We start from the raw sequence: 144,179 nt of genomic DNA, 5'->3' as shown, positions 1-144,179 counted from the left end.
CGGAGGAAAAAAACTGAGACAAAAACTGAGAAAAAAAGACTGAAAAAACTGAAGATAAACTTAGAAAAAAACTGAAAAAAACTGTGAAAAAAAAGAAGAACTGAGAAAAAAAACTGAAGAAAATCTTAGAAAAAAACTGTGAAAAAAGCAGTGAAATAAAAGAAGTACTAAGAAAAAAAACTGAGAAAAAACTGACTAGAAAAATTGAGCAGAAAAACTGAGGAGAAAAACTGAGAAGAAAAACTGAAAAAAAAAACTTTAAAAAAAAACTGAAGAAAAACGGAGGAAAAAAACTGAGAAAAAAACTGAGAAAAAAAGACTGAAAAAACTGAAAAAAACTGAGAAAAAAAGAAGAAGTGAGAAAAAAAACTGAAGAAAAACTTCGAAAAAAACTGTGAAAAAAAACTGTGAAAAAAAAGAACTGAGAAGAAAAACTGAGAAAAAAACTGATGAGAAAAACTGAGCAGAAAAACTGAGAAAAAAAACTATTTTAAAAAGCTGAAGAAAAACGGAGAAAAAAAACTGAGAAAAAAACTGAGAAAAAAAGACTGAAAAAACTTAAGAAAAACTTAGAAAAAAACTGTGAAAAAAACTGTGAAAAAAAAGAACTGAGAAAAAAAACTGAAGAAAAACTTAGGAAAAAACTGTGAAAAAGCTGTGAAAAAAAGGAACTGACAAAAAAAACTGAGAACAAACAGACCAGAAAAACTGAGCAGAAAAACTGAGCAGGAAAACTGAGAAAAAAACTATTTTAAAAAGCTGAAGAAAAACGAGGAAAAAAACTGAGAAGAAAAACTGAGAAAAAAAGACTGAAAAAACTGAAGAAAAACTTCGAAAAAAACTGTGAAAAAAACTGTGAAAAAAAAGAACTGAGAAGAAAAACTGAGAAAAAAACTGACGAGAATAAGTGAGCAGAAAAACTGAGAAAAAAAACTTTAAAAAAAAACTGAAGAAAAACGAAGGAATAAAACTGAGAAAAAAAATGAGCGAAAAAGACTGAAAAAACTTAAGAAAAACTTAGAAAAAAACTGTGAAAAAAACTGTGAAAAAAACCGTGAAAAAAAAGAAGAACTGAGAAAAAAAACTGCAGAAAAACTTAAGAAGAAACTGTGAAAAAGCTGTGAAAAAAAGGAACTGACAAAAAAAACTGAGAAAGAACAGACCAGAAAAACTGAGCAGAAAAACTGAGCAGGAAAACTGAGAAAAAAACCTTTTAAAAAAGCTGAAGAAAAACGGAGGAAAAAAACTGAGAAGAAAAACTGAGAAAAAAAGACTGAAAAAACTGAAGAAAAACTTCGAAAAAAACTGTGAAAAAAACTGTGAAAAAAACTGTGAAAAAAAAGAACAGAGAAGAAAAACTGAGAAAAAAACTGATGAGAAAAACTGAGCAGAAAAACTGAGAAAAAAAACTTTAAAAAAAACTGAAGAAAAAGGTGAAAAAAACTGAGAAAAAAAATGAGCGAAAAAGACTGAAAAAACTTAAGAAAAACTTAGAAAAAAACTGTGAAAAAAACTGTGAAAAAAACCGTGCAAAAAAGAACAGAGAAAAAAAACTGCAGAAAAACTTAGGAAAAAACTGTGAAAAAGCTGTGAAAAAAAGGAACTGACAAAAAAAACTGAGAAAAAACAGACCAGAAAAACTGAGCAGAAAAACTGAGAAAAAAAGACTGAAAAAACTGAAGAATAACTTCGAAAAAAACTGTGAAAAAAACTGTGAAAAAAAAGAACTGAGAAGAAAAACTGAGAAAAAAACCGATGAGAAAAACTGAGCAGAAAAACTGAGAAAAAAAAATAAAAAAAAAAACTGAAGAAAAACGGAGGAAAAAAACTGAGAAAAAAAATGAGCGAAAAAGACTGAAAAAACTTAAGAAAAACTTAGAAAAAAACTGTGAAATAAACTGTGAAAAAAACCGTGAAAAAAAGAAGAACAGAGAAAAAAACTGCAGAAAAACTTAGGAAAAAGCTGTGAAAAAATGGAACTGACAAAAAAAACTGAGAAAAAACAGACCAGAAAAACTGAGCAGAAAAACTGAGCAGGAAAACTGAGAAAAAAAACTAATTAAAAAAGCTGAAGAAAAACGGAGGAAAAAAACTGAGAAGAAAAACTGAGAAAAAAAGACTGAAAAAACTGAAGAAAAACTTCGAAAAATCTGTGAAAAAAACTGTGAAAAAAAAGAACAGAGAAGAAAAACTGAGAAAAAAACTGATGAGAAAAACTAAGCAGAAAAACTGAGAAAAAAAACTTTAAAAAAAACTGAAGAAAAAGGTGAAAAAAACTGAGAAAAAAAAATGAGCGAAAAAGACTGAAAAAACTTAAGAAAAACTTAGAAAAAACTGTGAAAAAAACTGTGAAAAAAAAGAACTGAGAAAAAAAACTGAAGAAAAACTTAGAAAAAAAACTGTGCACAAAACTGTGAAAAAAAAGAACTGAGAAAAGAAACTGAGAAAAAACTGAGCAGAAAAACAGCAGAAAAACTGAAAAAACTGAAGAAAAACTTCGGGAAAAACTGTGAAAAAAACTGAAAAAAAGGAACTGAGACAAAAAGCTGAGCAAAAAACTGACTAGAAAAACTGAGCAGAAAAACTGAGAAGAAAAACTGAGAAAAAACACTATTAAAAAAAACTGAAGAAAAACGGAGGAAAAAAACTGAGAAGAAAAACTGAGAAAAAAAGACTGAAAAAACTGAAGAAAAACTTAGGAAAAAACTGTGAAAAAAACTGTGAAAAAAAAGAACTGAGAAGAAAAACTGAGAAAAAAACTGACGAGAAAAAGTGAGCAGAAAAACTGAGAAAAAAAACTTTTAAAAAAAACTGAAGAAAAACGGAGGAAAAAAACTGAGAAAAAAACTGAGAAAAAAAGACTGAAAAAACTGAAAAAAACTGAGAAAAAAAGAACTCATAAAAAATACTGAAGAAAAACTTAGAAAAAAACTGTGAAAATAACAGTGAAAAAAAAGAAGAACTAAGAAAAAAAACTGAGAAAAAACTGACTAGAAAAACTGAGCAGAAAAACTGAGGAGAAAAACTGAGAAAAATGTTTTTTAAAAAACTGAAGAAAAACGGAGGAAAAAAACTGAGAAGAAAAACTGAGAAAAAAAGACTGAAAAAACTGAAGAAAAACTTAGGAAAAAACTGTGAAAAAAACTGTGAAAAAAAAGAACTGAGAAGAAAAACTGAGACAAAAACTGATTAGAAAAACTGAGCAGGAAAACTGAGAAAAAAAATTATTTAAAAAAGCTGAAGAAAAACGGAGAAAAAAATCTGAGAAGAAAAACTGAGAAAAAAAGACTAAAAAAATTAAGAAAAACTTCGAAAAAAACTGACGAGAAAAAGTGAGCAGAAAAACTGAGAAAAAAAACTTTAGAAAACTTAGAAAAAAACTGTGCACAAAACTGTGAAAAAAAAGAACTGAGAAAAGAAACTGTGAAAAAACAGACCAGAAAAACTGAGCAGAAAAACTGAGAAAAAAAACTGAGAAATAAAGACTGAAAAAACTGAAGAAAAACTTAGAAAAAAACTGTGAAAAAAACTGTGAATAAAAAGAACTGAGAAGAAAAACTGAGAAAAAAACTGACGAGAAAAAGTGAGCAGAAAAACTGAGAAAAAAAACTTTAAAAAAAAACTGAATAAAAACGGAGGAAAAAAACTGAGACAAAAACTGAGAAAAAAAGACTGAAAAAACTGAAGAAAAACTTAGAAAAAAACTGAAAAAAACTGTGAAAAAAAAGAAGAACTGAGAAAAAAAACTGAGAAAAAACTGACTAGAAAAATTGAGCAGAAAAACTGAGGAGAAAAACTGAGAAAAAAACTGAGAAAAAAAGACTGAAAAAACTGAAAAAAACTGAGAAAAAAAGAAGAAATGAGAAAAAAAACTGAAGAAAAACTTCGAAAAAAACTGTGAAAAAAAACTGTGAAAAAAAAGAACTGAGAAGAAAAACTGAGAAAAAAACTGATGAGAAAAACTGAGCAGAAAAACTGAGAAAAAAAACTATTTTCAAAAGCTGAAGAAAAACGGAGAAAAAAAACTTAGAAGAAAATCTGAGAAAAAAAGACAAAAAAAATTAAGAAAAACTTCGAAAAAAACTGACGAGAAAAAGTGAGCAGAAAAACTGAGAAAAAAAACTTTAAAAAAAACTGAAGAAAAACGGAGGAAAAAAATTGAGAACAAAACTGAGCAAAAAGACTGAAAAAACTTAAGAAAAACTTAGATAAAAACTGTGAAAAAAACTGTGAAAAAAAAGAACTCAGAAAAAAAACTGAAGAAAAACTTAGGAAAAAGCTGTGAAAAAAAGGAACTGACAAAAAAAACTGAGAACAAACAGACCAGAAAAACTGAGCAGAAAAACTGAGCAGGAAAACTGAGAAAAAAACTATTTAAAAAAGCTGAAGAAAAACGAGGATAAAAACTTAGAAGAAAAACTGAGAAAAAAAGACTGAAAAAACTGAAGAAAAACTTCGAAAAAATCTGTGAAAAAAACTGTGAAAAAAAAGAACTGAGAAGAAAAACTGAGAAAAAAACTGACGAGAATAAGTGAGCAGAAAAACTGAGAAAAAAAACTTTTAAAAAAAACTGAAGAAAAACGGAGGAAAAAAACTGAGAAAAAAAATGAGCGAAAAAGACTGCAAAAACTTAAGAAAAACTTAGAAAAAAACTGTGAAAAAAACTGTGAAAAAAACCGTGAAAAAAAGAAGAACAGAAAAAAAAACTGCAGAAAAACTTAGGAAAAAACTGTGAAAAAGCTGTGAAAAAAGGAACTGACAAAAAAAACTGAGAAAAAACAGACCAGAAAAACTGAGCAGGAAAACTGAGCAGGAAAACTGAGAAAAAAAACTATTTAAAAAAGCTGAAGAAAAACGGAGGAAAAAAACTGAGAAGAAAAACTGAGAAAAAAAGACTGAAAAAACTGAAGAAAAACTTCGAAAAAAACTGTGAAAAAAAAGAACAGAGAAGAAAAACTGAGAAAAAAACTGATGAGAAAAACTAAACAGAAAAACTGAGAAAAAAAACTTTAAAAAAAACTGAAGAAAAAGGTGAAAAAAACTGAGAAGAAAAATGAGCGAAAAAGACTGAAAAAACTTAAGGAAAACTTAGAAAAAAACTGAGAAAAAAACTGTGAAAAAAAAGAACTGAGAAAAGAAACTGAGAAAAAACAGACCAGAAAAACTGAGCAGAAAAACTGAGAAAAAAAACTGAGAAGAAAAACTGAGAAATAAAGACTGAAAAAACTGAACAAAAACTTAGAAAAAAACTGTGAAAAAAACTGGTGACTAAATAGGTGACTCCCCACAACCTTCTCCAGTGTAATTAGGAATGGCCAATAAATGCCGGCCTTGGCGGCGACGGCCACAGCCCGGAACAAATTTAAAAATCTGTATGTGTTCAATGGATTAAAAGTCTCTCCAGAAATACTTGTTCCGCAAACACTTTACCATTGTGTGGCAAGGGTGTGTTTAACAATCTAATCACCCCCAGAGCCCACATCCCCGGGGGCCCCGCACGGGCCCAGAGCCCATCTCCCCGGAGGCCCTGCTCGAGCCCAGAGCGCACCTCCCCAGGGGCCCCGCACGGGCCCAGAGCCCACCTCCCCGGGGGCCCGGCTCGGGCCCAGAGCCAACCTCCCCGGGGGCCTCGCTCGGGCCCAGAGCCCGCCTCCCCGGGGGCTCTGAACGGGCCCAGAGCCCACCTCCCCGGGGGCCCCGCACTGGCCCAGAGCCCACCTCCCCGGGGGCTCCGCTCGGGCCGAGGGCCCACCTCCCCGGGGGCCACGAGCCCAGAGCCCACCCGTCCGGGGGCCCCGCACAGGCCCAGAGCCCACCTCCCTGGGGGCCCCGCACAGGCCCAGAGCCCACCTCCCCGGGGGTCCAGAGCGCACCTCCCCGGGGGCCCCGCTTGGGGAAAGGCCGGAACCGCAGGTTGTTGTTTGGGGCCTGAGGCCCACAGCGGGTATGTGAAGTGGATAATGCGGAGTGTTGTCTCTCGGGCGGGCGGGACCTGGGCCCGCACTCGGTGTATGTGAAGCCCGCGGCCCCCCCGGGGTTTATTAACCCGCTCCCTCCCTCCGCCCATCTCTCAGCTGCTGCCTCAGACAGAGCCGCCCTACTGCGCATGCTCAGCGCACACTGGCCGGGTGATTGACGACGGCTCCGGGCCGATAGGAAGAGCGGAGGCGGGCTGGAGGACCGAGCGGGCGGTGGGTCCTTCAAACAATCGGAGTGTGCGAGGGGCGGGGCTGAGCCCGGATCTCCCGCACTGAGCATGTGCGGGCGGCGGCGGCGACAGTAGGAGGAGCCAGGATAACGTCGGTTGTCGGCGCGGGGCAGGAATTGGAGCCACGCGTGGGGTTTGTGAGCGTCATAAACACCTGGTGTAGGGCCCAGGGCCAATCACAGCCCAGAGGCTGACCCCGGGCTTGACCCGCGGTGAAAGGCCCGGGGTCAGCGGGATCACCGGCCGCCAGCTGGGATTTGGGAAGGAGGAAAAATGGGAGGCATTCTAAAGCAAATGGTCCAATTTGTAGGTGAACACAAAGCTGTGAGGGGGCAGGGTCCGCTGATCAATCTGTTCCAGCATTAATAGCAGTATAGAGTACAACAAGCAAGTTCTGATCAACATTTGTCACTCACTAGTTAAACCTCAGATATTGAGGGTTGGCCTCAATTCTGGGACATCAATAATAACTTTCAAAACCAGGAATGTTCAAAGGGAACGTTTTCTGGTATTTTGGTGCAGGTGCAGGGAATGGGTCTTTCAGTGAGTCGGACAGGCTCGATGGGCCGAATGGCCTCATTCTGTGCCGTATGATTCCCCGAAATGGTGAGAGTCAGGGCGTGAGTGGTCAGGGAGAGCCCATCACCAAAACAGGGAGATATTACAGATATATAGGGAGGATCAGAGTGTATAAAGAGGTGACGAGAGCAAAGATACCCAGAGTCAGCTCTTTCAGGGGAGGGAAACCAGTGAGTGTAGAGCTGAACCCAGCCAGAGTCAGTACCTTCAGGGGAGGGGAACCAGTGAGTGTAGAACTGAAGCCAGCCAGAGTCAGTACCTTCAGGGGAGGGGAAACAGTGAGTGTATAACTGAACCCAGCCAGAGTCACTACCTTCAGGGGAGGTGAACCAGTGTGTGTAGAGCTGAACCCAGCCAGAGTCAGTACCTTCAGGGGAGGGGAACCAGTGAGTGTAGAACTGAACCCATCCAGAGTCAGTAACTTCAAGTAGGGGAACCAGTGAGTGTCGAACTGAACAAAGCCAGAGTCAGTACCTTCAGGTAGGGGAACCAGTGAGTGTAGAACTGAACCCAGCCAGAGTCAGTACCTTCAGGGGAGGGGAAGCAGTGAGTGTAGAACTGAACCCAGCCAGGGTCAGTGCTTTCAGAGAGGAGGTACAAGGTTTAGGGAGGGATTTCCAGAACTTGGGGCCTCGGCAATAAAAAACAAGGTAACCAATGGTGGAGCGATTATAATCATGGATGCTCAGGAGGGCAGAATTAGAGGAGCGTAGACATCTCTGGGGGTTGTGTGGCTGGAGGAGATTACAGAGGTAGGGAGGGGCGAGGTCATGGAGGTATTTGTGAACAAGGATGAGCTTAACCGGGAGCCAATGTAGGTCAGCGAGCATAGGAGGTGATGGGTGAACGAGACTTGGAGCGAGTTAGGACACGGGCAGCCGAGATTTGGATGAGGTGAAGATTACGTGGGGTAGGATGTGGGAGGCCAGTCAGGAGTGTTTTGGAATCGTCAAGTCTGGAGGTAACCGAGGAATGGATGAGGGTTTCAGCAGAGGGTGAGCTGAGGCAGGGATGGAGATGGCCGATATTACATAGGTGGAAATAGGCGGTCTTGGTTTTCTGGGGATATGTGGTCGCAGCATTCTGGATAAGATCATCCGCCATTTTCAGAGAATGAAAGCGCAAGAGGCCATTCGGCACATAGTGCCTGAGCTGGCTCTATGGTAGAGCTATAGAGTTAGTTCCACTCCCCTGCTCTTTCCCCAAAGCTCTGCAAATATTGTCCCTTTAGTATTTATCCAATTCAGTTTTGAAAGCCACTGTTGAATCTGCTTCCACCACCCTATCAGGTAGTGCATTCCAGATTGCAACAATTCGCTGCTTATACAATGGTTCCTCATGTCGCCTCTGCTTATTTTGCCAATCACCTGAACTCTGTGTCCTCTGGTTACCGATCCTTCTGCCACTGGAAAGTGTTTCTCCTTATTTAGTCGATCAAAACCGTTCATGAATTTGAACACTCGATCAAATCTCCTCTTAACCTTTTCTGCTCCAAGGAGAATTACCGCAGCTTCTCCAGTATCTCCACATAACTTAAGTGCCTCCTTCTTCGTACCATTCAAGTAAATCTCTTCTGGTCCCTCTCACAAGCGTAGATACCCTTCTGAAATTGTGGTGCCCAGGATTGAGCACAATGTGTCAGCTGAGGCCGAACCAGTGTTTTTTAAGGTTGAGCATAACTAAACATCAAATGCTGCTATTTGTGTGATGGGCTTTAGACGGGCGAGGTTTATCCAGTCAGTTGGATGTGAGCTGAAACATATGCCCTTGGAGCGGGAAGCCAGGGACATGCTGTGTAACCGGGCACAGACACTCTGCACAGTCCACACATCACTTGTTTAACACTTGGCCCAGAAGGATGTATTAAATGCAACAATTCATTCGATTTGACTTTAAATAGTTTTGTTTATAAATTTAATTATTCTTCTCTAATTTTATTTCATAACTCAGATTCACGGCCCCATTTTATTTCTTCCTCCGAGCCTTTCAACTTAATGTGGCAGTGTAATGTTGGCGAGTGGTGATTGATTGCCCTGGGAACCAACAGAAAGAGAGCTCAGAGGCCGGAGGGCCCAGGGAGCAGCGTGTTCTGTAACCAATCGCGGTGCATGAGGGATGGATCCTGAGTCGGCCTGTCAGGTGAGTCTGTGTGAACCCCTGTTAAACAATTTAACTTTTAAAGATAAATCGAGATTTCTTTTGTCAACCAAACAGTTTAACATTTGTCAGCATGTTGTTTCCCTGGAGTTCCTATTATGAGTTTCAGACACTTCAGTGCCAAGTGGACCAGGTGTTTAAAGGTCATTCATTTCCCTCATGTCGCTGTTAGTTAAAGATACAGAGATTGATTTCCCTTCATTATGCATCTTTTGTAAGTAAACAAAAATCCTTTCTGTTAGCAATGAGTCACATTCTGCACTGGGGCAGACGGCTGGTGGCTTCAGGCTTTAAAATGATCATCCTCTTGTTCAAATCCCGCCAAGGCCTCGCCCCTCCCTATCTCTGCAACCTCCTTCAGCCCACCAATCCACTTAATAAGGAGAAACGATTTTCAGTGTCAGAAAGTTCAGTAACCAGAGGCACAGATTGAATGTGATTGGCAAATGAACCAGAAGCTACATGAGGGGACTAATGAAGCAGCTAGATTTTATGGCCTGGAACGCACTGCCTGTTAGCGTGATGGGAGCAGATTCACTTGTAACTTTCGAAATAAATAAATATGAGTTGAAAAAATTTTCAGCGTTATGGGGCAAGAGTAGGACAGGAGTCCCCTGAGTGCATCTCGCTCGCTAACCAGTTTTCAGTTCTGGATATTGATGAGGGCGATAATTTCTCTGGGGAGTGCAGCCAGAGCCATGACCACGACACCGTTGGTGGCTCAGCTACACAGGGCGGGGAGGAAAAAGAGTGGAAGAGCAATAGTGAGAGTAGATTTGATAGTTCGGGGAACAAACAAGCGCTTCTGCAGACACAGACCTGATTTCAGGATGGTATGTTGCCTCCCTGGTGCCAGGGTCAAGGATGTCATTGAGCGGCTGTAGGACATTGTTGAGGGTGGAGGATGAACATCCAGAGGTTGTAGTCCATACCGGGACCAATGATATCGGTAGAAAGAGGGATGAGATCCTGAAGGCAGAATTTAGGGAGCTAGGAAAGAGATTAAAAAACAGGACATCAAAGGTAGTAATGTCTGGATTACTCCCGATGCCACGTGCTGGTGAGTACAAGAAATATGATGGTAGAGCAGATGAATGATGGCTGGAGTTTGGTGCAGGAGGGAGGGCTTTAGATTCCTGAGACATTGGGAGCGTTTCTGGGGGAGGTGGGACCAGGAGAACCCGGACAGGTTACACCTCAACAGGACCGGACAGTATCCTCACTGGCGGTTTTGCTAGTGTTTGAAAGGCAGAGGAAACAAAGGCTAGAAAGTAGACAATAGGGAGTCTGGCAGCGCTAAATGCCAGTGCCAATGTGTTTCAATGAGATCACCTCTCATTCGTCAAAACTCCAGAGGGTATAGGCCCATTCTACAGAAATTCTCATCATAAGACAGTCCTCTCATCACAGGAATCACTCTAGAAATACTTCACTGCCAGTGCAAGGAGTCTAGGGTTAAGGCAGATAAGCTGAGGGCACAGACAGACGTGTGGGGATATGATATTGTAACTATGAGTGAAACACGGCTAAAAGAACTGCAGGAATGGCAGCTCAACATTCCTGGTTACAGGGTTTTAAGATGAGATAGAGATGGGAATAAAAAATGGAGGGCGTGTCGCAGTGTTGATTAAAGAAACAATTCCAGCTGTGGGGAGGGATGATATGTTCAAAGGATCATCAAATGAGGCCACAAGGGAGAAGTGAAGAACAAAAAAAGGGCAATCACACTGCTGGGAAGGTACTATAGACCCCCAAACAGTCAGAGGGAGACAGAAGAGCAAATATGTCGGCACATTTCCGATACGTGCAAAAAATAATAGGGCAGTAATAGTCGGAGATTTTAACTGCCCAAATTTTAACTGGGATAGAATTAGTATGAAAGATATAGAAGGAGCAGAATTCTTAAAATGCATTCAGGAGAACTTTTTTAGCCATTGCGTAGCAAGCCCAACAAGAGAGGGGGTGGTTCTGGACTTATGTTTAATGAATGAAGCTTGGGCAGGTGGAACGGGTATCAGTGGGAGAGCATTTTGTTGCTGGTGATCACTGGTTCCCCTCTCTCTCCTGAAAATTGACACTATCTGGCACCAGGGTGGCAGACGCTGACGCAGGAGGTGAACGAGCTCCAGGGAGCGGGTTAAAGACATGCTGGGGGCAACAACACCGAGTGCAGCCCCGGGCCTGGATATAAACCGTGGAACATTATCCCCACACCGCGGGGGGGAAAATAACCCGGGGAACATTCTCCCCACACCGGGGGGGGGTATAAACCGGGGAACATTCTCCACACACCGTGAGGGGGGGATATAAACCGGGGAACATTCTCCCCACACCGGCCAGGGGGGAAATAAACTGGGGAAAATTCTCCCCACACCAGGGCGGGGGGGATATAAACCGGGAAAAATTCTCTCCACACCGGGGGGGGGATATAAACCGGGGAACATTCTCCTCACACCGGGGCGGGGGGATATAAGCCGGGGAATAATCTCCCCACACCGGGGTGGGGGGATATAAACCGGGGAACATTCTCCCCACACCGGGGGGGGGATATAAACCGGGGAACATTCTCCCCACACCGAGGGGGGTGATATAAACGGGGGAACATTCTCCCCACACCGGGGGGGCGGATATCAACCGGGGAACATTCTCCCCACACCGGGGTGGGCATATAAACCGGGGAACATTCTCCCCACACCGGGGGGGGAATATAAACCGGGGAAGATTCTCCCTACACCGGGGTGGCGGGGGGATATAAACCGGGTAACATTCTCCCCCTACCTGCCTGGTCCTGGGTCCGCTCCAGCCCGATGGAGCGTTCAGTGCATGCGCTGTGTCTGTGTCAAACTCTCAGGGAGTGTCTGTAAATCAACGAGAAATAGTAATAAACCAGGGAGCGTCTGTAAATGAAGGAGCAATGGTGACTGAGCAGGGAGCGTCTGTAAAGAATTCTAGAATCACAGAATATTATAGCACATAAGGGGGCCATTCGGCCCATCGAGTCTGTGCCGATACTTTTGGGGAGCAATCCGGTATCCCACTTCCCCCACTCTTTCCCCAAATCCCTGCTATATCATTCTGCTTCAACTGTTTGTCCAATTCACTTTTGAAGGCCAGTATTGACTCTGTCTCCACCACTGCGTCAGGCAGTGCATTCCAAACCCTAACCACTCCTTGTGGGAAAATGGATTTCCTCATGTGAACTCTGTTTTTGACAATCGCCTCAAATCTGTGCCCCCTGATTATCAACCGTTCGAAACAGTTTCTCTATTTATTCTATCTCATCTTCATGAATTTTAACACCTCTATCAAATCTCGTCTTAGCCTTCTCTGCCCCAAGGAGAACAATCCCAGCTTCTCCAGTCTCCACATAAAAGAAGTTCCTCATCTCTGGCCCCACTCCAGTAAATGTCTTCTGTACCCTCTCGAAAGCCTTTGTGTCCTTCCTGAAGTGTGCCTAGAATTGGACCCAATCCTCCAGCTGGGGTTGAGCTACTGTTTGATATAGCTTTAGCATAACTTCCCGGCTTTAGTACTCTGTGCCTCAATTTATAAAGCCAAGGATCCTTTACGCTTTATTAATAGCTTTGTTAACCTGTCCTGCGACCTTCAAAGATGTATTAACATATTTAAATATTTCAAAAAATGTCGCAGAAATGGAGAGTGGTCAGGGATTGTCCGTAAAGGAAGGAGAAATGGAGAGTGTTCAAGGAGCTTCTTTAATGGAAGGAGAAATGACGAATTGGCACGAAGCTCAATTTTAAAATTCTCATCCTTTTATTCAAATCCCTCCGTGGCTTCGCCCCTCCCTATCTCTGTAACCTCCTCCAGCCCTACAATCCTCCAGTATCTCTGGCCTCCTGCGCATTCCTGGTTTTAATCAAACCACAATTGGTGGCCATGCCTGCAGCTGCCTAGGCCCTAAGTTCCAGAATTCTCTCCCTTATCCTCTCTCTCCTAATTTAAGAACCAAAGAACATAAGAAATAGGAGCAGAAGGTGACCCTTTGGCCCCTCGAGCCTGCTCCGCCATTCAGTAAGATCATGGCTGATCTGATCATGGACTCTGCTCCACCTCCCTGCTCGCTCCCCATAACCCTCTACTCCCTCATCGTTCAAAAATCTGTCTATCTCCACCTTAAATATATTCAATGACCCAGCTTCGACAGCTCTCTGGGGCAGAGAATTCCACAGATTTACAACCCTCGGAGAAGAAATTTCGCCTCACCTCAGTTTTAAATGGGCGGCCCCTTATTCTAAGACTATGTCCTCTAGTTTTAGTTTCCCCTATGAGTGCAAATATCTTCTCTGCATCCACCTTATCGAGCCCCCTCATTATCTTATATGTTTCAATTAGATCACCTCTCATTCTTCTGAACTCCAATGAGTATAGTCCCAAACTATTCAACCTATCTTCATAAGACAACCCCCTTATATCCGAATCAACCAAGTGAACCTTCTCTGACAGCCTCCAATGCAAGTATATCCCTCCTTAAATAAGGAGCCTAAAACAGTACTCAGAACTCCAGGTGTGGCCTCACCAACACACTGTCCAGTTGTAGCAGGACTTCTCTGCTTTTATTCTCTATCCCCCTTGCAATAAAGGCCAACATTCCATTTGCCTTCCTGATTACTTGCTGTACCGACACACTAACTTTTTGTGTTTCATGCACAAGGACCCCCAGATCTCTCTGTGCTCCACCACTTTGCAGTTTTTCTCCATTTAAATTATAATTTGCTTTTCTATTATTTCTGCCAAAGTGGTTAATCTCACAGTTTCCCACATTATACTCCATCTGCCAAATTTTTGTCCACTCACTGAGCCTTTACAGATTTTTTGTGTCCTTCTCAAAATTTGCTTTCGCACCCATCTTTGTGTCATCAGCAAACTTGGCAACATTACACTCTGTCCCTTCATCCAAGTCATTAATATGGATTGTAAATAGTTGAGGACCCAGAACCGATCCGTGTGGCACCCCACTAGTCACTGTTTGTCAACTCGAAAATGAACCATTTATCCCGACTCTGTGTTTTCTGTTAGTTAGCCAATCCTCTATCCATGCTGATATATTACCCCTAACCCAGTGAGCTTTTATCTTGTGCAGTCACCTCTTTTGTGGCAACTTATCGAATGTCTTCTGGAAATCCAAATACACCACATCCACTGGTTCCCCCTTTCCACCCTGCTCGTTACATCCTCGAAGAACTCCAGCAAATTTGTCAAACTTGATTTCCCTTTCAAAAACCATGCTGACTCTGCTTGATGGAATCATGCTTTTCCAAATGCCTCATTACTGCTTCCTTAATAATGGACTCCATCATTTTCCCAACGACAGATGTTAGGCTGATTGGTCTATAGTTTCCTGATTTTGTCTGCCTTCTTTTTTAAATAGGGGCGTTACAGTTGTTCTTTTCCAATCTGCTGGGACCGCCCCAGAATCCAGGGAATGTTGGTAGATTACAACCAATCCATCCACTATCTCTGCAGCCATTTATCTTAAGACCCTCGGATGTAAGGCATCAGGTCCAGGGGACTTGTCCACCTTTAGTCCCAAAATTTTACCTAGTACCACTTCATTACTGATAGTGATTGTATTAAGTTCTTCCCTACATATAGCCCCTTGATTATCCACTATTGGGATGTTTTTAGTGTCTTCTACCATGAAGACCAATACGAAATATTTGCTCAACGTGTCTGCCATTTCCCTGTTCTCCATTATTAATTCCCCAGTCTCATCCTCCAGAGAACCAACATTTACTTTAGCGACTTTTAAAATTTTTAACCCTCTTTAAAATGTGCCACTTTCACCCTCGGAGTCAAATTCTGTCTGATAATACTCCTGTGAAGCACCAAGGGCCATTTTACAGAATTATTTCAAGGCTGAGATAGATACAATTTTGGCGTTTTGGGGAATCAAGGGATATGGAGATCGGGCGGGAAAGTGGAGTTGAGGTTGATGATCAGCCATAATGTTATTGAATGGTGGAGCCGGTTCGAGGGGCCGTATGGCTTTTCCTGCTCATAGCTCTTATGTTTTTAAAGGCCCTATTTAAAGGAAAGTTGTTGTTGTCTTTAAAGGAAGGAGAAATGGTGATGGGGTAGGGAGAGCATTTGATAAGAACTGGGTGATATGGCAGATGGACAGCTTATAGGGAGCGATAGAGTGAGTGAAAGAAGTGAGAGAGAGAGACCATGTACACAAGAAATGAACTGTAAAGTTGGGTGGGTAAGAGGAGATGGGGAAGTGACAGCAGACAATAGGAGGCACAATGGGAGAAGGGAGAGTAATAAAAGACACATAGAAAATAAAAACACTTGCATTTATTTCGCACCTTTCACCACCACCAGATGCCCCAAAGCGCTTTACAGTCAATTAAGTTATTTTTGAAGTGTAGTCACGATCGTAATGTAGGAAACGCAGCAACCAATTTACAATGTGATAATGACCAGATAATCTGCTTTACTGATGTTAAAGGAAAATATTGGCCAGGACATCGGGGATAACTCCCCTGTTCTGCTTGAAATAGTGCAATGGGACCTTTTACGTCCACCTGAGGGAGCAGAGGGGCCTCGTTTTAACATCTTATCCAAAAGACAGCACCTCCGACAGTACAGCAGTCCCTCAGCACTGCACTGGAGCATCAGCCGAGATTTCTGTGTTCATGTCTCTGGAGTGCGACATCAACCCACAACCTTGTGACTCAGAGGCAAGTGTGTTACCCACTGAGTCACAGCTGACACAAATACTGACATAGTTAGAGCAGGTTAACTCAGTTGGAGATGCTAGATGATGCATTTATCAATGCTTAGATATTTTTTCGATTCCTCAAAATCAGTAACATTTTGGAAGGTTCAGGTCAAGGTTCACAGATTAACAAGAAGAAGTAGGAGAAGGAGTAGGCCATTTGATCCCTCGAGCCTGCTATGCCATTCAATACAATCATGGCTGATCTAATCTTGACCTCAACTCCACTTTCCTGCCTGCTCACCATAACTCTTGACTCCCATATAATTCAAAAATCTGTCTATCTCCCCTTTAAATATATTGACTGACTCAGCCTTCACACCTCTCTGGGGTAAAGAATTTCAAAGATTCACGACCCTCTGAGAAAAAAATTGTCTGCATCTCCGTTTTAAATGGGCGACCCCTTATCCTGAAACTAGGCACCTCAGTTCTAGATTCCTCCACAAGGGGAAACATCCTCTCTGCATCTAAACTGACAAGCCCCATCAGAATCTTATACGTTTCAAAAAGATCACCTCTCATTCGTCGAAACTGCAATGAGTACATGCCCAACCTGCTCAAGCTTACTTCATAAGACATCCCCTTCATTTCACGAATCAACCTCGCGAACCTTCTCTGAAATGCGTCCAATGCAAGTATATCCCTCCTTAAATAAAGAGACGAAAACTGCACGCAGTACTGCAGGTGTGGTCTCACGAACACCCTGTACAGTTGTAGCAAGATTTCATCTACTTTTATACTCCATTCCCCTTGCAATAAAGGACAACATTCCATTTGCCTTCCTGATTTCTTGCTGTAACTGCATGCTAACTTTTTGTGTTTCATGCACAAGGATCCCCAGATCCCTCTGTACCACAGCATTTTGTAGTCTCCATTTAAATAATAATTTGCTCTTTTATTCTTCCTATCAAAGTGCATAACCTCACATTTTCCCACATTATACTCCATCTGCCAAATTTTTGCACACTCACTGAGCCTCTCGAGAACCAATTTCAGATTATTTGTGTCCTCCTCACAACTTGCTTTCCCACCTATCTTTGTATCAGCAGCATATTTGGCTGCAGTGCACTCCGTCCCTTCATCTAAGTCATTAATATAGATTGCTAATAGTTGAGGTCCCAGCACTGATCCCTGTGGCAACCTACTAGTTACAGTTTGCCAACCTGAAAATGACCCATTTATCCCGACTCTCTGTTTTCTGTTAGTAAGCCAATCCTACATCTATGCTAATATATTACTCCCAACACTGTGAGCTCTTATATTGTGCAGTAACCTTTTATCTGGCACCTTATCGAATGCCTTCTGGAAATCCAAATACACAACTGCTACTGGTTCCTCTTCATCCACCCTGCTCGTTACATCCTCAAAGAACTCCCTGCTTGACTATTATGATTTTCTAAATGTCCTGCTACTATTTCCTTAATAATGGACTCCAGCATTTTCCCAATGATAGATGTTAGGCTAACTGCTCTATAGTTTCCTGCTTTCTGTCTCCCTCCCTCCCTTGTTGAATAGGGGTGTTACATTTGAGGTTTTCCAATCGACTGGGACCTTGCCAGAATCCAGGGAATTTTGGTAGATTTCAACCAATCCATCAACTTTCTCTGCTGCCACTTCTTTTAAGATACTAGAATGCAGGCCATCAGGTCCTGGGGACGTCCACCTTTAGTCCCAATAGTGTGTCTCGTACTTTTTCTCTAGTGATAGTGATTGTTTTAAGTTCCTCGCTCCCTGTAACCCCTTGATTATCTATTATTATTGGGATGCTTTCAATATCTTCCACTATGACGACCATACAAAATATTTGTTTAAAGTCTCTGCCATTTCAGTTTTCTATTATTAATATCCCGTCTCATCCTCTAAGGACCAAAGTTTATTTTAGCTATCTCTCCCTTTTTATATATCTGTAGAAGCTCTGACTGTATTTATATTTCTTGCCAGTTTACTCTAAATCTATATTTTCCCTCTTTATTATTTTTATTAAGTCAATACTTAAAACCACACAGCAGAAGGAAAGAATGTTCCATAGAAACTAGAATTGTCTCTTCTGAATTTCGATCCTGTACTGACAGTGATGGCTTTTGTAAACTCCTTTTGCAGGGTATTAGAAGGGGAGGATTTGAAGGAGGGAAACTCAAACTAAACGTCAGGACAAGATCTGATAGAGTCACTCGATTCATCAGGACTTGAATATCATCGGCCTTTGAATTTGGAAGGAGAAATTATTGTTTATTCTGTCTGTGGGGAATGATTACAAAATCAGTGTGATTGAAAAAGCAGAGACACACATACCCGAGTGAGAATGTTTCACTGCACTGAATGTGGAAAGAGCTTTAACCAGTTACACAGCCTGAAAAACCATCGCACCATTCAGAGCGGGGAGAAACTGTAAACGTGTTATGTATGGAGGAGGATTCAACTGATCATCCAACCTGGAGAGACGGAAGCACACAAGCACCACGGAGAAACCGTGGAAATGTGGGGACTGTGGGAAGGGATTCAGCACCCGGCTGCGCTGGAAATTCATCAACACATTCACACTGGGGAGAGGCCGCTCACCTGCCCTGTGTGTGGCAAGCGATTAATTCAGTCATCCAGCCTACTGAGTCACCAGCGCGTTCACACTGGGGAGAAGCCGTTCAGCTGCTCTGAGTGTGGGAAGCGATTCACTCGGTCATCGAACCTGCTGACACACCAGCGGGTTCACAAGTGACTGCAGTGGTTGGATTCTGCTGTTAATCACATCGTGACTGAATCGTGTCCATTCCGACAGTTGACGTTTGTTTCTGATGATAATAACCCCTATAAATGGGCTGGAATATAATATTTGATGTTTCAATAACAGAGTGTGTCGATATTTAATGTTCCAAGATAAGAGGAGACGAATTGATGTCTTGTTACTGACTGCACCATTTTGGGGCCTTTTCTCCTTTCTAACTCTGGATTATTTCGGTTCTCATACCTTTGGTTACTCTCGTGGACAAGTCCCAGTTCCCCATATCTTCCAGCGTGCCTCTCCTAGCCTTGGTATTGAGGGAAGGTGTCGGTAACATGACTGGGATCACTAAACACAAAACCCAGTCTGTGAATCACTTTCATATACTGGACTTAGTGTGTGCCCCACAGCATCTCTCTCACTTTTGATGTGTGAATGGAGCATCACGCCTGCAAACCTGGGTACAATTTAAATTTGAATCCACTCCGGAAATGGATTTAAGAAAATACAGATCACATCAAATAATTGGTAATGTTTTCGAGTCAACAAGATGAACAAGTAAATAAATCCCGGCCCAATATTCCAGCTCTACATTCACAGGAGAAAGCCTGTTCTGAATCTCCTCGAGCAGACAGAATAGAGAACAATGCTAACTCTAAGAATATCTAGCATCTGTTGTAACTATCTTTCAAACCACGCCTGATGCAATCTGGTGTTTTCCTTTCAGTTGAAGTGAATGGAAGATGAGAGGGGTGTTGGCATCGGGAACTCGGTTAATTCAGCTTCTGAAAGGTGTTTATGTTTAGTTCATTCCATATCGGGGAAAATGTGGTTGTTATCATTAGGGAGAGATTTCACTGAGCAACAGTTGGTGTTTGCAACCAACTGGCCGTGGATATTTTCATCATAGAATGTTTAGATTAGAAATATTATGTTTGAATAAGAAAAGTTCAGAGAGTAGTGGTTTGTGCTTGCCACAGGAAGACCAGTATTTTACGTGCTTCTAACATTGCTGATGTATGTTGAAGAAAATGCAGACTTGTGTCCCTGGACTACGCCGTAGCCAAATACGACCACATCAGGCAATGCCAGTTCCAGTTGGATAAAAGGTTGATGGCATAGAAAAAGATTCAGCAGTTAAAACAAAATTATCTCCAGTTATCTGCAGACATCGAATGACGCAGCATGCTGACAAAGTTGGACTTAAGAATTTAAAGCATTGATTTAAATTATTCGGATCGATTGTTCTCGAATTGAATTGTAATAGAATGAAAAAGTGGTGAAGTTATGCTAAACTTGTATCGAAACTTGGTTAGACTTTGTGTGTGCAAATCTGGTCACCATATTATAAAAAGGATATAGAGGCACTGGAGAGGGTGCAGAGAAGATTTACAAGGATGATACCAGAAAGGCGAGCGTATACCTATCGGGAAAGGCTGGACAGGCCGGGTCTCTTTTCTCTTGAAAAAAGAAGTTGAGGGGTGACCTAATGTCTTTAAAATGTTGAAAGGTTTTGAAAGAGTATTCAGTGTTTCCATTGTCGGGACCAGCATAATTAGAGGCCATCAACATAAGATAGTCACCAAGAAATCAAATAGGGAATTCAGAAGAAACCTCTACCCAGAGAGTGGTGAGAATGTGGAACTCGCTGCCACAGGGAGTGGTTGAAGCGAATAGTATCGATGCATTTAAGGGGAGGCTAGACAAGCATATGAGGGAGAAGGGAACAGAGGGTTATGTGGATATAGTTAGATGAGGAAAGAAGGGAAGAGGCTCGAGTGGAGCTTAAACGCCGGCATGGACTGGTTGGGCCGAATGACCTGTTTCTGTGCCGTATATCCGATGTAATCCTATTGTCCAAGACACACTGCTCGAAGGGGAAGATAAATGACTTGCATCCAAACGCAATTGTTACTTTTGTCTTCTTTGTAAAATGACAAAGTCTGGGCATAATTTGTTTGTGAAATTAAACGTGATTTTATATATATATATATATTGCTAAGCGTCGCTGGTCAAACACATGGGAAGGAAAATGTGGCTGAAAATTGAGATAATTAAGTTTTATTTTTGAAAAAGTCACGTCTGTGGTTCTGTCCAAACTATGTATTCAGAAATAGGTTTTTTGGGGCGACTGTTATGTTAAAGGTAACTAACATCCTTCCTCTTGTAGACTGAATTGCTCTCTGGCATATTTTGGAGAATAAAAGGACCAAGAAGAGGTTCGGTTAAATAAAATTAAACAAAGAAACTGGGTCAAAACTTGGACCAAGTGGGAATGTTTGATCGATGTTTAAAGACAGTATGACAATTTTGTATTGGACAGTAAAGTTCCTCCGGGCTCATGAATGAAATGGTGAACACTGAATAAAATGTAATGAGAGGAAATGAGTGAAGATATAAGAGGAAAACAGGAAAGTTACACCTCCAAATAGAAATGTTTCTTCACTCATTGTTCCTGGGCAAATTGTCATAATTCACCTGGGTACAATCTGGTGTTAATGTAAATTCTTGTTGAAGTCAGGGAAGTGTAGGAAATTGCTAAGATTTCTCTCTCAGATGTTTGTTTCATTGTCTGCACTGAAAAATAAGAAAACTGAATTTGATCGCCTGGCTACTACCCGAGACATCAGGACCGTGCAGAGGGAGATGAGCAAAGAACTTCAGACATCCCACGATCTTTTGATAAGATCACCTCAAATGACTTGGATCAGCTGTCACATGTGGCATGATACTGGGATACCGCTGTGTGTGTGTGAACGAGTCTCAGGCATGCTCATCTATCGACAATAGCACAACCTGAAATGGCTAATGTGGCTCAGGAGAGTGAGATAACTTTTTAAACCATCAAGGCCATGACAAATTTTCCATAGAGAAACCGACTTTGAAATAATCAGGATAGAGTTAAACACACTGCTACCTGTCAGAGGCATTAGAACGAACAGTAGCGAGAATGCTGACCAAATTAGGATTTCCTTACAGCGAGAATGTTCGTCAGTGTCAAGGCCTCCACTAAGTACTGAACAAAGAAAGCTTGTAGAGAGGATAAAAACAAAAAAAGTCAGCCTGTCTCTGTTTGGACAAGGTGGCCATGGCTGTGTACAGATCAGCTACATGCTGAAGGTGGGAGATAAGGAGGCCAGACCTTACAGGCTCCATAACAAAACATGAATGCAAGTGGGAGACCATCTCCAGGAGGAAGCAGAGCACCTCAAAAGGGTTACTTTTGGAATCCGTGATAAACCGAGTATAGACCCTGAAAAGCGTAATTTTTGTGGTAATAGAGAAATAATCCTAAAGCGTGCTCCTTGGGAAGATTGGGAGACCAGGAAGACTCCCCTGAACCAGGTGGGTTGGGACACATCCTGACCCCAAATACTAAATTAATAGTGTTCAATTAAAGAGTTAGTATCACACCAGGGCAATAAATAATTCAAGAACATTTTAAAATACTTCAATACAAACTTAAAAGTAATGATGGCAGGTTATTTTAAAGTAAGAAATGTCGTATGTTGATCAGTAATGTTAACTATTGGTTTGCCAAGTACAAACGCTGATGGTGATCATCATATGTGGGACTTAAATAAAATGACATCCCACCTCACAAAAAGAACTCGACCTGTCCCATCCAGTAAATAAACCCACAGTTAATGAACTAGAAGTAACTGAATCAGGAAATGTATTTAATAACAATGTGTGTTTTTAAATTGTTCATTGATATCAAAAGTTTTAAACATGAGCTTGAATCTATCAACTAGATTATGTGAAGGGAGATATTCACAATTAATAGACAAAATGGGAAGAGAATTAGTAAAGGATGTGTTAGTAAAGAATAGAAAACAGGAACGAAAGGATGAGGATCCTGGGAAACACCAGGAGAATCAGTTTAAATCGCAAGGATAGTGAGAGCTGACAGGATAGCTCAGAATAGGACCCTCAGCAAGGTTAGCAGGAGTAAACAGAATAGATCTAGAAAGTGAATGGGAACACGATGCGGCTTACTGGAGGTATTGTGTGTTGCCTCTGTGACATTTATGATGAATGTGGTACAGAAGGGACTGGACAAGAGAGAGAGAAATCAAATCTCTTTGTTTATTCATGAAGAACAACTGAGAAAATGGTTTAGGGGAACCAAGTCATAGGCTTTGATGTGATACAGCCAATAGGAATGGGGATTTTGGCCCCGAGGGAAGGAGAAAGAAGTGAAGATATTAGACCAGTGGGATTGGTCTTGCCTTTGCGAAGGAAAAATGGAAATGAATCGAAACCTTGGACGGTGTATAGGGTAGAATCGTTTGCAAGGGTGGAAGACTGAGTTAATTCCGATCCATAAACAGTATGATGAATATCCAAGATATCTGATTAAGAAGGGAGGAATTTGGATAGCACCAGATATGCAGTGTTGTACTCTGAAAGGAACATCGTGGGTTTGTAGATGTTGCAGCTTGTGGGTTCACCCTCGACAAAGAATCTCCAGAATGCCAGATTGAAATAAGTAAATTGGGCGAAGGCCAAACTAATACCGTGTATAAAGAAATAGGACAGTATTGTGTGATTACTACTGTCATGTAAAAGACTGTGGGTTCAACCCGATGCCCCACACTAGAACATCACTTGAGCTTGATTCCACCGAGGAACACATGTATCGGTGCTAAACGTTGGTTCTGGTACATCATCATAACGCAACTTATCTGCAGACAAGACGGCCTCTGGAGGATGAAGCCATTCGAGTCATTCCACATATAGGACACTATATTCTCCCTGTTTCTGGCTTTAAAGCTCATAATTCTTCAAATTAGGACATCCCAGAAAGACACAGTGCAAATCATATGGAGGAAGAGAGAGACAGAACAGGCTTGCGAATCAGGAATGGTGGAAAGTAGTGTCTAGTTAGATTGTTCCAGCTGGGTTTGGTGATAGCACGGATAATAGCTTCAGGGATTCTGGCCATTGCATTATGCTGTAAGGAAGTCAATAAAGGACATTGAAAATATAAGGAAAGGGAAGGACGCTGAGAGGAAACCAGGATTACTAAAGACAAACAAGGATAATGGTAACCCATAAAAAAACCTGTGGGGCAGGTTGACATGTGGACCCTGGTTAATTCAGCTTCTGAAAGGGGTTTATGTTTAATACATTCGATAGAGGGAAGAATTTGGTTCGTTTTATTCGGGAGAGACAGATTTCACTTAGCAACAGCTGATGTTTTGCGACCAACCAGGCTTCGATATTCATAATAGAATGGATTAGAAATATTGTTAGGATAAGAAAAGTCCAGGAATAGTGGTTTATGTTCACCGGAGCCAGGCCGCAATGCTTCTAAATGTGTTGCTGATGTAAACTTGCGTCTTTGGACTATGCAGTAGCCAGAGACTACCATATTAGGCAATGCCGGCTCCAGTTTGATAAGAAAACAGTCTATAAATGTAAGCTTTTTCCTTGGTTCGTTAGCGTGGAGATACCCGTGCCTGGTTACACGTGCTCCATCTGTGACTATACTCCAATTGCAAATAGATTATAACCAGAAGACTGAATTCGTTACTACTCAAGTAAACAAACAGAAGTTTGTTTTAAATCAACACTTGGTTCTTTTTTTTAAGTTTGGAACTTCAAAACTTCCTTAGGAATTAAAAATCCGTTAAAACAGCAGAAATCATTAGTAAAGCTATCATTATTAAAACATAGCTTAGTTAATTTCATTAACTCCAATTTAATTCGGACCAATATTTTATTAACTAAACACAATACAGAACAGATAAAATAAAACAAAACAGCAAATGCTTACAGAACACAGTAAATTACATCATTATTACCTTCAGATGCTTTTAAGGAAAGATAAACTTGTTGTGGAGGGAGTGCAATGAAGGTCCATCAGACTGATTCCTGGGATGGGGGGATTGTCCTATGAGAGATTTAATAGACCAGGCCTATATTCTCCAGCGTTTAGAAGAATGAGAGGTGAGAGGCGACACACACATCCCATGAACAAATTTTTAAAAGGGAAGAGTTGTTTAAATTTGATCAAGGACACCAGCCAAATTAATAGAGACACTCCCTGTCCTTCAGGACCTGTGTCCAGGGGAGAAGCTTATGGGTTTATCTGATCATCTTTGGGTTAAATGTCGTGTTCATTGAGCTGAGCACCTCATGCCAGCATCAAACACTCTCCAGTCGAGCACAGCACGAGTTAGATACAGAGTGAACCAATCGTTCGCTCCCCGATAGAGATACTGAGGGACAGGGAGTGTCCGGGACACTGACATTTCTCACTCCGTAAGGTATTAATTGACCCTGTACCTCTCCCCATTAATCCTGGGCTCCACACGGGTAAAATCATGCTCCTGTTTCCCTTCCTGTAACAGCACTGAGCTCAAACCAGCCCATAATGAGCAGGGCTCAGTGAGGGTAGTTGCTAGGCACTGCAGTGATGTCAAAAAGCAGGGACATTCAGCCCAGCTGGTCCTCTCCTTGTCCCTTTAAAGGTGGAAAGCTGGGACATCCTGTCTCCACACACATCCCCCTATTCATACTGAGAGTCCCCGGGGAAGGCCCAAGGCCCAGAGTGTGGAACACAACCAAGGGGGAAAGAGGAGGAGAGAAAGGGAGGTAAATCAAGGAGTGGGGACTGACGGCTGCCAAGCTTCAGATTTAGAGCCTGGAGACTTCAGGAGAGATCAGTGAGTTCTGTAGTTTCAGGATCCAGGGAAAGAACAAGGAGCAGATGGGGAGACTGGTGTGGATTCCAGCACAGTGTGGATGTAGGGGGAGTGAGATTGTGTCGGGCCGTGTATTAGGGGTGAAGCAGGGACAAGAGAGGAAAGGTCAGAGGAACAATTACTGTAACAGTGTCCATCAATAGTGAGAGAGAGAAGATAAGGTCAGAGTGGGCCCTGGACAGGACGGTAAACTGTTTGTTAGCTGTGACCAGCTTTCCTTCTGTCACAAATAGTCTCCTGTAGCCCAGTGACAAAAACAGCCCATTAAACGCCACCTATGTCCTTTGGTCTGGTGAGGTCTCCTTTTGTGAAACATCGGCTGTTGTTAAAGCTTCTCATTCTGACTCGCTCACATTGAGACAGTATCCATTCTCCCTTTTATTCCATGGGCTTCATCTTTCCCGATATTGGTACACGCCCGGGATCACTAAACACAAAACCCAGTCTGTTAATCACTTTCAGCTACTGGACTTATCATGTGCCCCACAGCACCTCTCTCACCTTCAATGTGTGAATAGGGCATCACGCCTGCAAAGCTGGTTTAAGTTTATATCCAGTCAGCAAATTTATTTAACAAAAGCCTGTAGGCCGATGAGACACTGTTCAGGTGCCATTGTGCAGCTGGTTTGCCCGGCATTTTGCCTGTAATGGAAAATAAATGAACATTTCTCCCAGTGTAACCTTTGCTGCAATGAAATGTTTCTTTTAATAAGCCTCACTTCCTTGCTCATGTCTGCTGCAATTGTGTAGAAAGGGGATGTGTGAAGAGATGTTCTTTGTATGGAGATGTGAAACATGGAATCGGTATCTGTGTGTGGCAGTGACACAGTCTTGTGGACACAGGCAGAACCATGCACGGATATCATTGTGGTTATGATTTGAGCAGGGTCAATTCATGAATGCTCAAGCTAAGAGGTGCCAGGGATCGGGAGCAGAAGCAGTAAATAAAATCTAAATGTAAATTCCAATGTAGTTTATCTTCATTTATTCCTATTTTAATAGCTTTTGCTGAGTGTGGCCCATGCCAAGTGCCAGGATATTGGAGCATGCCCACCATAGAAAATGAGTTTGACATCTTGAGGTAGACAATGTCAACCGGATTCCCCCACTTTACAGGGTATTAAAAGGGAAGGATTTGTCGACCAGAGGCTCAAACCAAACATCACATTAAGAGCTGACGGAGTCACTCAATTCATCGTGATCAGAATATCATCGGCCTTTGACCATGGAAGCGAAAAGCACTGTTCACAGCGCGGAGAAACAGTACACGGCTCAAGCCGGTCATCCAACCTGGAGAGACACAAGTACAGTCACACTGGGGAGAAACTGTAAATGTGAGGACTGTGGGAAATGTTTCAACTGCCCGTCCCAGCTGGAAACACATCGGCGAGTCCACACTGGGGAGAGGCTGTTCAGCTGCTCAGAGTGTGGGGATAGATTCACTCATTCATTCATCCTGCTGAAAGACCACCTAATTCACACTGGGGAGAGGCTGTTCACCTGCTCTGAATGCGGGAAGGGATTCACTACATCATCCCGCCTGCTTAGACATCGCTGAGTTCACACTGGAGAAAGGCTTTTCACCTGCTCTGAATGTGGGAAGGGATTCAGTACGTTAGCCCATGTGTTGAGGGACCAGCGAGTTCACAAGTGACTGCAGGGGTTGGGATCTGCTGTTATTGCTGCTGTTAATCACATCCCGGCTGAACCATGTTCATTCTGACAGTTGGGGTTTGTTTCCGCTGATGTTATAACTCCTGGAACTGGACTGGAGTTTAATATTTGGGTTTTAGACAAATAAATTAGTGTTGCTTTCAACACATTGCTGCAGATATTTGTCTTTCCCACCCTAGTGTTGAGCATCATCTGGCTGGAGTTCAGAGAGGACAATCTGGGGGTAGGATCATATGGTGGAAGAACTTCAACATGGACACAGTCCTTCACGGTCATACTGAGAGGGGCAAATGGAACTTTGATCTTTCTCATCACTCTTCACTGACAGAAAAGTCTCCGTGCGGGTTAACCTTGACGGTGTAAGGTGCAGGTGATATCCACACAAGAGTGTTTAAAGAGATGGGACGGGTGCTCTGTCAACCCCTTGCCAAGATCTCCAACAAGCTCAGTAGAGCCATGCGTTGATCCCTGAGATTGGAAGGTAGCACATGTAGTTCTCATTTTGCAAATCGGGCACAAGTCAGCTCGGGAACTGAAAGCCCATCAACGTGACCTCGATCACTGGGAAGGTGATTGAAGGGATCCTGAGAGATGCTGTTTTCCATCATGGGGAAAGGGAAGGGGCCATTACAGATACTGAACATGGATTCCGGTAAACATGGTCACGACTTACAAACCAGTTCGAGTTTGTAAAGAAGTTGTTAGGTTGGGTCAGAGAGAACCAACAAAAACACAAAGGCAGATTGTGAAATTGAGCTGAATGAACCTGGCTATTTGTGTGGACGCCAGCAGAAACAAAGTGAGCATGAAAGCTGTTGGATTGTCGAAATAACCCAACTGATTACTAATGTCTCTATGATGCACAAAATTCTGGACCCCCTACTCAATGGGCACGTGTCTGGAATTTAAATTGGAACTGTGTTAGACTTTTGGAGGAGAAATGTGGGCAGAAATATCTCACTATTAGGCGTCTTTGGACTAAACCATGGCCTTTTAGATTGAGTTTGGACATTTTAAATTGTATGCTGGGTCTGCATAGGTTGCTAAACCACCTGGGAGACAGACCTCAGGGAGACATTAGCAGTCTAACAAAAGCCCACTTACCAGGGACCCAGATACATACATATTTTAATAGTTCTTAAAACGGCTACACAGAAAAACCCTGGCATCAGCAAAACACACAATGGACAGCAACAAGACCTGATTATATTCTAACGGCACCATTCGAAAACCCCATCAACACCTTTGGGAATCTTGTATCATGCCAATGCTCAATCAGCCCACCAAAATATCTCACAAAGGGATCACATTAGAGTTGATCAGGCTGCAAAAATCGCATAAAGGCAGTCATCAGAATTCAACTGTGCACTCAGTTATAACTGGGGGCCTTGGTGGTGACTTTTGGGCTGTGGTACATTTAGGGCTGAGGAAACACTTCTGAAGAAACGTACCCAAGAACACTCTGGAAAAGCACTTGGACTCTGTCTTTGAAACATCTAACTTGCCCCACGAGGTTACAGCAATGCAACAAGAAGAACCTAACATGAAGCCTCGGAGTCACTGAAAAACCAAGAATCATCCAGCGCTGACTCAAGGAAAAAAGTATTTACCATCAAACCCTCAACCAGTGCTAATACCGAAGACACTGCAACCAGCCAGAAAATCTACAAGATTGAGGAAACATAAAAAAGAGGTGCAGGAGTAGGCCATTCGGTCCTTCAAGCCTGCACCACCATGCAATAGGATCATGACTGATCATTCACCTCAGTGCCCCTTTTCTGCTTTCGCTCCTGACCCTTGATCCCTTTAGCCGTAAGGGCCATATCTAACTTGCCCTTGAATATATCCAATGAACTGGCATCAACTACTCTCTGCGGTAGGGAATTCCACAGGTTAACTCTGAGTGAAGAAGTTTCTCCGCATCTAAGTCCTAAATGGCCTAGCCCTTATGTCCCCTGGTTCTGGAATTCCCCAATATCGGGAACATTCGTCCTGCATCTCAGCTGTCCAGTCCCGTCAGAATGTTATATGTTTCTATGAGATCCCCTCTCATCCTTCTAAACCCCAGTGAATACAGGCCCAGTAGATCCAGTTTCTCCTCATATGTCAGTCCTGCCATCCCGGGACTCAGTCTGGTGAACCTTCGCTGCACTCCCTCAATAACAAGAACATCCTTCCTCAGATTAGGAGACCAAAACTGAACACAATATTCCGGGTGAGGCCTCACTAAGGTCCTGTACAACTGCAGTACGACCTCCCTGCTCCTATACTCAAATCCTCTCGCTGTGAAGGCCAACATACCATTTGCCTTCTTCACCGCCTGTTGAACCTGCATACCAACCTTCAGTGACTGATGTACCATGACACCCAGGTCTCGCTGCACCTCCCCTTTTCTTAATCTGTCGCCATTCAGATAATATTCTTCCGTTGTGTTTTTGCCACCAAAGTGGAGAACCTCACCTTGTACTGCATCTGCCATGCGATTGCCCACTCACCTAACCTGTCCAATCACACTACAGCCTTTTAGTGTCCTCCTCACAGCTCACACTGCCACCTCGCTTAGGGTCATCTGCAAGCTTGGAGATATTACACTCAATTCCCTCATCCAAATCATTGATGTATATTGTAAATTGCGGGGGTCCCAGCACTGAGCCCTGCGGTAACCTACTAGTCACTGCCGCCCATTCTGAAAAGGATGCATTTATCCCGACTCTTAGCTTCCTGTCTGCCAACCAGTTCTCTATCCACGTCAATACATTACCCCCAATACCATGTGCTTCAATTTTGCACACCAATCCCTTGTGTGGCACCTTGTCAAAAGCCCTTTGACAGCCATACTCTATTTTCCTCCTCCTAATTAAACCCATTGTCTTCCTCTGCTGTATTACAAAATTCTCCCAGTCCTCATGTTTGCTGATTTTTCTGGCCAATTTATAAGCCTCTTCCTTGCATTTAACACTATCCTTAATTTCCCTTCTTAGCCACGGTTGAATCACCTTCCCTGTTTTATTTTTGCTCCAGACAGGAAAGTACAATTGTTGAAGTTCATCCATGTGATCTTTAAATGTTTGCCATGGCCTATCCACCATCAACCTTTTAAGTAGCACTCGCCAGTCTATTCTAGCCAATTCATGTCTCATACCATCAAAGTCACCTTTCCTTAAGTTCAGGACCCTAGTCTCTGAAATAACTTTCACTCTCCAACTTAATAAGAATTCTACCATATTATGGTCACTGTTCCCCAAGGGGCCTCGCACAACAAGATAGCTAATTACTCCTTTCTCATTACATAACACCCAGACTAGGATGGCCAGCCCTCTAGTTAGTTCCTTGGACATATTGGTCTAGGAAAGCATCCCTAATACACTCCAGGAAATCCTGCTCCACCGCATTGTGACCAGTTTGGTTAGCCCAATCAATATTTAGATTAAAGTCGCCCATGAAAACTGCTGGAGAGAGAAAGCAGTGTGCAACTGGTCTAAACTGTGGAGAAGTCCTTTGGTGAACATAATCCCTGTATTTTTAGAGCTTACCTTAGTTAGTGTAGTGGTGGGAGGTGTTTTGTTTCACTGCATAGCCCCTGTACCCGTTGCATATACATTTTCCCCCTTTTCCTGTAAATTTTCTTATGTGCTATTAAGGTAATTAGTGTGGTGTGCTATTTTCTAAATAAAATATTTGTTCTTGCACCAAACAGTTGTTTGTCTACATCTTTCATATCTCCTAAATAATTCCAAGCCCTAGAACCAGGGAGTGGGACGATTCGAACCATCAAAGTCAAAAAAGGCTGACAAACCCAACACCCGGTCCTGGGCCTGCACAAGACTCTGGCCTCTATGAGAGGAGGGAGAGTTGGGGGGAGTGAAGGGGAGAGAATTTATACATCTGCAATCGACCAGAACTTTGACAGGACCTCCCAAACCCACAACCTCTCGCACCCAGATGGAGCAGGGCAGCAGGTGCATGGGAAATCCATCACCTACAAGTTCCCCTCCAAGTTTCACACCATCCTGACTTGTGCATATATCCCCGTTCCTACATCGTCACTGGTTGAACATCCTGGAACTCCTCACCTAACTGCATTGTGGGTGGGCCTTCACCACAAGGACTGCAGCGGTGCGAGAAGGCCCACCATCACCTTGTCGAGGGGCAAATGGAAATTGAAAATATATTCTGGCCCTACTAGCAACACCCACATACCAAGAATGGATTAAAACAAATCAGTATATTGAAAGCCTCTACAGAAATACTTGTTCCTAAAACAATACTCTTCTACATTGTGCGGATAGTGTCTGTTTCACAACCTAATCTCCCCGAGAATCCACCGCCGTTGACAGTCTCTCATCGTGAATTGTTGGGCCCGACTGGGCTCAGAGGTACTGGGGGTTAAACCCAGCAGCTTAGCCCCCATCTCCGCTCCAGCTCAAACTGATGCAACAAATAGACCCACACAGGAGGCCAGGGAGCGACTTCCGTATCCAGCGCGGCTCTGGATTGGTCACTTATTGTTTCCAGTATCAATGCACTGAAGATCAGTATATGAGTGAAAAGGGAATAGAGGCTTATGCTGAGAGAGTTAGAACCATAGAATCAGAGCATGGTTACAGCACGGAACAAGACCATTCGGCCCGTCGAGCCCGTGCCAGCTCTCTGCAAGAGCATCTCAGCTAGTCCCACTCCACCGTCCTCAACCCACAGCCCTGCAAATGTTTTCTTTCAGATACTTAACCAACTCCCTTTTGAAAGCTGTGATTGAGTCTGGCTCCACCACCGTTTCAGGCCGTGTATTCCAGATATTAACCACTCGCTACGGAAAAAGGTTTTTCTTGTGTTGCCTTTGGTTCTTTTGCCCCGAAGCTGCAACCGCCGATATTCCGATTATTATTCCAGGCTGATGGCGGGAACCGGTTGTTTATGAAGCCTCCCCGGCTCCCGCCTGAACTACTGCTTCCCTCGAACCAGCTAAAAATGACTGCTCCTGTGCATCCTTTATGTTGCGTGTCCTTCCGCCATTGCACGCCCTGAGCATGCTGCACAAACAGCACATCCCGTGCCTGCGCACTGAGCTCATGTACTCTGGGTGAGGCACATTCTCCCCCATGTGGAATGCTTGGTAGAAATACTGCCACTGCAAGCCCTCTTTATTGAAGGGATCAGGATTTTCTGGGATAACATTGGGCGCTAAACCATGTACATTCTGGCAGTTAATCTTTGTTTCTGATGATCTTAATAACCCCTATATTTGGGCTGGAGATTAATATCCTGTATAAATATTGAATAAATCAGCTTTGTTTCAAACACAGTGTCGAATATTTGATTTCTCCTTGATCAGAGGAGTTTAGTTGATGTTCTATTACTGACTGTTCCATTTTAGGGCTTTTCCTTAATCTAACTTATTTCACTTCTCACCCCTCGTTAGCCTTCCATCATATCAAACCCTAAACATGTAACATTTGAGTACATAACTTGTGGTTGTAGTAGACTTAACTGCATAGTCTCACTTTAAACTTCGCTGAAATCCTTTGAACCACCCTTTATTGAACTGCCTTGCATAATATTTGAAAATCCGTTAATTTTGTATCAGCTAACCCGTTTTTGGAAGCAATTTAATTTAAAGAACGTGTTCACACATTTTGCGCATGTCAGCCTGTGACATTTTCTGATATTTGTAATTGTCATTGTCACAAACTCCTTTCCCTAGCCACCGACTCCATCCCTCTCCCCAACTTCTGTCTGATGCTCAACCATACTGTTCGCAACCTTCGTGTTATACTTGACGCTGATATAAGTTTGTGACCATATATCTGCAGCATACCTAAAATTGCCTACTTCCACATCTGTTGCATCACCCGTCTCCATTCTTGCCTCAGCTCATCCACTACTGACGTCCTCATCCGTGCCTTTGTTACTTCAGGACTTGCCTATTCCAACACACTCCTCCCACATTCTACCCAACATAAACTAGAGTTGATCCAAAACTCGGCTGCCTGCGTCCTCACTCGAAATAAGTCCAGCTCACCCATCACCCTTGTGCTCGCTGATCGACATTGCCTTCTGGTTAAGCAGTCAGTGGGTGTGGTCTAATCAGTGGATGGGGTCCAGTCAGTGGGTGGGGATTGCTCTGTCTCGGACCCGTGCGGCACATGGCCTGGAAGTATTTGAGGCAGGATAGAGGAAGATGTACTCTGTGTCTAACCTGTACTGTACCTGCCCGGGAAGTGTTTGATGGGACAGCGTGGAGGGAGCTTTACTCGATATCTCCCCCGTGCTGTATGTGCCTTGAGAATATTTGAGGCAGGGTAGAGGAAGATATATTCTGTGTCTAACCTGTACTCTACCTGAACGGGGAGTGTTCGATGGGACAGTGTAGAGGAAGATATACTCTGTGTCTAACCTGTACTCTACCTGTACAGGGAGTGTTTGATGGGACTGTGTAGCGGGAGCTTTACTCTGCATCTAACTCATGCTGTACGTGCCCTGGGAGTGTTTGGTATATTGTAGACTGAGATTTACTCTGTATCAACACTGGTAGTGTTTGAGACAGGATGGAGTGAGATTTACTCTGTATCTAAGCCGTGCAATACCGGTAGTCTTAAAATCAGTGGTAGCGAAAATGCTTGAATCTATTATTAAACATGTGGTAACACGGCACTCTGGAAGTAATAACAGGATTGGGCAGAATCAACACGGATCGAAGAAGTGGTAAATGTACTTGACAAGTCTGTTAAATTTTTTGAGGTTGTTGTTGGTTTTTCGGTCAGTGGGGTGACGCCCCTTTGGAATTTTGCATTCCTTACTACTCACACTTTCCCGAGTTTACTACTCAGCCTTTCTTGCCTTGTCCCTTGATTTGTCCTCTTTGGTTATTTTCATTATTTTGAATTATTTTGATTAATAATATGATCTTTTAGGTTCTAGTTTCTTCTGTTTTGGAAATTGGATTATCTAATGCCCCCTATTTACTGTGTCTGGACCGCTGTGCCTTTGTGTGTCGTTCAGGATACTGATGCACCGCTCTGTTTTTAGATTAGATCTGGTGTGAGGTTAATATCGGCAATATACATTCTGTTCTGGCTTCCTCTTTTTGTTGACTTGGTTTTCTCCTGTCCGTTATTTGCAGTATCAGAGCTGCTGTGGCTTTGTATGTCATTCTGGACGCTGACGCCTTGCTCTAATTTATTCTGGATACTGGTGTACCATTCTATTTCTCGGGTTAGGGCCTTTGTTGTTTGGGACAGTGGGGTAATGTTCCTTTGGAACTTTTATGGAAGTGTTTTATTAATAATAAATTTGATGGTAAATTGAATTGTACCAAGAGATTAAATATATGGAGATTGGATTGTATTTATGTACAGTCCCTCTTAGGGAATGTTGGTTTAGGAAGAATTTTTTTTTAGATGATGCGGGTGGGTGGGTGGTTGGTGGGTTGGGTTTGTCGTTTCAAATTGGTTATTAGGTAGGTTGTTAGTTCCTTACTATGTATTCAATTTGTTTCTGTGGAGTTCGGCAACTTATTAATTGTAAGTAAGTCAATTGTATTTTTTGGATTTATTAATAATATTATTATTGGTGTTCTAAGTTAGGGATATTAATTGGGGAGTTATTGTTATTGTTTAAACTGTTCAAGGATCTGTGGAAGCCGCCTGTTGGAAATGGAGATTTGCTGCTGCTATTAGTCAGAATGCTGATTGGTCACAGCATGGAGCTGCGTGTTCCCGAGTCTGTGTCTTCCCATTTGATTCATTTAACAATTTGTGAATTTGTGGATTAAGTTTCGGTTACGTGGGGCAGTGACTGGGGGAGGTGGGTTTGTTAACTTTTTGGTTGTGAAGAGTGGGCCGTTGTTTGTTTATCGGGGTTGCAGCGAGCGGTGGCTGAGGAAAAGAGTGTTCGAAGATCAGTCTCTCAAATCTGTCACCAAGCTCATGGTCTACAGGGCTGTAGTAATACCCGCCCGCCTGTATGGCTCAGATACATGGACCATGTACAGTCGACACTTCAATTCACTGGATAAATACCACCAACGAAGTCTACGCAAGATCCTACAAATCCCCTGGGAGGACAGACACAATAAAATTAGCGTCCTCGACCAGGCCAACATCCTCAGCATTGAAGCACTGACCACACTTGATCAGCTCTGCTGGGCAGGGCCGCATTGTTCGCATACCAGACACGAGACTCCCAAAGCAAGCGCTGCACTCGGAACTCCTTCATGGCAAACGAGCCAAAGGTGGGCAGAGGAAATGTTACAATGACACCCTGAAACTCTCCTTGATAAAAGCAACATCCCCACAGACACCTGGGAGTCCCTGGCCAAAGACCGCCATAAGTGGAGGAAGTGCATCCGGAAGGGCGCTGAGCATCTCTATTCTCATCGCCAAGAGCATGCAGAAATCAAGCGCAGGCAGCGGAAGGAGAGTGTGGCAAACCAGCCCCACCCTCTGTTTCCATCAACAACTGTGACAGAGTCTGTAATTCTCGTGTTGGACTGCACAGCCACCTGAGAACTCACTTATAGACTGGAAGCAATTCGTCCTCGATTAAAAGGGATTGCCTATGATGATGACCTCCGTTTGTTGTGGCAGTTTGTTTTGCTGGGATCGCCAATTTTATTTTTTGCGTGCATCTTTATCTTGCTGTGGGATCTCGGTGGGGTTGTGTGGCGGGGGCGGTGGTGGTGTAGTCTGCGATAGGTTGTATGCTGGGACTCGGTTAGGTTGTGTATGTGGGGGGGTCTCGGTTAGGTTGTGTGCGGGGGCGTCTCGGGGAGGTTGTGTGTGGGGGCGTCTCGGTTAGGTTGTGTATGTGGGGGGTCTCGGTTAGGTTGTGTATGTGGGGGTGTCTTGGTTAGGTTGTGTGTGTGTGGGGGGGTCTCGGTTAGGTTGTGTGTGTGGGGGTCTCGGTTAGGTTGTGTGTGTGAGGGGGGTCTCGGTTCGGTTGTGTGCGGGGGCGTCTCGGTTAGGTTGTGTATGTGGGGGGTGGCTCGGTTACGTGGTGTGTGTATGGGAGGTCTCGGTTAGGTTGTGTGTGTGTGGGGTGTCTCAGTAAGGTTGTGTGTGTGGGGGGGTCTCGGTTTGTTTGTATGTGTGGGGGGGTCTCGGTTAGGTTGTGTGCGGGGGGTCTCGGTTAGGTTGTGTATTTGGGGGGTCTCGGTTAGGCAGTGTATGTGGGGGTGTCTCGGTTAGGTTATGTGTGTGGGGGGTGTCTCGGTTAGGTTGTGTTTGGGGGTTCAGGGTTAGGTTGTGTGTCTGGGGGGAGGTCTCGGTTAGGTTGTATGTGCGGGTGTCATCAAGGTTAGATTGTTTGGGTGGGGTCACAATTAGATTGTGTTTCCGGGGTTCATGGTTAGGTTGTGTGTGTGCCGGGGGAGGTCATGGTTAGTTGTGTGGTTGGGATCTTGGTTACATTGTGTGTGTGAGTCGGTCTCAGTTAGGTTGTGTGTTTGGGGCGGTTTTGTTCAGATTGTGTGTGTCAGGGGGATCACGGTTAGGTAGTGTGCATGGGGGGGTCATGGTTATATTGCGTGTGTGTTGGGGAGTCTCAGTTAGCTTTTGTGTGTGCAGGGGTATCAGTTAGGTTGTTTGTGGGGGGGTCTCAGTTAGGTTGTGAGTATTTGGGGTGGGGTCTCCGATGGATTTTGTGTGGGGTGGGTCTCCGATGGATTTTGTGTGGGGGGGTTCTCGGTTAGGTTGCGTGTGGGGGGGTCTCAGTTAGTTTGTGTGTGGGGGCGGTCGCAGTTAGGTTGTGTGTATGGGGGGGTCTCGGTTAGGTTGTGTGTGGGGGGTCAGGGTTAGGTTGTGTGTGGAGGGGGGTCCTCGGTTAGGTTGTGTGTGTGGGAGGGTGCGTCAGGGTTAGGTTTGTGGGGGGAGTCTGGGTTAGATTGTGTGTGAGGGTTTATAGGTTAGGTTGTGTGTGTGTGTGTGTGTGAGGGGGTCTCGGTTAGTTTCTTTGGGAGTTGGGGTCTCGGTTAGGTTGTTTGGGTGGCTCTCTTTCATTTTACAGGCTTTTAGAGATCGAGTAGTCGGGCAAATTCGTTGTTAGTTATTTTTGGGCCCAGTGCCGATTAAAAGCCTCGGGCTGGATTTAACGTGTGCCCATGGGGGCGGGTTGGAGCGGAGGTCTTGTTCTTCCCAGGGAAGGGATTGGTCTCTGTAAAGCTTGATTTATGAACATGGAAGTGCTGATATTTGTTTTAAGATTTTAAATGTTATTAGTTGTTTTTTGTTATTTTTTAAATTTATTGAACAATGTATGTTTTTGGGTGAGGGATGTTTTAATGAGTAATACAGTTGTAGGATGGGGAAGGAGGGATTATGTCATTTTAATTGTTAATGGTCTTAGCGGGTTGATCAGGGTCCTGCTGCATTGGAGGACTGCATGGGGGAGAAGGGAGCGAGAGTTTAGAAAGCAATTTTTCCTTCCCTGGCAATCGAAGAAGACTTACTTCCACTCTAAAAGTGAGTTCTCAGGTGAATGAACAATCGAGGATCCGCAAGATCCTGAAAATCCCCTGGGAGGACAGATGCACCAACATTTGCGTCCTCGACCAGGCCAATATCTCCAGCATTGAAGCACTGACCACAATTGATCAGCTCCGCTGGGCAGGCCACATTGTTCACAAGCCAGATACGAGATTCCCAAAGCAAGCGCTCTACTCGGAACTCCTTAACGGCAAATGAGCCCAACGTGGGCAGAGAAAACATTACAAGGACACCTTCAAACCCTCCTGATAAAGTGCAACATCCCCACCGACACCTGGGAGTCCCTGGCCATTGACCATCCGGGAGGGCGCTGAGCACCTCGAGTCTCATTGCCGAGAGCATGCAGAATGAAGTGTAGACAGCGGAAGGACCGTGCGGCATACCTGTCCCACCCAACCTTTCCCTCAACGACTATCTGTCCCACCTGTGACAGGGACTGTGATTCTCAAATTTCTCCATTTACAGACACTCCTTGACTGGTCCCCATTTCTCCCCCATTTACAGACACTTCCTGACCTGTCCCCATTTCTTTTCCATTTACAGACACTCCCTGACCAGTCCCCATTTCTCCCCCAATTGCAGACACTCCCTGAGCAGTCCCATTTACTCGCCCATTTACAGACGCTCCCTGACTCACTGGTGTTTTCCCAGCACTTCCTGGTTGTCCTGGAGTCTGCGTCTGAAACTGGCGGGTAGTTGTGGGGAGGCGAATAATGCGGAGTTTTGTCTCTCAAACTCAAGGAGGAAACGGGACCTTTTTGTTGTGTCTTCAAACAGATGGAAGCCTGTGGGGTGGAGCAAACATTGCAACATTTGGTAATGAAATGGATTCATTCAAGAAAGACAGCAGGGTTTCAGGAAATCACAGTGCAGTGAGAAAGGAAATGCAGGGGATGTGTAGATGGATTGTCAAAAGGAGGCTTGTTGATCAAATTAAGGCTCACAGTATTAAAGGGAGTGGGGAAGCGTGGAGAGGAAGTTGGATAAAGGGCAGAAACCAGAGAGTAGCGGTTAATGGAGGTTCTTCAGACTGGAGTGATGTAAACAGTGGTGTCCCTAGAGTCAGTGTAGGGAACATTGCTCTGCTCAATATAGAGAAATGATCTGGGCTTGGGTACAGGATCAAAATCTCCAGGGAAAGCCAAAAAGGGCCCATGGACAACTGTGAAGAGGACTATAATGCCTTCATTGTCAAAACACAGGTTAGTAATTAGGGCAGGTAGATGTGAAATGAAATTTAATGCAGAGAAATGTGCTGCAATAGATTTCGGGAGGAAGAAAAAGGGAGGACATGTACATTAAGTGGTAAAACTTTCAATGGAGTAGAGGAGCAGAGAGATTTATGGTTGTAAGATTCTAGCTAATTCCTTGTCTTGTTGAGGATTGAGAGACGAGTGTTCGAACACAAGAACATAAGAAATAGGAGCAGGACTGGACCATCTGGCTCCTTGAGCCTGCTCCACCATTCGATAATATCATGGCTGATCTGATCCTGATCTCAACTCCACTTCCCTGCTCACTCCCCGGAACCCTTCACTCCCTTATCACTCAAAACTCTGTCTATCTCCACCTTAAATAGATTCAATGATTATCAGCAACTTTAATATCTTAAGAAATATAACTTGAGCAGATTATCTGTGCTCTACCACATCAGAGTAAAGATGCAAGTCCCGCTTGTCCACGGTAACTGACACCAGATCAGCCCGCTGGATGAAACCTCGCGCGCCCTGAGCTTGATCTCCGGTGTCACCAGTCCCCACTGCCCCCTTACATCAGTCACCCTTCACTTTTATACCCTGCACTGATCCAACTCTGGCACCGGACTCTTCTTTGTCTTCTCTGCTGGGTTTGGGCAGGAAGTGAGGAAAAGACAGCTGGAACTTCTCTAATCTGTGATTTACAAGGACACTTTCCCTGGTTCCCAGAAGTTAAATTACTCAGTAATTTTCTCATTATCCCTAAACTCCCCTGCCTGCTGTTACTTGTTATTTCTTATAGTTTCACAATTATAGGTATAAACATCACACATTATACTCTAATCTATTGTCTTACTCACTCTGGTTTAAGCTTACATTGTGGTTACTAACAGACAAGCCCTGTTCTTTCTCCTGATCTGATTACTGATTGCAACAGTGGGTTCAGTGAATGGAATGTCTGATCAGTGTTGCCATTGTGACCTGTCTGCAGCGAATTGATTGTTTGAGTTTATAACTAAACTTCTTTTTCCGATGATGCACATTTAAGTCAAAGTCAATGTATTTTAGCCATTTTATGTTGATAAAATGGTTAAAGAAGCACATGCGGTCCACGGGTTTATAAATAGGGGTGTGGAGTACAAAAGAACAGAGGTCATGTAAACCTGCACAAATCATTGGTTAGGCTGCAGTTCGAATATTGTTTCAGGTTTTGGGGATCTTACACCAGGAAGGATGTGGAGGCCATGGAGAGGGTGCAGAGAGATTCACTGAGATGATACCAGGGAAGAGAGGCTTTAGTTATCAGGGGAGATTGGAGAAACTGGGACTCTTTTCATTAGAACAAAGGGTCATTGGAGATCTGAGGGAGATGTACAAAGTTTGATCGGTAAATGAGGAAAAACTATTTCCACCGGTCGGTGAGTCAGTAATTCGAGGGCATCAAATTAAATACATCACCAAAAGTCTTAGACCCAGGGATGAGCTATCAAACACACTGTACAACAATGTTCGTGACACTCACTGTCCCTCCGCATCTGTGTCCAGGGGAGGAACTAATGGGTTTTTCCTTATCTTTGGGTTAAATAATGTTCTCATCGAGGTGATGGATGTCAGTGTTTGGGAATGGGTCATTCTGAGCACCTAGTGTCTGCCGAAAGCACTTCCAGGGCAGTTACAGCACGGTTTAGATACAGATTAAAGTTCTCTCTACACTGTCTCATCAAAGACTCCCAGGGCAGGTACAGAAACGGGTTAGATACAGAGTAAAGCTCATTCTACACTGTTTCATCAAACACTCCCAGGGCAGGTACAGAACGGGTTAGATGCAGAGTAAAGCTCCCTCTACACTGTCCCATCAAACAATCCCAGGGCAGGTACAGAACGGGTTGGATACAGCGTAAAGCCCCCTCTACACTGTCCCATCAAACACTCCCAGGGCAGGTACAGCACGGGTTAGATACAGTGTAAAGCTCCCTCTACACTGTCCCATCAAACACTCCCAGGGCAGGTACAGCACGGGTTAGATACAGTGTAAAGCTCCCTCTACACTGTCCCATCAAACAATCCCAGGGCAGGTACCACACAGGATTGCTGAACTCTCAGTGTTGCCATCTTTCAGATGCGTCGTTCAACCAAGGCCCGATCAGTTCTCAAGCAATACTCAAACAGATTATCTGGCCATTGTTGTTCATGGCAGCTTGCTGTGTGCAAATCATCTGCTGCATTTCCGATACTACAACAGTGAATGCACTTCAAATGTACTTTGCTTTTGTTGTATTTCATTGGTTGTAAAGCACTTTGGGACAACCTGAGGTCATGTGAAATGCTACATAAGGACAGGTCTTTGTTAAGTGAAGGAGAAAAGTTCCAAAATAGGAACATTTGGTAACAGGATAACAATTAGTCTCCTCTTATATTGGAGAGATCAAGGAATCTTCAAACTGTGTGTTGGAACCAAAGCTGATATCCAGAACGTTAAGCTCCAACCCAGTTACAGGGGAAACACAGCCCGACTGTCAGAATGAACACGAGTCAGTCCCGACGTGATTCACAGCAGAATCCAAACCTGCAGTCACTTGTGAACTCGCTGATGTCTCAGCAGGTTGGATGGGGTATTGAATCCCTTCCCACGCACGGAGCAGATGAACGGTCTTTCCCCAGTGTGAACTCGCTGGTGTATCAGCAGGTTGGATTTCTGAGTGAATTCCTTCCCACACTCAGAGCAGATGAACGGCCTCTCCCCAGTGTGAACTCGCTGGTGTATCAGCAGGTTGGATTTCTGAGTGAATTCCTTCCCACACTCAGAGCAGGTGAACGGCCTCTCCCCAGTGTGAACTCGCTGGTGTTTCCTCAGATCACTTCTGATTTTAAAGCACTTCTCACAGTCAGAACATTTAAACAGTCTCTTATTGGTGTGAACATGTTGGTGTGCCAGCAGGTTGGATGAACAAGTGAATCCCTTCCCACACACGGAGCAGGTGAACGGCCTCTCCCCAGTGTGAACTGGCTGGTGTGCCAGTCGGCTGGAAGAATCACTGAATCGCTTCCCACACATGGAGGAGGTGAACGGCCTCTCCCCGGTATGAACTCGCTAGTGTCTCTGCAGGTCGGATGGCCGAGTGAATCCTTTCCTACACTCTGAACAAGTGAACGGCCTCTCCTCAGTGTGATTGCGCTGGTGAATTTCCAGCTCAGACGGGTAACTGAATCCATTCCCAGGGTCTCCACATTCCCACGGTTTCTCCATGGTGCGGGTACCCTTATGTCCCTCCAGGTTGGATGATCAGTTGAAGCCTCGCCCACACACACAACATGTTTACAGTTTCTCCTCGCTGTGAATGGTGTGATGTCTTTTCAGGCTGTGTAACCGATTAAAGCTCTTTTCACAGGCAGTATACTGGAACACTCTCACTCGGGTGTGTGTGTCTCGTTACTTTTGCAGTCACTCTGATATTTGAAATATTTGCCAACAGGCAGAACAGACAAACATTTCTCCTTCCACATTCAAAGGCCGCTGATATTCATGTTGCGGTGGATCAAGTGACTCTGTGAGATCTTGGTAATGTTTGGTTCGTGTTTCCCATCTTCAAATCCTCCCCTTCTAATCATCTGAAAAAGGAGTTTACAAAAGTAAGGACAGGATAGATATTGAGAAGAGACTATTCTAGTTTCTGTGGTACACATATTCCTCTCTAGTTTCTCCACAGCTGTAAATCCCTATCCCACAAACTATCCCTGCTCTCCATGCTGAAATCCAAACCCATTACATCATCGCCAACATTTGTTCCTTCTTGCTGAAGGTGCTGACTCTGGCAGGGTTCAGTTCTACACTCACTGGGTCCCTTCCCTCTCCTCCCGTGAAGGTGCTGACACTGGCTGGATTCAGTTCTACACTCACTGGTACCCCTCCCTCTCTTCCCCTGATGGTGCTGACTCTGGCTGGGTTCTAGTTAGTCCACAGCTAGAGTACTGTGTGCAGTTCTGGTCACCACATTATAAGAAATATGTGATTGCAGCAGACAGGGTACAAAGATTTACGAGGATGTTACCTGGACTGGAGAATTTTAGCTATGAGGAAAGATTGGAAAGGCTGGGGTTGTTTTCTTCAGAAAGAGGACGCTGAGGGGAGACCTTATTGAGGTGTATAAAATGATGAGAGGCCTAGATAGAATAGATAGGAAAGACCTATTTCCCTTAGCAGAGGGTCAATAACTGGGGTGCATAGATTTAAAGTAATTGGTGGAAGGTTTAGATGGGATTTGAGAAGCTTTTTCTACCAGAGGATGGTGGGATTCTGGAACTCACTGCCTGAAAGGGTGGTAGAGGCAGAAACCCTCATAACATTTAAAAGTACTTGGATATGCACTTGAGGGTCCGAGATAGAGTGGATAGGAAGGACCTATTTGCCTTAGCAGAATGGTCATTAACTCGTGGGGAATAGAATTAAAGTAATTGGGAGAAGGATTAGAGGGGAGACCTTATTGGGATGTATACAATTATGAGGGGCCGAGATTGAGTAGATAGCAAAGACATATTTCCCTTAGCAGAGCTGTCAGATGTGGCTCAGTGAGTCAGAAGGTTGTGGGTTCAATCTCACTCCAGGGACTTGAGCGCATATAATCTGGCTGACACACCAGTGTTACTGCAATGTCAGAAGAGCCGTCTTTCGGATGAGGCTTTAAACCGAAGCCCCGTCAACTCTCTCTCTGGTGGACGTAAAAGATCCCATGGCATTATTTCGAAGAAGAGCAGGGAAGTTATCCCCAGCATCGTGGCCAATATTCGCAAATTAGCTGCAGTGTTTCGCAGATTACAACAGTGACTTTGCTCCAAAAGTACTTCATTCTCTGTGAAGAGCGGTTGTCGTGAAAGGCGCGATATAAATGTAAGGCTTTCTTTTTTGTGCCGTTAACTACAGGGCTACAGACCAAGAGCTGTGCAGTTGGATTCGGCTGGAGAGCTCTGTGCCGGCCGGCAGGGACATGATGGGCTGAATAACCTCCTTCTGTGCTATCAATGTCTGGGATTCGATGATGTCACAGAATGGGTGATTGACAGTCGAGAGTCTGCGCATGCGCACCGGCAACCACGTCCGGCACAGCGCCCCCTGTCGGTCCCCATTGGTAATAACCGCGCATGCCCAGTGGACACCAACCACCTCCTCTGCCTCACACTCGGAGCTGCGCCTGCGCACTCGGATCATGTGGCGTCGAGTCAGCGCAGTGTCTTCCGGGGAAAGGCGTCTGTGTAAAGAGCCGCGAGCAGTGACGCACAGTGAGTTTTCTCCGCTCCGATTGGGTAGAGAATCGTGCGGGGGGATAGGGAGAGAATAAAGGGAAATCCAATCCCGAGAGTCCGCCCATCCGGGTCCCCGAGACCAGTTTCCACCAGTTTGGCGGAGCGTGCTCGAGGGACACGTGACCCGGGTCTGATTGATGGGAGCTTCCGACCAATGCGGAGCGAACGGGGCGGGGCTGGAGGAGTGAGCTGGGGCAGGTCCTCCAACCAATCGGGGAGCCCGAGGGGCGGGATTTGTGCAGCTGATTGTCTGAGACGCAGGGCACGACCTTGTGCAGTCTCTTGTTCAGGGCCTGGAGCCAGGGGAGGCTATAGGCCTTTATTGTGGGCTCTTGTGGACACATCATCATCATCATCATCGGCAGGTCCTCGGAATCGAGGAAGCTTGCTTCCACTCCTGAAGTGCGTTCTTTGGTGGCTAAACAGTCCAATACAGGAACCACAGAGTGTGTCACTGGTGGGTGGGGCAGCCTTGCCGCACACTCCTTCCACTGCCTGCGCTTGACCTCTTCTTGCTCTCGGCGTTGAGACTCGAGGCGCTCAGTGCCCTCCCGGATGCGCTTTCTCCATCCAGGGCATTCTTTGGCCAGGGACTCCCAGGTGATGTGGTGATGTCGCACTTTCTCAACGAAGCTTTGAGGTGTCCTTGTAACATTTCTGCTGCCCACCTTTGGCTCGTTTGCCGTGGATACAAGGCTCTGGGGCTCACAACCCACTGGCTCACATTTTAATGCAGATTTTTCAATTCATCATTTTAATATAGACTTGTTAAATTGATAAATAAAAGCAGACAAACCCCGTGCTTCTGTGGAACAGTTAGGAGGAGGCCAGCATCGCGAGACCTGAGCGGACGCGGGAGTACAAAAGGCAGCAGTCAGGAGGAGGCCAGCATCGCGAGACCTGAGTGGACGCGGGAGTACAAAGGGCCATAGTCAGGAGGAGGCCAGCATCGTGAGACCTGAGTGGACGCGGGAGTACAAAGGGCCACAGTCAGGAGGAGGCCAGCATCGTGAGACCTGAGTGGACGCGGGAGTACAAAGGGCCATAGTCAAGAGGAGGCCTGCATCGTGAGATCTGAGTGGACGCGGGAGTACAAAGGGCCACAGTCGGGAGGAGACCAGCATCGCTAGACCTGAGTGGACGCGGGATTACAAAGGGCCATAGTCGGGAGGAGGCCAGCATCGCGAGACCCGAGTGGACGCGGGAGTACAAAGGGCAGCAGTCAGGAGGAGGCCAGCATCGCGAAACCTGAGCGGACGCGGGAGTACAAAGGGCAGCAGTCAGGAGGAGGCCAGCATCGCGAGACCTGAGCGGACGCAGGAGTACAAAGGGCAGCAGTTAGGAGGAGGCCAGCATCGCGAGACCTGAGCAGACGCGGGAGTACAAAGGGCAGCAGTCAGGAGGAGGCCAGCATCGTGAGACCTGAGCGGACGCAGGAGTACAAAGGGCAGCAGTCAGGAGGAGGCCAGCATCGCGAGACCTGAGCGGACGCGGGAGTACAAAGGGCAGTAATCAGGAGGAGGCCAGTTGCAGCAAAATCATAAAGTAAAAAAAAAAATCGAAATCGAAGTGTGACGTCACAGCCAAGCAGGTAAGTGATTGGCTGGTGGATTGGTGAGTATTTCTTTTCTTTAAGAAATCTTTGGCATTGCTGTAGGTTAGGAACTCCAATTAAATATATGTGATCTTCATTATCTAAGGAGAACCAGTTAATGAAATCGGCTCTGTGCTGAAACGGTTTGGGTGGAGATAAGGAATAATAAAGGGAAACCCCACAGATTAAAATGGTACAGGAGGATAGGGAATGGGTGACCGTCGCACACAAGAGTATGGCGAGGCAGGTAGTGCAGGAGTCCCCTGAGACTTTCCCGATCAACAACTGGTAATCTATTCTGACTACTGGCGAGGGCGGTGATGCCTCTGGGGAGTGCAGCCAGGGCCAAGTCCACAGCACCGTGGGTGGCTCAGCTGCACAGGGGTGAAGGAAGAAGACGGAAAAGCCTATCGTGATAGGAGATTCAATAGTTAGGGGAGCAGATAGGCGCTTCTGCAGCAGCAAAAGTGATATCAGGATTGTGTGTTGCCTCCCTGGTGCAAGGGTCAATGATGTCACTGAGCGACTGCAGGGCATTCTGTGGAGGGAAGGGGAACAGCCAATGTTTGTGGTCCACATTGATACCAACGACATAGGTAGAAAGAGGGGTGAGGTCCTGAAAGCTGAGTTTAGGGAGCTAGGAGTAAGATTGAAAGCAAGGACCTCAAAGGTGGTAATCTCGGGATTACTGCCAGTGCTGCGTACGAGTGAGGGTAGAAATAGGAAGGCTAGTCAGATAAATACGTGGCTGAGGCATTGGTGTAGGAGGGAGGGCTTTAGTTTCCTGAACAATTGGGACTGCTTCTGGGGAGGGTGGGATCTGTACAAGTCGGACAAATTACACCTCAACAGAGATGGGACCGATGTTCTCACGGGTGGTTTTGATAGTGCGGCTGGGAGGGCTTTAAACTAGCTTGGCAGGAGGATGGGAACCCAGGAGAGGACTCTGAGCTAGTTAGAGGGGTTGAGAGCTCAGATAAACAGAACCCCAAGAAAGAATGCAAAAGGCAGGAGGCAACAGAGCAGAGCAGCACTGGGGTAAGTGTAAACCACAAGGTGATAGGAAGGGACAATATGTATGAATATAAAGGGGTTGCAGGAGGGGTCACAACTAAAAATCATCGTTTTAAAAACTAGTATTAAAACACTTTACCTAAATGCACGCAGCATTCGAAATAAAATAAATGAGTTGATGCCACAAATCATTACAAATGGGTATGATTTGGTGGCCATTACAGAAACGTGGTTACAGGGTGGCCAAGACTGGGAATTAAACATACAGGGGTATCTGAAAATTCGGAAAGATAGACAAGAAGGGGAAGGAGGTGGGGTAGCTCTGTTAATAAAGGATGATATCAGGGCAGTTGTGAGAGACGATATTTGCTCCAATGAACAAAATGTTGAATCATTGTGGGTGGAGATTAGAGATAGTAAGGGGAAAAAGTCACTGGTGGTGTATTTATAGGCCCCCAAATAATAACTTCATGGTGGGGCGGACAATAATCAAGGCAATAATGGAGGCATGTGAAAAAGGAATGGCAGTAATCATGGGGGATTTTAACCTATATATCGATTCGTCAAATCAATTCGCACGGGGTAGCCTTGAGGAGGAATTCATCGAATGCATACGAGATTATTTCTTCGAACAGTATGTTACAGAACCAACAATACAGCAAGCTATCTTAAATCTGGTCCTGTGTAATGAGACAGGAATAATAAATGATTTCCTAATAAAAGATCCTCTCGGAATGAATGATAACAGTATGGTTCAATTTGTAATACAGATTGAGGGTAAAGAAGTAGTGTCTCAAACGAGCATGCTATGCTTAAACAAAGGGGACTATAGTGGAATGAGGGCAGAGTTGGCTAAAGTAGACTGGCAACACAGACGAAACGGTGGCACAATTGAGGAACAGTGGAGGATTTTAAGGAGCTCTTTCATAGTGCTCAACAAAAATATATTCCAGTGAAAAAGAAGGGATAAGCAGCCGTGGATAACCAAGGAAATAGAGTATCAAATTAAAAACCAATGCATATAAGGTATCCTTGGTTAGTGGGAAACTGGAAAATTGGGAAAATTTTAAACGACACCAAGAATGATTAAGAAAGCAATAAAGAAAGGAATGATAGATTACGAAAGTAAACTTGCGCAAAACATAAAAACAGATAGTAAAAGCTTTTACCAGGATATAAAACGGAAAAGTGTGACTAAAGTAAATGTTGGTCCCTTAGAAGATGAGAACGGGGATTTAATAATGGGAAATCTGGAAATGGCTGAGACAAAAGGCAGGTTAGTTTAACATCTGTAGTGGGGAAAATGTTTGAAGCTAACATTAAGCAAGAAATAGCGGGACATCTAGATAGGAATAGTGCAATCAAGCAGACGCAACATGGATTCATGAAGGGGAAATCATGTTCAACGAATTTACTGGAATTCTTTGAGGATATAACGAGCATGGTGGATAGAGGTGTACCGATGGGTGTGGTGTATTTAGATTTCCAAAAGGCATTCGAGAAGGTGCCACACAAAAGGTTACTGCAGAAGATAAAGGTATGCGGAGTCAGACGAAATATATTAGCATGGATCGAGAATTGGCTGGCGAACAGAAAGCAGAGAGATGGGATAAATGGGTCCTTTTCGGGTTGGAAATCGGTGGTTAGTGGTGTGCCACAGCGATTGCTGCTGGGGCCACAACTGCGTACAATATACATCGATGACCTGGAAGAGGGGACAGAGTGATGTGTAACAAAATTTGCAGATGACATAAAGATTAGTGGGAAAGCGGGTTGTGTAGAGGACAAAGAGAGGCTGCAAACAGATTTAGATAAGTTAAGCGAATGGGCTAAGGTTTGGCAGATTGAATACAATGTCGGAAAATGTGAGGTCATCCACCTTGGAAAAAAAACAGTAAAAGGGAATATTATTTGAATGGGGAGAAATTACAACATGCTGCGTTGCAGAGGGACCTGGGGGTCCCTGTGCATGAAACTCTTTTTGGAGTTTACATGCAAAACATAAACATTAAAACCATGCCACCCGCCTGGGTGACACAGCAGACATTTTCACGGCCCCTTTTTTCTTTTTTTTTTTTGGGGCGCTAAAATAAAATTTTTCCAGTGCCCCCTATAAAAGGGAAGGGGGACACTAAAAGCACCGGCAATTAAAACAAATTAAACTTAAAAACGTAAAATCAAAGAAAAATTTGGTTGCCGGGCGTGATGATGCACTCCAGTCACTCCGGTGCCCACCTCTCGCGGAAGGCCGCGAGCGTACCGGTGGACAACGCGTGCTCCATCTCCAAGGACACCCTGGACCGGATGTAAGAGCGGAAGAGAGGCAGGCAGTCAGGTTGAACGACCCCCTCGACCGCCCGCTGCCTGGACCGGCTGATGGCACCCTTGGCCGTGCCCAGGAGCAGTCCTACGAGGAGGCCTTCGGACCTACCCGCTCCCCTCCGCACAGGGTGCCCAAAGATCAGGAGAGTGGGACTGAAGTGCAGCCAGAATTTCCGGAGCAGCCCCTGCAAATAATGGTACAGGGGCTGCAACTACGTGCACTAAATAAAAACATGGAACACGGACTCCTCCAGACCGCAGAAATTGCAGGCGGCTTGGGAGTCCGTGAACCGGCTTAAAAATTTGTTGCACGGCACTGCTCCATGCACCACCCTCCAGGCCAAGTCCCCGATGAATAGTGGGAGGACCCCTGCGTAGAGTGCCCTCCATCGGGGCCCCCCGCCTCCTCCGGACGGCAAGATGGTACGCCATGGCGTGTCCGGACGGCCGGCGAGGCTGGCAAAGTTGAGGGTGTGCAGGAGCAGCCCGTACAGGAAACCCCTCCGCGCGGAACTGAAAGGCACGGAGGGGATTTCCCCGAGGCGGCTCAAGTTGTGAGGTGCCGGCCCCCGAGGAAGGATCCGGGGTTTGGCGCCGATGAGGAATTCCGTCCGGACGGGGGTCACTTCGGACGGGATCTCCCCACGTGCTTGAGCCTCCTCGATGCACCTAACGGAGTCAGGGTCCAGAGCTGTTTTTAGCGACTCGTTGGCATCGGCCGCGTGGCGGACGGTGGCAGAATTTAGGTGCCGCGCCAGCGTGTCTGGCGCCATCCAGCCCGCTCCTCCGCCATCGAGCAGGTCCCTGACCCTGGTCACCTCACCAGCCACAGCCCTCTCTTCCGACCGCCACATAAAACCTCGGCCGTGGAGGTACGGATTTCGGCGCAGCGGTTCCTACAGGACGGCCGCCACTCCAGCCGGCGGAGAGCTGCGCTTGGTGGAGACTTTGTTCCAGACCCTGATGAGTTCCCTGTAAAAGACAGGCAGCTCCCGGAGGGCGGTCCTGGCACCCCCCAAGTTCACAAACAGGAGCTGCGTGTCATAATTGAGGTCGCGCTGCTGGCGGAAGAAATACCTCGCCAGAGCACACCACCTAGGAGGGGGCTCGAAGTAAAGGTATCTCTGCAGGATCTGAAGACGGAAAGTCGCGAGCTGGGCGCTGACGCACACCAACGACTGACCGCCCTCCTCAAGCGGGAGACTCAAGACCGCGGCAGAGACCCAGTGCTTCCTGCTGTTCCAGAAGAAGTCCACCAGCCTCTTCTGTATCTTGGCGACAAACGCAGGGGGAGGGGTCAAAGTGACCAGCCGGTACCACAGCATTGCGGCCACCAGCTGGTTTATGACTAGCGCTCGACCCCTGTAGGACAGCACTCGGAGCAGTCCTGTCCAGCGCCCTAGGCGAGCGGCGACCTTGGCCTCCAGCTGCTGCCAGTTCGCCGGCCAGGCTCCCTCGTCGGGGCTAAGGTAGACTCAGAGATAGAGGAGATGGGACGTGCTCCAGGCAACAGGCCTGAGCTCCTCCGGCAGTGAGTCCACCCGCAACTGACCCACCAGGAGTCCGGAATATTTCTCCCAGTTGATCCTGGCGGAGGACCCGGCCGAGTAAATCTCCTGGCACTCACGCATCCTCCGCAGGTCAGCGGGATCCTCTACCGCGAGGAGCACGTCATCGGCGTAAGCCGAGAGGACGACCTCCACGCCCGGCCCTTGCAGAGCCAGTCCCGTCAACCTCGTCCGCAAGAGGCGCAGGAAAGGCTCCACGCAAACAGCGTATAACTGGCCGGACATGGGGCATCCCTGGCGCACCCGTCTCCTAAAGCGCAGGGGCGCAGTCAAGGACCCGTTAACCTTAATCAGACACTCCGCGGCGGCGTACAAAAGTCGGATCCGGGCGACGAAATGCGTCCCGAACCCGAAAGCGCGCAGATTTCCGAGCAGATAGTCGTGATCCACCCTGTCGAACGCCTTCTCTTGGTCGAGGGATAGGAAGGCGACCGACAGACCAGCCTCCTGGGAACAATGGATGAGGTCCCGGACCAGATGGATGTTATCGTGGATTGTCCGGCCCGGGAACGTGTAGGACTGGTCGGGGTGGATCATGTGGTCCAGCACGGCACCAAGGCGAGCAGACATCGCCCTGGCGAAGATTTTGTAGTCCGTGCTGAGGAGGGAGAACGGGCGCCAGTTCTTAAGGAGGCGGAGATCGCCCTTCTTAGGCAGCAGGACGATGACTGCCCTGCGCCAAGAGAGGGGCATCTCCCCGGTCGCCAGACTTTCCCCCAGGAGCCGCGCGTAGTCGCTCCCCAGAACGTTCCAGAACGCCCTGTGGAACTCCACGGTCAGCCCGTCCAGCCCCGGGGATTTTCCCCTCGAGAGCCGGGCGAGGGCACCGGTCAGCTCCGCCAGGCTTAGCGGAGCTTCCAGATTTTCGGCGCCCTCCGGGCTGACCTTCGGCAGGTCCTCCCACAAAACTCTACGCGCTTCCTCGCTGGACGGATCCGGAGAGAACAGAGCCCCGTAATATTCACGGGCCCTGTTGTTGACGCCCTCCGGATCCGAGACGAGAGAGCCGTCGTCGGCCAGCAGCGTCAAGAGCTGCTTACGGACACTCTGCCTTTATTCCAGCGAGTAGAAGAAGGGGGAGCCGCGGTCCAGATCCCGCAGGAACCGGATCCGCGACCTCACGAACGCGCCTCGGGACCCGACGAGCTGCAGGTCCTTCAGCGCAGCCTTCTTCACTTCGTAAACCTCCGCAGGGCCGGGCCCTGGACGACTTGACCGAGACGGGCTTCCAGATCGAGCACCTCTTTTTCTAGGTGCCCGACTCTGGCCGCCCGCCTCTTGGTCGACCCCCTCGAGTACTCTTGACAGAAGAAGCGGACGTGAGCCTTGCCCACGTCCCACCATAGCCTCAAGGAGGAGAAGCCCCCCTGCTTCCTTATCCACTCGGACCAGAATCGATGGAACGAGTCCTGGAACTGCACGTCCTCCAGCAGCCGGTTGTTAAAGTGCCAGTACGCGGACCCCGTCCTCGCGCGGAGCGAAGCGAGCTCCGCCCACAGCAGGTGGTGGTCCGAACACGGCACCGGCCGCATGGAGGCCGCCGGGACGCAGGAAACGTACGCCCGAGACACGTAAAGGCGGTCGACTCTAGACCATCCAACTCCAGGCCTCACCCAAGTAACGGCGCTGGAGTCGGGGTGGAGATTTCGCCAGACGTCCAGCAAGTGGAAGGACCCAACCAGGTCCCTCAACTTCTCCATCGCCGTCATGCACTGCGGGGCACCGGAGCGGTCCCTCGCCTCGAGGGTGCAGTTAAAATCCCCCCCGAGGACAATGCAATCGCCGACGTCGACGGAGCCAAGAAGAGCGGACACCTCTTCAAAGAAGCGCGTTTGCTGCGGGCCGGGCTGAGGGGCGTACACGTTCACGAGATGGAGCGGCACGTCCCCCAGGCGAACCGTTACGTGCAGCAAGCGGCCTGGCACGGGCTCCTCGACCCCCAAGATCTCCGGCTGAAAATGCGGGCCGAGCAAGATGGCCACCCCACTAGAAATGGCGGTGAGGTGGCTCATGCGGACCTCTCCTTGCCATTCCAGGAGCCACGTGGCTTCGTCTCCCGGAACGGTGTGGGTTTCTTGCAGGAAGCACACCGCATATTTCCCCTCCCGCAGGAGAGAAAAATTGTCAAATCTACGGCGTGCCCCTCTGCCGCCGTTGATGTTGAGGCTGGCTATGGTTATCTTCATGGCAAAAGCATAGTGCAACCTCTACCTTAACCTATTGTGGGGGAGGGAGCGGAGTCTTTTGTTGAACTCCGCTCCCTCCGCAGCCCAGCGAGGAGTCCCTCGAGCTCGCGCAGCTCAAGGTGTTGCGCCTTTGTCAAGGGCCCGCCCGCGGCCAATGTTTTGATGGCGGCGCGGACGGACCCCTTGATCAGCTCTGGCTCGGACCATTTTTTCAGGGCCAGTCGGGCTTGGTTGCAGCGACCCCGGCTCTGGGCCAAAAAGTCCCGGAGTTCCTTTGCAGGAATGAGGATGGTCTCGGCGGCGGCCGCGAGCAGATCCACCACCTCGCTGGCGGTGGTCTCTAGGTCTTCACCCGCGTCCCCCACCGAGTCCCCGTCCTCCTCCGGGAGGTGGCCCCCAGCAGCCGGCACATCGACCGCACAAGGTACGGCAAATGAACCGGCCGCTCCAACCGGCCCTGGCTCTGCACCGATCCCACCGCCAGGATCGTCGGCAAAGGAGTCCCCACTGGGCTCTTTTAAAAATGGTGCTGGGTCGGGAAATGACAGCGGAAGGGGTTCCCCCTCCGCCCCAGGAACCGGGGAACAAGGAGAGACCCGGTCATAGGAAATCCCCAGGCTCTCCAAGTGCTCCAGCTCCACAGCAAGAGGCGAGGGTGGGTGTTCCTCCCCCTCCCCGCTGCCACCACCCGGCTCAGCATCTACAGTTTCATTAAAATCAATAATTTGTTTTTCTGCCGGGTCGAGCGACTCCCGGGGGAAGTTGATTAATAGCTGGGTGGGCTCAGGTTCGGCCTTTTCGGCCCCGCCCGCCTCAGTCCCCGGGACGCCCGGCCCGGCGGCAATGCATTCCTCCACGGTCCGCACGCCCGCCACGACAGGCAGATCTTCCATGCCATCCCCGGGAGGCAGAGGCTGGGCAGCCTCGACTGTCTCACCCTCCCTGGGGACAGACTCCTCCCGCCTACGGCGCTGCTTGGGGGCCCTGGTGGGGGACGCGGGACACGCGGCGGGCACCGACTCCTCCGCGGAGGGATGTTGTTCCCCCTCCGCCTCAACGGAGCGGCGCCTACTTTTTTTGCTGGAGGTGCGCTGAGGCAGGGAGACCTCCATGTCTGCCGAGGCCTCCCGCTCCGCCCCCCCTTTTTCTTTTCTTGCCCGCGCCCGGGCCCCTCTGCGGTATTGGACAAGGGCTCGGGCACGGGCTCAGGGCACCCCGCGCTCGCTGGTGGCTGGGTTGGGCCGAGCGCGGTGGTCAATCTTTCTGGCGCACTAAGGGGACCCGCCTCTAGATGTTTCTTCTTGTTCCGCGCCTTCTTTCCGTTCGGACGCTCTCCCTCCCCCCCGCCGGAGACCCCAAAAACAAAGGCCTCCGACGATGCCCGCGCACCTACGGCTCCCGGCACGCGGATGCAACTAGGGGGAGGGGTGGCGGCGGGGCCAGCCTTGGCCGCCTTCGGTGGTTTGGCGGCCTTGGAGGCGGGGCAGTTCTTGCGAACGTGCCCCACCTCCCTGCAGGCATGGCACCGCACGCCGTCCGACGTCCAAAAGACGCGGTAGGCAGTCCCCTCGTGCACCACATTAAAGTTCCCCTCCGTCGTCTCCTCCCGCGCCAGCCGGACAAAGAGCTGGCGGCGGAAGGAGAACACGTGGCGCAGGTTGCTCTCCCTGAGGCCGAGCGGTATGGGGTTGATCCCCGACCGTACCTCCCTCAGTTGGTGTAGGTGAGGGAGGAGGAGCTCAGCGGGAACAAAGGGCGGGACGTTCGATATGATGACCCTCTGCGCGGTGGCCTCAAGAGGGTCCACCGGCAGGAACGTCCCGCCCACCGTGAGCCCCTTTTCGAGGGCCAGGGACACCGCCCGCTCCGACCCCAGGAAGAACACGGCCTTCCCAGACATCTTGGAGGCTGAGACAATGGCCGAGGGGCCGACTACCCCAGCCATCGCCCGCACGCACTCCTCAATGCTCATTGTGGGCTGAGTTAGCTCTTGACCCCGTGTTTTTTGGTGATTAATCTGAAAGGTGGCAGGGCAGCGGGTGGCGCAGGAGGTGCCGTGGAAGCGGTTGCCACCTGCGCATACGTCTTCGCTGGCCCTGCCACCGGCGTGGATGGGGTCGCCATCACGGGGTCCCTTTAAGGGCTACACCCACCCCATTATCACAGGCCTTAATGGTCTTAATTGGCCTCGTTTGATTAGACTGAGCAGAGGAGCCCTTAATGAGGTACCTCTCCCCTAGTTGGCAATTGGGGAGGGGCCTTGCTCCCTCTGCTCAGTTGCCTCAATTGTTTGTTTGTTGTTTTTTTAATTGATTTGGGAGGAAAAGGGCTCTCAGAGAGAGAGGGGAGAAACAGAGAGTAACGGAGAAAGAGAGAGGGGGGTGGGAAGGGGGGGGGAACTGCGAGGGCAGGTCTCCCCTCGCAGCTGTGGTGGGTGCACTCCCCAGATGGCAAAACACACAAGCACAGTCTTTGGGTTGGTCTTCAGGTGGGGGGAGAAGATGTCTTCACCTGGGGTAGCTAGAGCCACCAGGCACACACTCCTAACGATATTCAATTGGTGATTTAATGAAACTTCAGCCTGGTAGCTCCAGCTATCCCAGGCTAGGCAAATGTGGGGGGTGGGGGGGTTCCAATTGTGGGGGGGGCCTAGTTGTAAGCAAGGCCCCCACGCACACTTCCACACACACACACCCCCCCCGCGATGTTCCGGCCCTCAGTGGTCTTCTTTCCTCCCCCCACCGATACAACAAATTCTGTTTGGAAAATGCACCCACACCCACCTTTAGAAAGTGTAGAGTCTCCCTCCTTCCACACTGGATGTTGTTGGTTTTTCCCCCTCTCTCCAACTCCTTGCAGAAATGGTAAAGTTGTTAAAAAGTTTTCTGTTCTCCTCCTCTCTCTCTGGGTGAAAGTTGGTGGTGAAGCCCCTTCCTTCCTTCTCTTCCTGGGCTGGTCTCAGGGCTCTCCAGGCAGGAGCAAAAGTTGATAGCAGCTCTCCTCACTGCTCACTCAGCCAACTGAGCAGGACACGCCTGCACTGCTCCACAATTGGTCCTTGTGCATGAAACTCTTTTTGGAGTTCACCTGTAGAAAGTGTAGAGTCTCCCTCCTTCCACACTGGATGTTGTTGGTTTTTCCCCCTCTCTCCAACTCCTTGCAGAAATGGTAAAGTTGTTAAAAAGTTTTCTGTTCTCCTCCTCTCCCTCTGGGTGAAAGTTGGTGGTGAAGCCCCTTCCTTCCTTCTCTTCCTGGGCTGGTCTCAGGGCTCTCCAGGCAGGAACAAAAGTTGATAGCAGCTCTCCTCACTGCTCACTCAGCCAACTGAGCAGGACACGCCTCCACTGCTCCACAATTGGTCCTTGTGCATGAATCTCAAAAAGTTAGTTTGCAGGTGCAGCAGGTAATCAGGAAGGCGAAGGGAATGTTGGCCTTCATTGCGAGAGAGATGGAGTACAGAAGCAGGGAGGTCCTGCTACAACTGTACAGGTATTGGTGAGGCCGCACGTGGAGTACTGCGTGCAGTTTTGTTCACCTGACTTAAGGAAGGATATACTAGCTTTGGAGGGAGTACAGAGGCTGATTCCGGAGATGAGGGGGTTACTTTATGATGATAGATTGAGTAGACTGGGTCTTTACTCGTTGGAGTTCAAAAGAATGAGGGGTGATCTTATAGAAACATTTAAAATAATGAAAGGGATAGACAAGATAGAGGCAGAGAGGTTGTTTTCACTGGTCGGGGAGACTAGAACTAGGGGGCACAGCCTCAAAATATGGGGGAGCCAATTTAAAACCGAGTTGAGAAGGAATTGCTTCTCCGACAGGGTTGTGAATCTGTGGAATTCTCTGCCCAGGGAAGCAGTTGAGGCTAGCTCATTGAATGTATTCAAGTCACAGATAGATAGATTTTTAACCAATAAGGTAATTAAGGCTTAAGTAGAGCGGGCGGGGAAGTGGAGCTTAGTCCACGGCCAGATCAGCCATGATCTTGTTTAGTGGTGGAGCAGGCTCGAGGGGCTAGATGGCCGACTCCTGTTCCTAATTCTTAAAAAGTCACTTGGTGGGTGTCATCTACAAGCCCCCTAACAGTAGCAACTCTGTTGGTCGAAGTATAAACCAGGAAATAGTGGGGGCTTGTAAAAAGGGAACAGCAATAATCATGTGTGATTTTAACCTCCATATTGATTGGACAAATCAAATTGGTCAGGTATCCTTGAGGAAGAGTTCATAGAATGCATAATGGATGGGTTCCTTCAACAGTTTTCAACGGAAGCAACCAGGGGGAAGGCTATCTTAGATCTAGTCCAGTGTAATGAGACAGGATTAATAAACAATCTCCTAGTAAAAGATCCCCTTGGAATGAATAGCATGAGTCAATTTCAAATTCAGATGGAGGATCTCTAACCAGCGTACTAAGCTTAAATAAAGGAGACTATGAAGGGATGAGAGTTGAATTGGCTAAATTGGACTGGGAAAATAGATTAAAGTGTAGAACGGTTGGTGTACATTTCAGGAGATATTTCACAACTCTCAAGAATAATATATCCCAATGAGTCGGAAAGGGCGTAAGAGAAAAGATAGCCAACCGTTGGTAACTTAAACTGTTTCAACATCCTGATCATTTGAGCCAATATCGTTTCTCACTGTGGCAGTGATTCCATCCTTTATCATGAAAGCTACCCCAACTCCTTTTCTTTTCTATCTGTTCTTCCGGATTGTCAAGTACCCGAAATGTTAAGTTCCCAGTCTTGGTCACCTTGCAACCACGTCTCTGTAATGGCTATCAGATCATACCCATTTATAACTGGAGTTGGTCGTAAACCCTGACAAGGAACCGAGAGCTCTCACGTTTGCAACACCGGGATTTTTTTATGGGAATAGGCCCAGGTTGGCGGCTTTTGTAAAGGAACGCCGCAGGTTTGTGCACCGCTGTTGCTGTTCGTTGAGCCGTAGAGCGCATGTTTGGCCATCTATGTAAACGAACACAGAGTGCTTGGGTCTTTAGGGTCCCAGTGAGTGTAGAAGTGAATCCAGCCAGAGTTACCACCATCAGAGGAGGAGAGGGAGGGGAACCAGTGAGTTTAGAAGTGAACCCAGCCAGAGTTAGCACCATCAGGGGAGGAGAGGGAAGGGAACCCGTGAGTGTAGAACTGAACCCAGCCAGAGTCAGCACCATCAGGGGAGGAGAGGGAGGGTAACCAGTGAGTGTAGAACTGAACCCAGCCAGAGTCAGCACCATCAGTGGAGGAGAGGGAGCGGAACCAGTGAGTGTCGAACTGAACCCAGCCAGAGTCAGCACCTTCAGGGGAGAAGAGGGAGGGGAACCAGTGAGTGTAGAACTGAACCCAGCCAGTGTTGGTGGGGAAAACTGGGAGTGGAGGATAAAATGTCTTGAGACGTGCAATGTGTTTGGATTTCAGCACAGGGAGGAGGCAGCAATTTACAGCTTTAGAGGAACAAGAGAGGAAAAATTTTTCCATAGAAACAAGAGTTTACTGTTCTGAATTGTTTTTTCTGTACTTATGGTGATGAGATCTGTAATCTCCTTTTACAGGTAATCGAAGGATTTGGAGACGGAAAACTCAACCCAAACATCACACCAAGATCTGACGGAGTCACTTGATTCCTCAGGACCTGAATATCATCGGTCTTTCAATATAGAAGGAGAAATGTTTGTCTGTTCAGCCTGTGGGAAAAATTTAAAACATCCGTGCGACTGGAGAAGCACCGAGACATACACACCCGAGTGATTGTTCCAGTGCACTGACTGTGGAGCTTCAACAAGTTACACAGTCTGAAAAAACATCGCACCATTCACAGCAGGGAGAACCGTACATGTGTTGTGTGTGGACGAGGCTTCAACTGATCATCCAACCTGGAGAGACACAAGGATACCCGCACCATGGAGAAACCGTGGAAATGTGGTGACTGTGGGAAGGGGATTTAGTTCCCTGTCTAACCTGGATATTCATCGGCGCAGTCACAACGGGGGAAGGAATTGACTCAGCCATCCAGCATGCCAAAACACCATTGAGTTCACACCGGGAAGAGGCCATTCACCTGCGCCCAGTGTGGGAGGGGATTCACTTGGTCATCCCACCTGCTGACATACCAGCGAGTTCACACTGGAGAGAGGCTTTCCGCTGCTGAACTTCGCGTGTGCCCCATAGCATCTCTCTCACCCTCGATGTGTCAATAGAGCATCACGGATGCAAACCTGGATTTAATTTAAATTTCAATCCACTCAGGAAATGTATTTAACAAAAGACAAACAAGTAAACCGATCACATCAAATAATTGGCAAAGCTTTAGAGTCACCAAGATGAACAAGTAAACACATCACAGCCCAATAGTCCAGCTCTGTATTCACAGGAGAATGTCTGTTATCTAACTGATCGTGTGGATTGAATATAGAAAGACCATAAGTCTAAGAACCTGTAGAATCTGTTGTAAATATCTTTCAAATCCTGACTGGTCCAATCTCTTGGTTTCCTTTCAATTGAAATGAATGGAAGATGAGAGGGTTTTAAGAGGAGGGCTAAGTGAGGGTGGAGAATAAGGGTGAAAGGAGTTGGGATGAAGATGGTTTGAGACAGAGGTGTAAGAGGAGCTGGGATGACGGGTTTGGTGAATAGTAGTGTTTCAATTTCATAATATATAATTACTGTCACCAATATGAATTAAGTCAAATCTTTCAGAACTTAGGTGTGAAAGGGCTAATTGGCACAGACCCAAAAACTCAACAAAATGACTTGACACATAGTAATTAATCAACATTTTGTTCAGTGGAACTGGGGTCCGGCGATCTGTGGCCAATTAGTTTTACTCGGCCAGGCTATCAATCCAGGATGGAGAATTTCTGGGAGATGTAGGACTAATCTCCTACCAGTAGTTGAGCGATGGGTTTGCTAAGCATGGCTAACCTGACAGAGCGTGCCAGGGACAATGGACATGGGAAGCTGCTCCCTACCACTGACTTGCCATTATTCCTCGTGAGTCCAGAAGGTGACTCGTACCGAAAAGCGGTCGATTGGGTCCAGAATCAAATTGACGAGGGCAAGTTCCAATTTGACAAAGGGAAGCATATATTGGCTGACGCAACCCACCTCTGCGTGCAGACTTGAGAAATTAACAGGTGAGGGAGGAGAAGCATAAGGAACAGGCGAGACAGAGAGGGGAAAAGATCTAAGGTGCAAGTTAACCCAGGCGAGAACTCAGCAGAGGAAGGAAAAAACAGAATAAAGGAATAAGTTGCTGAGATGACAATTTTAAAGGCGAGAAAAGGAAACTAAAAGTTGAAACCAACACTGAAGCTGTCAGTGCCTGTGCCGAAAAAAATAAAGAACAAGATTACTGAGTGAAAGGAACCTTAAAGGATGCTGGAATTTCAGTTTGTGTGAATTGTGTTAGAGTGGAAGTTTTCCTGACCATGAATTTGCAAGTATTTACTGTATTTTTTTTGTCTGAAAGTCTGTCTTTGAAAAAAGCGCCTGTTATATTTGTTTTAGCTTCACCTACCTTTCTCTCCATGGAGCTAAACGCCATTTAACCCTTTGTTGTCTTGGATGTTGGGAGTTTTAAGGAAGTGTGGATATGTTGAGTATGTTCATTTCAATTCAGATTGTGGAATTAGTAGCAGGGGATCTTTGTGATTTACTTTTTGAAGTTAAAGACGCTGCTGTGGATATATTTTGACTGGGGCAAGCTGTGCAACCCTGAAAGCCAGACGAGTTTGTTTTACAAAAGATAAGCTTCAACCTTGAAGTTACGGTTCCCATGTCCCAGATGCTTGGTTTGAAATTTCCAATGCACTTTGTTTTTTCACATTTAAACAAATTAAATCAATGTTTGTCAACTCATATTCAGAATTTTTTGTCATTTGGAAAAGCACCTGAAGGTAACAATGATGTAATTTACTGTGTTCTGTAAGCATGTGCTATTTTTTTTTATTTTATCTGTTCTGTATTGTGTTTCGTTAATAAAATATTGGCCAAATTAAATTGGAGCTATTGAAATTAACTAAGCTATATGTTATTCAAAGTTAATAATGATAGCTTTACTAATGATTTCTGCTGTTTTAACAGATTTTTAATTCGAAAGGAAGTTTTGCAGTTCCAAACTTAAAAAAAAGAACCACGTGTTGATTTAAAACGAACTTCTGTTTGTTCACTTGAGTAGTAACGAATTCAGTCTTCTGTTTATAATCAATTTATTCTTTACCTTCAGCATGAAAAGCAATTTACAAGTGGAATACAGTCACTGATGCAGCACGTTTAACCAGGCATGGGTATCGCTACGTGAACGAACAAAGGAAAAAGCTGACATTTATGGACTGTTTTCTTCTCAAATTGGAGCCAGCATTGCCTAATATGGTAGTCTCTGGCTACTGCATAGTCCAGAGACAAAAGTTTACATCAGCAACACATTTAGAGGCATTGCGGCCTGACTACGGTGATCATAAACCACGAGCTATGTACTTTCTTAGCCTAACAATATTTCTAATCCATTCTATTATGAATATCGAAGCCTGGTTGGTCGCAAAACACCAGCTGTTGCTAAGTTAAATCTGCCTCTCTTTCCCTAAAAATACGAACCACATTTTTCCCTCTATTGAATGAATGAAACATAAACCCCTTTCAGAAGCTGAATTAACCAGGGTCCACATGTCAACCTGTTTTTTTTTATGGGTTACATTACCAGTTGACAAAGTGTTTTATATCCTTCTTTGTCTTAGTAATCCTGGTTTCCTCTCAGCGTCCTTCCCTTTCCTTATATTTTCAATGTCCCTTATTGAATTCCTTACACCATAATGCAATGATCAGAATCCCTGAAGCTATTATCCGTGCTATCACCAATCCCAGCTGGATCAATCTAACTCGATACTACTTTCCACCATTCCTGATTGGCAAGTCTCGGGATTGCCAGTTTTGTCTCTCTATCCGTCCATATGATTTGCACTGTGTCTTTCTGGGATGTCCTAATTTGCTGAATTATGAGCGTTAAAGCCAGAAACAGGGAGAATATAGTGTCCTATATGTGGAATGACTCGAATGGCTTCATCCTCCAGAGGCAGTCTTGTCTGCAGATAAGTTGCGTTAGGATGATGTTCCAGAACCAACGTTTAGCAACGATACATGTGTTCCTCGGTGGAATCAAGCTAAAGTGATGTTCTAGTGTGGGGCATCGGGTTGAACCCACAGTCATATACGTGACAGTAGTAATCACACAATATTGTCCTTTTCCTTTATACATGGTATTAGTTTGGCCTTCGCCCAATTTACTTATTTCAATCTGGCATTCTGGAGATTCTTTGACGAGGGTGAACCCACAAGCTGGAACATCTACAAACCCATGTTGTCCCTTTCAGAGTACAACACGGCATATCTGGTGCTATCCAAGTTCTTCCCTTCTTAATCAGATGTCTTGGATATTCCTCATACTGTTTATGGATCGGACCGAACTCAGTCTTCCACCCTTGCAAACGGTTCTACCCTATATACCGTCCAAGGTTTTGTTTAATTTCCATTTTTCCTTAGCAAAGGCAAGACCAATCCCACTGGTCTAATATCTTCACTTCTTTCTCCTTCCCTAGGGACCAAAATCCCCATTCCTATTGGCTGCATCACATCAAAGCCTATGACTTGGTTCCCCTAAACCATTTTCTCAATTATTCTTCATGAATAAACAAAGGGATTTGATTCCTCTCTCTCTTGTCCAGTCCCTTCTGTACCACGTTCATCATAAATGTGACAGAGGCTATACATGATACCTCCAGTAAGCCACATAGTGTTCCCATTCTCTTTCTATATCTATTCTGTTTACTCCTGCTTACCTTGCTGTGGCTCCTATTCTGAGCTAATCTCTCAGCTCTAACTTTCCTTGCGATTTAAACTAATTCTCCTGGTGTTCCCCATGATCCTCATCCCTTGGTTCCTGTTTTCTATTCTTTACTAACACATCCTTTTCTAATTCTCTTCCCACTTTGTCTAGACATTGTGAATATCTCCCTTCACATAATCTAGTTGATAGATTCAAGCTCATGTTTAAATACTTTTGATTTCAATGAACAATTTAAAAGCACACATTGTTATATAATACATTTCCTGATTCAGTTACTTCTAGTCCATTAAATGTGGGTTCTTTTACTGGATGGGACAGGTCGAGTTCTTTTTGTGAGGTGGGATGTCATTTTATTTAAGTACCACACATGATGATCACTGTCAGCGTTTGTACTTGGCAAACCAATAGTTAACATTACTGATCAACATACGACATGTCTTACTTTAAAATAACCTGCCGTCATTACCTTTTAAGTTTGTATTGAAGTATTTTATAATGTTCTTGAATTACTGATTGTTCTGGAGTGGAACTAACTTGTTAAGTGAACACTATTAATTTAGTGTTTGGGGTCAGGATGTGTCCCAATCAACCTGGTCCAGGGGAGTCTTGCTGGTCTCCCAATCTTCCCAAGGAGCACGCTTTAGGATTCTTTCTCTATTACCACCAAAATTATGCTTTCGATGGTCGAAACATCGGTTTATCACAGAAGCCAAAACTGACCCTTTTGAGGTCCTCTGCCTCCTCCTGGAGATGGCCTCTCACATGGATCCATGTTTTGTTATGGAGTCTGTAAGGTCTGGCCTCCTTATCTCTCACCTTCAGCTTGTCGCTGATCTGTACACAGCCATCGCCACCTTGTCCAGACAGAGACAGGCTGACTTTTTTTGTTTTTAGACTCTCTAAAAGCTTTCTTTGTTCAGTACTTAGTGGAGGCCTTGAAACAGACGAACATTCTCACTGTAAGGAAATCCTAATTTGATCAGCATTCTCACTACTGTTAATTCTAATGCCTCTGACAGGTAGCAGTGTGTTTAACTCTATCATGATTATTTCAAAGTCGGTTTCTCCATGGAGAATTTGTCACGGCCTCGATGGTTTAAAAAGTTCTCTCACTCTTCTGAGCCACATTAGCCATTTCATGTTGTGCTGTTGTCGATAACTGAGCATGCCTGAGACTCGTTCACACACACACGCAGCGGTATGCCAATATCATGCCATATGTGACACCTGATGCAAGCCATTTGAGGTGATCTTATCAAAAGATCGTGGGGTGTCTGAAGATCTTTGCACATCTCCCTTAGCACGCTCCGGATGTCTCGGGTAGTTGCCAGGCGATCAAATTCAGTTTTCTTATTGTTCAGTGTAGGCAATGACATAGACATCTGAGAGAGAAATCTGAGCAATTTTCTACACTTCCCTGACTTTAACAAGAATTTACATTAACACCAGATTGTACCCAGGTGAATTATGACAATTCGTCTAGGAACATTGAGTGAAGAAACATTTCTATTTGGAGGTGTAACTTTCCTGTTTTCCTCTTATATCCTCATTCATTTCCTCTCGTTACATTTTATTCAGTGTTCACCATTTCATTCATGAGCCCGGAGGAACTTTACTGTCTAATACAATATTGTCATACAGTCTTTAAACATCGATCAAACATTCCCACTTGGTCCAAGTTTTGACCCAGTTTCTTTGTTTAATTTTATTTAACCGAACCACTTCTTGGCCCTTTTATTCTCCAAAATATGCCAGAGAGCAATTCAGTCGACAAGAGGAAGGATGTTAGTTACCTTTAACATAACAGTCCCCCCAAAAAACTTATTTCTGAATACATAGTTTGGACAGAACCACAGACGTGACTTTTTCAAAAATAAACATTAATTATCTCAATTTTCAGCCACATTTTACATAGAAACATAGAAACATAGAAAATAGGTGCAGGGGTAGGCCATTCGGCCCTTCTAGCCTGCACCGCCATTCAATGAGTTAATGGCTGAACATTCAACTTCAGTACCCCATTCGTGCTTTCTCGCCATACCCCTTGATCCCCCTAGTAGTAAGGACCTCATCTAAATCCTTTTTGAATATATTTAGTGAATTGCCCTCAACAACTTTCTGTGGTAGAGAATTCCACAGGTTCACCACTCTCTGGGTGAAGAAGTTCCTCCGCATCTCGGTCCTAAATGGCTTACCCCTTATCCTTAGACTGTGACCTCTGGTTCTGGACTTCCCCAACATTGGGAACATTCTTCCTGCATCTAACCTGTCTAACCCCGTCAGAATTTTAAATGTTTCTATGAGGTCCCCTCTCATTCTTCTGAACTCCAGTGAATACAAGCCCAGTTGATCCAGTCTTTCTTGATAGGTCAGTCCCGCCATCCCGGGAATCAGTCTGGTGAACCTTCGCTGCACTCCCTCAATAGCAAGAATGTCCTTCCTCAGGTTAGGAGACCAAAACTGCACACAATACTCCAGGTGTGGCCTCACCAATGCCCTGTACAACTGTAGCAACACCTCCCTGCCCCTGTACTCAAATCCCCTTGCTATGAAGGCCAACATGCCATTGGCTTTCTTAACCGCCTGCTGCACCTGCATGCCAACCTTCAATGACTGATGTACCATGACACCCAGGTCTCTTTGCACCTCCCCTTTTCCTAATCTGTCACCATTCAGATAATAGTCTGTCTCTCTGTTTTTACCACCAAAGTGGATAACCACACATTTATCCACATTATATTTCATCTGCCATGCATTTGCACACTCATCTAACCTATCCAAGTCGCTCTGCAGCCTCACAGCGTCCTCCTCGCAGTTCACACTGCCACCCAACTTAGTGTCATCCGCAAATTTGGAGATACTACATTTAATCCCCTCATCTAAATCATTAATGTACAGTGTAAACAGCTGGGGCCCCAGCACAGAACCTTGCGGTACCCCACGAGTCACTGCCTGCCATTCTGAAATGTAGCCATTTACTCCTACTCTTTGCTGCCTGTCTGACAACCAGTTCTCAATCCATGTCAGTACACTACCCCCAATCCCATGTGCTCTAACTTTGCACATCAATCTCTTGTGTGGGACCTTGTCGAACGCCTTCTGAAAGTCCAAATATACCACATCAACTGGTTCTCCCTTATCCACTCTACTGGAAACATCCTCAAAAAATTCCAGAAGATTTGTCAAGCATGATTTCCCTTTCACAAATCCATGCTGACTTGGACCTATCATGTCACCTCTTTCCAAATGCACTGCTATGACATCCTTAATAATTGATTCCATCATTTTACCCACTACCGATGTCAGGCTGACCGGTCTATAATTCGCTGTTTTCTCTCTCCCTCCTCTTTTAAAAAGTGGGGTTGCATGGGTAACCTCCACTCCACAGGAACTGATCCAGAGTCAATGGAATGTTGGAAAATGACTGTCAACGCATCCACTATTTCCAAGGCCACCTCCTTAAGTACTCTGGGATGCAGTCCATCAGGCCCTGGGGATTTATCGGCCTTCAATCCCATCAATTTCCAAAACACAATTTCCCGGCTAATAAGGATTTCCCTCAGTTCCTCCTCCTCACTTGTCCCCCCGACCCCTTTTATAACCTGAAGGTTGTTCGTGTCCTCCTTCGGGAATACCGAACCAAAGTACTTGTTAAATTGGTCCGCCATTTCTTTGTTCCCCGTTATGACTTCCCCTGATTCTGACTGCAGGGGACCTACGTTTGTCTTTACTAACCTTTTTCTCTTTACATATCGATGGAAACTTTTGCAATCCGTCTTAATGTTCCCTGCAAGCTTCTTCACATACTCCATTTTCCCTGCCCTAATTAAATCCTTTGTCCTCCTCTGCTGAGTTCTAAATTTCTCCCAGTCCCCAGGTTCGCTGCTATTTCTGGCCAATTTGTATGCCACTTCCTTGGCTTTAATACTAGCCACGGTTGAGCCACCTTCCCTTTTTTATTTTTTATGCCAGACAGGAATGTACAATTGTTGTAGTTCATCCATGCGGTCTCTAAATGTCTGCCATTGCCCATCCACAGTCAACCCCTTAAGTATCATTCGCCAATCCATGCCAGCCAATTCACGCCTCATACCTTCAAAGTTAGCCTTCATTAAGTTCTGGACCATGGTCTCTGAATTAACTGTTTCATTCTCCATCCCAATGCAGAATTCCACCATATTATGGTCACTCTTGCCCAACGAGATTGCTAATTATTCCTCTCTCATTACATAACACCCAGTCTAAGATGGCCTCCCCCCTAGTTGGTTCCTAGATATATTGGTCTAAAAAACCATCCCTTATGCACTCCAGGAAATCCTCCTCCACCGTATTGCTTCCAGTTTGGTTAGCCCAATCTATGTGCATATTAAAGTCACCCATTATAACTGCTGCACCTTTGTTGCACGCACCCCTAATTTCATGTTTGATGCCCTCCCCAACATCACTACTACTGTTTGGAGGTCTGTACACAACACCCACTAACGTTTTTTGCCCTTTGGTGTTCTGCAGCTCTACCCATATACATTCCACATCATCCAAGCTAATGTCCTTCCTAACTATTGTCTTAATCTCCTCCTTAACCAGCAATGCTACCCTACCTCCTTTTCCTTTTATTCTATCCTTCCTGAATGTTGAATACCCTTGGATGTTGAGTACCCAGCACTGATCATCCTGGAGCCATGTCTCCGTAATCCCAATCACATCATATTTGTTAACATCTATTTGCACAGTTAATTCATCCACCTAATTGCGGATACTCCTTGCATTAAGACACAAAGCCTGTAGGCTTGTTTTTTTAACACCCTCTGTCCTTTTAGAATTTTGCTGTAAATGGCCCTTTTTGTTCTTTGCCTTGGGTTTCTCTGCCCACCACTTTTCCTCATCTCCTCTCTGCCTTTTGCCTCCTTTTTGTTTCCCTCTATCTCCCTGCATTGGTTCCCATCCCCCTGCCATATTAGTTTAACTCCTCCCCAACAGCACTAGCAAACACTCCCCCTAGAACATTGGTTCCGATTCTGCCCAGGTGCAGACCGTCCGGATTGTACTCGTCCCACCTCCCCCAGAACCGTTTCAAATGCCCCAGGAATTTGAATCCCTCCCTGCTGCACCATTGCTCAAGCCACGTATTCATCTGAGCTATCCTGCGATTCTTACTCTGACTAGCTCGTGGCACTGGTAGCAATACCGAGATTACTACTTTTGAGGTCCTACTTTTTAATTTAGCTCCTAGCTCCTTAAATTCATTTTGTAGGAACTCATCCCTTTTTTTACCTATGTCATTGGTACCAACGTGCACCACGACAATTTGCTGTTCTCCCTCCCTTTGTAGAATGTCCTGCACCCGCTCCAAGACATCCTTGACCCTTGCACAAGGGAGGCAACATACCATCCTGGAGTCTCGGTTGCGGCATCAGAAACGCCTATCTATTCCCCTTACAATTGAATCCCCTATCACTATCGCTCGCCCACTCTTTTTCCTGCCCTCCTGTGCAACAGAGCCAGCCACGTTGCCATGAACTTGGCTGCTGCTGCCCTCTCCTGATGGGTCATCCCCCTCAACAGCACTCAAAGCAGTGTATCTGTTTTGCAGTGGGATGACCACAGGGGACCCCTGCACTACCTTCCTTGCACTACTCTTCCTGCTGGTCTTCTATTCCCTCGCTGGCTGTGGACCATTATCCTGCGGTAAGACCAACTCGCTACACGTGATACTGACATCATTCTCACCATCGTGGATGCTCCAGAGTGAGTCCACCCTCAGCTCCAACTCCGCAACGCGGTCCGTCAGGAGCCGGAGGTGGACACATTTCCCGCACATGTAGTCGTCAGGGACACTGGTGTTGTTCCCGTGTTCCCACATGGTACAGGAGGAGCATATCACGTGTCCGAGCTGTCCTGCCATGACTTAACCCTTAGATAGACTTAAATTGCCGACAACAATGTTAAAAGTTACTGACTAATAAAGATAAAGAAAAAAAGAAAAACTACTCACCAATCAGCAGCCAATCTCTTACCACGTTGGCTGTGACGTCACCTTTTGATTTCTTTCTACTTATTTTTTGACTTCTCAGCTGGAGCTGCACAAGTACGCCTCTCTCGACGCTCCCCGGACTGCTGAACCTTTTATAGGCCGCTGCCTCTCTCGACTCCCGCCTCTCTCGACGCTCCCCGGACTGCTGAGCCTTTTATAGGCCGCTGCATCTCTCGACTCCCGACTCTCTCGACGCTCCCCGGACTGCTGAGCCTTTTATAGCCGCTGCCTCTCTCGACTCCCGCCTCTCTCGACGCTACCTGTACTGCTGAGCCTTTTATAGGCCGCTGCCTCTCTCGACTCCCGCCTCTCTCGACGTTCCCCGGACTGCTGAGCCTTTTATAGGCCGCTGCCTCTCTCGACTCCCGCCTCTCTCGACGCTCCCCGGAGTGCTGAGCCTTTTATAGGCCGCTGCCTCTCTCGACTCCCGCCTCTCTCGACGCTCCCAGGACTGCTGAGCCTTTTATAGGCCGCTGCCTCTCTCGACTCCCGCCTCTCTCGACGCTCCCCGGACTGCTGAGCCTTTTATAGGCCGCTGCCTCTCTCGACTCCCGCCTCTCTCGACGCTCCCAGGACTGCTGAGCCTTTTATAGGCCGCTGCCTCTCTCGACTCCCGCCTCTCTCGACGCTCCCCGGACTGCTGAGCCTTTTATAGGCCGCTGCCTCTCTCGACTCCCGCCTCTCTCGACGCTACCCGGACTGCTGAGCCTTTTATAGGCCGCTGGCTCTCTCGACTCCCGCCTCTCTCGACGCTCCCCGGACTGCTGAGCCTTTTATAGGCCGCTGCCTCTCTCGATGCTTCCCGGAATGCTGAGCCTTTTATAGGCCGCTGCCTCTCTCGACTCCCACGTCTCTCGACGCTCCCCGGACTGCTGAGCATTTTATAGGCCGCTGCCTCTCTCGACTCCCGCCTCTCTCGACGCTACACTGATTGCTGAGCCTTTTATAGGCCGCTGCCTCTCTCGACTCCCGCCTCTCTCGACGCTCCCCGGACTGCTGAGCCTTTTATAGGCCGCTGCCTCTCTCAACGCTCCCCGGAATGCGGAGCCTTTTATAAGCCGCTGCCTCTCTCGACTCCCGCCTCTCTCGACGCTCCCCGGACTGCTGAGCCTTTTATAGGCCGCTGCCTCTCTCGACTGCCGTCTTTCTCGACGCTCCCCGGAATGCTGAGCCTTTTATAGGCCGCTGCCTCTCTCGACTTTCCTTCCCATGTGTTTGACCGGCGACGCTTAGCAATATATATGTATATATAAAATCAGTTTTAATTTCACAAACAAATTATGGCCAGACTTTGTCATTTTACAAATAAGACAAATGTGACAATTGCGATTGGATGCAAGTCATTTATCTTCCCCTTCGAGCAATGTGTCTTGGACAATAGGGTTACATCGGATATACGGCACAGAAACAGGTCATTCGGCCCAACCAGTCCATGCCGGCGTTTATGCTCAACTCGAGCCTCCTCCCTTCTTTCCTCATCGAACTATATCCACATAACCCTCTATTCCCTTCTCCCTCATATGCTTGACTAGTCTCCCCTTAAATGCATTGATACTATTCGCTTCAACCACTCTCTGTGGTAGCGAGTTCCACATTCTCACCACTCTCTGGGTAGAAGTTTCTTCTGAATTCCCTATTTGATTTCTTGGTGACTATCTTATGTTGATGGCCTCTAATTATGCTGGTCCCCACAAGTGGAAACACTGTGTCTACTCTATCAAAACCTTTCTTCATTTTAGATACATTATGTCACCCCTCAGCCTTCTTTTTTCAAGAGAAAAGAGACCTGGCCTGTCCATCCTTTCCCGATATGTATACGCTCGCCTTTGTGGTATCATCCTTGTAAATCTTCTCTGCCACTCTCCAGTGCCTCCATATCCTTTTTATAATATGGTGACCAGAATTGCACACACAAAGTCTGACCAAGGTTTGATACAAGTTTAGCATAACTTCACTACTTTTCCATTCTATAACAATTCAATTCTATAACAATCGATCCCAATAATTTAACTCAATACTTTAAATTCTTAAGTCCAACTTTGTCAGCATGCTGTGACATTCGATGTCTGCAGATAACTGGAGATAATTGTGTTTTAACTTCTGGATGTTTTGCTATGCCATCAACCTCTTATCCAACTGGAACTGGCATTGCCTGATGTGGTCGCGTTTGGCTACGGCATACTCCAGAGACACAAGTCTGCATTTTCTTCAACATACATCAACAATGTTAGAAGCACGTAAAACACTGGTCTTCCTGTGGCAAGCACAAACCACTAGTCTCTGAACTTTTCTTATTCTAACATAATATTTCTAATCTAAACATTCTGTGATGAAAATATCCACGGCCAGTTGGTTGGAAACAGTAACTGTTGCTCAGTGAAATCTCTCTCTAATGATAACAACCACATTTTCCCCGATATGGAATTAACTAAACATGAACACCTTTCAGAAGCTGAATTAACCGAGTTCCCTCTGCCAACACCCCTCTCATCTTCCATTCATTTCAACTGAAAGGAAAATACCAGATTGTATCAGTCGGGTTTGAAAGATATTTACAACAGATGCTAGGTATTCTTAGAGTTAGCATTGTTCTCTATTCTGTCTACTCGAGGAATTTGATAACAGACTTTATCCTGTGAATGTAGAGCTGGAATATTGGGCCGGGATGTATTTACTTGTTCATCTTGTTGACTCGAAAACATTGCCAATTATTTGATGTGACCTGTATTTTCTTAAATACATTTCCTGAATGGATTCAAATTTAAATTGTACCCAGGTTTGCAGGCGTGATACTCCATTCAGACATAGAAGGTGAGGGAGATGCTGTGGGGCACACACTAAGTCAAGTATCTGAAAGTGATTCACAGACTGGGTCTTGCGTTTAGTGATCCCGGGCATGTTACCGACACCTTCCCTCAATACCAAGGCTAGGAGAGGCACACTGGAAGGTAAGGGGAACTTGAACTAGTCCACGAGATTAATCGAAGGTATGAGAACTGATATAATCCAGAGTTAGAAAGGAGAAAAGGCCCCAAAATGGTGCAGTCAGTAACAGGACATCAATTAGTCTCCTCTTATTTTGGAACATTACATTTCGACACACTGTTATTGAAACATCAAAATATTATATTCCAGTCCAGTTATAGGGTTATTATAATCGGAAACAAACTTCAACTGTCGGAATGGACACGATTCAGTCGGGATGTGTTTAACAGCACCAATGACAGCAGAATACAAGCACTGCAGTCCCTTGTGAACTCGCTGGTGCCTCAGCAGGTGGGATGACTGAGTGAATCCCTTCCCACACTCAGAGAAGGTGAACGGCTCTCTCCAGTGTCAACTCGCTGGTGTGTCAGCAGGCTGGATGACAAAGTAAATCCCTTCCCACACTCTGAGCAGGTGAACGGCATCTCTCCAGTGTGAACTCGCTGGTGTGTTACCAGGTGGGATGACACAATTAATCCCTTCCCACACTCTTAACAGGTGTACAGCCTCTCCCCGGTGTGAACCCGCTGGTGTGCCACCAGGTCGGATGACGGAGTGAATCCTTTTCCACATTCAGAGCAGGTGAACGGCCTCTCCCTAGTGTGACTGTGTTGATGAATTTCCAGCGCACACGGGTAGCTGAATCCCTTCCCACAGTCCCCACATTTCAACGGTTTCTCCGTGGTGCGTGTGTGCTTCCGTCTCTCCAGGTTGGATGATCAGTTGAAGCCTCCTCCACACACAACACGTTTACAGTTTCTCGCTGCTGTGAATGGTGCGATGGTTTTTCAGGCTGTGTAACTGGTAAAAGCTCTCTCCACAATCAGTGCAGTGAAACACTATCACTCGGGTGTGTGTGTCTCTGCTTTTTCAGTCACACTGATGTTTGTAATCTTACCCCACAGACAGAATAAATAAACATTTCTCCTTCCAAATTCAAAGGCCGATGATATTCAAGTCCTGATGAATCGAGTGACACTATCAGATCTTGACGTGATGTTTAGTTTCAATTTCCCTCCTTAAAATCGTCCCCTTCTAACACCCTGCAAAAGGAGTTTACAAAAGTCATCACTGTAAGTACAGGATCGAAATTCAGAAGAGACAATTCTATTTGTTATGGAACATTCTTTCCTTCTGCTGTGTGGTTTTAAGAATTGTGTTAATAAAATAATAAAGAGGGAGAAGATAGACTGAGAGTAAACTGGCAAGAAATATAAATACAGTCAGAGCTTCTACAGATATATAAAAAGGAAGAGAGAGCTAAAATAAACGTTGGTCCCTCAGAGGATGAGACGGGGACTTAATAATGGGAAACAGGGAAATGGCAGATACTTTAAACAAATATTTTGTATGGTCTTCACGGTGAAAAACATCCCAATAATAATAGATAATCAAGGGGTCAAAGGGAGCGAGGAACGTAAAACAATCACTGTCACTGGAGAAAAAGTACAAGACAAAATATTGGGACTAAAGGTGGATGTCTCCTGGACCTGATGGCCTGATGGCCTGCATCCTAATGTCTTAAAAGTAGTGGCTGCAGAGAAAGTGGATGGATTGCTTGTAATCTACCAAAATTCCCTGGATTCTGGCAAGGTCCCAGTGGTTTGGAAAACCTCAAATGCAACACCCCTATTCAACAAGGGAGGGAGGGAGACGGAGAGCAGGAAACTATAGAGTAGTTAGTCTAACATCTATCATTGGGAAAATGCTGGAGTCCATTATTAAGGAAATAGTATCAGGACATTTAGAAAACCATAATAGTCAAGCGGAGACGGCATGGTTTTATGAAAGGGAAATCACATTTGACAAACTTGTTCGAGTTCTTTGAGGATGTAACGAGCAGCGTGGATGAAGAGGAACGAGTAGCAGTTGTGTATTTGGATTTCCAGAAGTCATTCGATAAGTTGCCAGATAAAAGGTTACTGCACAATATAAGAGCTCAGAGGGTTGGGTGTAATATATTAGCATAGATGTAGGATTGGCTAACTAACAGAAAACAGAGAGTCGGGATAAATGGGTAATTTTCAGGCTGACAAACTGTAACTAGTGGGGTGCCACAGGGATCAGTGCTGGGGCCTCAACTATTTACAATCTATGTTAATGACTTGGATGAAGGGATGGAGTGCACTGCAGCCAGATATGCTGCTGATACAAAGATAGGTGGGAAAGCAAGTTGTGAGGAGGACACAAAGAATCAATAAAGGGTTATAGACAGGCTCAGTGAGTGGGCAAAAAATTGACAGATGGAATATAATGTGGGAAAATGTGAGTTTATGCACTTTGATAGGAAGAATAAAAAGGCAAATTATTATTTAAATGTCGACTACAAAATGCTGGAGTACAGAGGGATCTGGGGGTCCTTGTGCATGAAACACAAAAAGTTAGAATGCAGGTACAGCAAGTAATCAGGAAGGCAAATGCAATGTTGCAAGGGGAATGGAGTATAAGAGTAGAGAAGTCTTGCTACAACTGTACAGGGTGTTGGTGAGACCACACCTGGAGTACTGCGTACAGTTTTGGTTTCCTTATTTAAGGACGGATATACTTGTATTGGAGGCAGTTCAGAGAAGGTTCACGAGGTTGATTCCTGAGATGAAGGGGTTGTCTTATGAAGTAAGCTTGAACAGGTTGGGCCTGTACTCATTGGAGTTTCGAAGAATGAGAGGTGATCTTATTGAAACGTGTAAGATTCTGAGGGGGCGTGACAGGGTAGATGCAGAGAGGATGTTTCCCCTTGTGAAGGAATCTAGACTGGGGTGCATCGATTCAGAATAAGGGGTCGCCCATTTAAAACGGAGATGCGGAGGAATTTCTTCTTTGAGGGTCGTGAATCTTTGGAATTCTCTCCCCCAGGGAGCTTTGGAGGCTGAGCCAGTCAATATATTTAAAGGGCAGATGGACAGATTTTTGAATTGTAATGGATTCAAGAGTTATGGGTAGCAGGCAGGAGAGTGGAGTTGAGGTCAAGAACAGATCAGCCATGATTTTATTGAATGGCAGAGCAGGCTCGAGGGATCAAATGGCCTACTCCTGCTCCTATTTCTTATTGTTAATCTGTGAACATTGACTGGAACCTTCCAAAATGTTACTGATTTTGAGGAATAGACAAAATATCGAAGCATTGATAAATGGATCTTCTAACATCTCCAACTGAGCTAAACTGCTCTAAATGTGTCAGTATTTGTGTCAGCTGTGACTCAGTGGGTAACACACTTGCCTCTGAGTCACAAGGTTGTGGGTTGATGTCGCACTCCAGAGACATGAACACAGAAATCTCGGCTGATGCTCCAGTGCAGTGCTGAGGGACTGCTGTACTGTCGGAGGTGCTGTCTTTTGGATAAGATGTTAAACCGAGGCCCCTTCTGCTCCCTCAGGTGGACGTAAAAGGTCCCATTGCACTATTTCAAGCAGAACAGTGGAGTTACCCCCGATGTCCTTACCAATATTTTCCCTTAACATCAATAAAGCAGATTATCTGGTCGTAATCACATTGTAAATTGGTTGCTGCGTTTCCTACATTACGATAGTGACTGCACTTCAAAAAGAACTTAATTGACTGTAAAGTGCTTTGGGGCATCTGGTGGTGGTGAAAGGTGCAAAACAAATGCAATCTTTTTATTTTCTATGTGTCTTTTATTACTCTCCCTTCTCCCATTGTGGCTCCTTTTGTCTGCTGTCACTTCCCCATCTCCTCTTCCCCGCCGAACTTTCCAGTTCATTTCTTGTGTACATGGTCTCTCTCTCTCTCTCTCTCTTCTTTCCCTCACTCTATCGCTCCCTATAAGCTGTCCATCTGCCATATCTCCCAGTCCTGATCTAATACTCTCCCTGACCCATCACCATTTCTCCTTCCTTTATAGACAACAATAACTTTCATTTATACAGCGCCTTTAAGAACATAACAGTATTATCAGGAGTAGGCCATACGGCCACTCGAGCCTGCTCCACCATTCATAACATCATGGCTAATCATCAACCTCAACTCCACTTTCCCGCCCGATCTCCATATCCCTCGATTTCCCGAAACGCCAAAAATGTATCTATCACAGCCTTGTAATAACTCTGTAAAATGTCCCCTGGTGCTTCACATGAGCATTAGCAGATAGAATTTGACACCGAGGGTCAAAGAGGCACATTTTAAAGAAGGTTAAAAAGGAAAAGAGTGGCTAAAGTAAATGTTGGTCCCCTGCAGGATGAGACTGCGGAATTAACAATGGAGAACAGGGAAATAGCAGAGACGTTGAACAAATATTTTGTATCGGTCTTCACGGTAGAAGACACTAAAAACATCCCAATAGTGGATAATCAACTGTAGGGAGGAACTTAATACAATCAATATCAGTAATGAAGTGGTATTGCTAAAATAATGGGACTAAAGGTGGACAAGTCACCTGGACCTGATGCCTTACATCCGAGGGTCTTAGCGAAATGGCTGCAGAGATAGTGGATGGATTGGTTGTAATCCTCCAAAATTCCCTGGATTCTGGTGATGTCCCTATTTAAAAAAGGAGGCAGACAAAAAGCAGAAAACTATAGACCAGTCAGCCAAACATCTGTCGTTGGGAAAATGTTGGAGTCCATTATTAAGGAAGCAGTAATGGGACATTTGGAAAAGCATGATTCAATCAAGCAGAGTCAGCATGGCTTTATGAAAGGGAAATCATGTTTGACAAATTCACTGGAGTACTTTGAGGATGTAACGAGCAGGGTGGATAAGGGGGAACCAGTGGATGTGGTGTATTTGGATTTCCAGAAGGCATTCTATAAGGTGGCACATAAGAGGTTACTGCACAGGACAAAAGCTGACTGGGTTGGGGGTAATATATTAGCATGGATAGAGGATTGGCGAACTAACAGAAAACACAGTGTCGGGATAAATGGGTAATTTTCCAGTTGACAAACAGTGACTAGTGGGGTGCCACAGGGATCGGTGCTGGGTCATCAACTATTTACAATCCATATTAATGACTTGGATGAAGAGACAGTGTGTAATGTTGCCAAGTTTGCTGATGATAGAAAGATGGGTGGGAAAGTAAGTTGTGAGGAGGACACAAAAAATCTGCAAAGGCTCAGTGAGTGGGAAAACATTTGGCAGATGGAGTATAATTTGGGAAACTGTGAGATTATCCACTTTGGCAGAAATAATAGAAAAGCAAATTATAATTTAAATGGAGAACAATTGCAAGTGCTGCAGTACAGAGGGACCTGGTGGTCCTTGTGCATCGAACACAAAAAGTTAGTATGCAGGTACAGCAAGTAATCAGGAAGGCAAATGGAATGTTGGCCTTTATTGCAAGGGGGAAAGAGTATAAAAGCAGAGACCCTGCTCCAACTGTACAGGGTATTGGTGCGGCCACACCTGGAGTACTGAGTACAGTTTTAGGCTCCTTATTTAAGGGGGGATATACTTGCATTGGAGGCTGTCAGAGAAGGTTCACTAGGTTGATTCCCGATATGAGGGAGTTGTCTTATGAAGATAGGTTGAATAGGTGGGGCCTATACTCATTGGAGTTCAGAAGAATGAGAGGTGATCTTATTGAAACATACAATATAATGAGGGGGCTCGATAAGGTGGATGCAGAGAGGGTATTTGCATCCACTCATAGAGGAATCTAAAACTAAAGGACATAGTCTTAGAATAAGAGGCCGCCCATTTATAACTGAGATGGGGAAAAAATGTCTTCTCTCAGAAGGTTGTAAACCTGTGGAATTCTCTGCCCCAGAGAGCTGCAGAAGCTGGGTCATTGAAGGTGGAGATAGACAGATTTTTGAACGATAAGGGAGTAAAGGCTTATGGGGAGCGGGCAGGAAAGTGGAGCTGAGTCCATGATCAGATCAGCCATGATCTTATTGAATGGCGCAGCAGGCTCGAGAGGCCAAATGGCCGAATCTTGCTCCTATTTCCTATGTTGTTTGGGACTTAAAGGAGGAGGGAGCGGTAATTCTGGAGCTTAGGGCCGACGCAGCAGAGGGCATGGCCACCTATTGTGGTGTGATTAAAACCAGGAATGCGAGGGAGGCCAGAGATCCTGGAGGGTTGTAGGGTTGGAGGAGGTTACAGAGATAGGGAGAGGCGAGGCCACGGAGCGATTTAAAAACAAGGATGAGAATTTAAAAATTGAGCTTCGTGCCCAGTCGTCATTTCTCCTTCCTTTACAGACGCTCCCTCACCACTCTCCATTTCTCCTTCCTTTACAGACGCTCCCTCATCATTCTCCATTTCTCCTTCTTTTACAGACGCTCCCTGACCACACCCCATTTCTCCTTCCTTTACAGACGCTCCCTCACCATTCTCCATTTCTCCTTCCTTTGCAGACGCTCCCTCACCACTCTCCATTTCTCCTTCCTTTACAGACGCTCCCTGACCACTCCCCATTTCTCCTTCCTTTACAGACGCTCCCTCACCACTCTCCATTTCTCCTTCCTTTACAGACGCTCCCTGACCAGTCACCATTTCTCCTTCCTTTACAGACGCTCTCTGACCACTCACCATTTCTGCACCATTTTTTGTAATATTTAAATTTTTTAATAAATCTTTGAAGGTCGCAGGACAGGTTAACAAAGCTGTTAATAAAGTGTAAAGGATCCTGGGCTTTATAAATCGAGGCACAGAGTACTAAAGCCGCGAAGTTATGCTTAAGCTATATAAAACACTAGCTCAACCCCAGCTGGAGGATTGGGTCTAATTTTGGCAAACTTCAGGAACGACACAAAGGCTTTGGAGAGGGGACAGAAGAGATTTACTGGAATGGTTCCAGGGATGAGGAACTTAATTTACGTGGAGACTGGGGAAGCTGGGATTGTTCTCCTTGGGGCAGAGAAGGCTAAGACGAGATTTGATAGAGGTGTTAAAATTCATGAAGATTAGATAGAATAAATAGAGAAACTGTTTCTAACGGCTGGTAACCAGAGGGCACAGCTTAGAGGCAATTGGCAAAAACAGAGGTCACATGAGGAAAACCATTTTCACACAAGGAGTGGTTAGGGTTTGGAATGCACTGCCTGACGGAGCGGTGGAGACAGAGTCAATAGTAGCCTTCAAAAGTGAAATGGACAAACACTTGAAGCAGAATGACATTGCAGGGATTTGGGGAAAGAGCGGGGGAAGTGGCATAACCGGAGTGCTCCCCGAAAGTCTCGGCACAGACTCGATGGGCCGAATGGCCCACTTCTGTGCTACAATGTTCTTATAATCTAGAATCCTTTACAGACGCTCCCTGCTCAGTCATCATTGTTCCTTCATTTACAGACGCTCCCTGGTCCATTACTATTTCTCGTTGATTTACAGAGGCTCCCTGAGAGTTTGACGCAGACACAGCGCATGCACGGACCGCTCCTTCGGGCTGGAGCGGACCCAGGACCAGGCAGGCAGGGGGAGAATGTTCCCCAATTTATATCCCCCCTCACCCCCCGTTGTGGAGAGAATGTTCCCCGGTTTATATCCACCCCCCCCGGTGTGGGGAGAATGTTCCCCGGTTTATATCCACCCTCCCCACCGGCGTGGGGAGCATGTTCCCCGGTTTATATCACCCCCCCGGTGTGGGGAGAATGTTCCCCGGTTTATATACCACCCCGGTGTGGGAAGAATGTTCCCCGGTTTATATCCTCTCCCCGGTGTGGGGAGAATGTTCCCCGGTTTCTATTTCCTCCTTCCCTCCCCCCGTTGTGGGGAGAATGTTGCCCGTTTTATATCCCGCCCCACGGTGTGGGGAGAATGTTCCCCGCTTTATATCCCCCCTCACCCCCGGTGTGGGGAGAATGTTCCCCGGTTTATATCCCCCCCCCCGATATGGGGAGAATGTTCCCCGGTTTATATACCCCCCCGGTGTGGGAAGAATGTTCCCCGGTTTATAATCCCCGGTCTGGGGAGAATGTTCCCCGGTTTATATTCCCCGGTGTGGGGAGAATTTTCCCCGGTTTATATTACCCCCCCGGTCTGGGGAGAATGTTCCCCGGTTTATATCCGCCCCCCGGTGTGGGGAGAATGTTCCCCGATTTATATTCCCTCCCCCCGGTGTGGGGAGAATGTTTCCCGGATTATATTCCCTCCCCCCGGTGTGGGGAGAATGTTCACCGCTTTATATCCCTCCCCCCAGTTTGGGGAGAATGTTCCCCGGTTTGCATCCCCCCCACCGGTGTGGGGAGAATGTTCCCCGGTTTATATCCCCCCCTCCCCCCCGGTGTGGGGAGAATGTTCCCCGGATTATATTACCCCCTCCCCCCCGGTGTGGGGAGAATGTTCCCCGGTTTATATCCCCCCCCCGGGTGTGGGGAGAATGTTCCCCGGTTTATATCCCCCCCGCCGGTGTGGGGAGAATGTTCCCCGGTTTATATTCCCCGGTATGGGGAGAATGTTCCCCGGTTTATATTCCCCGGTGTGGGGAGAATTTTCCCCGGTTTACGTTCCCCCCCCCGTGTGAGAAGAATGTTCCCCGGTTTATATTCACCGGTGTGGGGAGATTTTTCCGCGGTTTATATTCCCCCCCGGTGTGGGGAGAATGTTCCCCGGTTTATATCCCCCCCAGCGGTGTGGGGAGAATGTTCCCTGGTTTATATCCCCCCCTCCCCCCTGGTGTGGGGAGAATGTTCCCCGGTTTATGTCATCCCCCGGTGTGGGGAGAATGTACCCCGGTTTATATCCCCCCCCGGTATGGGGAGAATGTTCCCCAGTTTGTATTCCCCAGTGTGGGGAGAATGTTCCCCGGTTTATATTCCCCGGTGTGGGGAGAATGTTTCCCGGTTTATATCCCACCCCCGGTGTGGGGAGAATGTTCCCCGGTTTATGTTCCGCGGTGTGGGGAGAATGTTCCCCGGTTTATATTCCCCGGTGTGGGGAGAATGTTCCCCGGTTTAATCCCCCCCCGGTGTGGGGAGATTGTTCCCCGGTTTATATTCCCCCCCCCGGTGTGTGGAAAATGTTCCCTGGTTTTGTACCCCTCCTCCCTGTGTGGGGAGAATGTTCCCCGGTTTATATCCCCCCCCCGGTGTGGGAAGAATGTTCCCCGGTTTATATCCGGGCCCGGGGCTGCACTCGGTGTTGTTGCCCCCTGCGTTTCTTTAACGCGCTCCCTGGAGCTCGCTCACCTCCTCCGTCAGCGTCTGCCACCGACGCCTGCACATGCTCAGCGCACACTGCCCGGGTGAGTGACGTCAGCTCCCCACCAATCGGAAGAGTGGGGCGGGGCTGGAGGACCAAATGGGCGGTTGGTCATCCAACCAATTGTTGTGTGTGAGGGGCTTGGATTCCGTCAGGCTGTAACTGGTGGGGTGCAGCAAGCATCAGTGCTGGGGCCTCAGCTATTTACAATCTATATTAATGACCGAGATAAAGGGACCGAGTGTAATATTTGCTGACGATACAAAGCTCGGTGAGACAGTAAGCTGTGAGCAGAACACAAGAGTGCAAAGATATATATACAGACGATGTGAATGGGCAGTAAGCTGGAAGATTGAGTATAATGTTGGGAAATGTGAGGCTATTCACTTTGGTAGGAAGAATAGAAAAACAGAATATCTTTTAAATGGTGAGAAACTTTTAATGTTGGTGTTGAGAGAGATTTGGGTATCCTTGTGCAAGAAACACAGAACGCGAGCATGCAGCTACAGCAAGCTGTAAAGGGGTGGAGTATAAGAGTAAGGATCTATTGCTACAATTGTACAGGGCCTTGGTGAGACCACACCTGGAGTACTGGGCAGTTTCGGTCTCCTTATCTAAGGAAAGATATACTTGCCTTGGAGATGGTGCAATGGAGGTTCACAAGATTGATTCCTGGGATGAGAGAGCTGTCTTACGATGAGAGATTCTGTAGAATGGACCGATACTCTCTGGAGTTTGGAAGAATGAGAGGGGATCTCATTGAAACAGACAAGATTCTGAATGGTATTGACAGGGTAGATGCTGAGAGGTCGATTCCCCCAGGATGGAGTGACTATAACTCGCGGTTAAAGATAAGGGGCAGGCCATTTAAGACAGAGATGAGAAATCTCTTCACTCAGAGGGTTGTGAACCTTTGGAATTCTCTGCCCCAGAGGGCTGTGAATGCTCAATCTATTCAAGGATGAGATGGATAGATTTTTGGACTCTCGGGGAATCAAGGGATATGGAGATCAGGTGGGAAAGTGGAGTTGAGGGCTATGATCTTATTGAAAGGCGCAGCAGGACCGAGGGGCCGTATGACCTACTCCTGCTCCTATCTCTGATATTCTAATATTGACATCTAAGGGGCTCTAGATTTAATAGTCCCACTCTTTATCTTAAGGGAACATACTTGCTCTGAACCCTCGCTATCTCCACCTTGAATGCCTCCCACTGCTCTGACAATAATGTACCTTCAAGTAGCTGTTTCCAGTCCACTTTGGTTAAATCACATCTCTGCTTAGTAACATTAGCTTTACCACAATTGAGAACTTTTATTCCTGGTCCATCTTTTCCTTTTCCATAACGACCCTAAATCTCAGTGAATTATGGTCACCAGCACCAAAATGCTCTCCCACTGATACCCCTTCCACCTGCCCAAGCTTCATTCATTAAACCTAATTCCAGAACCACCCCCTCTCTTGTTGGGCTTGCTACGTAATGGCTAAAAAAGTTCTCCTGCACGCATTTTAATAATTCTGCTACTTCTATATCTTTCATACTAATTCTATCCCAGTTAATATTTGGTTCGTTGAAATCCCCGACTATTACTGCCCTATTATTTTTGCCCGTATCAGAAATGTGCCGACATATTTGCTCTTCTTTCCCCCTCTGACTGTTTGGGGGTGTATACTACATCCCCAGCGGTGTGACTGCCCTTTTTTTCTTCTTCACATCTCCCATGTGGCCTCATTTGATGATCCTTTGAACATATCATCCCTCCCCACAACTGGAATTGTTTATTGAATCAATATTGCGGCGCGCAATCCTTTTTTTATCCCCCATCTCTATCTCGTCTTAAGATCCTGTAACCAGGAATGTTGAGCTGCCATTCCTGCAGTTCCTTTAGCCGTGTTTCAATAAATTTACAATATCATACCCCCACATGTCTGTCTGTGCCCTCAGCTTATCTGCCTTAATCCCTAGACTCCTTGCATTGGCATTGAAGTATTTGTAGATTGATTCCTGTGATGAGAGGGCTGTCTTATGATGAGAGTTTGTGTAGAATGGGCCTATACTCTCTGGAGTTTAGAAAAATGAGAGTGATCTCATTGAAACACACTGGCACTGGCATTTAGCGCTGCCAAACTCCCTTATTTTCTATTTTCTAGCCTTTGTTTCCTCTGCCTTCCAAACACTAGCCATATTGTCCTCTGTATACACACTGTCCCCCCTCTCTATCCATACTGTCCCCACTCTCTATCCATACTGTCCCCCCTCTCTATCCATAATTTGCCCTCTCTCTCTATCGATCCATACCGTTCCCTCTCTCTATCCATACTGCCCCCTCTCTCTATCCAGTGAGGATATTGTCCGGTGCTGTTGGGGTGCAGCCTGTCTGGCTTGTACTGGTCCCACCTCCCCCAGAAACGCTCCCAATGCCTCAGAAATCTAAAGCCCTCCCTCCTGCACCAAACTCCAGCCATGCATTCATCTGCTCTCTCCTCTTATTTCTGTACTCACCAGCACGTGGCACCTGGAGTAATCCTGACATTATTACCTTTGTGGTCCTGTTTTTTAATCTCTTTCCTAGCTCCCTAAAATTTGCCTACAGGATCACATCCCTCTTTCTACCGATGTCATTGGTCCCGATATGGGCCACAACCTCTGGATGTTGATCCTCCCCCCTCAACAATGTCCTGCAGCCATTCAGTGACATGCTTGACCCTGACACCAGGGAGGCAACATACCATCTTGCAATCATGTCTGTGCCTGCAGAAGCGCTTGTTTGATCCTCTAACTATCAAATCTACTCCCACTATTACTCTTCCACTCTTCTTCCTCCCTGACCTGTGCAGCTGAGCCACCCACGGTGTCGTGGACATGGCTCTTGCTGCACTCCCCAGAGAAAGCATCGCCCTCATCAGTATCCAGAACTCAATACTGGTTAGCGAGCGAGATGTACTCAGGGGACTCCTGTCGTACGCTTGCCCCATAAAGCTGAAAATGTTTTCAAATCATGTTCATCTCTTTCGAAAGTTACAAGTGAACCTGCAGCCAACACCCGAACAGGCAGTGCGTTCCAGGCCATAACATCTCGCTGCTTCATTAGTCCCCTCATGTAGCATCTGGTTCATTTGCCAATCATATTCAAACTGTGCCTCTGGTTACTGAACTTTCTGACACTGAAAATTGTTTCTCCTTATTAAGAGGATTGGCGTGCTAGAGGAGGTTACAGAGATAAGGAGGGGCGAGGCCTTGGAGGGATTTGAACAAGAGGATGATAATTTTAAAGCCTGAAGCCACCAGCCGTCTCCCCCAGTGCAGAATGTGACTCATTGCTAACAGAAATGATTTGTGTTTACTTACAAAAGATGCTTAATGAAAGGAAATAAATCTCTGTATCTTTAACTAACAGCGACATGAGGGAAATGAATGACCTTTAAACACCTGGTCCACTTGGCACTGAAGTGTCTGAAACTCATAATAGGAACTCCAGTGAAACAAAATACAGAAAATTGTTAAACTGTTTTGCTGACAAAAGAGATCTCGATTTAACATTAAAAGATGAATAGTTTAACAGGGGTTCATACAGACTCATCTGACAGGCCGACTCTGGATCCACCCCTCAAGCACCGCAATTGGTTGCAGAACACGCTGCTCCCTGGGCCCTCCGGCCTCTGAGCTCTCTTCCTGTTGGTTCCCAGGAAAATCAATCACCACTCGCCAACATTACATTGCCAGATTAAGTTGAGAGGCTCAGAGGAAGAAATAAAATGGGGTCGTGAATCTGAGTTAAGAAATAAAATTAGAGAAGCACAATTAAATTTATGAACAAAACTATTGAAAGTCAAATCAAATGAATTGTTGCATTTAATAACTCCTTCTGGGCCAAGTGGGAAACAAGTGATTTGTGGGCTGTGCAGAGTGTCTGTGCCCGGTTATACAGCGTGTCCCTGGCTCCCGGCTCCAAGTGCACAAGTTTCAGCTCACATCCAAATGACTGGATAAACCTCGCCCATCTAAACTCCATCACACAAATATCAGCATTTGATGTTTAGTTCTGCTCAACCTTTATAAACACTGGTGAGGTCTCAGCTGACACATTGTGCTCAATTCTGGGCACCACACTTTCAGAAGGGTATCTACACCTTAGAGAGGGACCAGAAGAGATTTACTAGAATGGTACGAAGGAGGAGGGACTTCAGTTATGTGGAGATACTGGAGAAGCTGCGGTAATTCTCCTTGGAGCTGAAAAGGTTATGAGGAGATTTGATACAGTGTTCATAATCATGAACGGTATTAATAGACAAAATAAGGAGAAACACTTTCCAGTGGCAGAAGGGTCGGTAACCAGAGGACACAGAGTTCAGGTGATTGGCAAAAGAAGCAGAGGCGACATGAGGAACCATTGTATAAGCAGCGAGTTGTTGCAATCTGGAATGCACTGCCTGATAGGGTGGTGGAAGCAGATTCAATAGTGGCTTCCAAAAGTGAATTGGATAAATATTAAGGGACAATATTTGCAGAGCCATGGGGAAAGATAAGGGGAGTGGAACTAACTGGATAGCTCTACCATAGAGCCAGCACAGCCACGATGGGCCGAATGGCCTCCTGCGCTTTCATTCTGTCAAAATGGCTGATGATCTTATGCACAATGCTGCGAACACATATCCCCAGAAAACCAAGTCCGCCTATTTCCACCTGTGTAATATCGGCCGTCTCCACTCCTGACCCAGCTCCCCTTCTGCTGAAACCCTCGTCCATTCCTCGGTTACCTCTAGACTTGACTATTCCAACACACTCCTGGCTGGCTTCCCACATTCTACCCCACGTAATCTTCACCTCATCCAAAACTCGGCTGCCCGGGTCCTAACTCGCACCATGTTTCGTTCACCCATCACCCCCTGTGCTCACTGACCTACATTGGCTCCCGGTTAAGCAACGCTTCGATTTCAAAATTATCATCCTTGTTTACAAATCCCTCCATGGCCTCGTCCCTCCCTATCTTTGTAATCTCCTCCAGCCCCAAAACCCCCAGAGATGTCTGCGCTCTTCTAATTCTGCCCTCCTGAGCATCCCTGATTATAATCGCTCAAGCATTGGTGGCCTTGTCTTCTGCTGCCAAGGCCCCAAGCTCTGGAACTCCCTCCCGAAACGTCTGTGCCTCCGCCCTGAAGGCACTGACTCTGGCTGGGTTCAGTTCTACACTCACTGGTTCCCCTCCCCTGAAGGTACTGACTCTGGCTGGGTTCAGTTCTACACTCACTCGTTCCCCTCCCGTGAAGGTGCTGACTCTGGCTTGGTTCAGTTCTACACTCACTGGTTCCTTTCCCCTGAAGGTGCTGACTCTGGGTGTCTGTGCACTCGTCACCTTTTTATACACTCTGACGCTCCCTATATATCTGTAATATCTCTCTGTTTTGGTGATGGGCTCTCCCTTACCACACACTCCCTGACTCTCACCATTTCAGGGAATCATACGGCACAGAATGAGGCTATACGGCCAATCGAGCCTGTCCGACTTACTGAAAGACCCACTCACTGCACCTGCCTCAAAACACCAGAAAATCTTTCCTTTGAACATTCCTGGTTTTGAAAGTTATTATTGATGTCCCAGAATTGAGGCTAATCCTCAATATCTGAGGTCATAAAGTGACTGATAAAGGTTGACCAGAACTTGCTTGTAGTATTATATACTGCTGTTAATGGTGGAACAGATTAATCTGCGGACCCTGCCCCCTCACAGCTTTGTGTTCACCTGCAAATTGCACCATTTGCTTTAGAACGCCTCCCAGTTTTCCTCCTTCCCAATTCACAGCTGGCGGCCGGTGACCCCGCTGTCCCGTGGCCTGTCACCGCGGGTCAAGCCCCCGATCAGCCTCTGGGCTGTGATTGGCCCTGTGCCCGACACCAGGTGTTCATGACACTCACCAGCCCCACGCGCGGCTCCAATTCCTACCCCGCGCCGACAAACGACGTCATCCGGGTCCCACAACTGTCGCCGCCGCCGCCCGCGCATGCTCAGTGCGGGAGATCCTGGCTCAGCCCCGCCCCACGCACACTCCGATTGGTTGGAGGACCCACCGCCCGCTCGGTCATCCAGCCCCGCCCCCGCTTTTCCAATTGGCCCGGAGCCGCCGTCAATCACCCGGACAATGTGAGCCGAGCATGCGCGGTGGGGCGGCTTGTCTGAGGCAGCGGCTGATAGATGGGCGGAGGGAGGGAGCGGGTTAATAAACCCCGGGGGGCCGCGGGCTTCACACACACCGAGTGCGGGCCCAGGCCCCGCCCGCCCGAGAGACAACACTCCGCATTATCCGCTTCACACACACCCGCTGTGGGCCTCAGGCTCAGAACAACAATCTGCGGCTCTGGTCTTTCCCCAAGCGGGACTCGCGGAGTAGTGGGCTCTGGGCCCGTGCCGGGCCCACGGGGAGGTGGACTCGGGCCTGTGCGGGGCCCCCAGGGAGGTGGGCTCTGGGCCGGTGCGGGGCCCCCGGGGAGGTGGGCTCTGGGCCCCCAGGGAGGTGGGCTCGGGCCTGTTCGGGGCCCCCGGGAAGGTGGGCTCTTTGTCCGTGCGGGGCCGCCGGGGAGGTTGGATCTGGCCCGTGCGGGGCCCCCGGGGACGTGGGCTCTGGGCCTGTGTTCAGGGCCCCCGGGGAGTTGGTCTCTGGGCCCGTGCGGGGCCCCCGGGAACGAGGTCTCTGGATCCGTGCGGGGCCCCCGGGGAGGTGGGCTCTTGTGGCGATTACATTGTTAAACACACCCTGTCCAGACAATGGGCAAGATTTTCAGGAACAAATATTTCTGGAGAGAATTTTAATCCATTGAACATTTACAGATTTTTAAATTTGTCCCAGGCTGTTTCTGTCGCTGCCAAGGCCGGCATTTATTGGCCATTCCTAATTACACTGGAGAAGCTGGTGAGGAGTCACCTACTTGAACCGCTGCAGTCTGTGTGGTGAAGGTACTCCCACAGTGCTGTTAGGGAGCCAGTTCCAGGATTTTGACCACGTGACGATGAAGGAATGGCAATATATGACCAAGTCCGGATGGTGTGTGACTTGGAGGGGAACTTGCAGATGATAGTGTTCCCATTCACCTGCTGCCCTTTTCCTTCTGGGTGGTAAAAGCCGTGTGACTAGTTGTGTGGCAGGTTCCCTTCCATCAGAATATAAGGATTAGGAGCAGGAGTCAGCGATATGGTTATTCGAGCCTTCTCCGCCGGTCAATACGACCATATCTGATCTTGGACCTCAACTTGACTCTCCCGCCCGATCCCCATATCACTGAAGGACATTAGTGGCCAGTTGGGATTTTAGTGACAATCCGGCAGCTTTCATGGTGACTGTTTTTCTAGAGACTGCCCCACAAATTCCTCGACTGATTAAGCTCAATTTTACAACAAGCCTTTGTGTTTTTCTGGGCTCTCTCTCTCACTCCATTTTATCTCTTTTATATTCATTTTACAGGTTATTAGAAGGGGACGATTTGTAGACAGGAAATTTAACTCCAACATCACATCATGATCGGCCAGTCTATTCATCGGGACCTGAATATCATCAAACATAACATGGAAACAAAAAGCAGAGTTGACAGCGGGGAGAAACTGTACACGTGTTGTGTGTGTGGACGAGGATTGAGCCGATCATGTGGCCTGGCGAAACACAAACGCAGTCACACTGGGGAGAAACCGTGAAAATACGGGGACTGTGTGAAAGGATTCAATTACCCGTCTGAGCTGGAAACTCATCAACACAATCACACTGGCGGGGGAGGCTGTTCAGCTGCTCCGTGTGTGGGATGAGATTCACTCGGTCATGTGAGCTGCTGACACACCAGCGAGTTCATACTGGGGAGAGACCTTCACCTGCTCCGTGTGTGGGTCAGGATTCATTTATTCAACCCACCGACTGAGACACCAACTTGTTCACACCAATGTCAGACCTTTTAAATGTTCTGCCTGTGAGAAGAGCTTTAAAAGCAAAAAGGAACTGCTGGCACACCAGCGCACTCACACTGGGGAGTGGCCGTTCACCTGCTCCGTGTGTGGAAACAGATTCAACAGTAATTACTGTAGTGTTTGCCAGCACTGTAGTAATGACTTCACGAGGTAAGATATTGCACTTGCACTGTTGTGACCTTAGTCCTTTTATTGCAGCTCCTGAATGAGGTTACAGTAAGTTGATTGGGCTCCCTTTTATACCTGCGGTGTGCAGGTGACCTCTCGGTCTCCAGCTGTTGCACCCTCTGGTGGTACAGGCAGAGTATATACAGTGTAAAGATACATTCATAGGTCTTGTATAACTGTACATTGAGTGTACAGGGTGTATACATGCACAACAATTACCACCTTCTGAGACACCAGCGAGATCATACCGGGGAGAGGCCGTTCACTTGCTCCATGTGTGGGAAGGGATTCACGCGATCATTCGCCTGCTGATACACCAGCGAGTTCCCAAGTGACTGCAGGGTTTGGATTGTGTTGTTATTGCTGCTCATAATCACATCCAGGACTGAACCATGTCCTTTCCACTGTGGAACTCCGCTGACCCTGCTGAAGGTTGTAATCTCAGGGAGTGGGACTCCAGGAGTGGAGTGTAAGAAAGCTGGATTTCGGTATACTGACAAATATAGGGAACGGTACCAGAGGAATCCTTACTGGTTAGATCTGGAATGCACTGCCCGAGAGGTTGGTGGAGGCAGACTCAATCGCGGTTTTCTAAAGGGAATTGTATAAGTACCTGAAAGAAAAAGATTTGCAGGGCTACAGGGAAAGGGCGGGTGAGTGGGACTAGCTGAAGGGTTCTTGCAAAGAACCGGCACAGACTTGATGGGCCAAATAGCCTCCTTCTGTGCTGTAACCACTGATTCTCTACTGAGGAAACGTCCAGCGTAGGCCTAGGGGTGAATGATGCCTGAGTCCCTGAACTATTTCACATCAGATCCAGATGAATTCAGTTTACAGAAGATGGAGAGAAATATCTCCCCCAACTGAGGGAGACAAAATCAGCCATTAGTGAAGCTAAGAGATCTTTGGAAAAGAAGAGAGTGCGCAATTATGGTAGTCATTGCAAAAGATTTTCCAGCTACGTCAGGCGGCAGAAGACCATTAAAGATGGTTTAGTGCAGGGATAGGCCATTATTTGGACTGCAGGGCCAATTAATAAGTTTTGCTGAGCTGTTAAGTGGAACATTGGTGGGCGGCCCTCAAGGTGGGTAGCAGCACGGTCACGCATCAATCGCGGGGTCCCGGGCAGGGTGCTCACCAGCTTCCACCGCTGGAAGAGACACCGTGCAGCAGATTTAAACGGACCGCTCACCAGCTCCCACCGCTGGAAGAGACACCGTGCAGCAGATTTAAATGGACCGCGCACATTGGTGAGAACAAAGTGCTAAATTGTTAAATTTGAAAAAGTCCCACTCTTGGGGCCCAAATTTGACGAGTAGAGATTTATGGCGAACTCACCAGAGGTGCGCCGCTTTTCTACACCGATTAGGGCGCCAAAAATCTTCAGGCCGAGTTTGGCCGCTCCCCAGTCTCGCCTCGATGGAGGCGCAGCCAGGTACCGGTGTTGAAAACAGTGCCAGGACCTCTGCACATGTACGCTCGAGTGTGCGCGCTTGTGCAGGAGCTCCTCGCCCCCAGAATCTCTGTGTGTGGTCTGCAGGCTGTGTGGGAGGGGCCCGAAGAACGCCGCCCCTAACCCTGGCCGAATGGGCTCCCTCATCGGCGGCCTGCTGAAGGTAGGACTTCTATTTTTTGTGTGTTTATTTATTTATTGATTGATTGTGGTCCATTTTTCATTTTGCTTTCTGGGTTGCAAGCGATCGCTTGAGACCCCAGTTTAAGTTCACTAAAGAGTTTCTGAGCTTTCTTTGATTTTCAACTGCACATGCATGCAAGTTGAGTTGCAGTCAGTAGGAGGTTGAGGATATATCACCAGGAGCAGATCTACACATTGAGAAAGAACCAATTCGCCAACATTTTTATTTGTTATTGATTGATTGCTTATTACATAGTAACATAGAAAATAGATGCAGGAGTAGGCCATTTGGCCCTTCGAGCCTGCACCACCATTCAATAAGATCATGGCTGAACATTCATCTCATTACCCCTTTCCAGCTTTCTCTCCATTCCCTTTGATCCCTATCGCCGCTAGGGCCATATCTACTCCCTCTTGAATATATACAATGAACTGGCATCATCGACTCTTTGCGGTAGGGAATTCCACAGGTTAACAACACTGTAAGTAAAGAAGTTTCTCCTCATCTCAGTCCTAAATGGTCTACCCCTTATACTTAGACTACTTCCCCTGGTTCTGGACTTCCCCAAAATCGGGAACATTTTTCCTCCATCTAATCTGTCCAGTCCTGTCAGAATTTTATATGTTTCTAGGAGATCCCCTCTCATCCTTCTGAACTCCAGTGAATACAGGCCCAGTTGATCCAGTCTCTTCTAATATGTCAGTCCTGTCATCCCGGGAATCAGTCTGATGATACTTCGCTGCACTTGCTCAATAGCAAGAATGTCCTTCCTCAGATTAGGAGACCAAAACTTAACACAATATTCCAGGTGAGGCCTCACCCATGCCCTGCACAATTGCAGTAAGACCTCCCTGCTCCTATACTCAAATTTCCTAGATATGAAGACCAACATACCATTTGCCTTCTTCACCGCCTGCTGTAACTGCATTTCTTTTTTCAATGACTGATGTACAATGACACCCAGGTCTCGTCGCACCTCCCCTTTTCCTAATCTGCTGCCATTCAGATAATATTCTGCCTTTCTGTTTTTGCCATTAAAGTGGATAACCTCAGATGTATCCACATTATACTGCATCTGCCATGCGTTTGCGCACTCACCTAACCTGTCTAAGTCACCCTGCAGCCTCTTAGCGTCCTCCTCACAGCTCACACCGCCACCCAGATTAGTGTCATCTGCAAACTTGGAGATATTACACTCAATTCATTCATCTAAATCATTAATGTACTTTGTAAATAGCTGGGGTCCCAGCACTGAGCCCTGCAGCACCCCAATCGTCACTGCCTGCCATTCCGAAAAGGACTCGTTTATCCCGACTCTCTGCTTCCTGTCTGCCAACCAGTTCTCTATCCACATCAGTATATTACCCCCAGTACCATCTGCTTTAATTTTGCACACCAATCTCTTGTGTGGGACCTTGTCATAAGCCTTTTGAAAGTCCAAATACACCACCTCCACTGGTTCTCCCTTGTCCACTCTACCAGTTACATCCTCAAAAAATTCTAGAAGATTTGTCGAGCATGATTTCCCTTTCATAAATCCATGCTGATTTGGACCGATCCTGTCACTGCTTTCCAAATGCGTTGCTATTTCATCTTTAATAATTGATTCCAACATTTTCCCCACTACTGATGTCAGGTTAACCGGTCTATAATTACCCGTTTTCTCTCTCCCTCCTTTTTTTAAAAAGTGGTGTTACATTAGCTACCCTACAGTCCATAGGAACGAATCCAGATTCGAAAGACTGTTGGAAAATGATCACCAATGCATCCACTATTTCTCGGGCCACTTCCTTAAGTAGTCTGGGATGCAGACTCTCAGGCCCCGGGGATTTATTAGCCTTCAATCCCACCAATTACTTTGGTCTTGGTGCATTAGATACAGGGTTCCTTCAATTTTTTATTTGTTAATTAATTGCTTATTACTTTTTGTGCTTTGTTTTGTGCTTTGTAAATCTTGGTGCTAGGTGCATGTCCTCTCAGCTTCCTTGTATTTTTTATTTGTTTTTGAATGTTTATTTTTCTGCTTTGTTTAGTGCTTGGTGCTTTCTTAACTCTCCACAAGGTTTTCCTGTGCAGCCAGATATGCTGGCCTAAGTTAGTTTGGAGTAACTATTAGCTGTTCAAACTAGCTGAATGATATCACTGCAGTGCCTAGCAACCAACCTCCCTGAGCCCTGCTCATTATGGGCAAAGTTTAGCGTTTGATAGGACAGTGTAGAGGGAGCTTTACTCTGTATCTAACCCTTGCTGTACCTGCCCTGGAAATGTCTGATGAAACAGTGTAGAACATAAGCACAAATGAACGTAAGAAATAGGAGCAGGAGCAGGTCATACTCTTAACAACTCAACACGATCATGGCTAATCCGATCATGAACTCAGGATCACTTCGCTGACCTCTCTCCATAGCCCATTATTCCCTTATTGGTTAATAAACTGTCTATCTCTGTCTTAAATTTACTCAATGACCCAACTTCCACAGCTGTCTGAGGCAGCGAATTCCACAGATTTACTTCCCTCCGAGAGAAGAATCTGCCACCAAAGCAAGTATATCCTTTTGTAAATATGGAAAGCAAAACTACACGCAGTATTCCAGGTGTGCCCTCACCAATACCCTGTATAACTGTAGCAAGACTTCCCTGCGTTTATACTCCATTCCCTTTGCAATAAAGGCCAAGATTTAATTGGCCTTCCTGATCACTTGCTGTACCTGCATACTAACCTTTTGTGTTTCATGCACAAGTAACCCCCAGGTCCCACTGCACTGCAACATTTTACAATATTTCTCCATTTAATTAATAACTTTCTCTCTGAATTTTTCTGCCGAAGCAGATGACCTCACACTTTCCAACATTATACACCATCTACCAAATTTTTGCACTCATTTAGCCTGTCTATGTCCTTTTGCATATTTTTTGTGACCTCCTCACACTTTGCTTTTCCTCCCATCTTTGTATCATCAGCAACTGTGGCTTTGTTACACTCGGTCCTTTCTTCCACATTGTTAATATAGATTGTGAATAGTAGGGGTCCCAGCACTGATCCATGCGACACCCCACTAGTTACTGATGTCAACCCGAGAATGAACCATTTATTCTGACTCTGTGTTTTCTGTCAGTTAGACAATCCTCTATCCATGCTAATATATTACGCCCAACCACGTGATATTTTATCTTGTGCGTAATCGTTTATGTGGCATTTTGTCAAATGCTTTCTAGAAGTCCAAATACACCACATCCACTGGTTCCCCTTTATCCACCCTGTTTGTTACAAACTCAAAGAATTCCAACAAATATGTCAAACATGATTCCCCTTTATAAATCCATGCAGACTCTGCCTGACTGAATTGTGCTTTTCCAATTGTCCTGCTACTGCTTCTTTAATAATGGACTCCAACATTTTCCCAACCACAGATGTTAGGCTAACTGGTCTATAGTTTCCTACTTTTTGTCTGCCTCCTTTTTTAAATAGAGGCATTACATTTGCAGTTTTCCAATCTAAATCCAGGGAATTATGTAAATTTACAACCAATGCATCTACTATCCCTGCCGTTACTTCTCTTAAGACCCGAGGATGCAAGCCATCAGGTCCAGGGGATTTATTCGCCTTGAGTCGCATTATCTTACTGAGCACCTCCTCCTTAGTGATTGTGTTAAGTTCCTTCCTCGCTATAGCCCCTTGATGATCCACTGTTGGGATATTGTTCGTGTCCTCTACTGTAAAGACTTATACAAAATATCTGTTCAGAGTTTCTGCCATCTCCATGTTCCCCATTACTAATTCCTCGGTCTTGTCCTCTGAGGGATCAACATTTACTTTCGCCACTCTTTTCCTTTTTATATACCTATAGAAACTCTTGCTATCTGTTTTTGTGTTTCGTGCTAGTTTACATTTATAGTCTAGCTTCCCTTTCTTAATCATTTTTTTAGTCTTTCTTTGCTGGCTTTTAAAAGATAGCCAATCTTCCGTCCTCCCACTAGTTTTGGCCACTTTGTATGCCCTTGTTTTAATTGGATACCGTCCTTTATTTCTTCAGTTCGCCACGGATGTCTATCTTTTCTTTTACACACTTTCCTCCTCACTGGAATATATTTTTGAGAGTTGTGAAATTCTCCTTAAATTTACACCACTGGTCATCAACTGTCCGACACTTTAATCTATTTTACCAGTCCACTTTACCCAACTCTGCCCTCATACCTTCATAGTTTCCTTTATTTAAGTTTGGTACGCTGGTTAGAGATCCAACTTTCTCAACCTACATCTGAATTTGAAATTCACCCATGCTATGATCACTCATTCCAAGGGATCCTTTACTAGGAGATTGTTTATTAATCCTGTCTCATTACACTGAACCAGATCAAAGATAGCCTGCCCCCTGGTTGGTTCCGTTACATACTGCTCAAGGAACCTGTCCCTTATGCACTCTATGAACTCTTCCTCAACGCTACCCTGACCAATTGGATTTGTCCAATCAATATGGAGGTTAAAATCACCCATGATTATTTCTGTTCCCTTTTTACAAGGCCCACTATTTCCTGGTTTAAGCTCCGACCAACACAGTTGCTATTGTTAGGGGACCAATTTACTACGCCCACCAGTGACTTTGTCCATTTATTATTCCTTATTACCACCCAAACTGTTTCAACATCTGGTCATTTGAGCCAATATTGTTTCTCATTATTCCATCCTTTATCAATAGAGCTGCCCCACCTCCTTTTCCTTTCTGTCTGTCCTTCTGGATTGTCAAATACCCCTGAATATTTAATTCCAATCCTGGTCACCTTGCAACCACGTCTCTGTAATCTGCCTATCAGATCATACCCATTTGTATCTATTTGTGCCGTCAACTCATCTATTTTGTTACGAATGCTACGTGCATTTAGACAAAGTTCCTTTAAGTTTGTTTTCTTGCACTTTTTTCTTGCTTGTTTCCTCTCGCCTTCAAACTCACTTTTTTAATTTTGCTTTCTAATTCCAGCTTTACGCCCCTCCCTACTGAATATATATTCAGGTTCCCATCCTCCTGCCAAGCTAGATTAAACCCTCCCCAACAGCACTAGCAGCCCCCGCCCCCGCGAGGATATTGGTCCCGGCTCTGTTGAGGTGCAACCCATCCGGCTTGTACCGGTGGCACCTCCCTCAGAAGCGGTCCCAATGCCTCAGGAAACTAAAGCCCTGCTCCCTGCACCATCTCTCCAATCACGTATTCATCTGCTCTATCCACCTATTTCTGTACTCAGTAGCTCGTGGCATCGGGAGTAATCCGGAGATTACAAGCTTTGAGGTCTTGCTTTTTAATCTCTCTGCTAGCTCCCTACACGCTGCCTGCAAGACCTCACCCCTCATTCTACCTGTGTCATTGGTCCAGATGTGGACCACAACCTCCGGCTGTTCACCCTCTCCCCCGCAAATGCCCTGCAGCCGCTCAGTGGCATCCTTGACTCTGGCACCAGGGAGGGAGCATACCATCCTGGAGCTACGTCTGCGGCCGCAGAAACGCCTATCTGTTCCCCTGACTATTGAATCCCCTACCACTAGAGCTCTTCCATTCTTCTTCCTCCCACACCCGCTGTGCAGCTGAGACACCCGTGGTGCCGTTGCCTTGGCTCTGGCTTACTACCCAGAGCCGCCATCGCCCTCACCGGTACTCAGAACAGAGAACCAGTTGGAGAACGAGATGGACTCAGGGGACCCCTGCACTACCTGCCTAGTCCTCCTCTTCTGTCCAGGGGTCACCCAATCCCTATCTGCCTGCACATTCTTAATCTGCGGGGTGACCACCTCTAGAATGGTGATATCCCCGTAGCTCTCAGTTTCATGGATGCACCGCAGTGACTCCAGCCGCCGCTCAAGCTCCAAAACGCGGAGCTCCAGTTGGTGCAGCTGGAGACAACTCCTGCACATGTAGTCGTCCCGGCTGTGCGAAGCTTCCAGGATTTCCCACATGCCACAGTATGTATAATCGACGGGACTGAGCTGTCCTGTCATCTCTCTAGTTACACTCGCAACTATCAAGTAGAACTATACTCTAAACCTTAGAGAAATACACCCAGCAACTACTCAGCAATCCGCTGATTTAACTAACCTTTATTTACAGACTTAATACTAACTTAACAGAGAAAAAACCTTCATGGGAGGAGAGGGAGGGGAAACAGTGAATATAGAACTGAATCCAGCCACAGTCAGCATCTTTAGGAGAGGGGAACCAGCGAGTGTAGAACTGGACCCAGCCAGAGTCAGTTCCTTCAGGGGACGGGAACCAGTGAGTGCAGAACTGAACCCAGCCAGAGTCAGTACCTTCAGGGGAGGGGAACCAGTGAGTGTAGATCTGAACCCAGCCAGAATTGGTGGTGAAAACTGGGAGTGGAGGAGAAAAAGTTTAGAATTGTGTGATGATTTGGACTTCAGCACAGCAGGAGGGACAATGTGTGGGACAGGGATTTACAGCATTGGAAGAACAAGAGGGGAAATAATTTTCCATGGAAACTAGATGTGTCTATCCTGAATTTGTGTCATGTACTGACAGTGATGAGTTTTGTTATCTCCTTTTACAGTGTATTAGAAGGGGAGATTTTCAGACAGGAAACACAAACCAAACATCGCGTCAAGATTTGACAGAGTCAATCGATTCATCAGGACCTGAATATCATCAGCCTTGGAAAGTGGAAGGAGAAATGTTTGTCTCTCCTGCCTGTGCGAAAATATTTCAAACATCAGTGTGACTGGAAAAGCACCGAGACACACACACCCGAGTGAGTGTTCCAGTGCACTGCCTGTGGAAAGTGTTTTAACCAGTTACACAGCCTGAAAAAACATCGCACCATTCATAGCGGGGAGAATATGTAAACGTGTTGTGTGTGTGGGCGAGGCTTCAACTGATCATCCAACCATCCAGAGTCACAAGGATACCCGCACCATGGAGAAACCGTGGGAATGTGGGGACTGTGGGAAGGTATTTAGATCGCCTTCTGTGCTGGAAATTCATCGACGCATTCACACTGGGGAGAGGCCGTTCACCTGCTCTGAGTGTGGGAAGGGATTCACTGGGTCATCCGAACTTGTATCTCCCCAGCGAGTTCACACAGGGGAGAGGCCGTTCACCTGCCCCATGTGTGGGAAGGGATTCACTGGGTCATCCCACTGCTGACACATCAGCGAGTTCACAAGTGACTGCAGGGGTTGGAATCTGCTGTTAATCAGATCCCGACTGAACCATGTTCATTCTGACAGTTGGGGTTTGTTTCTGCTGATGTTAATAACCCGAAAATTGGGATGGACTTTAATTTTCTCGATATATTGCTGATTCTGTTATCGGGGCTGCAGTGTCCATTTAAGAAAAGCTGTGTGTGATCTTTTCCCCTTAATTCAGCGAATCTCAACAGAAATTCAGTTTGCAATAAAATTATGCATTTTTACTTACATACCACATCGATCTTTGGTACAAAATCTACAATAGTATCAAAATTTCCACTGAATATAACCTCCAGTTAGAAAGAGCTTGCTGACAATGCTTACTGACTTGCACATTACACAAAGTGGCCCCTCCATTATCCACCAGAAAGAAGGGGAACGGGATTTGGTGGGGAATCAGTGTCCCCAAATGTTGCCCCTCCCAACTGGTGTAACAATTCCCTCGGCGCGGGAATGGAGACAAGTCCAGACAAAAACTGTGCGCAGTACTCCAAGTGTAGTCTTACCAACGCCCTGTACAGGTGTAACAGGACTTCGCTACTTTTATACTCCATCTCCCTTGCAATAAAGGCCAGCATTCCATTTGCCTTCCTGATTATTTGCTGTACCTGCATGGTAACCTTTTGAGTTTCATGTTCAAGAACCCCCAGATCCCTCTGTACTGCAGCATTTTGTATTCGTCCACATTTAAATAATAATTTGTATTTTTATTTTTCCTACCAAAGGGGATAGCCTGACATTTTACCACATTATAGTCCAGCTGCCAGATTTTTGCCCACTCACTGAGACTGTATATATCATTTTGTTGATTTGTTGCATCCTCCTCACAACTTGCTTTCCCACCTATCTTTGTATCAGCAAATTTGGCTGTGTTACTGTCGATCCCTTCATCCAAGTCATTAATATAAATTATAAATAGTTGAGGCCCCAGCACTGATCCATGTGTCACCCCACTAGTTACAGTTTGGCAATCTAAAAATGACCCATTTATCCTGACTTTCTGTTTTATATTAGTTAGCCAATCCTCTATCCATGCTAATTTATTAGCCCCACCTCCGTGAGCTCTTAGCTTCTGCAGGAACCTTTTGTGTGGCAACTTATCAAATGCTTTCTGGAAATCCACATATACGACATCAACTGGTTCTACTTCATCCACTCTGCTCGTTACATCCTCAAACAACTCCAGCAAATTTATCAAACATGATTTCCCTTTTATAAAACCATGCTGACTCTGCCTGACTGCAATCTGATTTTATAAATGTCCTGTGACTACTTCCTTAATGATGGGCTCCAGTATTTTCCCATTGACAGATGGTAGACTAACTGGTCTATAGTTTCCTGCTCTCTGTCTCACTCCTTTCTTAAATAGGGGTGTTACATTTGCAGTGTCCAGTCCACTGGGACCTCTCCTGAATTCAGGGAATATTGGTAGATTACAACCAGTGCATCCACTATCTCTGCAGCCACTTCTCTGAAGACCCTGGGATGTATGTCATCAGCTCCAGGGGACTTGTCCACCTTTAGTCCCATTAGTTTGCTGAGTACATTATCTGTAGTGATAGTGACTGTTTTAAGTTCCCACCCACCCCCCACAATAGCTCCTTGAATAACAACTGTTGGGATGTTTTTAGTGTCCTCTACCGTGAAGACCGATGTAAAATATTTTTTCAAAATCTCTGCCATTGTCATGTTTCCCAATATTAATTCTCCAGTCACATCCTCGAAGGGCCCAGCATTTCCTTTAGATACTCGTTTCCTTTTTACATACCTGTAGAAGCTCTTGCTGTCTGTTTTTTTATTTCTTGTAGTTTGCTCTGATCTGCTATCTTCTCCGTCTTTATCATTTTTTTAGTCGACCTTTGCTGGTTTCTAAAAATTTCCCAATCCTCTGGCCTTCCACTGTCCTTCGCAACATTGTATGCCTTTTTTATCAATTTGATACCATCCTTTACTTCCTGGGTTAGCCAGGGATGGTTCATCCTTCTCTGAACATCTTTATTTCTCTTTTGAATAAATCTTTGCTGAGGTTATGAAATGTCTCCTTAAATGTTTGCAACTGCGATTCTACAGTCTTACCCTTGAACATATTGTCCCAGTCCACTTGGTGTCAGTGTCAAGGGTTGGTTTATAGCACATGGGAGGAGATTGGTGTCAGTGACAGTGAGGTTAGGTCAACCTTCTTTGACCTGATCAAGGCCTTTGCCACTGTCAACCGTGAGGGATTATGGGGTGTACTCTTCAAATTCGGCCGTCCTCAAAAATGTGTCACCATCCTCCACTTGCTTGGTGATAACATGCAATCTGTGATCCTGAGCAATGGATCCATCACAGACCCAATTCATGTACGAACCGTGGTGAAGCAAGGGTGTGTCACTGCACCTACGCTCTTCTCCATCTTCCTTGCTGCATTGCTACATCTCAGTCAGTAAACTTCCCGCTGGAGTGGAGATAATCTACAGAATAAATGGGAAACTATTCAACCTCCATCGCCTTCAGACCAGATCCAAGGTCGTGCCATCCTCTGTCATCAATTACAATATGCAGATGATGCTTGTGACTGCGCTCACTCAGAGGACGAGCTCCAAACCATCGTCAAAACATTCACCGTAGTGTCTGAGAATATAGGCCTTACACTTAACATCTCCGTAAAAGTAAGGTGTTGTATCAACCTATCCCCACCACGCAGCACTGCCCTTCACCCCCACCCCCGCCACCCCGGATGATCAAAATCTATGACAAGGCCTTTGGCAAAATGGTGCATTTTTCATACCTCGGGACCCTCCTGTCAACAAGGGCACATCTCAATGACTAGGTCTAACACCACCTTCTGTGTGCCAGCGCAGCCTTCGGTCGTCTAAGACATAGAGTGTTTGAAGACCAGAACCGTAAAACCGGCACAAAGCTCATGTTCTACCGAGCAGTAGTGATACCTGCCCTCAGACATGCTTCTCAGACATGGACTATGTACAGCAAGCACATCAAAGCACTGGAGAAATAACATCAACACTGCTTCCGGAAGATCCGCCAAATCCATTGGCAGGATAGACACACCAACGTCTGTTCTCTCACAGGCCAACATCGTCAGCATTGAAGCATTGACCACGCTCGATCAGCTAGGATGGATGGGACACATCGTCCACATGCCCGATACGAAACTCCCAAAGCAAGCACTCTACTTGGAGCTTCAACATGGCAAGCGAGCCCCGAGGGCAGAGGAAACGCTTCAAGGACACCTTCAAGGCCACCTTGAAGTTCAACATCCCCACCGACACCTGGGAATCCCTGGCACAACATCGCTCAAAGTGGAAGAGAATAATCCGTGAGGGCGTCGAACAATTTGAGCCTATCCACCTGGGGCAAGCGGAGACCAACTGCTTATGGCGGAAGGACCAAACGGCAACCCAAGCACTTCAACAAACCGGCACTTCAACCAACGTACTTTCAACCACCGTCTGTCCAACCTGCGACAGACACTGTAGCTCCCGCATTGGTCTTAACAGACTTCTGAGACCTCATTAGTAATGTGGATGCAAGTCATCCTCGACTCCAAGGGACTGCCTATGATGATGATGGTTGGTTTATTATCAAAAAGAAGGGGATTGGTGTCAGTGAATGTGGGGTGGGTTTATATCAGTCAGGAGGGGATTGGTTGCAATGACTGTGGGGTGGGTTTATATCAGACAGGATGAATTGGTGTCAGTGACTGTGGGGTGGGTTTATTATCAGACAGGAGGGGATTGGTGTCAGTGACTGTAGGGTGGGTTTATATCAGACTGGAGGGGACGGGTGCCTGTGACTGGGGTTGGTTTATATCAGACAGGAGGGGATTGGTGTCAGTGACTGTGGGGTGGATTTATGTCAGACAGGAGGAGATTGGTGTCAGTGACTGTGGGGTGGGTTTATAACAGACAGGAGGGGATTGGTGTCAGTGACTGTGGGGTGGGTTTATATCAGACAGGAGGAGATTGGTGTCAGTGACTGTGGAGTGGGTTTTTATCAGACAGGAGGAGATTGGTGTCAGTGACTGTGGGGTGGGTTTATATCAGATAGGAGGGGATTGGTGTAAGTGGCTGTGGGGTGGGTTTATTTCAGACAGGAGGAGATTGGTGTCAGTGACTGTGCAGGAGGAGTCTCCAGCTTCAACTACTCGAGCTCCACGTTTCGGAGCTTGAGCGGCGGCTGGAATGACAACGGTGCATCCGCGAGGCTGAGAGCGACGTGGATAGCACATTTTAAGAGGTGGTCACCCCACAGCGTAAAAGCGTGCAATCAGAGGGGAAGTGGGTGACCCCCAGACAGAGTAAGAACGCTAGGCAGTTAGTGCAGAAGGCCCCCCGTGAGTCCATCTCACTTTCAAACCGATATTCACTTCTGAGCATCGGTGAGGGCGATGGTGCCTCTGTGGAGTGTAGCCAGAGCCAATTCCAAGGCACTACGGGTGGCTCAGCTGCACAGGGGAGAAGGACGAAGAATAAAAGAGCTGTAGTGATAGAGGATTCTATAGTTAAGGGAACAGAGAGGGGTTTTTGCGGCCGCAGACATGACTCCAGAATAGTATGGTGCCTCCGTGGTGCCAGGATCAAGGATGTGACAGAGCAGACACAGGGCATTCTTGGGGGGCGGGGTGGGGAAGATGGTAAACAGCTAGAGGTCATGGTCCATATCAGGACCAGCACCATAGGTAGAAAGAGGGAAACTGGAGGAGTGGGAGAAATTTAGAATACTGCAGAGGAGGACAAAGGGTTTAATTAAGAGGGGGAAAATAGAGTAGGAGAGGAAGCTTGCCAGAAACATAAAACATGACAGCAAAAGCTTCTATGAATATGTGAAGAGAAATAGATTTGTGAAGACAAAGGTAGGTCCCTTGCAGCTGGATTCGCGTGAATTTCTAATGGGGAACAAAGAAATGGCAGAGCAATTAAACAAGTACTTTGGTTCTGTCTTCACAAAGGAAGACACAAATAACCTTCCAGATGTACTCAGGGACCGAAGGTCTAGTGAGAAGGAGGAACTGAAGGATATCCTTATTGGGCGCGAAATTGTGTTAGGGAAATTGACGGGATTGAAGGCCGATAAATCCCCAGGGCCTGATAGTCTACATCCCAGTTGCGCAGGAAAGGCTCCACGCAGATGGCATATAACTGGCCGAACATGGGGCATCCCTGGCGCACCACTCTCCCAAAGCAAAGGGGCGCCGTCAAGGACCCGTTAACCTTTATCAGACACTCCGCGGCGGCGTACAAAACTCGGATCCGGGCGACGAAATGCGTCCCGAACCCAAAAGCGCGCAGAGCTCCGAACAGATCGTCGTGATCCACCCTGTTGAACGCCTTCTCCTGATCGAGAGATAGGAAGGCGACCGACAGACCAGCCTCCTGGAAATGATGGATGAGGTCCCGGACCAGATGGATGTTATCGTGGATTGTCCGGCCCGGGAACGTTTAGGACTGGAGGGGTGGATCATGTGGTCCAGCACGGCGCCAAGGCGAGCAGACTTCGCCCTGGCGAAGATTTTGCAGTCCGTGCTGAGGAGGGAGACCGGGCGCCAGTTCTTAAGGAGGCGGAGATCGCCCTTCTTAGGCAACAGGACGATGACTGCCCTGTGCCAAGAGAGGGGCATCTCCCCGGTCACTAGACTTTCCCCCAGGACCCTCGATTAGTCGCCCCCCAGGACGTCCCAGAATGCCCTGTGGAACTGAACGGTCAGCACGTCCATCCCCGGAGCTTTTCCCCTCGAGAGCCGGTCGAGGGCGCCGGTCTGCTCCGCCAGGCTTAGCGGAACTTCCAGATTTTCGGCGTCCTCCAGGCTGACCTTCGGCAGGTCCTCCCATAAAACTCTACGCGCTTCCTTGCTGGACGGCTCCGGAGAGAACAGAGCCCTGTAATATTCACAGGCCCTGTTGTTGCCGCCCTGTGGATCCGAGACGAGAGAGCTGTCGTCGGCGAGCAGCGTCAAGAGCTGCTTACAGACACTCTGTCTTTTTTCCAGCGAGTAGATGAAGGGGGAGCCGCGGTCCAGATCCCGCAGAAACCGGATCCGCGAGCTCACGAATGCGCATCGGGACCCGCCGAGATGCAGGTCATTCAGCGCGGCCTTCTTCACTTAATACACCGTCCGCAGGGCCGGGTCCTCGACGACTTGACCGAGATGGGACTCCATGTCGAGCACCTCTTTTTCTCGGCGCCCGACCCTGGCCGCCCGCCTCTTGTTCGACCACCTCGCGTACTCTTGACAGAAGACGTGGATGTGAGCCTTGCCCACATCCCACCATAGCCTCAAGGCCGTGAAGCCCCCCTGCTTCCTTCTCCAGTCGGCCCAGAATCGACGGAACGAGTCCTGGAACCGCACGTCCTCCAACAGCTGGTTGTTAAAATGCCTGTACGCGAACCCCGTCCTCGCGCAGAGTGAAGCGAGCTCCGCCCACACCAGGTGGTAGTCCGAACACGGCACCGGTCCCATGGAGGCCGCCGGGACGGCAGGTAACGTACGCCCGAGACACGTAAAGGCGGTCGACTCTGGACTATCCTACTCCAGGCCTCACCCAATTAAAGGAGCTGGAGTCGGGATGGAGATTTCGCCAGACGTCGACCAAGTCGAAGGACCCGACCAGGTCCCTCAACTTCTCCATCGCCATCATGCTCTGCGGGGCACCGGAGCGGTCCCTCGCCTCGAGGGTGCAGTAAAAAGCCCCCTGCAAGGAAAATGCAGTCGCCGGCGTCGACGGAGCCAAGAAGAAGCGCGTTTGCTGCGGGCCGGGCTGAGGGGCGCACACGTTCGCGAGATGGAGCGGCACGTCCCCCAGGCGAACCGTGACTTGCAGCAAGCGGCCAGGCACGGGCTCCTCGACCCCCAACTTCTTCGGCTGAAAAGGCGGGGACAACAAGATGGCCACCCCACAAGAACAAGTAGTGAGGTTGCTCATGCGGACCTCTGCTTGCCATTACAGGAGCCACGTGGCTTTGTCTCCAAGAACGGTGTGGGTTTCTTGCAGAATGCACACCGCATATTTCCCCTACCGCAGGAGTGAAAAATTGTTAAATCTATGACGTGTCTCTCTGCCGCCGTTGATGTTGAGGCTGGCTATGGTTATCTTCATGACACAAGCATAGTGCAAACTCTACCTAACCTATTGTGGGGGGGGGTGTGGAGTCGTTTGTTGACGTGCACTCCTTCAGCAGCCCAGCGAGCAACCTTTTGAGCTGGCACAGCTCAAGGCCTTGCGCCTTTGACAAGGGCCCGCTCGCGGTCATGGTTTTAGCGGCGGCGCGGACAGAAGCTACGAGCAGTCCCGGCTCGGATTATTTTTCCCGGGCCAGATGGGCTCGGTTGCGGCGACCCTGGCTCTGGACCAAAAAGTCCCGGAGTTCCTTTGCAAGAATGAGGGGGGATCAGCGGCGGGCACGAGGAGATACACTGCCTCACTTACGATGGACTCGAGATCTTCTCCCGAGTCCCCCACCGAGTCCCCGTCCTCCCCCGGGAGTTCGCCGCCAGCAGCCGGCCCGTCGACCGCACGAGGTAAGGCAAACGGTCCGGCAGCTCCATCCGGCATTGGTTCTGCCCCGATCCCACCCCCAGGATCGTCGGCAGAGGAGTCCCCACTGCGCTCTTTTAAAATGGTGCTGGGTGAGCAAGCGACAGCGGAAGGGGTTCGTCCTCCGCCCCAGGAGCCGGGGAACCTGAGAGACCTGGCCAAAGTAATGTTCTAGGTCCTCGAAGTCCCCCAGCTCCAAAGTAGGGGGCGAGGGTTGTTGTTCTTCCCCCTCCCCGCCGCCACCCCCCGGCCCAGCGTGTACAGAATCATTAAAATTGTTAACATATTTCTTTCTTCCGGGCCGAGCGACTCCCGGGGGAAGATGATTAATAGCTGGGCGGGCTCAGGTTCGGCTGTTTCGGCCCCGCCCGCCTCAGTCCCCGGGACCCTCGACCCGGCATCTACTCATTCCTCCGCTGCACCACGCCCCCCACGACAGGCAGATCTTCCACGCCATCCCCGGGAGGCAGAGGCTCGTCAGGCTCGACTGTCTCACCCTCTCCGGGGACAGACTCCTCTCGCCTACGGCGCAGTTTGGGGGCGCTGGTGGGGGACGCGGGAAACGTGGTGGGCACCGACTCCTTCGCGGAGGGATGTTGTTCCCCCTCCGCGTCATTGGCGCGGCGCATCCTTTTGTTCCTGGGGGGGCGCGGAGGCAGGGAGACATCCATGTCTGCCGAGGCCTCCCGCTCCACTCCCCCCTTTTTCATATTTCTCCGACGCCCGAGCCCCTCTGTGATATTGGTCAAGGACTCGGGCACGGGCTCAGGGCTCCTCGCGCTCGCCGGTACAGGCTAGAAGAGCTGAATGGCCTGCTCCTGCACCTATTTTCTATGTTTCTATATTTCTATGACCCACGCATAGTCGCCCCAAGGACGTCCCAGAACGCCCTGTGGCACTTCACGGTCATCCCGTCTAGTCCCACGGCTTTTCCGCTCGAGAGCCGGTCGATGGCGCCGGTCAGCTCCGCCAGGCTTAGCGGAGTTTTAGATTTTCGGCAAACTCCGGGCAGACCTTCGGCAGCTCCTTCCAGAAAACTCTGCGCGCTTCCTCGCTAGACGGCTCCGGAGAGAACAGAGCCCCGTAATATTCACGGGCCCTGTTGTTGACGCCCTCCGGATCTGAGACGAGAGATTCGTCGTCGGCCAGCAGCGTCAAGAGCTGCTTACGGACACTCTATCTTTTTTCCAGCGAGTAGAAGAAGGGGGAGCCGCGGTCCAGATCCCACAGGAACCGGATCTGCGACCTCACGAACGCGCCTCGGGACCCGACGAGCTGCAAGTCATTCAGCGCGGCCTTCTTCGCTTCGTACACCATCCTCAGGGCCGGGTCCTCGACGACTTGACCGAGACGGGATCCCAGGTTGAGCACATCTTTTTCTATGCGCCCGAACCTGGCCGCCCGCTTCTTGGTCGACACCCTCGCATACTCTTGACAGAATACACGGACGTGAGCCTTGCCAACGTCCCGCCATAGCTTCAAGGAGGGGACGCCCCCCTGCTTCCGTCTCCAGTCGGCCCAGAAACGACGGAACGAGTACTGGAACCGCACGTCCTCCAGCAGCTGGTCGGTAAAATGCCATTACGCGGACCCCGTCCTCGCGCGGAGAGAAGCGAGCTCCGCCCACACTAGGTGGTGGTCCGAAAACGGCACCGGCCGCATGAAGGCCGCCAGGACGCAGGAAACGTACGCCCGAGACACGTAAAGGCGGTCGATTCTGGACCATCCTACTGCAGGCCTCACCCAAGTAAAGGCGCTGGAGTCGGGGTGGAGATTTCGATCGACCTCCACCAACTCGAAGGACCCGATCAGGTCCCTCAACTTCTCAATCGCTGTCATACTCTGCGGGGCACCGGAGGGCAATGCACTCGCCGACGTCGACGGAGCCAAGAAGAGCGAACACCTCTTCGAAGAATTGCGTTTGATGCGGGCCGGTCTGAGGGGCATACAAGTTCACGAGATGGAGCGGCACGTCCCCCAGGCGAAACGTGACGTGCAGCAAGTGGCCTGGCACGGGCTCCTCGACCCCAAAATCTCCGGCTGAAAATGCGGGTCCAGCAAGATGGCCACCCCACAAGAAGTGGCGGTGTGGTGGCTCATGTGGACATCTCCTTGACATTCCAGGAGCCACGTGGCTTAGTCTCCGGGAACGGTGTGGGTTTCTTGCAGGAAGCACACCGCATATTTCCCCTCCCGTAGGAGCGAAAAATTGTTAAATCTACAGCGTGCCTCTCTGCCGCCGTTGATGTTGAGGCTGGCTATGGTTATCTTCATGACAAAAGCAGAGTGCAACCTCTACCTAACCTATTGTGGGGGGGGGAGTGGATTAGTTTGTTGACATCCACTCCCTCAGCAGCTCACCGAGGACCGTTTTGAGCCGGCGCAGCTCAAGGCCTTGCGCATTGGATAAGGGCACGCCCGTGGCCATGGTTTTAGCGGCGGCGCGGACGGACGCGATGAGCAGCCCCGGCTCGGACCATCTTTCCCGGGCCAGATGGGCTCGGTTGCGGCGACCAGGGCTCTGGACCAAAAAGTCCTGGAGTTCCTTTGCAGGAATGATGGGGGACTCAGCGGCGGGCACGCGGAGATCCACAACCTCACTGGCGATGGACTCGAGATCTTCTCCCGAGGCCCCTTACCAAGTCCTCGTCCCCCTCCGGGAGGTCGCCACCAGCAGCCGGCCCGTGGACTGCATGAGGTACGGCAAACGGCCCGGACGCTCCATCCGGCACTGGTTCTACCCCAATCCCACCCCCAAGTATCGCCGCAGAGGAGTCCCAACTGGGCTCTTTTAAAAGAGGTGCTGTGTCAGGAAGCGACAATGGAAGAGGTTCCTCCTCCACCACAGGAGCCGGGGAACACGGAGAGACCTGATTTAGGAAATTCTCCAGGTCTACCCTGCCCCCCAGCTCCAAAGTAGGGGGCGAGGGTTGGTTTTCTTCCCCCTCCCCGCCGCCAACCCCCGGCCCAGCGTGTGGATGTATATTACATTTTCTTTTATTTTCATTTTTTGCTGAATCGTGCAAGTCCCGGGAGAAGTTGGATAAATATTTGGGTGGGCTCAGGTTCGGCCTTTTCGGCCCGGCCCGCCTCAGTCGCCGGGACGCTCGACCCGGCGGCTACGCATTCCTTCGCTGGCCCCACGCCCACCACGACAGGCTGATCTTCCACGCCATCCCCGGGAGGCAGAGGCTGGGCAGCCTCGACTGTCTCACTCTCCATGTGGACAGACTCCTCTCGCCAACGGCGCAGTTTGGGGGCGCTGGTGGGGGACGCGGGACACGCAGCGGGCACCAACTCCTCCGCGGAGGGATGTTGTTCCCCCTCCGCCTCATTGGAGCGGCGCCTCCTTTTGTTCCTGGGGGTGCACGGAAGCAGGGAGACCTCCATGTCTGCCGAGGCCTCCCGCTCCACCCCCCCTTATCCTTATCTTGGCCGCACCCGTGCCCCTCTGCATTATTGGTCAAGGGCTCGGGCACAGGCTCAGGGCACCCCGCGCTCGCCGATGACTGGGTTTGTCTGAGCGCAGTGATCAAACTATCTGGCGCACTGAGGGGACCCACCTCGAGGTGTTTCGCCTTCATCCGCGCCTTCTTTCCGATCGGACGCTCTCTTTCCCCCCCGCCGGATGCCGTGAAAACAAAGGCCCCCGCTGATGCCCGCGCACCCACAGCTCCCGGCACGCGGATGCTACTAGAGGGAGGAGTGGCGGCGGAGCCAGACTTGGCCGCCCTCCGTGGCTTGGCGGCCTTGGAGGCAGGGCAGTTCTTACGAACATACCCCACCTCCCTACATGCATGGCACCGCACGCCGTCCGACGTCCAGAAGATGCGGTAGGCAGTCCCCTCGTGCACCGCATTAAAACTACCCTCTGTCTTCTCCTCCCGCGCCAGCCGGACAAAACGTGGCGCATGCTGTTCTCCCTGAGGCCGAGCGGTATGGGTTTGATCCCCGACCTTTCCTCCCCCAGTTGGTGTAGGTGAGGGAGGAAGAGCCCAGCGGGAACAAAGGGGGGGTCGTTAGAAAGGATTACCCTCTGGGCGGTGGCCTCGAGAGGGTCCACCGGCAGGAACGTCCCGCCCACCGAGAGCCCCTTTTCAAGGGCCAGGGCCTTCGCCCGCTCCGACTCCAGGAAGAATACAGCCTTCCCAGACATCTTGGAGGCTGCGACAATGGCCGAGGAGCCGACTACCACAGCCATCGCCCGCACGCACTCCTCGATGCTCATTGTAGGGCGAGTGTAGTTCTTGACCCCGTGTTTTTTTCTTATAATTCTGAACGGTGGTAGGGCAGCAGGAGGCGCCGTGGATGTGGACGCCGCATGCGCGTACGTCGCAGCTGACCCTGCCACCGGCGTGGATGTGGTCGCCATCAGGGGTATCCTTTAATGGCTACACCCACCCCATAGTCACAGGCCTTAATGTTCTTAAATTTGCCTCGTTTAAGTTTATGAGCAGAGGAGCTCTCAATGAGGCACACCTCTCCCATAGTTGACAATTGGGGAGGGGCCTTGCTCCCTCTGCTCAGTTGTCTTAATTGTTTTCTTTATAATTAGAAGGAAAGGGGCTCTCAGAAAGAGAGCGGAGAGACACAGAGAGTGATAGAGAGAGAGTGTGAGGGGTGTGAAAGAGGGATGCTGTGAGGGCAGAGAGCCCCTCACAGCGATGGGTGGATGTTTTTCAGGGGTGCACTCCCCAGATGATGGAAAAACAAGACACAGTCTTATGGGATGATCTTCGGGTGGGGGGAGAAGATGTCTTCACGTGGGGTAGCTGGAGCCACCTAGGCACACACTCCCAACGATGTTAAATAGGATAATTAATCAGTCTTCAGCCAGATAGCTCCAGCTATCCCAAGCTAGGCAATGGGGTAGGGGTGCTTCAGTGCTGTGTGGGGCCTAGTTGTTTAGGACGACCCCCACACACACTTGCACACACACACAACCCCCGCGATGTTCCGGCCCTCGAAATGGTCTTCTTTCTTCCCCCCACCGATACAACAAAGTCTTTAGCGGAATGCACCAAAACACACACAACTTTGGTTGATGAAGTTTCTCGCTCCCTCCACACTGGTTAGTTGTTGTTCTTTTTCCCCCTCTCTCCAACTCTATGTAGCAGTAATAAAGTTGTTGAATTTTCTGCTCTCCTCCTTTCCCTCTGGAAGAATTGGAATTGTAGTAACACCCTTCCTCCTCTTCCTGGGCTGTTTCACAGGTCTCACAAAGGCTTTCCAGGCAGGAGCAACAGCAGGTCGCTCCTTCTCTCACCGCTCCTGGCTCCAAGTGAATAGGCCATGCCTACAAAGCTCCACCATTGGTCCACAGATCCCGGAAAATAGCAGACAACGTGGCTAAGGTGGTTAAGAAGGCATAAGTAATGCTTGACTTTATTGGCTGAAACATAAAACATAATAGATGGGAGGTTTCTCTTAAATTTTATAATACATTGGTTAGGCCACAGCTGGAGTACTGCGTGCAGTTCTGGTCGCCTTATTATAGGAAGATCGTGATTACATTTGAGAGGTTACAGAGGTGATTTACTAGGATGTTGCCTGGAATGGAGAATCTTAGTTATGAGGACAAAGTGGATAGGCTGGGTTTGTTTTATTGCAACAGTGGTGGTTGAGAGTAAACCTCGTCGAGGTGTACAATGTATTGATGGACCTGGATATAGTGGTTACTAACGGACTATTTCCATTGGCCGAGAGGTCTATTATGTGGGGACATAGTTTTAAGCTGGTTGGTTGAATGTATAGCCGGGATGTTTGGAGGTGCTTTTTTACGCAGAGTGTTGTGGGGATCTGGAACTCGCTGCCTGGAAGAGCGGTGCAATCAGGAGCCGTCACCACTTTTAAGAAATTGTTGGATTGGCAGTAAAGTGCAGTAAGCATTTGGGTTACGGACGCAGAGCTGGTAATTGGGATTAGACTGGATGAACTTTTGTTGGACGATACAGATATAATGGTAAGCACAGCCAGGAATAGAATACGGGCAGGGTGATCTCCTGGACTAGTGTCCATTGGCTGGATGCGTCGGAGAGGAATTTTCCCTGATTTTATCTCCCTAATTTGGCCTGGCTTTTTATCTGATTTTGCTTCTCACAGGAAATCATTTGTTTCCTGCTGGGGTGTAGTGCAGGTGTTTTCAGTATAAGGGGTGTTGCAGTTGTATGAAGCGGACTGATTGGACTGGGTGCTATTGCCTTTCCTTCATTGATCATAGGTTTATATATAAACGTTAGGGTTGCTGACCAAGCGCCATGTGGCTCGTTTTCGTTTAGCGAGGGCACGATGCGCCGATATAGCCTCCTTCTCCGCTATAAATGTGTATGTTTCTGCGTTCCTAAATAACAAAACGTAAGGAATATGAAAAGCACTATTTTCCATTTACCGAGGTGTTGCAAGGAAATCAGCGAGACCCCCAGTTCCTCAGTAACTTTAGTGGGTTATGTGTGCTATACAGAATCGTGGCCTTTAGTCCTGTAATCTAAGCAAAGAAGGCCATCTCCCAGAAGGCAGCCAACAAGTGACGTTCAAAAATTGTATATGTCTTCTCTGCTTGATGTCGTATCTGAGATGCGTACGCAAAGGTTTGTAGTCGGTCATCTCTTTCTTGAAAGAGAAGAGCAGTTAGACTGTGTTTCATAGCCCCAACCTTTAGGTGAAAGGTGTTGGGAAATCAAGCATGCTTACTGTATTACTGTTGCTCTTAGCTTTGTTACCGACTGAATGTGGCTAGCCGGCCGCGCCGGGCATATGTCATGATCCTTGTGTTTCAGGAGCTTGTAAACGGGGTTTGCACATTCCACATAGTTTGGGATAAATTCCCTTTGGTATACCACCAAACCAAGGAACGGCCATGGTGCTTTCTTGGAAGTGTGTAAGGGCAGTCACTGGATAATGTTCACTCTGTGGAGACGATCAGGGAATGATCCATTCAGAGAGATGGGCACCCGCAAGAAGTTGACCCGTTTCTTTAGCAACTGAGTTTTGCGTGGGTTCACCTTTGGTCCCTTTTTAGTTAGCAACGAGAATAATTCGTTTAAGGGACAGTCGTTGTTCCTTACATTCGGTCGCAAACAGTAGATCGTCTATGTACTGTTGCAGACACGCGTGTCGAGTAAAGGTCTTTAGAGCTGCGGCCATTCGCTTGTGAAAAATCGAGGGCTCATTGCGGAAACCCTGGGGCAGGCGAGTCCAGGTTTAACTCTGTTCTTCGAAAGTAAAACAAATTTGTATTGCGCTTCTTTGCGAACTGGAATGCTCCAAAATCTGTTCGATATTTCAACGGTGCAGAAGTATTTCGATCTGGAAGGGATTTGGGATTGTAGTTTGCGAGTTTTCTAAACACCAGTGAACAGGCAGGTTTCAATAAATTCAATTTTCGGTTATCTGTAGTCATTCACCAAGCATCATCCGACTACTTGACAAATGAAGCACGTAGATTTGGAGTAATATTTCGTGGTCTAACAAAGCTCTGCTCACCTATCGATTGAATGGTGTACCTTACTTATCGGTATATTTCCCTTGGGGCGAGGTATTATTTGATAAATGGTGAAGAGAACCATCAATGGACACCTCGCCCTCCATTGTGCCACTATCCTGTTTGCCCGATGTGAAAACTGACAGGTGGTATCTGAATTAATCGCTGAACATTCTGATCTGTCCGATCAGGGGATCCATACACGGATGGCTTTTGAATGGCGAAAAGACAGGGAGCGTCTGTAATTCCGAGACTGCTTCTCTAATGCTCAATCCCATCCATATACAATCCCGATTATATCATCGATTTTCGCCCATATTGTAATATGTCTGTTCGCGCAAATGTTTTCCTCGAAGAATCATTTGCCACTCTGGGTCGGTTCCAATTGCAAAACGGTATTTATTACGCCGGCGGGGAGGAAGCCACTGGATTACTCCAGGAACTACTCTCCATCGAACAAAGAAATTCAGTGATATTTAGATGTTTTACAGCAGTTCACTACAATTACTCAACCTATGTCAGTTGGACACAATCTAATCGTAACCATTATAGATTACACACTGGTTTCTTTAGGCCAATAGAATTGACCCTCAAGCATAAAGGGGCTGAATGGTCAGCTTATGTTTAGCTGGAGCTGATTTATGTCCTTGTGATGTTTTTCCAGATCCCTTATCTCTGCTGTCCTTGGGTTCTGCCTGTGCCTGACTTTCTTGTCTTAACATAGTTTCAGGGATTCCTTTGTCAGTGATCTGTTGGGACATCCTGACTGGGTTTGTTGATTTAAAGATATTCTGCTGAACTGCAGCGTCATCAGCTATCCAGAAAGTTAGCCAACTTGGTTCGCTGAATAGCCTGAGTGCTTTGCGGAATCCGTGGCAGCAATCTTATGTCTGGTAGCCATTTTACTCATATGTATACAAATATTCTGCAGGTGCCTTCGCAGTTGCAAGTGCGCTACAACACATCGGTGTCAAGGATTCTTCTACTATCGAGGATTGGCATCAGCACAGTTGATGCGACCTTGCAGACGCGACTTCCCAAAGGAAGATATTGCGCAATTAAATTATGTAAGGAGTAAACAACTCTTGGCAGCCACTGCATGGAGTTCGAAGTGCAGATAATGTTTACAGTGTTGCCATATCAATGAGCAGAGTCTATTGCTGGCACCCTGTAGGACGTTCCCATTGTGTCGGTATCCCACCTCTGACACATCAAAGGGTGCCGAACTGTGTCATTGGGTTCCTTCTAGAGGCTCCTTGGATGGAGTTGCACTAGCACTGGTAACCATGCACTTTTGTTAGTGGCCTTGTCCTCCCGTAGTTATTTGAGTTTTAATTGGCAATTAACTGGCCTAACTGTTGCTGTGCTGAGAGTATATCAACGCGCTGCCTCGTTGTTTGGTGCCCGTGTGTGTCTCCAGCAGTCTTTTGTGAAGTTTCTGCTCTTCTCACAAATAAAACAGGGACCCATGACTGGATAACGTATAGGTCCCTCTACTGCTGCAACCGGCTTTGTCGATGCGAACCATTTCGGCGCTTGCGCCAGAGTTGATCCTTCACTACCTCACATGCCCTATGAGCGTTTTCCACTACTTGCATCCATCAATTGGTATCTCGTACAGATATACCAAGAGTCGGTCTAACACAAGGATGGAGTTGGTTCAGTAACATGGTTTAGTTCGGCAGCCTGTACAGATATACCGAGAGTCAATCGAACCTAAGGGTGAAGTTGGTTCGGGAACAGAGTTTTTGATTGTTAACTCATACACATATATCGAGAGCTGCTCTATCCAAAGGTGGAGCTGGTTAATGAACATGGTTTTTCATCGGTAGCTTGTACAGATATGCCGAGTGACGTTCTTACCAAGGGGTGGCGTTGGGTTGGAACTTGTTTCTGAACTGTTCCTGATCGTTCCCATCCGCAACATTTGCAGGCTCCTCTATCCATGCTAATATATAACGCCCAACCAGGTGAACGTTTTTTCTTCAGAAAAATCGTACGTGGTATATTATCCAATAACTTCTGAAATTCCAAATACACTGGTCATCCCTTATCCACCCTGCTCGTTCCACCTCAAATGCTTCCAGCAAATTTGGACAATATGAATTCTCTTCAATTCAAACATGCTGACTCTGTTTGTCTGAATTATGCTTTCCGAATGTCCTGTTTCCTTAATAATGGACTCCAACATTTTCCAAGCGAAAGATTTTAGGACAACTGGCCTATACTTTCAATCAAGGAGCTGAGCAAAATGTCACTGTTAATTGTTTAACATTAAATTGCAAATGAAGCTGATAATAACATAAGTTAATTGTTACATTAGTTGTTACAGCATTGTAGTTTCAATAATGATGTATAAAAAGTTATACATCACTTCCTCAGGCAAAGGACAAGCGTTAGTCCTTGCTTCTGCTGTGGAGAGAAGTTCCTGCTTTGCATATGCTAAAAAAGAGAGAGAGACAGCAATCTTGTCGCTTGGGTTAGAATGCCAATTAAGTCCATTGTTTCTCAGAAAGCCCAAGTATTGGGTCTTGATTCCAGGGCTGTTAGTTTTGGCTAGGCTTTTCACTTCTGTGCAGGTCGCCCAAAATGGGCGTTATTTCCAGCGTTGGTGGTAAATACGGGTTTTGACATCGACGGATTATTAGCCATTTTCAAAATCCCTACTGCCCATCATATAAAATTGGCGATACCGCGAGCGATCTGAAATTGGCGTTTGCGTTTAATTTTTTTGACTTTCTGCCACAGTGTCTGCATTCATTGTATCGGCATGGCAATGGTCTATTCACAAATAGCGTGTTAGGGGTGATCACGATATGTTTTAAACAATAAGGGAATGAAGGGTTACGGGGAGAGGGCGGGTAAGTGGAGCTGAGTCTACGGCCAGAGCAGCCATGATCTTATTGAATGGCGAAGCAGGTTCGAGGGGCTAGATGGCCGACTCCTGTTCCTAACTCTTATATTCTTATGTTCTTATGTCCAGAGTAACGGCATGACAACTGTCGATTCACGCGTATTGTGTCAGGGGTGATCAGTACATGTCCAGATAAAGGCATGGCAAAGGTTGATTCACGCATATCGTGTCAGGTGTGATCACGACATGTCCAGAGTAAAGGCATGGCAACTGTCGATTCAAACATATCGTGTCAGGGGTGATCAGTACATGTCCAGATAATGGCATGGCAACGGTCGATTCACGCATACCGTTTCAGGGGTGATTTTTACATGTCTAGATAAAGGCATGGCAACGGTCGTTTCACGCGTTTCATGTCAGGGATCATCAATAAAAGTCCCGAACAGAAGAGAGCGAGAGAGGGAGCAGCGCGAAATTGAAAGAGCGTTTTGGTGTGGTGTGTGCTTGTTTCGCTGTTTTGGACCTGCTGGAGGGAGAATTATCAAGCAAGAAAAGGCCCGCTACTGACAAATAATGTTGGTTCCGCCATGTTTCTGTCGGGAAAATAAAATTTAAAATGGAGGGGATGGAGGAAGCGACCCTGCCCGCTGTGGAGACTGACGCTGACAAAAGTAGTGAGGAGGGAGTGGAACAATTGGCAATATGCAAACGAGTGAGGAGATTCTCCGCGCAGGCAAATGCCTCCCTCCTGCAGGAGGTGGAGTCACGCTGGGGTCAATTGACCCCACGGTGGGTGTGGGAAGCCCAACCCATAGGTCTACCATAGGATATGGGCCGACATAGCCGAGGTGGTCTTGTCGGCTAACAACCAGGTGCTTGAGGGCAACAAATGCTACCAGCGATGGAGTAACCTTGTTGGTCCGCCAGAGTACGTATTATATTTATTTACATGTCCTTATATATTTAGTTAATTTGAATTGTAAGTGTAATGAGCGATTAAAATCAGATGTGATGTCTTGCACATTTGTCGCCATTTTATTTTTACTCAAGGCTGCATCACGACTTGACTTGAAGAATGATAAATATCATAATAAGCATGATTGTATCTTTCGGTTAAGTGTTGTATCAGTCTCGGTGACAGTACCTACAAATGATCTCACATAATGATATCATGCCATGTCATGCTGGTGCTACCTTTGATAGAAGAAGTTTCGAGGAATAGGGCCGAGCAGCGGCAAAAGGTTGGTGGTTCAAGAGTCATCATCGAGCTCCGCGACATCGAGGAGCATGTACAAGTGGGGAGCCACGCTCGGCCGGCCACGCAACCAGCTGCAGAATTTAATATGATACCACGTGAGTGAAATACACACGATTGCTTGACGCACATTAAATAAATGCTACACCCGCTAATATCCCACTAATAATATATGATATATGATTGATAAAAGTGTTGTATAAATAATGATGGTCTCACGTGAAACATTGCAATGCAAAATTAGTTTATGGTGATTAATTGTGACGTCTGTGATTAATTTGATAGCAGTGGTGTTATGGTCGTGCATATGCTGTGTGGAGCGATGGAATCACCTCGTGACGCGAGCACCCCCTTCTCCTCTAATAAACTCACTTAAGCTTTGTAGCTCAGCCAGTAGCGCGGCCGCATGCAATGCCACCGAACCCAGAAGCTGTGGTTGCGGGGCCGCAGTCGCCGGACGTCATGTATCTGGTGCTGAGGAGCCCCTATGCTCGACCGTGGAGCTACTGGGTGCCGTCTTACAGGATGAGAGTGCAGAGCCAGAGGAGCTTGCATCGCAAAGCTCCATAATGCAGACGAAACCCATGATATCAAGTACTCCTGCGGCTATTCCCTGTTCCACCGTTGAGGCACCAGGCCCAAATACCTTGCCGCAGGATGCCCGGGGTGGCTCCCGGATGGCGCCGACCATGCGGAGGTTGGTTTTTTGCAGCAGGTCTGCTCCACGAGCGCGAGAATGAGCGGCAACATGGTACAATTGTACAGGAGGAATTTTGACGTCGGTCAGCAAAGCATACAGACAATTTGGTGGTATATCCCAACAAATCGCCAGCTTGTCCGCCAGCATAAGCGAGCACATGACATGGATGGCACAGCTCCACGAGGTGATTGCCACAAAACCTGCTAGTCCCGGGGCGCAGCACTTGATGATTACCACGATTACCAACGTCACCTGAGAGCCAGTAGGAAGATCTTGCTTCTGGCTTGGTGCATGTTCCCACCTCGGGAACATCCTCTCTCGTATCCGTCCATAACAACGGTTCTGCCGTCATTCGCACACAATAAGGTAGCACCTGAGGAGTTGTCGACCACACGGCTTGGAGACAGGAGGGGAAGTTGTAGAAATGTGTAGGTGAAGGTGTTGGCGGGAAGAAAAGTGAAGTGCATGGCCGCAGGTGTTGCCTTGGTTACAGTATTTAATGTAGTTGATGCTCTTTTCTTGGCAGATTTGGGGGAGGGGGAGCATCTTGTTTCTTGCATTTGTGTTGTATGATTTTGAAGTGTTGTTGGAAATGTTCAACATTGAAGGGATGTTATAAAAGCTTTCAATTTGTTGTTGGATGGATAGGGTGTGTGGTGGGGTGTTTATTGACACTTATAATTCTGGTTTGTTACAAATGTTCTCTTTAAATGTTTTGGGCGGAGAGGGTGAACAGACAGAGCTCGTGGTCCACATCGGTGCCAATGACACAAGTAGGAAGAGGTATGAGGTCCTGCACCAGGTTTTAGGGACCGAGGAGAGATCTTAAATAGCAGCACCTCAAAGTTATTAATCTCAGTATTACTTCTAATGGCAAGAGCTATTGAGTACAAAAACAGGAGGAGAGAGCAGAAGAACACATGGCTGTACAGGTGGTGCAGGCGGGAGGGATTTAGATTCCTGAGGCTTTGGGACTTCTTCTGGGTGAAGTGGCACCTCTACAAGCCAGACGGTTTGTTCCACAACAGAGCTGTGACCAATTTACTCGCGGCCGGTTAGGGTGCGGGAGATTTGCGAGTGCCGTTGCGGTGGGTTTAAAATAGCGTGACAGTGATTCAACTAGCTTGCAAGTTATTCTGCAGGGAGGGGCGAAAAATCTGGAATTAGAAGGCTAAAATAAAGAAAGTGTGTTTGAAGGAGAGAGGAATAAGTAGGAAAAAAGTGTAAAAAACAAATTTAAAGTCACTTTGTCTAAATGCACGTTGCATAAGTAAAAAATTGATGAATAGATGGGGCACAAATTGAGACAAGTGGGTATGATCTGATAGGTATCGCAGACATGAGATTGCAAGGTGACCAGGACTGAGAATTACAGATTATGGGGTATTTGACAATCTGGAAGGACAGCCAGAATGAACTGGAAGTTGTGTAGCGCTATGCATAAAGGAGTGAATCATTGCAATAGTACGAAATGATATTGGCTCAAATAATCAGTTTGGGTGAAGCTTTGGAATTGAAAGAGGAAAAATTCACTGGTTGTCGTAGTTTATAAGCCCCCGACCAATAGCAACTCTATTGGTTGCAAAATAAACCAGGGAATATGGGCTTGTGAAAAGGGATTAACATGGATGATTGTAGCCTCCATATTGATTGGACAAATTAAATTAGTCAGGGTAACCTGGAGGAAGAGTTCATAGTGTGCATAAGGGACGGGTTACATGAGCAGTATGTATTGGAACCATACAGGGGGCAGGGTAGCTTAGATCTGGTCATATGTAATGAGGAAGGATTAATAAACAAACACCTAGTAAAGGATCCGCTTGGAATGAGTGATCAAAGCATAACTGAATTTCAAATTAATATGGAGTATGGAGGGTGAGAAAGTTGGATGTCGAACCAGCGTACTAATCTTAAATAAAGGAGAATATGAAGATATGCGTACAGAGTTGGCTAACTTGGACTGGGAAAATAGATTAAAGTGTAGGACGGTTGACGAAGAGTGGTGTACAGTTAGGAGATATTTCACAACTCTCAAGAAAATAAATTCCAGTGAGGAGGAAAGGGTGTAAGAGAAAATATAGCCATCCGTGGCTAACTAAAGAAATAGAGGACGGCATCCAATTAAAAATAAGTGCATACAAAGTGGCCAAAACTTGTGGGAGGGCAGAAGATTGGGAAGCTTTCAAAAGGCAGCAAATAATTACTAAGCAATGAATAAGAAAGGGAAGATGGAATATGAAAGTAAATTAGCACGACATATGAAAAGAGATACCAAGATTTTCTATAGCTATATAAAAAGCAAAAGAATATCTAGAGTAAATGTTGTTCCCTTAGGGAACGACGGCACAGAATTAGTAATGGAGAACATGGACATGGTAGAATCTCTGAATAAATATTTTGCATGAATCTTTAGGGTAGAGGGCACTAACAATATCGCTGCAGTGGATAATCATGGCGCTTTAGCGGCAGGTGGGGGTGGGGGGAGGAGAGTGGTCACGAACAGAATCACAATCACTAAGGCGGTGGTACTCAGTATGTTAATGGGACTAAGGGCAGATAACTCCCCTGGATTTGATCGCTTGCATCCTAGGGTCATAAGGGAAGTACCGGCAGGGATTGTGGATGCATTTGTTGTAATTTATCAAAATTCCCTGGATTCTGGGCTGTTCCCAGCAAATTGTAAAACTCCCCTCATTTAAAAAGGGCGGCAGACATCCAGTTCGCCTAATACCTGTGATTGGGCACCTATTGAAGTACATTAAAAGAGCAACAGTTTGAGGACGTTTGGAAAAGCAAAATTCGGTCATTCATTACAAGCAAGGATTTATGAATTGGAAGTCATGTTCGAAAAATTAGCTGAAATTATTTGAGAATGTAACGAACAGGGTGGATAAAGCGGAACCAGTTGGTGCAGTTTACTTGGACTTCCAGAAAGCATTTGTCACGTAAACGTTTACTGCACAAGGTAACATTTCACAACGTTGAGTGTAATATATTAGCATAGATGGAGGATTGGCTAACTAAAAGAAAACAGAGAGCCTGCAAAAATGGTTCATTCTCAGGATCACAATCAGTAACTAGTGGGGTGCCGCATGGTTCAGTGCTGGGACCCCTACCATTTGCACTCTAAATTAAAGAATTGGAAGAAGGACATGGTGTAACGTAGCCACGTTTGCTGACGATAAAAGGATGGGAGGAAAAGCAATGTGCGATCAGGACACAAAAAGTCTTTAAAAGAACACAGACAGGCTAAGTGAGTGGGCAAATATTTGACAGATGGAGTATAATGTTAAAAGGGTGAAATCATGCAATCTGACAGGAGAAAATCAAAGAGCAAGTTATTTTTTAAATGGAGAAAAATTGCAAAGTTACGAGTACAGCGGGATCTGGGGGTCCTTGTGCATGAAACACAAAAGATTCTAATGCATGAAGAGCAAATAACTTAACAGGAAGGCCAATGGAATCTTTGCATTATTTCAAAGTGGATGCAGTATAAAAGCAGGGAAGTTTTGCTATAGTTATTCATCGTATTGTTGAGACGACGCAAAGAATACTGCACGCAATTTTGGTTTCCATACTTGTGAAACAATGAACTGGCTTTGGAGGCATTGCCGAGAAGGTTCACGAGGATCATTCTGGAGATGAGTTGGTTGAATTATAAGGAAAGGTTGAGGAGGTTGGGTCTCTACTCATTGCAATTCAGAAGAATTTTAGATGACCTTATCGAAATGTATAAGGTTATGAGGGGGCTTGACAAGGTGAACGCAGAAAGGATGTTTACACTGATATGGGGAGACCAGAACTAGAGGGTATAATCTTGGAATAAGGGGCAGCCCATTTAAATCTTAGACGAGGGGAAATTTCTTCTATCAGAGGCTTGCATATGTATGGAGTTTGGCGCCTCAGAGAGCGGTGGAAGCTGGGACATTGAAAAAGTTTAAGACAGAAATAGACAGTTTCGTAAATGATGAGGGAGTAAGTGGTTATGGGGAGCAGGCAGGGAAATGGAACTGAGTCCATGATCGGAAAAGCCCTGATCGTAGTAAACCGTAGTGCTGGCTCGAGCGGCCATATTCGTAACTCCCGCTCATAATTCTCTTGTTCTTTTGTTGATATAACATTGTTGCGCATTCTCACAGATAGCTGCACCGTTACACAATTGTGATTCCTGAACACGAAAGTGGATAATGAAACTTAGATTGAATCAACTTAAACTGAAACTGTCTCCAAGGTAATGCACAGCATCCATGCATGAGCTACAGAAACAGCAGTGTTGCAGCTTTTTAAAAACGACCAACGTTATTTCAAGCAAAGCGCTAATTTATGAGCTGCTACCGTTGGAGTATTAAAGCTATGTAGCCACCACGAGCACTTTCCTACAGCTTGGAGGGGGAGGGGGCATGATTTCATTGTCAGACTGATTGTCTGCCCTGAGGTCAGTATCCAGCTCCTCGTCCTCCTCTTCCTCTCTCTCCTGATGTGGAGCGGCGGTCCCTTCTGGCAATTCATGTCCTCTCCTGAGAGCCAAATTGTGCAGCATGCAGCCCACCACCACGAATTCAGCTACCTGCCCAGGGTGGCATTTGCAGCTCGCCTCCTGATTGTTCCAGGCATCTAAAAAGCATAAGCACACCAATGGTCTTATCGACGATACTGCGCGTGGCTCTCGTTTTATCACTTTGCGGCTTTTGTCTGGGTGTTTTGTAATGGAGGTGGCGGGTGGCGGGGGGAGGGGGGTTATTATCTGGCGGCAAGGCCTTATCCTTTTTCACTAAGCATCCAGCATTTACCTTGTGGCTGACTGGTAAACATGCCAGCTACAGCACTCTCAGACAGGATGTGAGCATCATGAGCATCATGGATGCTGCCGGAAATTTTGCATTTACTGCCATTATTCTTTTGTTGTTGCCGGCAACAAGTTGCATATTCAGCGAATGGTATCCCTTTCCGTTCCGATAAGCCTCTGCATCCTGAAAAGGTGGCGGAATGGCACTGTGTGCACAGTCTATTGCACCCTGCACATTGGGGATGTTTGCAATACTGGAGCCTCTCAGTCTGTGACTCACTGGTCATCAGGAAGCTGGAAAACTCTATCCTGCATGCGCAAAAGAGTTCAGTGACCTGTCAAATGCAGCAATGTGTGGCATGCTGAGATATAATGCAAATGTTGCCAGCTGAGGCCTGACATGAACCCGATGTATATAAGGCAAGTCCGTGAGTGACATGGACCTCGACGGACAGTACATTCCTAAAGATGATGGCAGGCGGCACATCTCAACTGTTGAGCTGGCATATCTCACTGATAACCTCTTTGTGGAAGCATGGTCTCCTAAGGCATGTGTTATGGACAAATCAGGAAAGACTGCTTTGGCCTGTAATTGCGTGATGTAAAAAGTCTCGAACTCCTCAACAGTCTGGCACTTCTTTGATTGAGCACATAATGCTGATCAATATACCTTCTGCCTTCTCTAGTCTGCAGCATCTGCGTGGCCTTCAAGACAGGCTGCGAAATTAAAGGACGAATTCCAAAATTCTCAGTAATATACCAATTGTTCACCAGCGATACATTTACCTACTAATACACCAGAATTAAATTCAAAACGTCCAAATTATGAAAAAATGCTTTTCAGATGTTCAAATCACCTTAAAAGACCTCCAGAGTACATTCAAACTCCCCAAACGTTGTAGCAACTTTTATATGAAACGACCTCAAATTTACAAAAAGCCGTCCTTACCGCTTGGTTTCTATCAGGACAGAGCAACCTTTTCTCAGCAGCTTTTTCAGCGAGCGTTATTTTCGGCAATATGTGGCCGAGGTGCGAAAAGTAAGGCTCGGCGTTATAATGGGCATTAACTTCGGACATTCTGACCTTAATGACAAAACAAAATGGGCAGGAGGTATTATTTATTGGTGCTAATGAACAGCCGAAAGTAACGCTGGGCGATAAGTGAGCAAAAAGCGAGCGTTAGATTCCACTTTTTGCAAAAATGTGCGATTTCTGGGCGTTCACCTCATCTTTGCTTTAAAGTGGATGCTAGGTGGCCGGTATCGATGCAGAAAAAGAGGGGTGTATAGGCCACTCAAAGTGGGATCCATTTTGTCTCTTCCTGCAAACTCATTTATATATATATATATATAAATTTAAGAATCAATTTAATCATTAATAAACTATTTTATTCTTACACTCAATATTAATTATCATACCCAAATTAACAATTAAATGTAACAGAGTAACATGTGTATTGGTTATCATCCCTACATTAAAAATGATTTTTAACAGTGTAAACATGTGTATTGCTTATCATTCCCAATTTCTCAAATAAATGTAGCAGTCGTACATTTTGTATTGGTTATCATAATAAATTTAACAATTAATTATAAGTTTTACCCTTTGGGACATACATTCATGCACACATTTAACAATTAAATATTGTTTATCACACGCAATTTAACAATGTAATGTAACGTTTTTATCCTGTTTATTCGTTATTGTTGTGTATGTCGACTTGTACTTACTATGTACAGCCAGCAGAGGGCTCATCCCCTGAAGTCTCAAGGGATCTTATAATCATAAAGACTAAGGTCACACTTTACTTTGAGCTCACAATGTTCAGTCTGACTCTTTCTCCATACACAGCAGTTTGATATCCAAGTTATCAATTAGATTTAAGAGTTCTATGCTTTTATCAATTATCATAACCAAATTATTAATTCCAGGTAAGGTTTGCCCAGCGTATTGGTTGTAAGGTCAGCTTTAGTTATTAAATGTGTTAGTTTTATACTCTGTATTGGAAATCTTACATAACTTAACAATTAAAATCAATGTTGCTAAACTTGTATTGGTTATCATAACCAATTTAGCAACTAAATGTAACAGATTCGCTCTTTTTATTTATTATTATTCACAAGTTAACAAATAACTGTAACAGTTTTAACCTGTGTATTAGTTATCATATGCAATTTAACAATGACATGTAAAGCTTTTACCATAAGTTTTAGTTATAATTAATTGAACAATTAAAAGTAACGGCATCATACTTCATATTTGATATCATGCCTTTTTTAACAATTAAATGTAACAATCTGAACTTGTCAATAAGTTATAATCAATTTGACAATTGAATGTAATAATTTTACGCTCTTCATTATATATCATATTCAATTTAACATTTCCGTGGGTATTGATTATCTCACCCAATTTAACAATTAAATGAAACAGGTGTACGCTGCCTATTAGTTATCATACCCAAATTTACAATTAAATCTAACAGTTTAACACAATGTATTGGGTGTAATACTTGACGCATTAATTACTTCAGTCACCTGAGTACTCATTTAAAGTGTGGAAGCAAGTCATCCTCGACAAGGAGAGACAGCCTATGATGATGATGATGGTTATCATGCACAATTTAACAATTAAAAGTAACAGTTTTAAACAGTGTATTAGGTATATCCAATATACAATTAACTGCAACAGTTTAACCTGTGAATCATACAGAATTCAACAATTAAATGCAACAGTTTTACGAGTGTATTGGTAAGCATACCCAATTTGACTATCAAATATAAAAGTTTACTCTGTATTGGTTACATACCGAAGTTAATAATTAGCTGTAACTTTTTTATCCTGTGTATTATTTAGTGTCCCAATTTCACAATTAAATGTCATTTTTAGCCTGAGCATTGATTATCACATCCAATGTAGTTAATAAATGTCAGTTTGCCCCGGTGTTTTTGCTACCATTATCAACTTAACATTTACAAGTAACAGTTTTACCCTTTGTATTGCTGACCACACCAAATTCAACAATGAAATGAAAAGTATTACTCTCTGTATTGGTTATTATATCCAATTCAACAATTAACTGTGAAAGTTTAACACTCTAGATTAGTCATCATACGACATTTTACAATACAATGTAACAGTTTAATCCTGTGTATTAGTTATCATACACAATTCTACAATTAAATCTAACAGTATTGCTAGGTATATTGGTTTTCATCCCCAATGTATTAATTGAATGTAAGAGTTTTTCTTTCTGTATTGATTATCATAACCAACTTAACAATGGAATGTTAAAGTTTTACCTTGTGTAATAGTTATACCCAAATAAAATATTTTATGTAAACTTTTAAACAATATTCCAATTATTATACAAAATTTAATCTTTCAATGTTAACCGTTTTACACTGTGTATTGGTTACCATACCCAATGCAACAATTAAATGGAAGCGGTTTACCCTGTGTGTTGGTTGTCACAGCCAATTCAACAATTAGTTGTAACAATTTTACCAGGTGCATTTCTTTTCATCCTCAAGTCAGAAATTAAATGTATTGGTTTTATCTTGCGTATGGGTTATCATACCAAATGTAACCTTTAAATGTAAGCGTTTTACCCTGTGTATTGATAATCATTCCCACTTTAACAATGTAATCCAATAGTTTTACTTTGTTTAATGGTACTCATACCCAATTTAACAATTAGATGCTCCAGTTTTACCATGTCGAATGGTTATCATGCAGAATGTAACATTTAAATCTATAATTTTTACCATGTGTGTTGGTTATCGTGCTCAACATAATAATTTAAATAACAGTGTGATATTGTGTATTGCAAACATTTCGATAGATATGTGAAGAGAAAAACATTATTGAAGACAAACGTAGGTACCTTGCAGTTAGAATCAGGTGAATTTATAATGGAGAACAAATAAATGGCGGACCTGTAAAACAAATACTTTGGTTCTGTCTTCACGAAGGAAGACACAAATAACTTTCCAGAAATACTATGGGACCGAGGGCCCAGCGAGAAGGAGGCACTGAAGGCAATCATTATTAGACGGGAAATTGTTATTTGGGAAATTGATGAGATTGAAAGCCTAGAGTTCCCCGGGGACTGATAGTCTGCATCCCAGAGTACTTAAGGAAGTGGCCCTAGAAATAGTGGATGCATTGGTGATCATTTTCCAACAGTCTATCGACTCTGGAATGCGTCATATGGACCGGATGATAGCTAATGTAACACCACTTTTTAAGAAAGGATGGAGAGAGAAACCGGGTAATTATAGATCGGTTAGCTTGACATCAGTACTGGGGGATATGGTGGAATCAATTATTAAAGATGAAATAGCAGCGCATTTGGAAAGCAGTAACAGTATCGGTCTAATTCAGCATGGACTTCTGAAAGGGAAATCATGCTTGACAAAACTTGTAGAATTTTTTGAGGGTGTAACAAGTAGAGGGAAAAGTGGAGATCCAGTGATGTGGTGCATTTGGACATTCTAAAAGCTTTTGACAAGGTCCCACACAAGAGAGTGGTGCGAAAAAATAAAGCACATGATATCGGGGTTAATGTACTGATGTGGATAGAGAACTGATTGGCAGACAGGAAAGAGTGAGTCTGGATAAATGGGTCCTTTTCATAATGGCAGGCAATGACTAATGTGGTGCCGCAGGGCTCAGTGCTGGGACCCCTGCTATTTACAAGATACATTAATGAATTAGATGAAGGAATTGACTGTAATATCTCCAGGTTTGCAGGTGACACTAAGCTGGGTAGCGGTGCGTGCTCTGAGAAGGACGCTAAGAGGCTGCAAGGCGACTTGGATAGGTCAAGTGAATGGACAAACGCATGGCAGATGCAGTACAAAGTGGATAAATGTGAGGTTATCCACTTTGGTGGCAAAAACACGAAGGCAGAATATTATCCGAATGGTGACTGATTAGGAAAAGGGGAGGTACAACGAGACTGGATGTCATGGTACATCAGTTATAGAAAGTTGTCATGCACGTACAGCAGGCGGTGAAGAAGGCAAATGGTATGTTGGCCTTCATAGCGAGGGGATTGTGTATAAGAGCAGGGAGGTCTTATTGCAGTTGTTCAGGGCCTTAGTGAGGCCTCACCAGGAAAGTTATGCTCAGATTTGCTCTCCTCGTCTGAGGAAGTACGTTCTTGCGATTGAGGGAGGGCAGCGAAGGATCTCCACACCGATTCTAGGGTTGAGTGAAATCTTTCTGCAGTCAGCAGCTGTCTTCTTCATTATCAACAACAGAGCCGATTTTAGCTTCATCTGCAAACTTCTTCATCGTACCAACTATATTTAAGTCCAGTTCAATGATGCATATCAATAAAAGCAAGGGAAATAATACTGAGCGCTGTGAAACCCCACTGGACACATCCTTCCAGTTACAATTACACCCAGACTTCCTTCCTCTGAGTCAATTTTGGATCCAATTGTCACTTTGCACTGCATGCCATGGGCATTTACTTTTGTGACCAATCTGCCCTGTGGGACCTTGTTAAAAGACATACTAAAATCTACATACACTTTTCCTTCGCCGAAGCTCCTGGTTATGTCTTCGATAATTACAGTTAAGTTAGTTAGACACGAACTTCCATTGACAAATCCGTGTTGACTATCCATCAACACAGACAGACATACACACACACAGTACTGAGAGAAGCACAAATCAGACATGCACAGCCAGACACATGTTAAAATACAGAAAGCACAGAAAGACATACATATAAACACAGAGAGACAGAAACATGAACACAGATGAAATGAGACACAAACATCTGTGATTGGGAATATATGGAGTCCATGATCAAAGAGGCATTGGCATGACATTTGTAAAAGCATCAGTTATGCAAAGTCAGCATGGATTGATGAAGGGGAAGTAACGTTTGAAAAATTTGCTGGAGTTATTTGAGGAAGTAATGAACAGAGTAGATAACAAATTAATAAAACTCGACACCGTGAGAATGAGGAAGATCAAATGAGAGACACAAATTCTCTGCCCGAGAGAGCTGTAAAGGCTAGTCATTGAATATATTTCATGCAAAGATAGACAGATGTTTGAGCGTTTAGTGAGCAAAACGGTTATGGGGAGCGGAGCTGAGTCCATGACCAGATCAAGCTTGATCTAATTGAATGGCGGAGCTGGATCAAGGGATTATTTAGTCTGTTCCTGCTCCTATTTCTGATGTTACCCATAGTCGGCAGAATTCGAATTTGCGCGGGAAAACTCCAATGGATTTTTCGTCCATTCCCCAAATCACTCGGCCACAACTACTGCGTATCTGGCGCTCTAAATGTTAATCAGGCAAAACTCCATCATCCATCTCTCTACAGCAGAAGGGCACATCATCTAGAAACCTTCTTGAAGAGACAATCTCCATTTGCCGTATATGCACTATTCTGTATTGCTCCAGATCATTTTAATATCAATCTGCACCAAGAAACAGAAGTAAATTCCATATCGTAAAAATGCTTCCTCACCATCGCTGAATTGAAGCCCGGTCACACACGTGACAAGCAGCGATTCTCACTACAACACGAACGAGGATCTGACGGTAGCAAAATCTGTCAGAACAGTAATCGAGCTGCAAACAGAATTGGACACCGTGAGAAATAGTCAAATCAATTGAGAGACAGAGACACACTGAGAAACAGCGAGTGACAGACAACGAGTAGACACAATGTGAGATAGAGAGAGATAGACAAAGAGAGACAGAAGGAGTAAGGCGGAGGCAGACAGACAGAGAGTGACAAAGACTCAATGCTGGAATTTTTTGAGGATGGCACTAGCAGGATGGATATGGGCGGACCAGTGGATGTGGAGTATTTAAAGTTCCAGAAGGCATTCGATATGGTGCCACATAAGAGTTTACTGTAGAAAATAAAATCGCTCTGGTTTGGCGGTAATAGTTTATAACAGATAGAAGATGGGCTAACTAACAGACAACAGAGAAACGAGATAAATGCGTAATTTTCCCGTTGGCAAACAGTGACGAATGTGATGCCGCAATCATCGGTGCTGGGTCCTCAACTATTTGCAATCTATATGAATAGCTTGGATGAAGGGACCGAGTGTAATGTAACCAAGTTCGCTGAACATGCAAAGAAAGGTGGGAAAGGAAATTGTGAGGAGACAAGAAATCTGAGAAGGGATACAGACAGGTAAAGTGATGGGACAAGTTTTTCCAGATGGATTATAACATGGGAAAATGCGAGGTTATCCAGTTTGGCAGAAATAATAGAAAAGCACATTACAATTCAAAGGGCGGAAAATTCGCATAGTGACGCAGTACAGGGACACCTGGGGTTCCTTGTCCATGAAAAACTAGACTTTAATTTGCAGGTACAGCAAGTAATCAAGAAGGCAAATGGAAATCTGGCCTTAATTGCAAGGGGGATGTTATATAAAATCAGTTAAGTCCTGCTAGAATTGTGGAGGTTATTGATGAGGCCACACCTGGAAAACTGCGTACAGCTTTCTTCTCTGTATTTAAGGAAGAGTATTCTAGCATTGGAGGCTTTTCAGAGAAGGTTTACTAGGTTGATTCTGGAGATGCGGTGGTTGCCTTATTCGGTCAGGTTGAATAGGTTGTGCCTACGCACATTGGAGTTCAGAAGAATGAGAGGTGATCTTATTGTAACTTAAAAGAAAATGAGGGGGCTCGACAACCTGGATGCAGGGCGGATATTTACACATAGCGTCAGCCCAAACTAGGCGAGATAGCCTTTAAATACGGGGCCGGCCATTTAAAACTGAGATGAGGAGTAATCTCTTCTCTCAGTGGCTGGGAAGTTTATGAAAGTCTCTGCCACAGAGAGCTGTGGAGGGTAGTCATTGCATATATTTAAGGGAAAAATAGAGAGATGTTTGAGCGATTAGTAAGCTAAAGGTTAAAGTGGCACCAAGCTGACTCCACGATCATACTGAATGGCGGAGCAAGCTTAATGTTGAAATAATCTATCCTGCTCCTGTTTCATATGGTAACCGTAGTCGGAACGATTCGAAGCTGCGTGGGAAAACACCAATGGATTTCGAGTCCATCGCCATAACTAATGGACCAAGGCATCGATAAATGCTACTCAGGCAAAACGCAATGTTCCTTCTCTCTGCAGCGGATGGGCATAACTTCCCGAAACCAACTGGAAGAGACAATCCCCTCTTGCCGTATTTGTACTGTTCTATATTGCTGTGAAACATTTTACAATCAATCTACACTGAGAAACAGAATAAAAATTCGATATCTTAAAAATGAATCCGGTCTCCAGCATGAAAGGCTGGAGCACTCACAACTACACTAACGAGGAACTGGCGCTGGCTAAATCTATCAGAACATTAATAGAGCTGCAAACACAGCTGGACACCGTGAGAAAGACGCAAAACAATAGAGAGTCAGAGGCAAACAGAGAAGCAGCGAGAGACAGACAACGAGATAGCGACAAAGTGTGAGTGAGAGATAGGCAAAGAGAGACAGAGTGAGACGGAGACAGACAGACTGAGAGTGACAAAGACACAATGCTGGTTTCTTTTAGTATGTCACGAGCAGAGTGGATAAGGGGGACCAGTGGATGTATAATATTTAGAGTTCGAGAAAGCTTTCGATATGGTGCCACTTAAGAGGGTATCGTTGAAGATAAATGCCCTCGGGTTTCGGGATAATATTTGACAATGGATAGAGGATTGGATAACTAACAGAAAACAGAGAGTTGAGATAAATGTGTCATTCTCCCGTTGGCAAACAGTGACGAGTGTTGTGCTGCAAGGATCCGTGTTGGGTCCTCAACTATTACAATCTATCTAAATGAATTGGATGAAGGGACCGAGTGAAATGTAACCAAGTTTGCTGATCATGCAAAGAAAGGTGTGAAAGCAAATTTTGAGCACACAAAACATCTGCAAAGGGAAACAAACAGGCTAAGTGAGTTGGAAAACGTTTGCCAGATATAAAATAATGTGGCAATATGCGATGTTAACAACTTTGGCAGAAATAATAGAAAACTACATTAAATGGCGAAAAACTGGAAATTGCTACTGTAAAGGGAGACCTGGGAGTGCTTGTCCATGCAAAACAACAAGTTAGTATGCAATTACAGCAATAATCAGGAAGGCAAATGGAATGTTGGCCTTTACTGCAAGGGTAAAGAGTATAAATGCGATAAGTCCTGCTACAACTGTACACGGTATTGATGAGGCCACACCTGGAGCACAGCCTACAGTTTTCTTCTCTATATTTTATGAAAGATATTCCAGCATTGGAGGCTGTTCAGAGAAGGTTTATCAGGTTGATTCTGGAGATGCGGTGGTTGATTTATGAGGGCAGGTTGAGTAGGTTATGACTACACACATTGGAGTTCAGAAGAATTAGAGGTGATTTTATTGTAACTTAAAATACATTGAGGGGGCTCGCCAAACTGGATGCTGAGAGGATATTTCAACATAGGATAAACCAAAACTAGGGAAGATAGAAACGATGAAACATGGAAAATAAGTGCGGGAGTAGGCCATTCTGCCCTTCGAGCCTGCACCACCATTAAATGAGTTCTTGGCTGAACATGCAACTTCAGTACCCCATTCCTGCTTTCTCGCCATATCCCTTGATCCCGCTAATAGTAAGGACTATATCTAACTCAGTTTTAAATATATTTAGTGAATTGGCCTCAACAACTTTCTGTGGTAGATAATTCCACAGGTTCACCACTCTCTGGTTGAATAAGTTCCTCCTCATCTCGGTCCTCAATGGCTTACCCCTTAATCTTAGACTGGGACCCCTGGTTCTGGACTTCCCGAACATTGGGAACATTCTTCCTGCATCTAACCTGTCCAAACCCGTCAGAATTTTAAACGTTTCTATCAGATCCCCGCTCATTCTTCTTAACTCCAGTGACTACAAGCCCAGTTGATCCAATCTTTCTTGATATGTCAGTCACGCCATCCCAGTAATCAGTCTGGTGAACCTCCGCTGCACTCCCACAATAGCAAGAATGTCCTTCCTCAAGTTAGGAGAAAAAACTGTACAAAATACTCCAGGTGTGGATTCACCAAGGCCCTGTATAACTGTGGTAACACATTCCTGCCCCTGTACACAAATCCTCTCGCTATGGAGGCTAACATGCCATTTGCTTTCTTAACCGCCTGGTGTACCTGCATGCCAACCTTCAATGACTGATGTACCATGACACCTAGGTCCCGTTGCACATCTTCTTTTCCTCGTCTGTCACCTTTCATGTAGTCTGACAATACGGGGCCGCCCATTTAAAATTGAGATGAGGAGAAATTTCTTCTCTCAGAGGGTTGAATGTCTATAACATTCTCTGTCCCAGAGAGGTGTGGAGGCTGTTGATTGAATATATTTAAGGCAAAGATAGACGGATATTTGAACGATTATGATCAGATCAGCCATGATCATATTGAATGGCAGAGCAGGATCAATTGCTTAAATCTTCTATTACTGCTCCTATTTCTTACGTTAACCGCAGTTAGCAGGATTCGAAGCTGCATGGAGAAACGCATTAACAAATCGGCCATGACAACCTGTTCACTATCTCTATAAATGTTACTCAGGCAAAACTCAATAATCCATCTCTCTGCAGCAGAAGGGCATATCTTCTCCAAACCTTCTGGAAGAGACAATCTCCTCTTGCTGTATTTGTTACTGTTCTATATTGCTCTTGAACATCTGAACATAAAGCTACACTAATATGCACCACACCCCTCACTGTAAAACTTACATACACCACATGGCTCACTGTAACACTGATATACATCGTACCCCTCACTTTAAGACTGATGTCCCGAACATCGCTGAATGTAAAACTGATGTAGGCCACACCCCTCACGGTAACACTGATACAACCCACATCCTTCACGAGAACACTGATTGATTTAGAATATGACAAAGACGCTCAACAAAGGTCTGTTGTGGAGAAAAAATGTTTAATTGCTTGATCAAGAGAGACACGATCTACACCAGTCCGTTAACTGGATGCCTTCCCAACCGTTCTCGTCGAAGACATTAGGATCTGCTTCTTTGATACAGAATTCTTTGCAAAGTCATCATTTACATTATCATTGGTCAGACTTTCTACTACGTGAAAATTTTTTCGCCTTGTTGCAGATTGTTTAATTTCAAATCTGTTAATTGTTTCACATCCTCCTTGCATATGAACATATGTATCCTGCATCCTGCCTCCTGCCATTAAGGGGACTTTATTTCTAAGTTTTGAATACAACAGGAAACAACTTTATGGTCCTACGATCTTACTTCTAAATAACAGCAACTGTACCATAGGAGTACAGTTGCACCTGCCAATTCTGCCATATCAGCAAATTGTGTTTTTGCCTTCCTAATCTAAAAAGTGTTTAATTTCTTAATTCCCGCTTCAATTCCCACTTTTTTCGCATGGCTATTCTATTAACCCACGGTGACCAATTCTTTTACCTCACTAGACACGTGTGTCTCCAGCCCCGATTTTGTTGATAAGGCGAAAGGATTGGGACACTCATGATTCATATCAGGTTTTCGTGTTGGTGTGGTTCATCTCCCCTGTTAGCAACTTGCAGCGAAGGCTTCCTTTCCTATTTCTGAGCGGCTTTTACCAGAGCTTTCATACATCTCCTCCTACATCTAAAGCACCTTTCAAACAGTAAAATAAATATGACGAACATCTGCACGATCACTATTGCATGTCACGCAATCCTTATGCAAGCGTGTATATGGACATTAAGTACAAAATCCCATAGTCGTGTATACCAGGGAAGCACATTCTTTGATTCCTTTTGCAGCTCAACCATCTCTTTCATCAGGATGAGATATTTTTTGTGGCACAAGGATACTCTTCTCCAACGCTGTCTGCTCCTCACATAGTTTTGGAAAAGGTTTTCGCTGCGGCTCCTCGAATCCTTCATAACCCGCCTTTATCGTGTCTACCACCACCCCACTGCAAGTTTTGTATCTTAATTCTGGGGATATAATATGTCCCTGAATATTAAACTCTTCTTTGGTCATAAAGAAAAAGTCGATGGAAGTGATGGGGTAGTGCATTACTGCTCCCACAGTCATGTTAGTGGATCTGGTGCTAACACAACATTGCCCGTTACTTTGTGGGGCTGGTATTGTCTCGGAATGGGTTTATGCTCAAGACGCAACCTGTTGTGTGGCTGTATCCACACAGCCACACAGCAGGTTGTTCTCGGCACAAAGCAACCTGGTTATTCTTATAAAAATCTTTCATCCACACATCCTTGCTATCATTTCCCGTCCTAATGACGTATTGGTGCAGTTTGTGATATCTGACCCATGTTTGGTTTGTTATTTCTCATATATTGTCAACTTTATGCCGAAGCTTTCCCTTGGTCACATCATATTGTGGTATTGACAGCACAAATCCAATTAGATTCTGATGACCAGTTACACATTTAGTTTTAGAAATCCATGCATGTCTGTTTCACCTGATTTCAGAGGCATCTATTTGCGATCTGCGGCGGCACTACATTGAGGCATGCGAGGTCGTCATAGGTTGTCTGTCCCCCCGCACACTCCCTGCCCCACTTTCGGCCTTGCTTATCCAGGGACAATCTAGCAATATATGTGTCGGATCAAACCCTACCGTCCAGCAGCCTCGGGCCCGTGGACTAACGCAGTAGTCGCCAACCTCGCCCTCTGATCATTTATAGTTTGGGTGAGATTTCGGCTGACAGTACGAACATTGCCTCTTCTGTTTCCTGAACTAGTGTGTGATCCCATTTTCGTCCTCGGGGATCAAATTCTCGTTGTCGTATCTTTTGGACAGAGACACCGTGTATTTTATTCCTCTGGCCAGTGTAAGCAGATGCAATATGGCCAATAACCGCATTCTTTCGAGTCACCATTTTGGGGGAAAACAATCTGGACAGGCCATACTGGGGTCAGAGTCTTATCATCTCCGCTTGGCCATTCCAATTCCTCTCGTGGGTCTTCTCTCACAGCCTTTATTATCAGAACGACTAGTCTTAACATTACAAACACGATACACATTCCTACTATAAGTCCTCCTACTAAACCATTTAATTAACTGCCGTTTGCCTCTGCATACCATTCAGAGAGGTATATTGGTACATATTTCTGGCCAGTCGTTGGTAAGGTCCCTTATATTCTTTCCGTTGAGACCAGTGTTTCCACCTGCCCCCACTTTCATATTTATGCCTGCAAACGTGCCTCCGCTAATCACTTCCTCAAAGGGTCCGCTCCACCGAGGGACAAATCCTGTTTTTTCTGGTAACCCCCTTACCATTACCCTTGCCCCACCTCGGGTACTACCGCCGGGGTTTGGTTGTTTTCAGAATGGCAGGCAGTGACCAGTGGAGTGCCGCAGGGTTCAGTGCTGGGACTCCCGATATTTATAATATATTTCAATGATTTTGATGAAGGAATTTAAAGTAATATCTCGATGTTTGCAGATGAAACTAAGCTGGATGGCAGTGTGAGCTGTGACGAGGATGCTAAGAGGCTTCAGGGTGAATTGGACAGGTTATGCGAGTGGGCGAATGCATGGCAGATGCAGTATAATGTGTATAAATGTGAAGTTATCCACTATGGTGGCAAAAACAGGAATACAGAATATTATATGAATGGTGACTGATTATGAAAAGGCGAGCTGCAACAAGACCTGGTGCATCAGACATTGAAGGTTGGCATGCAGGTATAAAATGCGGTGATGAAGGCAAATCTTATGTTGGCCTTCAATGCAAGTAGACTTGATTATAGGAGCAGGGAAGCTTTTTGCAGTTGTACAGAGCCTTGCCGAGGCCACACCTGGAATAATGTGTTCAGTTTTGGTCTCATAACCTGGGGAAGGACGTTCTTGCGATTGATGAAGATCAGCGAAGGTTCACCAGACTGATTCCCTGATAGCAGGACCGATATATGAAGAGCGACTGAATCCACTGGGCCTGTATTCACTGAAGTTTAGAAGAATGAGAGGACATCGCATGGAAACATATGAAATTCTGACGGGATTGGATAAGTTAGAGGCAGGTAGAATGTTCCCGTTGCTGGGGAGTTCTTGAACCAGAGGTCATAGTGTAAGAATAAGGGGTAAGCCATTTAGGAAGGAGATGAGGAGAAAATTCTTCACTCAGAGTGGTTGACCTCTGAAATTCTATGCCACAGAAGGTTGTTGAATTCAGTTCGTTAGATATATTCAAAAGGGCGTTCGATATGGCCCTTACGGCCAAAGGGATCAAAGGGTATGGAGAGAAAGCAAGAAAGGGTTACTGAGGTTGAATGATCAGCCATGATCATAATGAATGGCGGTGCAGGCACGAAGTTCGAATGGCCTTTACCTGCACCTAATTTCTATGTTGCTATGTTTCAATGTTCCTTTATCCTTACTTCCTCTTCTTGCTTATCTCAAACTTCCTGTCGCATATATTTCAACAGCCTACAGTTCCACCACATACTTCCTAATTCTATCACATAAATGTCCTAACTCTACTCCTCCTGTAAATATTCCCTCAGGGAGTTTCATTGCTCGGCCTGTCATTAGTTAGTAACGGGTGAGTCCTGTTGTGCGGTTTGGTGTAGCAAGCAATCTCTTCGATATCGTGGGCAGAAGTTCTGGCCATGACTGTCTGGTTCCCTCGATTGCTTTACTCAGGGAGGTTTTGAGGGTTCTATTCATTCTTTCTACCCTTCCCGAATTCTGGGAATGTTAGTGGATGTGGAATTTCTGCTTAATATTCCATATTTACGTTTCCTTCATTACATTTCCTGTGAAGTGAGACCCTTGTCCAATCTATCTGAATGAGCGTCCCCCAGCTATGCATTACCTCTTCTGCTAGGGTACGGTCTACCGTGGTTGCAGTGCAATTGCGGGTGCCGAATGCTTCCACCCACCTTTTCAACTGGTCAATAATCACGAAGCAGTACTTCCTTCCCCTGGAGTTGATTAGGGGCCTAGTAAAATCAATCTCTATGCTTTCCCATGCGCTTCGTGGGCGGGGTTGAAGCGGTTATTTTTATCACTTTTCCCGGAGTATGTTGGGCAAACATTACACAGCGCTGGCAATGTTTGGCCAGGTCACGTCCAATTCTCGGCCATCACCAATTCCGGTAGATATTGAAGATCATGGCGATACGCCTGGCATAGTTAATGCCGTGGTATTAATGCATGATCATTTGCCGATTGCAGGATGGGGCCATTACCTTTCCGTACTTTCTCCAACTGAGTCTACACCAGGTGATCCTCCCTTCCTCTCCCTTCTGCTCTTTTTTCAGCGTTCGTGCCTGCGAGCAGTTTAACTATGATTATGCCCCCCTTTTTAGTAATACTACCAATTGACTCTATCTCGATGTCTGTGGATGTGGCCGCTTCTCGAGCGGTACTGTCCAAAGCCTCATTTCCTTGCCGTATTTTGTCCACTACATTTGGATTGGCCTTTACCTATATAACTGCTCTATCAGCTGCTTTGCTGGCTGCATCTGATAGTAATGCTGTACGTTCATTGTGTTTGATGGCCTCGCCGCCAGAGGCATTAAACCATCTCCTACCCCATGCTACCATGTTGTCAAGAACCACCCCAAATGCATACCTGCTATCTGTATATTTATTGACTGTCTTTCCCTCTGTCAGTAATAAGGCTTACGTCAGTGCGGTTAAATCTACTATTTGGGCCGAAAGGCCTCCGTCCAGCGCTCACTGTATCATTTGTTCATAATGCTTGTGTAATACCGCCCTACCCGTGCATGAGTGGCCGTCGACATACTTTCGGGATCTGTCCACATACAATGTGAGGTCTGGGTTTTCGAGAGCTACCCAACTTACATTACCTGATAAATCTTCCGATTCGAATGCTTACACTCGTGGAGCTCCCCTCTCGTGAGGACTTCTACTGCTGGGTTTTAACCTGTGAATCTGACTGTCTTTACTGATTCATCATGGGGCAATAGAATGGCTTCCCACTTTGCTCGGCAGAAATGGAAACGGCCAGGAGCTTTCGAGTATTCTACATTACTAGCAGATTGTGTTTGGTGTGTAGGTCAATTTCGCCTGTCATCACGACTCATTCGCTGACCATGGCTTCCCATGTGTTACGACGGCTCCATAAAAAAGGTCTTGGTACTCAATGTAAACGTGGAAAGCTAGGTCCATATTCGCGAGTCCAAATCCTCTGGCTGACATTAGGGACTTCTTCAGATTTCCATCTGCCGTCTCTTGCTCGGGACGCCATTCTGTGCTCTCTAGGGACGGTTTCCCCCTCTTTTACCAACCTGTGCATGGCTTCCACAATTGCTGCGAAGTTGGGTAGAAAACTCCTACAGTAGTTAAGTGTCCCTGTACCTTGCGAACCCGTCGGACTGTTTTTGGATGAGGCATGATTCCAATGGCTTATTTCCTACCCTTGGACGTTGTCCGAGTGCCGTGGCAGATCTCATGTCCAAAGTATAGTTCATTGGCTTGTTCAATCTGTGTCTTTTTGGGGTTTACCTTAAACGACGCTTATCGTAAGGCTTCTAGGACTTCTATATATGCACCTTTGTGCCCCTTTTCGTCAACTGAGACTATCAACAGGTCGCCTAAATACTGCAGTATCGTACTTCTGTAGGCTGTGAGGACAATTTTTTCAATCCCCGTTCATGGTTCGATGAAATATTGCCGTACTATTGTGACATACTTGTCGGACCCACATCCAAGTATAATGGTGAAAAGCTACCGAAAAGGCAAATGTATACTTCGATTACTTTGCCAGGGATATGGACGAAATGCCGTTGGCTATGACTCCTACCATGAACGCATGATGTTCGGCCTTCAACCCATTTAATATGGTCGCGGGGATTGTCACAATGAGGTGCTGTCATGGGTTGGCTTATTCAAGTTGTGTAGTAAATGGTCACCCTGTATGATCCCTCTTGCTTCTTTACTGGCCACATCGGTGAGTTGCTAATTCCTTCCGCTTCTTTAAGTATCACGTTAATTATAACTCCTTTAAGATTTGTTTTACAATGGTCATAGCCTCTAGTTTAATCGAATATTGTATATGTGAGTTATGTCCTGGTCCTGGGTTCAGCACAAGCTCACTCCTACAAACCAGCAGTCTTGCTTGGACTTTGCCCAAACTCCACTGACGTGCTGGCAATCGCCCTGCCTCCCGCCCCCTGCCCCCACCCCCCCGCCCCTCGCACTGTCTTATCGCATCCCAATCACTTGTTATGATCTGGGCACTTCCTACTGAGGCATGTCATTCGAAACTATGTTGATTTAGCATGATCCAATAAATCTATTCTTAATATCGTTCCCTCATTGTTGGGCATTACGTAAAACTGTGCCGGTAAAATCCCAGCTTTTTCCAATGACAGAACCTTGCTTAATTTGGCAGGCAAATTGGTCCCTTCCAACCCGCCTCGGCATCAGGATTTTTTGGGTAGTTGGCAAGGGGTTGTCTGTAATAGAGACCGCTGCCCGAGTATGCACTACCAGATCACGCTGCCGGTCCCCTAACACTGCTGTCGCATGAATAAACACATCACATACATTCTTCGGGGGGCCGCTGACCTTCAATCATATCCCAGTTCCTTCAAGGCCTGGAGTAGTTGCTGCCTAGTTGCTCCGGTTAGTCTCGCCGATGGGGTTTCCTTATCTCGTCTCTGTTCTTCCTGCCTCCCTCCCCATTTTTCCCAGCAACGGTACTTGGGGTGGCGGGTTCTGTCACAGCTCTGGCATTTCTGTGGGGATAATCTACACTCGCTTTTTCGATGTCCCATCTTTCCACAATTAGAGCGCTCCCGACTCTCTCGGCCGCCACCTCGGACTTCATCTGTTTTGTTGCCTCGCTATCTATCTGACATGCCCATTGTGCTTATTACCCACAATTTGCGAATTTTCTAATGCTCTGCCGACAACCCATCTTTAAACATTTTACAGAAGGGGATATCATTCCGGTCTGGGTTTGCCTGACCTGATGACTGCACATAAACTCCCTCTATATTCAATATCTTCTAATTTTTCTTTTGTTTTACCAACATTAAAGGCCACAATTGCGCTGTCTCAAGACAGTCTGTACAGTGGATTTGAATCCGTAGTAAGGAGCCGTCCTTGTGGCCCAGGTGGCTTTTACAATGGGAAGCCAGATCCCCTATCTCTAACTTTGTGCCAGGGTGTTCCATCTCTCACGTGGGCACTTTTCCCTTACTAGTGCAAGAACGTCCCGTTCATTCATATCAAGAGTGTCGTCGATTACTTCCAGGGACTTCCAAAACTCGATTTATCTGTTGCGGGGTTTTATTACTCCTAAATCCTAAAATAAACCCTGTTTTTCCAGGAGGGTGAAGGCCCTATAATTGTGTGCCCCTGCATTGGGATCTCCTACTTTCACTTTCACTGGTGCGATGGAGCGTTCATCTTCATCGTCGCTGCTGTACCCTTTCCGGGCAATTGGGTATATTTCCTCATATGGCGGAGACACATCATTTGTCATACTATTTATATCGTCGTTCTGGTCATTGCGTAGTGGCCGAAACCGTCACTCGATCTGCTGCGTTAAACTACTTACTTCTACACTTAACCTACGTAATGGCCTTATATTGCAAACATTGTCCAACCACCATCAAACCGGCTTTGGCGGTCTATTTGCTTTTATTTTTCTCCTAACATAATTTTTGTTTTGCGGGGCCTTCTTTGGGATCCCATTTGTTACTCAACATAGTAACAATAAATGTTCTATGGCCGTCAGCTAAATACCTATTCTGTGAAATTACGGCCCCCTTTCTCACATAATTTTGCATGCCAAGTGTTGTGTATCTGTAAAACATACACTCCCATATTCCGCCACCAGGGAGCTCATCCGCTGAAGTCCCAAGGGATCCCAGCATCCTTTCGGAGCACTGTATATAAGGCGGCCTCTGCGGCCTGTTCCTCGCTCTGGACTGTCTCATTAAAGGCTGAGGTCACTGTTACTTTAACCTCCCTGTGTGGGGCCTCAACTGTGTTAGGAACACAATAATTGGCGACGAGAATACGAATCCAACGCAAAGAATCAGCAAAGTGTGGGCATCCTGGAGAAGTTCTCGGAGTGTGAGGACTGGGAAACCTATGTCGAACGGCTCGACCAGTACTTAGGAGCTAACAAGCTGTACGGAGAAGGAAGTGCTGCGAAAAGGAGAGCGGTCCTCCTCACAGTCTACGGGGCACTGACCTACAGCCTCATGAAAAATCTTCTGGCTCCGGTGAAATATAGAAACATAGAAACATAGAAAATAGGTGCAGGAGCAGACCATTCAGCCCTTCTAGCCTGCACCACCATTCAATGAGTTCATGGCTGATCATGAAATTTCAGTACCCACTTCCTGCTTTCTCGCCATAACCCTTGATCCCCCGAGTAGTAAGGACTTCATCTAACTCCCTTTTGAATATATTTAGTGAATTGGCCTCAACTACTTTCTGTGGTAGAGAATTCCACAGTTTCACCACTCTCTGGGTGAAGACGTTTCTCCTCATCTCGGTCCTAAATTGCTTACCCCTTATCCTCAGACTGTGACCCCTGGTTCTGGACTTCCCCAATATTGGGAACATTCTTCCTGCATCTAACCTGTCTAAACCCATCAGAATTTTAAACGTTGCTTTGAGGTCCCCTCTCATTCTTCTGAACTCCAGTGAATACAAGCCCAGTTGATCCAGTCTTTCTTGATAGGTCAGTCCCGCCATTCCGGGAATCAGTCTGGGAATCTTCGCTGCACTCCCTCAATAGCACGAATGTCCTTCCTTAAGTTAGGAGACCAAAACTGTACACAATACTCCAGGTGTGGCCTCACCAAGGACCTGTACAACTGTAGCAACACCTCCCTGCCCCTGTATTCAAATCCCCTCGCTGTGAAGGCCAACATGCCATTTGCTTTCTTAACCGCTTGAAACCCACAGAAAAGTCGTATGAGGAGCTGTGTGCACTGGTTCGGGAACATCTTATCTCGAGGGACAGCATGCTGATGGCGAAGTATCGGTTCGACACGAGCTGAAGGTCGGGATGTGGCGAGCTACGTCGCTGAGCTAAGGGGACTTGCAGGACAATGTGAGTTTGATGGAGCAAATTCACAGATACTTTTTTTACTGGGCGTTGGCCACGAGACGATCCTTCGAATACGTTTGACTGCAGAGACACCGACCCTCAGTAAGGCCATTGTGATAGCACAGGCGTTTATGTACATCAGTGATATCATCAAACAAATCTCTCAGCACAAAAGTGCTAGCAATGTTCATAAATTAACTGGAACTTTGTTTGCGAGCAGAAACGTACAGCGCAGACCCGACGAGTCTGCAGCTGCCAGCAGGCCTCAGGTGATGCAGATGACTAAGAGTCCCCAAGAAAGAATGAATGCAAGGCAATTCACACATTGTTGGCTTTGTGGATGCTTCCATTCAGCCTATTCATAACGCTTCAAAGGTTATGTTTGCAAGAGATGTGGAACAATGCGGCACCTCCAACGAGCTTGAAAACGAGCTGCAAGCTATCCAAAACCTTGTAAGCACAATGTCGCAGAGGAAGATCGGTTCATGTTGGATCAAAGCAATTTCGAGCTTCAGAGAGAGGAGGCAGATGCTGAAGTGCACTGGTGAACATATTGCCGACAAAATGTCCACCTACAATGCTAAACGTAAAATTGAATGGCTTTCCCATGGCCATGGAACTGGACACTGGCGGTAGCCAATCCATCATGAGTGAAAAGATTTTTGAGAGGCTGTGGTGCAAAACGGCTTTCAGACCAGATGTGAGCCCCATCCACACGAAATTGAGAACGTACACCAAAGAGCGTATTTCTGTCCTGGGCAGCACCATGGTAAAGGTCAAATACGACGGCATGGTGCACGAACTGCCACTCTGGATTGTCCCGGGCGATGGCCCCACACTGCTTGGAATGATCTGGCTGGACAAAATGCGCTAGAACTGGGGTGACATCCGAGCGCTATCACATATCGATGAGGCCTCATGTACCCATGTTCTCAACACATTTCCTTCCCTTTTTGAGCCAGGCATTGGAAGCTTTTCAAGTGCGAACGTGCGGATCCACTTGGTTCCAGAGGCACAACCCATTGCCCACAAGGCACGAGCGGTACCTCACATGATGAGGGTGAGAGTGGAAATCTAGCTGGACAGGCTGCAAAGCGAGGGCATCATCGCCCCAACGGAATTCAGCGAGTCGGCCAGCCTGATTGTTCCAGTGCTCAAAAGTGATGGCACGTTCAGAATTTGTGGCGATTATAAAGTAATGATTAATCGTTTCTCGCTACAGGACCAATACCCGCTACCTCAGGTAGACGACCTATTTGCTATGCTGGCAGGAGGCAAGACGGTCACAAAGCTCGACCTGACTTCTGCCTACATGATGCAGCAGCTGGAGGAGTCTTCGAAGGGCCTCATCTGCATCGACACGCGCAAGAGACTGGTCATCTACAACCTATGCCTGTTTGGAATTCGGTCGGATGCAGCGAGCTTGCAGAGAAATACGGTGAGCCTACTCAAGTCGCTACCACACACGGTGATCTTTCAGGACGAAATATTGGTCATGGTTCGGGACACTGCCGAGCACAGACAAAACCTGAAGGAGATTCTCCAGCGACTGGATCGCGGAAGACTGCGGCTGAAGAGGTCGAAATGCGAATTCAAGGCAACAGAAGTGGAGTTTTTTGGGAGAAAGATCGCGCCGGACGGCATTCTGCCCACAGACGCCAAGACAGAGAATGTCAGGAACGCGCCCAGACCACAGAACGTCACGGAGCTGCGGTCGTTCCAGGGACTCCTCAACTATTTTGATACCTTCCTACCGGGGTTAAGCACCGTTTTAGAGCCCCGACCGCTGTTATTTCTCAAAGGTGAGAACTGGGTATGGTGAAAAAGCCAAGTAATTGCTTTTGAGCAAGCCAGAAACATGTTATGCTCCAACAAGCTGCATTTATTGTATAGTCCCTGTAAAAGACTTGTGATAGCATGTGACGTGTCGTCGTACGGAGTCGGATGTGTATTACAACACGCTAACGTTGCAGGGAAGTTGCCACAGTCGCCCATGCTTCCAGGAGCTTATCTAAGGTCGAGAGGGCCGAGAGAATGATTGAGAAAGAGACATTAGCATGTGTGTTCGGAGTAAGAAAAATGCATCAGTACCTGTTTGGCCTAAAATTTGAGCTGGAAACCGATCACAAGCCCCTCGCATCCCTGTTCGCTGAAAACATGGGGTAAATACTAATGCCGC

At 46.3% G+C, this 144,179-nt stretch overlaps 1 pseudogene; it reads right to left on the bottom strand.

Annotated features, from left to right (window-relative positions):
• Positions 1–41,038: 41,038 nt before the first annotated feature.
• LOC139248899 (zinc finger protein 436-like) lies at positions 41,039–140,416 on the bottom strand (annotated as a pseudogene).
• Positions 140,417–144,179: the final 3,763 nt, after the last annotated feature.

This window comes from Pristiophorus japonicus, unplaced genomic scaffold (assembly GCF_044704955.1).
Source record: "Pristiophorus japonicus isolate sPriJap1 unplaced genomic scaffold, sPriJap1.hap1 HAP1_SCAFFOLD_30, whole genome shotgun sequence".
NCBI classification, from domain to species: Eukaryota; Metazoa; Chordata; class Chondrichthyes; family Pristiophoridae; genus Pristiophorus; species Pristiophorus japonicus.
This window is presented reverse-complemented; position numbering and strand designations above follow the sequence as displayed.